The sequence below is a fragment of the Ptiloglossa arizonensis genome, chromosome 1 (assembly GCF_051014685.1).
Source record: "Ptiloglossa arizonensis isolate GNS036 chromosome 1, iyPtiAriz1_principal, whole genome shotgun sequence".
In the NCBI taxonomy this organism is placed as follows: Eukaryota; Metazoa; Arthropoda; class Insecta; order Hymenoptera; family Colletidae; genus Ptiloglossa; species Ptiloglossa arizonensis.
This window is the reverse complement of record NC_135048.1, coordinates 34,440,801-34,578,693: the sequence shown is the minus strand read 5'-3', so window position 1 is coordinate 34,578,693 and position 137,893 is coordinate 34,440,801. Positions and strand designations below refer to the sequence as shown.

At 41.1% G+C, this 137,893-nt stretch overlaps 16 protein-coding genes across 32 annotated transcripts; 7 read left to right on the top strand and 9 right to left on the bottom strand.

Moving 5' to 3' along the window:
• Positions 1–39,033: 39,033 nt before the first annotated feature.
• On the bottom strand, positions 39,034–42,515 carry LOC143143075 (ribokinase). 4 transcript variants are annotated; one of them, XR_012991020.1, is made up of 9 exons: positions 42,380–42,515; positions 42,034–42,092; positions 41,515–41,647; positions 41,238–41,364; positions 40,880–41,041; positions 40,708–40,799; positions 40,294–40,482; positions 39,475–39,701; positions 39,261–39,400 (listed from the first exon to the last, which is right to left on the bottom strand). XR_012991020.1 is itself a non-coding variant. In XM_076303951.1 (8 exons), the coding sequence occupies exons 2-8, from the start codon at positions 42,081–42,083 to the stop codon at positions 39,224–39,226; spliced, it is 930 nt and encodes a 309-aa protein (XP_076160066.1). In that variant the 5' UTR covers positions 42,084–42,092; positions 42,380–42,515; the 3' UTR covers positions 39,034–39,223. The 4 variants fall into 4 exon arrangements, 2 of the variants coding, with proteins under 2 accessions (XP_076160066.1, XP_076160076.1); XR_012991022.1 differs by having other exon boundaries at positions 39,489–39,701; XM_076303951.1 differs by lacking the exon at positions 39,475–39,701 and having other exon boundaries at positions 39,034–39,400.
• Positions 42,516–43,975: 1,460 nt separating this feature from the next.
• On the top strand, positions 43,976–53,049 carry LOC143150397 (uncharacterized). 2 transcript variants are annotated; one of them, XR_012993045.1, is made up of 8 exons: positions 43,976–44,276; positions 44,816–48,908; positions 49,058–49,227; positions 49,324–49,499; positions 49,582–49,792; positions 49,920–50,063; positions 51,213–51,500; positions 51,725–53,049. XR_012993045.1 is itself a non-coding variant. In XM_076318643.1 (8 exons), the coding sequence occupies exons 2-7, from the start codon at positions 44,864–44,866 to the stop codon at positions 51,363–51,365; spliced, it is 4,899 nt and encodes a 1,632-aa protein (XP_076174758.1). In that variant the 5' UTR covers positions 43,976–44,276; positions 44,816–44,863; the 3' UTR covers positions 51,366–51,376; positions 51,725–53,049. The 2 variants fall into 2 exon arrangements, 1 of the variants encoding a protein (XP_076174758.1); XM_076318643.1 differs by having other exon boundaries at positions 51,213–51,376.
• Positions 49,807–51,113, bottom strand: LOC143150430 (uncharacterized). Its single transcript, XM_076318703.1, has 4 exons — positions 50,899–51,113; positions 50,623–50,811; positions 50,357–50,563; positions 49,807–50,266 (listed from the first exon to the last, which is right to left on the bottom strand). Exons 1-4 carry the CDS (start codon positions 51,010–51,012, stop codon positions 50,078–50,080), a joined length of 699 nt encoding a protein of 232 aa, XP_076174818.1. The 5' UTR covers positions 51,013–51,113; the 3' UTR covers positions 49,807–50,077.
• Positions 52,878–64,406, bottom strand: Svil (Supervillin). The gene is made up of 28 exons (XM_076318629.1): positions 64,139–64,406; positions 63,491–63,676; positions 63,170–63,328; positions 62,997–63,085; positions 62,796–62,925; positions 62,464–62,710; positions 60,952–62,304; positions 59,320–60,044; positions 59,010–59,251; positions 58,838–58,922; positions 58,581–58,743; positions 58,069–58,348; positions 57,707–57,983; positions 57,497–57,595; positions 57,210–57,378; positions 56,970–57,127; positions 56,659–56,900; positions 56,386–56,587; positions 56,157–56,308; positions 55,613–56,074; positions 55,370–55,520; positions 55,151–55,302; positions 54,809–55,081; positions 54,396–54,519; positions 54,127–54,321; positions 53,790–54,064; positions 53,563–53,718; positions 52,878–53,455 (listed from the first exon to the last, which is right to left on the bottom strand). Exons 2-28 carry the CDS (start codon positions 63,672–63,674, stop codon positions 53,369–53,371), a joined length of 6,831 nt encoding a protein of 2,276 aa, XP_076174744.1. The 5' UTR covers positions 63,675–63,676; positions 64,139–64,406; the 3' UTR covers positions 52,878–53,368.
• On the top strand, positions 58,187–69,761 carry Vir (VIR_N domain-containing protein). Of its 4 annotated transcripts, XM_076318655.1 has the most exons (9): positions 58,187–58,341; positions 58,660–58,780; positions 63,152–63,243; positions 64,169–64,395; positions 64,739–64,838; positions 64,918–65,030; positions 65,116–65,479; positions 65,568–69,210; positions 69,352–69,761. In XM_076318655.1, the coding sequence occupies exons 5-9, from the start codon at positions 64,785–64,787 to the stop codon at positions 69,642–69,644; spliced, it is 4,467 nt and encodes a 1,488-aa protein (XP_076174770.1). In that variant the 5' UTR covers positions 58,187–58,341; positions 58,660–58,780; positions 63,152–63,243; positions 64,169–64,395; positions 64,739–64,784; the 3' UTR covers positions 69,645–69,761. The 4 variants fall into 4 exon arrangements, with proteins under 4 accessions (XP_076174770.1, XP_076174779.1, XP_076174789.1 ...); XM_076318664.1 differs by lacking the exon at positions 63,152–63,243; XM_076318674.1 differs by lacking the exons at positions 58,187–58,341; positions 58,660–58,780; positions 63,152–63,243 and adding an exon at positions 63,934–64,036.
• On the bottom strand, positions 69,213–73,129 carry LOC143150419 (pentatricopeptide repeat-containing protein 1, mitochondrial). The gene is made up of 5 exons (XM_076318694.1): positions 72,262–73,129; positions 70,518–72,172; positions 70,119–70,424; positions 69,924–70,039; positions 69,213–69,606 (listed from the first exon to the last, which is right to left on the bottom strand). Coding segments are annotated over exons 2-5 (1,878 nt in total). The 5' UTR covers positions 71,973–72,172; positions 72,262–73,129; the 3' UTR covers positions 69,213–69,605.
• Mgtor (nuclear basket protein megator) lies at positions 72,574–82,751 on the top strand. The gene is made up of 16 exons (XM_076318616.1): positions 72,574–72,879; positions 73,202–73,364; positions 73,427–73,648; positions 73,715–74,274; positions 74,336–74,727; positions 74,816–75,081; positions 75,158–75,684; positions 75,768–76,292; positions 76,379–76,851; positions 76,934–77,380; positions 77,467–79,470; positions 80,236–80,646; positions 80,729–81,094; positions 81,192–81,381; positions 81,530–81,859; positions 81,960–82,751. Exons 1-16 carry the CDS (start codon positions 72,708–72,710, stop codon positions 82,070–82,072), a joined length of 7,161 nt encoding a protein of 2,386 aa, XP_076174731.1. The 5' UTR covers positions 72,574–72,707; the 3' UTR covers positions 82,073–82,751.
• A 183-nt stretch (positions 82,752–82,934) lies between these two features.
• LOC143150439 (uncharacterized) lies at positions 82,935–85,252 on the bottom strand. Its single transcript, XM_076318709.1, has one exon. The coding sequence runs from the start codon at positions 84,295–84,297 to the stop codon at positions 83,794–83,796; it is 504 nt and encodes a 167-aa protein (XP_076174824.1). The 5' UTR covers positions 84,298–85,252; the 3' UTR covers positions 82,935–83,793.
• Positions 85,253–87,001: 1,749 nt separating this feature from the next.
• Positions 87,002–89,912, top strand: LOC143145903 (uncharacterized). The gene is made up of 2 exons (XM_076309715.1): positions 87,002–89,131; positions 89,229–89,912. The coding sequence occupies exons 1-2, from the start codon at positions 89,046–89,048 to the stop codon at positions 89,563–89,565; spliced, it is 423 nt and encodes a 140-aa protein (XP_076165830.1). The 5' UTR covers positions 87,002–89,045; the 3' UTR covers positions 89,566–89,912.
• A 64-nt stretch (positions 89,913–89,976) lies between these two features.
• Positions 89,977–92,649, bottom strand: LOC143149174 (dynein axonemal assembly factor 4). Its single transcript, XM_076316342.1, has 8 exons — positions 92,527–92,649; positions 92,197–92,434; positions 91,913–92,111; positions 91,709–91,823; positions 91,271–91,666; positions 91,083–91,183; positions 90,695–90,848; positions 89,977–90,229 (listed from the first exon to the last, which is right to left on the bottom strand). Exons 1-8 carry the CDS (start codon positions 92,647–92,649, stop codon positions 90,023–90,025), a joined length of 1,533 nt encoding a protein of 510 aa, XP_076172457.1. The 3' UTR covers positions 89,977–90,022.
• Positions 92,650–92,926: 277 nt separating this feature from the next.
• On the bottom strand, positions 92,927–107,429 carry Spn (protein phosphatase 1 regulatory subunit spinophilin). 7 transcript variants are annotated; one of them, XM_076311129.1, is made up of 19 exons: positions 107,057–107,429; positions 105,128–105,229; positions 104,636–104,909; positions 102,974–104,553; positions 100,582–101,875; positions 100,248–100,268; positions 99,933–100,157; positions 99,574–99,760; positions 99,232–99,495; positions 98,795–99,147; positions 98,317–98,566; positions 97,704–97,757; positions 97,099–97,404; positions 96,620–97,006; positions 96,291–96,552; positions 96,010–96,222; positions 95,794–95,934; positions 95,564–95,670; positions 92,927–95,442 (listed from the first exon to the last, which is right to left on the bottom strand). In XM_076311129.1, the coding sequence occupies exons 3-19, from the start codon at positions 104,896–104,898 to the stop codon at positions 95,191–95,193; spliced, it is 6,159 nt and encodes a 2,052-aa protein (XP_076167244.1). In that variant the 5' UTR covers positions 104,899–104,909; positions 105,128–105,229; positions 107,057–107,429; the 3' UTR covers positions 92,927–95,190. The 7 variants fall into 7 exon arrangements, with proteins under 7 accessions (XP_076167244.1, XP_076167260.1, XP_076167279.1 ...); XM_076311145.1 differs by having other exon boundaries at positions 95,564–95,622; XM_076311164.1 differs by having other exon boundaries at positions 103,076–104,553.
• A 1,379-nt stretch (positions 107,430–108,808) lies between these two features.
• Ythdc1 (YTH domain containing 1) lies at positions 108,809–111,339 on the top strand. Its single transcript, XM_076303942.1, has 5 exons — positions 108,809–109,518; positions 109,705–109,921; positions 110,001–110,205; positions 110,286–110,562; positions 110,635–111,339. The coding sequence occupies exons 1-5, from the start codon at positions 109,175–109,177 to the stop codon at positions 110,960–110,962; spliced, it is 1,371 nt and encodes a 456-aa protein (XP_076160057.1). The 5' UTR covers positions 108,809–109,174; the 3' UTR covers positions 110,963–111,339.
• Positions 111,340–111,594: 255 nt separating this feature from the next.
• LOC143153980 (carbohydrate sulfotransferase 11) lies at positions 111,595–113,626 on the top strand. Its single transcript, XM_076325721.1, has 5 exons — positions 111,595–112,331; positions 112,399–112,595; positions 112,655–112,774; positions 112,854–112,997; positions 113,072–113,626. Exons 1-5 carry the CDS (start codon positions 112,086–112,088, stop codon positions 113,451–113,453), a joined length of 1,089 nt encoding a protein of 362 aa, XP_076181836.1. The 5' UTR covers positions 111,595–112,085; the 3' UTR covers positions 113,454–113,626.
• Uba2 (Ubiquitin-like activating enzyme 2) lies at positions 113,489–116,812 on the bottom strand. Its single transcript, XM_076325595.1, has 8 exons — positions 116,536–116,812; positions 116,147–116,301; positions 115,793–116,080; positions 115,652–115,719; positions 115,356–115,574; positions 115,020–115,277; positions 114,352–114,938; positions 113,489–114,226 (listed from the first exon to the last, which is right to left on the bottom strand). Exons 1-8 carry the CDS (start codon positions 116,677–116,679, stop codon positions 113,936–113,938), a joined length of 2,010 nt encoding a protein of 669 aa, XP_076181710.1. The 5' UTR covers positions 116,680–116,812; the 3' UTR covers positions 113,489–113,935.
• A 671-nt stretch (positions 116,813–117,483) lies between these two features.
• On the top strand, positions 117,484–120,251 carry LOC143149540 (uncharacterized). 2 transcript variants are annotated; one of them, XM_076317046.1, is made up of 3 exons: positions 117,484–117,965; positions 118,571–119,054; positions 119,121–120,251. In XM_076317046.1, the coding sequence occupies exons 2-3, from the start codon at positions 118,618–118,620 to the stop codon at positions 119,635–119,637; spliced, it is 954 nt and encodes a 317-aa protein (XP_076173161.1). In that variant the 5' UTR covers positions 117,484–117,965; positions 118,571–118,617; the 3' UTR covers positions 119,638–120,251. The 2 variants fall into 2 exon arrangements, with proteins under 2 accessions (XP_076173161.1, XP_076173152.1); XM_076317037.1 differs by lacking the exon at positions 117,484–117,965 and adding an exon at positions 117,984–118,473 and having other exon boundaries at positions 119,121–120,247.
• On the bottom strand, positions 119,899–123,918 carry LOC143149549 (phosducin-like protein 1). Of its 3 annotated transcripts, none has more exons than XM_076317067.1 (4): positions 123,540–123,918; positions 120,804–121,081; positions 120,314–120,725; positions 119,899–120,223 (listed from the first exon to the last, which is right to left on the bottom strand). In XM_076317067.1, the coding sequence occupies exons 2-4, from the start codon at positions 121,005–121,007 to the stop codon at positions 119,991–119,993; spliced, it is 849 nt and encodes a 282-aa protein (XP_076173182.1). In that variant the 5' UTR covers positions 121,008–121,081; positions 123,540–123,918; the 3' UTR covers positions 119,899–119,990. The 3 variants fall into 3 exon arrangements, with proteins under 3 accessions (XP_076173182.1, XP_076173188.1, XP_076173174.1); XM_076317073.1 differs by having other exon boundaries at positions 123,694–123,918; XM_076317059.1 differs by lacking the exon at positions 123,540–123,918 and adding an exon at positions 121,193–121,459.
• Between the last annotated feature and the right edge of the window lie 13,975 nt (positions 123,919–137,893).

Below are 137,893 nucleotides of genomic sequence, written 5' to 3'. Positions count from 1 at the left end.
CTCGAAGCACGGAAACGCTTTCTCGCTCCCGTTAAAAGGAATAGAAATTGATAATGGGTCTTCGAATAGGCGTTTAAATCGTTACACGGCAACGATGCAGAATCTTCAACATTGTACGTTCGATCGCGTATTCCGCGAGTTGCATCTGCGAGGTAGATACGAGAAATTAGCAACGCGAGTGGGTACTCGACCGGAACCATCGCCGATGGTTACTCCTCTCGCCGAATTAATTTCCTTTCGCGCGTGCTCGCGCGTTCCCATCGTTACCGATCGTTCATCGTCGAACTAACTTCGCAAAGAGACGCGAATCGTCCGCGCGATCGTTCCTCGAACGAAACGCGCGCCGATCTGTTCCCCGCTGGCAACGTTTACCCGTTCTTGCGCTCTGGTCCGCGGGCTTCCATTACACCGCGAGATTGTCCCTTTAAAATGAACAAACGGCTGCGAATTAAACGGAGACACAAGGGACCGACGATCCTCTCTTTCCCGGTTTCTTGCGCAACGCTCGGTTCGTAATCGCGCGGGAAACTTATTTATCGCGGTTACAATTGCGCATCTCTCTCTCTCTCTCTCTCTCACTGTTTCTCTCTCTCTTGTTCCGATTCCATTAAGATTCCAACGAATCGCGAACCGCTCCGGTCTTAACACCGCGTGGAAACGCTTATCGTTACCTTCGCGAAACAGGGGGCGGCCACGGTGGCGGGCTCGTAACCGGATAAAAAAGACGCAAAGTAAATCAAGGTGCAAGGTCGCCGGTATTTGCACAGATATCCCCGCGTAAAAGAGAACGGGACGCGTTACGCGTCGAATCGTTGCCGTTGACTCACGCTCGAAATCTAAAAATATCTACCAGCCGGTGCCAAGCACAGCGAGCCAGGGAATAAAAAAAAAAGAAATAAAAGAATAAGAAAAAATTGTTCCCCGTCGTAGACCCCTCCCCGGTAATCGTAATCGGCTCGCGATCGCGTAAGCGGCGTGTCGATTGCATCAGCGTCGCGACGCCGATCGTTTCCGCGGAAACGGAGACTCGCGAGGAACGTAGCACGGCGAGATCTCGCGAGATCGATGAAACTTTTCCGCGCGTTCTCGGGACGAATCTTGGTACAGTTCCGCGAGAGTATCGATACGAAATTCTTTTCCACGGATTCGCTGTGTCGCGTTCCTTCGAAAGCTCGATCGGCTGCGAGAACAAAGCTCGAACGCTCTCCGTACCTCGTCGAAATCACGAGACGAGGTAAAAAAATTCTCCGATCGAAACAATCGCGGTTCGATTTTCGAGACGTCGCACGTTTTCGAGAACTGGACTTTCGCACCCGAGACACGAAGCGAACGCGTTCGAACGACGCGAGCGCGTCTCGAATACACGGGTACAGTGTACACGACGATCCACGCGTGAACGCGCGCCGAGATACGCCTCGCGATTCGTTCGAGCATCGAGAGGTTCATTCGACGCGGGAAAATTCTACCGAATTACCGTGCACGGGCCCCGTTACGAAACAATTCGAAACCTCTCCACCTTTTGCTCGCTCGTTTTCCAGCAATCTCGAAAACCCGCGCGCGGGTTACTCGTCCGATCGACGAAATTTTCGCGCGTTACTAACCACCGCTTACCGCGATAGAAGATTCGCAAACACGTCGTCAAAGGGAAGTGACCGCGGGCTGCGCGCGGGAGAGAGACTCGAGCGAGTCCGTGGCGAGCTCGACGTAAAAACGGAAACGCGATTAATAATGCAGACGGAACGTCGAACAATTGTATCCTTTGTGCCGGAGCCGGTGTTTGCGCTCGATTCACCGCTCGATGAAATTACCACTTTACCGCGAAGGGGGAGCTCTTGGACGTTTACGCGAAAGATTATCGCGGGGAACGTATTTCTCGCCGCGCGTGGTTCCGTTCGGTTGGAACGAGTACTATGTCGTCGTCGATGCTACCGCTCGAAGATCGATCGACGTTGCAACGATAACGGTAGTATCGTCTTCGACTCTTTCGACGTATCCGTTCTGGAAACTTTTCTCGCCCCGGTCGTTCTAATACGGTTAGATCGGCGTAAAAAGCTCGTAACGCGGCACAGACGGTCGGCGAGAGCCGGAGGGAGCAAGGGGGAGGGGCATCCCATTGCTATTCCACGGCGACGCTCGCGTCGTTCGTTACGTTTACCCACTTCCGAACTTCCTTCGTTCGTTCGTTCGTTCGTTCGTAGATAAGCAAAAGTCCGGAAAGTCGCGGCGAGCGCGGAAGCGTCCCAGGGCGCGACGTGACGCGCGCGGAAAACGGTGAGAAAGGGGGGAGGAGGGGGAAATCGGGCCAGAAATTATCCTGGACGACTTAAGGGGATCGGTTATCGGTAATTGCGATCGTCACCTCGACAGACGTCAAGAGACGTTTCCTTCCTCTTTTCCGCCACGCCAACTTCCCTCCCGTCGGTCGGGGAATCGGCGCTATCGATGCGACTACTCGAACACGAGGATTTCCAGAAGTCCCCTCGGATGCGACTCGCTTGTCGCCTCGAGCTTCGCCGCTCGATCGTAATCTCTCTCTCTCTCTCTCTTGCACACTTTCTCTCTCTCTATCTCTCTCTCTCTCTTTCTCTCTCGCTTTCTCTCGCTCCGACCGGCGAAATATCGACGAGAACGCCATCGACGTTCCCGCTACCTTTTGGCGTTCGAATTCTTCCCGGAACTCGTACAAGGCGCGCGTTCCACCGCTTACTCGAGGAGAAACGCGCGTATTAATAAATACGAGGAGATGTTGATACCACGAGGACGAGCTCGAGAGCTCGAGAGAGAGCTGGGGAATACGAGAGAGAGAGAGAGAGAGAGAGAGAGAGCTCGGAGATATGAGCTTGAACTCGAGAGAGAGAGAGCTGGGGGATACGAGCTCCGAAATTCCTGGAAAAAACTACCCGAGCTCGTTAAAACCGATCTCACGACAGTCGAAACTGTCCTTGAGACGAGTTCACTCGTCGTGGATGCTCGTCACCGGAACTTTGCACGAACTGGATGCGTCGTTTGTTCTCGAACGCCGGCAGCGATGCCTTTCGATGTTTCCACGTTCGCGTTCGTTCGAGGAAGGCCCTACGATCGCTGTTTATTCCGTACGGTAACGTCGAAAGCATCGAAAGGTATTTTCCGAGCTATCGCGTACTCGACTCGCCGTTCAAGATCAACGTTCGCGGGGAATACCGATATCGACGTCCAGCTTGCTCGACCCTTTCGTTGCCACTGACGAGACACCTTGCTACCCACGAGTTGCGTTTCGTTCGTGGAGTCGTATCTGTTAAAACGAATGCAACAATGATCCTAAGAGTGTGAAATGTCGATGTCAGTTTTAAGAACTGTCTCCATATTGGCGCGAAAGGATCGTCCTCTGCGCGGTCAACGATTTGGTTGTTTTCCTTTTGGTGTTTCTTTCTAGTCAGTTCCAAGTCGAGAGCCACGAAGACCACACGACACTGTCGTCGTTTGCGTCAAGGCGTATCACTGTACACTTGTGTCTTCGGACTTTGTATTCTCATGTGTACAAAAACTATACTACTGGATACGCAAGATCCCTGATAAACTATATATTATAATCTGAACTTTACAACAGTATCGTTTCTGACAATCGAGTCAAGAGGACAATCGCTCCTCTTTTGCGAGATATCTCGCCCGTAACGACGAGAAGGTAATAATCGTGCAAGTCGCGCAAAGACTCGCGATTCGAAACCGACGAACGACGGTACGGTTTTACGATGGTTCGACGAGAAGGCGAAAAAAAAAAAAGAACGTTTAGCTTCGGCGTCCGTGACACGTCCCCGTTCCTCTATTCTTATCACCGGAAGTCACTGCGACTCGACGACTCCGCGAAAGCGTTGCGCACCGAGAACGACGCGTACGTTCGCGCGCACGGATGCTCGCGAACGAGTTTGGAAAATTTTTGTCGAACGATCGACGACGTCCGCGAAACGGGATGAAAACCAGCGTTAACCGACAGACGCGACGTTGGATTACCTAGGACTCGCCAGACAGCTAATTGCGAGCTGTTGTAGCTTTGCATAATTATGGGTTTCGGTGGCTCGAGCGTCGATCGCGTATCGCCTCGATTATGTTCGCTCGAGCAGTCCGACACGCAGTCACGACATCGGGGCTTTTCAGTTAATCTCGCGGCGCTGCATCGGACTCGGACATCGGCAATTCCGACGTCCGGCCGAGTTCTTCGAATCTTTCGTCCGATATCCGTGATTTTATTTATGCAAAAGTATCCCCGATACGCGACCGAACCGGATAAAAGAACGTATTTATAACGGACGACTCGTTTCGTTCCACCTTCGCGCAGCACTAGCCACGGTTACGGAACACCGAAGCTAAACCGACGACAACGACCACGATTATCCTTTATCGACAAATAACTCTTTCGTGCACGCACGACGATCGTTTTGGAACAATAACGGTTGCTCAAGATCGCGAAACATCTAGAAGACACCGCGAGCAATCGAACGAATCTCAAATCGTTAACGTTGTCAACGTCGATGAAAACGCAACGGTCGAAGGGTTGCACGTCGATGAAACTGTAAGAAGATTCTTTCGAAGCTTCGATTAGGTTTACCGTTCTATGTATAATTTAACAGCTATGGAAAGTGTTGGAACGCTCTCGTATTTTTTCCCGTACCCCAATTTCGTAAAATGGTCGCGAACGTTGCTAGCGAGTCTCGTACGGTGTTCAACGCTTCCGATTTCGTCTTCATCGTAGGACGAGCCACGGAACCGGGTGGATCGTTCCTCGAAATCCCTGTGCGCGAATCGCGCGGGAGAGACCAGTTCGATTAGTATCTTAATTGTAACTTTAATTGTGTTCCTCGTTTAGCGACGAAGTTATCCAATCACTTTCTTGGCCGTCGATGGAAGTGGCTAAATAGTTTCGCGAAAGTGCCGCGAAGCTGGAAGTTATATCGACTTAAACGAACTTTCGTTCACCGCTCCGGTAATCGTTCGCTACACGTTCCTACGATTAGCGTCTACGAGTACGCACGGTTTTCCAAGGTACACCGACGTCGGTGTACGGTTTTCACGGGGGGTAAACACCGTGTACACCTATTGCCCGAACCGCGCGAACCGTCGCACGATCGTTCGTACGTTCGTCGAGCAAACGACTTCTCGTTAACGGTCGATCGATCAAATATTTCTCCTCGTTTGCCGCGTTCTCCGTCTTTCCGCTCGTGGTTCGCCGCGCACGCTTCACGCGGGGGTGGCTTTTAATCGGTTTCGAGAAATGCCTGGCAGCGCAACTTTAACGCTACCCGTGTCGTCTTCGACTTCGCAGAGCCACCGAACGAGAGAAACGTCGACGTACGCAACGGGTGTCGAGTAAAAGTCGCGATCGAAGCACAAACGCGAGATCGATTCGTAAACGATTCGTACGCGGACGCGAGTCGGTGAATCCTCAACGCGTCGGTGCAACCGGCGAAACGAGCACGGGCAAATTCTACGTTGAAATCTTCGTACGGACCGGGAACCATTTTCTAACGCGAACGCGCTCGTACCGGTCGCAAAATCGAACAAATCCTCCCGAGAGCCAAACTACGGAGATTTTCGGAGCGACGGTGGAGCACCGTTTAAAATTCCTTTTCCCGAAAGTTCGCGGAGTTACCAACGGCAGCTCGTCTGGTCGAAAAAGAATATTCCACTTCGGGCTGGTCAACGCCTCGGCCATCCACTTTAATGTTTCCATCGACTCCAGTTTCCCGCACCTGTGTAATTACTTCGAACGCATACGCGGAACTTGGCCGGCGGACAACTAAAAGTCGTGCCAGGATGTGTAATTTTCGTATCGGTCGGTGTCACAACCGCGTTTCTCGATTTCACCCGACGTAACCGGGGGTCCGGTCGATCCTTAAATTCGCACGCGATCGATGACATAACGCGGGCGTTTTGATTTACCGGCTCGGTAACGGCTACTCCCCCTCCCCGCTATCCCCCCGCACCTCGCGCACGTACCGAAATCGTAATCACGGTAATCGACGCGCGTCGTAACGGCTCGTCGTTGATCTCGTTCCCGATTACGGTTCGTTTGGTCGGTCGTTTCGCGGATTTTTTTCCAGCTCGAACCGCGTACCGAAACGATTTCCGTTACGCGTTCCGTCGGAAACTACGTCGCGCTCGTTGCGAGACAAAGGACCCTCGGCGAACGAGATCGCGACTCTCGCGCGGCTACGCGAACCAAATTCGCTTGTTTCGCGTCGGTCGATCGGGTACTCGATGATTCGACGAAGAGCGAACGCTACGGACGAAACGACCTCTCTCTCGAGATTTTTCGTCGGGTTTCGCGTCGCGGGAAATCGGTGTTCTCGTCGGTCGCGAGACGAATCGCGGTACGCGCGTTCGATTTCTCGAGAATTCGCGAGAATCGAGGGGAGCGTTAATATTTTCGTTGCACGGTGGACCGTCGGGCGAAAGAGGCGGTCGAGCGAAACTCGAGCGCGCGACACCGTGCCGGAACGACCCGAAAATTCTCGGGTCGCTTTTAGATATTAAGAGCGGCCGGAGATATCTGGGCGCCGGTGGAACGCAATCAGAATAGTAATTAAGGATTCGGTTAACGCTCGAAGCGCGAGCGTAGAACGCAACCCAATTTAAACATACAAAAGTGCACGGTAGGTTAGCGAGAGAGCGGTCGGTCGGCGCTCGAGGGGAGGAAAAGGAGGACGAGCGAGGACGAGAGGCGGCCGTGGCAGGGTGAGAAAGGGAGAAGGGAAGAAAGGCGACGCGATGGAACCGACGGAACGACTCGTTCCATCGTGCGCGGCTGTGTCCGCCCGTGTGCGATTCCGCGCGACCGTGTATGTGCGCGCTGGCTCGCTCGCTCGCTCGCTCGCGTGTGCGCGCGCGAGCGCGGCCGTGCACACGCCGCGAGTTTCCTCCGACGTGTGCGCCGTACAGGGTGTGGTGCGCGCGCGCACATACCTCGGCCTCTTCCCGCGCGAAGTCGACTCGCTCGCGGACGCACGTGTTGGAGAAATATAGGCCGAAGATCTGCTTTCCGCGGAATATTTCGGTATCGCGAGCTTCCTTTTTCCCCCGGCCGTCGTTTCAACGTTTTTTCGATCGTTCTCGCCGTACCAATTACCCGAGCGTAGTCTCCGCTCGGCTCGCGCGTCTATTTCGAACGAGGTTCGAGGAAACCGCGAACGACTCGTACGAATCGTCGATTTCGTTGATCAATCCCGGTGAACGTTCCGACGAGATCGTCGGGCGCGAAAAAATCCCACGTAATTTCGTTCGAAGCATCGTTCACCGAGCGAGCCGCGTGCACACGATCGGTGGCGTGTGCGAGCGCGCTCGCACGGACGAGCCGCGAGGATTAGCGCGGTGTACAGGGTGTGGTGTGCGTGTGAACCGATACGACGGCAATACCCGCCGAACTCGGCCGACCACTCGGCCATATGCTCGCCTATGTAGACGCGCGCGCAACGCCATGGACGCGTGTCAGGGAGACGATGCAAGATGTCCCGCGAACCGTGTGCGTAGGGTGTGCATCAACACCCACCGATACCCACGTAGAAGCTACACGAGCCAACAACACGCACGTGTGCACGCGTGCACACTACCGGACCGCGGTACGCGTGTGCGCGCGTGTCGGAGACGATGCGCCGCGCCGCGCCACGCCGCGCCACGCCGCGCCGCGAACCCGGGTGGAAAGTAGGGGAGAGGGAATTCCTGCGTCCCCCTGCTCCGCCCTCAGAGTTGCCTCTCCCTCCGCGCCTCTACCCGACCACCGTCCCTCCTCTTCCTCCTCCTCCACCTCCTCCTCCTCCTCCTCCTCCTCCTCCTCCTCCTCCTCCTCCTCCTCCTCCTCCTCCTCCTCCTCCTCCTCCTCCTCCTCCTCCTCCTCCTCGCACTGCTACGTCGACGCGTCGTTCGTTCGCTCGCTCGCTCGCTCGTTCGTTCGTTGGGTCGTTCGTTGGTTCGTTCGTTGGTTCGTTCGTATGTTCGTACATTCGTTCTTTCGTTCGCTCGTTCGTTGGTAGGTTCGTTCTTTCGTTCGGTCGTTCGTTGGTTCGTTCGTCGATTCGTTGGTTCGTTGGTTGGTCGTTTCGTCGGTTCGCTCGCTCGCTCGCTCGCTAGCTGGGTGCGCGCGAGACGCGCTTACACCACCGGCCGTGGGGCCGTTTCGAGTGCGGTAGCAGGTGGACAAGGGGGTGGCGGAGGGGTAGCAGGAGGAAGCGGAGAGAACCGAGGGAGAAAGAAGGAGAGAGGGACAAAAATCCGGCGGTGGCCAATAGGAGGAAGGCCCTGAACCCCGAGCGGGAAGATCCGACAACGTCGCCGTGGAGTTTTTGTTTACCGCGCGCGCTCAGAGGAGAGCGCGTAGCTGCTCCTGCAGCAGCACCAGCGGCAGGCACCGCTACCACCGTTGCTTGCGCCAGCAACGATAGTAGCGACGGCCAGCTAGCCAGCGAGCAGAACCACCGTAGCGCCGGTTCCACCGTCGAGCCTCTTCTCCCCGTTCGTTCCCCTCTTTTTCCATCTTTCTTCGGCCCTCTTTCTCGGTCCATTTTTCCGCTCCGTCCCTCGCGCTCCCGTCTCCCGGTGTTCTCGATCTCGCGGCGCGTCGACTCCTCTCGTCGGACACCGGTGCCCGCCGAGATGGACCGGCGAACCGAAGAGGGACGAGCACGGTGCGCGGTAGCGTCGCCCGCTGCGCGCTTTCGATGTTTGTCGATAAAATTATCCGACGCCTCTCTCGTTCGTTTCTTCCGGTGCGAGACGACTCGACGCGACTCGAGGCGACTCGAGGCGACTCGAGGCGACGGGAACTCTCTCGATGTATCGCGAATCCTCCTCGATGCTCCCCGCTCGACCTTTTCGCGCGTCTATTCGCGCGGACGGACTTTGAATTATCGTTTCGCGCGTCCCGCGGAACCGCCCCGTCCCCCGCGTACGCCCGAGCGTTTTAATTAAAATAATTAGATCGCGCGAGAAGGGGCGCGCGGCGTGATTCGAGTGACGCGGTAGGAAAAGTAATTAAAAGGAACGCGCGACACGGCGGCTGGAGACCGCGAGGGCTTTTCCACGGGTTACGCGCTTTTTTTCCCGATTTCAGGCCACGATGTATCGCCCCCCACACCCCCGGTCTCTCGGTACCGGTTCTCCCTAGGCGGGCGCGACCACCGCTCGACCGATTCGTAAAAACCTGATTGATAATACCGCCGCGACTGCGCGATATTAGGACGATGATGTCCCAAACGCGCGTCGAACACCGTTTTCGCTGGTTAACGACCGAAACTCGACGACTTTCCTCGGATCGATCGCGTTTCGCGACGAGATCCCACGAAACTGCGGTCGTTGGTCGTTTACGCTCGCGAGGCGAAAACGACTCGCGGAACTTTGCAAGAAATTCGCCGAGAATCGCTCGCGAGTTTCCACGGTGAACTCCCGTACAGGTTGCTCGCGTTCTCTCGCGACTTCGAGCTCCGGATACTCGCGTCCGCGATATTTAAATCCGGAATCCGCGACGTCCGCGTGAAACGAGGACCTACCCCGACCGCTCGATCGCGAAAACTCTCCCCGAGTTCGATAAAGCGGCAACTTTCCTGCGAACTCGACGATATCCGTAAACGGCGAAACGTCGAATTCGCGATTCCGCGTACCGAGTGCGCGCCGGTACCAGCCGTTTTTCGAGCAACGACGGAGCGAGGGCGAGAGCACCGTGAACACCGAAAACGTAATAAATGCAACCGAGAGACGGGGACTGCGGACATAATGCTCGATAATGGCTCGGCCGGGAATCATCGGCGGTCGACTAATTCCATCGAACGACGGCCCCCCGTTCCGCGCGGAAATTTACGATATCGCTGAAAATTGGAAGCAGCGACGCGGCCTCCTAGCTCCGTTATCGCGGCGGCGCCTTTTGCCGAAGGGGGATCCGCGAGCATCGGTTAACGATTTTCGACCGCGAGATCGGGAGATTGCGCGGGGTACCGTCTCGTTAATTTACGGCACGAGAAACCGGGCAACGTTTCTCGCCCGCCCTCGCCGTTACGGCCGCTCCGTAACTCGCAGATCGCCGCCAGATTCTCCGCACACCGAACGGAATTCTGCCAATACGAGCGTCAACCGATCCAGATCGATGGGATCGAGGACCGATCCTCGAGCCAATTCGGACCCTTCTTTCTTCCAGCGAGTTCTCTCGCTACCCTGTGTTCGCGATCGGACCATTTCTTCGAACACTGCGAACGCGACGAGTACGCGGTACCCGGTACAGAAGCTGTTCTCCTCGAAAAGAAACGAAGGGTATCCACGCTCGTATCGTCGGTTACGTTCCGTACGTTCGTAGCTCGGGGTCCCTCGATTTCCCTCGGAGCTTCCGTATCTCCTACTTTCGTATTCTCGTTCCCTCGTATCTCCGTTTCCGAGTCTCGGTGCGCGTCACTCCGTCTTTCGAGAACTCGTTCCCTGCTGGGGTCCTCGTAGCGGCTCGGAGCGTTTCACCGCTCGGGTTTATTTTTCGAAACGTTTCGCTCTCGCGGTGGACCCGCGCTATTTTTATTCCTCTGTCTTCGAACGCTTCGTTCCGCCCTCCTTGAGGTACACCGCGAGCTTTTGTCTCTTCGCGTTTCCGTTTACGCGTCGGTTCCGGCGTTTCTCGCGCTCGAAAAACTTCTCGGACAACGGGGAAAGGATTCGCGAGGAAAAGTTCCCAGTAATTTTTCCAAAGTTCGCGGCACGTCCCGTCCGAATCGGACGCTGCGTTTTTCCCGAATCTGAAATGCAAAACGACGTTCCTCTCGGGTAAACGAGTCGACGGTCGCGCGCGAGACCGCGAACGCGACTACGGGAACGAGTCGCTCGAAATCAACCTCCGAGATACTTCTCTATTTCGAACGAGACGACGCGACTCGACGCACTTTCGACTCTTCGAATGTCGTTTCGAGTTTACGCGTTGTTCCCTTCGACGACACAATTTCACCGTTCAGTTCCCGATCGAGACGCACGCTCGCCACCTTCCGAACGCTCGTTTACGTTTCCACGAATGTTTCTTTTATTTCCAGCGGCGCACCGAGCGTCGAAGATTCGACTCGAGTTTTTCTCGAGTACACTCGGTCATGGAAGAAACCGCGCGATCTTTGCGCGCATACGATGCAATAGAAACGGTACGGTGAACGTCGCATTGTTTACGAAAGATTCGAACGGTGCTCCTCCGTAGCGGAGCGCATCGTTCTTTGAAAAATCCATGAGCGGAGTAAATTTGCCCGTTGTAATATTTCACGACGACGGATGGTCCAAAGTCGAAGATAAGCGGAAGTAAAACAGCGCCCGGGCGAGCTGCTCGTTTCACGATCTTCCGGTGTGTTCTTCCTTGGGCTGGCTCGCTCTCTTCTCTTTCGGGCCGGGGTTTTTTTGAATCTGGAACGCCACACTTCTTAAATAAAGCCATTTAACGTTGCAATGAATTCACCGGCGACATTTGCAGCCGGCCTGAATTGCTATTCATGAATTATTTCCACGACTTTTGGAAGAACGAAGTAAGCGAGGGGCTGAACTTGGCGAAAAATTTCCAACGAGTACCCCGGTCTTCTCGACCTCGTCGAAACGCCCGTCGTTTTATACGGCCGGCTCGTAATGGCGCACTTTCCTTAACAACGCGTGTCTAAAGCGCAAACTAACCGGCCGAAAATGAATAGAATCGTTGGTAAGCGGAGGACCGTACGAACCGAACGGTCCCTTGCGTCGGAAGACGCGACAAAATTGCGGAAGCAATCGCGAGACGAAGAATCATCCGGGTCGAAAACTCGAAACATCGAGCTTCGTATCGGTATCCGGAAGATCTTCGAGTCTGGCGACGCTACGAACGAAAGTCGTGGTTCCCTCGATCCTCGGAATCCCACGTTTCGAGGTCTCGATGTTCCCTCGTTCGACGAGACGAGAAATCGTCCTCTCTGAGAGGAGAAAAAAGAGGAGAAACTCGAGCGCGAGAAGACCCGAATGAAATTCGTTCCCCGCGTACGATCGGCGATCGAAGCGGGCGCGTAACCTCGCGTCCCGTCGCGACGCTCAAACTCGCAAGAATAATTCGCAGCTGCGGACGGTGCAACGCCGCTATAAATTACCGATGCACCTCGAATAGACTTCTCGTGTCCGGAAAGTTTCGGAGCGGGTCTCGCGCGGCGATCTCCTCGTCTCTGCCCTTCGTCGGTCGTTCTCGGGTCGTCGTTGGGCCCGTTCGCGGGCCCTGTCTCGCCGAGGCCGTGTCAGGGCCGATCGACCGGGCGCCACGACCGAGAGGAGAGCAACTCGTCCGAAATACCGATAACAGGGAAAATCGTAGTTCCGTGAACCGACAATGTTGCTCGATCTATCGCTCCTGGTCTCTCCCCGATGTTTCTTTTCTTCGTTTTTCTTCGTTTTCCTCGGTTTCACCTCTCTATTTTCACGACCGATCGTCCACGGGTAGCGCCGCGGCGCGTCGTAGGAAATGCGATTCGCCGTTGGACGAGTCCCGCGCAAACTCGAGATAATCGTTCTCGATGACACGCATCGCCGGCCACCGATGATCGGGAACCGCTTTCGCGTTTCCTGCGCGTCTCTATTCACCGCTCGGTCGCGCTCGTTTCGCCCAGGTGCGGTGCGTTTATGACGCATTGTTGCTTTCCTAGGCGCGCGCGGTGAATGTCGTCGCACGACGAGAAAAACAAAGAGAGAGAGAGAGAGACAGAAAGAGAATAGACGCGCGTTCTGCTCGGCCGGTGAAACCGGGATATTCGATGCTCGATGTGAAGTCGAATTCGTAACGCGAACGTAACATCTTGGTAACAGAATTCCAAAAGGATCGTCACTCCGATGCAATTATTATCCCTGTTGTTGCACACTCGCGTTCGTTTCTTCTCGTTAAGTTCTGCCTCGGAACGATCGACCGTGGACGATTCACCGGATCGTATCGTCGAACGGCTGTCAGCGGACGAAAAAAAACAAACAACCGTGCCAAATCTCGACGAAACGTTGGTTGGTTGTCTCATCGGATCCGAAGGAAATTTTAACGAGCGTTTCTCCGACCGATGACTAATACCGTTTCGCGGAGGACAAGGTCGGGACGAGAGACGAGAGACGAGGTCTCTCGGTCGGTTTTCGTGGCTCTCGGGAGGAAGGAGCGAGCGAGCGCGCGCGCGTAATTCGGTGCGCGTCGTCGACTCGAGAGGCTTCCTCTCGTTGATTTCGATTCGATGCAGAAGCGGCGAGAAACTCCAACGCGACGTTTTCATCGGTTTCGTCGAAAAATAGAACTCTCGCTCGCTTGCAAGAAAGAGAGAGAGGCTCGTAGAGAATGGTCGCGGTGTTCGAAGGGAGCGGGCGTGCGCGCGCGTGCTCGCGCGGGTCGGTCGCGCGGGCGCCTCCCTGCGCAATTCGACACGGTCGAACTCTGCCGCGGGTCGACGTTTCATCTCTCAAGTCAAATAATCGCGCGGGGCGAACTTTCCGTCAACAATTAACACCGGCCGACGCGGGGGATACCAGAAAACCCCGGCCCGTGACGAGTTAAATTTAACAGATACCTCCCTCCCTTCCCGTCCCTCGCCACCACCGATCCTCCGTCTCTCCGTCCCGACACCCCCTCCTTCCCTTCCTACACCACCACCGCTTCGTTCTCCTCCACCTCCTCCTCCACCTCCTCCAGCTACTCCACCTCCTTCCTACCGCGCGCGGTATCTCGTCGAAAATAAAGCACGACCGTCCCGCGGAAATTCGGCCTAATTGTGGAAACACGGCGCAATTAGCCGGAAAAGGGAGCGACGGCGGGCAAAGTTCTTCCGGCGGGGCACGGGCGTGTAATAATCTCCTCTTGGCTCTCGAAGTTTGCCGAGTGCACGGAACGAAATTTAAAGGAGGCTGCTGCCGCCGCGGCGCGCGCCGCGCGACGAGCCGGCCGCTCGACCGACGCGCACGTAACGCGCCGTGCCGAGCCGAGCCGAGCCGAGCCGAGCCGAGCCGCATCGTAGCAGGGAGGACGGGGCAGAAAACGGGTAGGTGAGCGAACCAAGGAGGAGAGGAAAGATGTCATCAACCTCCCGAACGGTTGGCGTGGACGGTGACTAACTGTGCAAAGTTTAACCCTTCTCCGTGGAACCCACCCGGCTTCGGACGGAGATACGTCGCGTATGCAAATCGTTCTCGAGAGGTGAATGGTCAGCCGGGACGGACACGGGCCGTGGACCGTGGTTTGCTTTCTTTTTTTTCTTCTTATTCCTTCTATTTTCTTTTTTTCTTTCTTTTTTTTCTTTCTTCGCTTCGAAGAGGAAAACTGGAACGCGCGTGCACGGGAATACGTTTCCCGTCCCGCGGAATCGTCGCGCGCTTTCCAAGGGGTGGCCTCGCGACGTATCTTTCGCGCTTTCGAAGCGCGACTCGGCTACCGAGTGGACCGAGTTTCGCGCACTGAAATCTCACGATGTTAGGTGCGGAATAATGGAATTGTTCAACGCTAGAGAAAAGTAAATGGAACGTTTGTTCAAACGGTTGAAGATAATATAGTTGTGCGGCGGGGTATGGCGATGAACGACCGACTGGAGGGTAACGGTCACGTCGAGACATCGACCGAAAAATATTGAAGTTGGTAACGACCCCCTCCACCGTGTCTTGACTTCTCGAGGGCTGCATCGGTTAAAGTCGTTGTATTCCAACATTAGGAAAAGGAAGGGAGAGCGTTTTTCATACTGGGCCTGGTAGCAGACTCGTCGAGTAAGGCATCCTCTTAGCAGGCCCTGCTTTACACGCCGGGATATTGGGAGATCGGTAAGGAATCGTGTACTAGATTGTTCGATAAGTTTTATCAAACACTAAACAATACTATTGTGTTGTTCGGAAAGTCATTTCGTTTTCCTAAATGGAGATATAATTTAAGAAAATGTTTATACACTTTGAAAGAATCGTGATTCATTTTCACGTTTTCCAAAATGGAGGTATGATTTAAGAAAATGTTTACACACTCTGAAAGAATCGTGTTTCATTTTCACCAGAAAAACGAAATGATTTTCCGAACAACCCCAATACTTTGAACAGTACTGTTCAATAAGTTGTATCGAACGACCAAACTTATCGAAAAATCTATTATATATCGATCGGAGTTGGTAGAGAAACTTGCGGGAAACGATCGGCGGTCGGTTTCCCTCTGGTGACGAGTATTGGAAGTGAGAGAAGCAACAACGAAATCGAAAACCGGAAATCAAATCGATCGATGCCGCGTTCCGTTTTCGAGAAACTCGGTATCGATCGTAGGTCGAATACCCTCGCGATCGAACGAGTCGAGCCGTCTACCTATTGCTCGTTGTTTCCACTTGGCTCGTAATTCGTAAACATTACGATACGGTATCGTTGACCGGTCCCGAGTAGTCGGAGACGGCGAGACCGACGAAGAACGAGAAGCGTCGACGCGACGTTCGCGCGCACCGACCCAAGTAGAAATCACGAGTTATGGACGGACGCGTTCGTCGAATCGCGATCGGTAGCTCGGCGTGCACGACGAACTTGTTTCCCTCGGCGTCTTCGTCGGTAACGTTCGCGTCTTCGACGGATCGCGTCCGACCGGTACACCTTTCGTTCGGTTGCGCGCGCAACTCCCGTTGCAACGCGACTCTTGACGTATCGCGTTATCGCGTACGCGGTGTCGATTGCGAACTCGCGACGTCGGCCGAGGACGCGTACGACGATGCGTCGCGAGCGTTCGTCGCGAATCGGGCTCCGGAAATAACGATCGGGATACGGAGTCGATTCCACGATCGCCGCGCGGAAACGTGCCGCTCGAGGTGTTGATTTCGTAGCACCGGAGACGATCCGCGCGTTGTTCTCGCGACCTCGACGCGGACCGGGACACCGCGCGGAAATCGAACCGTCGAGCGATCGATCGATCGTCGCTCGGGACTTGGCGGATACGTCGCGACTAGTCGAACTCGAGCGCGGCCGATTTTCGAGAAACGTTCGATACGCACCGAAGGGCCCGTATCGCGGTCTCTCGGATCGTCGCGCGTTCGATCGTTTTTTACGATTAATTTACCGTTACGTCGCTCCCGATGATCGTTGGATGGTTACTCGGGTTCGAGTCTGTGCATAGTCTACGTCCGACCTGGATTAAACTAGATTAAATCAAGTACGGATTGGGTTACCGACTCGTATCGCAGCCAGTCGCACGCGCGCGGTGCATCCGAAAGTTTCCATTCGCCGTAGAAATGTTTCCAGTGGAATCGTACACGTTGTCGAGCGGTCCAACTTGTTTCCTCGTTGTTACCAAAACGTGTAACACGCTCGGAACCAAATGTATTTTTAAAACAATGTGGCTCGGAAGAAAGGGCCGAAAATGCGAACAACGGGCTGCAAAATTGATATTTGTTCGTTCGGTTCAATTCCGTTTCGATTGTACCGACAAAATGGCTTGCTTTGCGAGGGACGCGGTCTCTTAATTACTCGATTTCGACGTAGCGCGAATCTACCCGCTTCGACGAAACCTCGACGTTCTCCTCGATGTCGGGACGCGACCCAGAGTCGATCGATAGAAAAATACCCGAGTTTTCGACAAGTTTACGCAATCGGTTCGATCATACGGAGAAACGCGTCGCTTACGTATATCGAACCTCTATCTTTCGAATCTTCGTGCAACTTTTCGTCGATTTCGTCCGACGTTGACGCGCAAAGGTGACGTCCGGCTTTGTTTCTTTCTTCATAGTGGATCGTTGTCGAGGGATCGGTTCCACGAGGAGAAACGTGCCGCGCGTCCCGTGTGTAGAATTTGCGGTGTCGTTAACGAGGCGAGCTTCGAAGGATCGAATTGTAATTAGAAAGCCGGAGCCGCGACCGTGGCCAGACCGTCCTCGAAAGTTTGCGGTTCCGGTTCCACGGAAGGAGAGCACTCTTAAGAGATGCGCAAACGCTCCGATGCTTGTAAAATTCGCAAAGTTCCCCGATGGACGGCGAAAAGTTATCGCGTCAAGTAGCCCGGTAAAACGGATACTTTCTCGTTGCGAATTGTTATCGCGTTCCGGAACTTTCCGTGAAACTGCTCGGGACGTAACCCGATTGTGCGTCGTTATCGAAAATTAAAACGTCCCGGGGAGAAGTCCGAAGTTCTCGATCGGGAAGGATCTCGCGATACCGAGCGTATCGACGAAGATTCGAAAACCATTCGTAACGTTCCGCGACGCAACGTTTTTCCATAGGAACGCGTACAAGTGCATTGGGTGTTCGTCGGTTGGAAAAACAGTCGATTCGGATTGGTTTCGCGGAAATGTAAATATCGGACGGTCCGAGACGAAACGGAGGAGGCGAGGACCTCGAGGACGCGTTTCCTCGTGTTTCCGTCCGTTTCTTCGCGGTACTTCGCGAAGCCTGGTGTCATGAATAAAAGCGGACGATCAACGACGAGCGGCTCCGGAACGAAAGGCATTACCCCTTTCTCCGTAAACAATGCCGGTCGTTTTTCCATTTAACGCGGCGGTAGAAGTTATTCATAAGCCCTTCAAAAGAATCGTCGACGAAGCCGAGCGGAAGGGTTGAAAAGGGTTAAGAGGGTCAGAGAAAGATTCCGGACAGCTACGCGGAGGGAGGAGGTGGGGGAGGGAAGACGGGAGAACTCGGGCGAAGTTGGTCAGCAGGATGAACGAAGGTGAACAGACGACGACGACGACGACGACGACGACGACGACGGCGACGACGACTACGACGACGACGACTACGACGACGACGACGACGACGACGACGACGACGACGATCACGACCACGACGACCACGACGACTCCGCGAAACGGGTACGGAGGGGGTAGGAGTCTCTCTCTTTTCCTCGAGCTCCCCCCAAGGATCTACTTTTTCCTTTTTCCCGTCCCGCTCGCTCTCCCTTCGCCGGCCGAACAATGCGCGGAAAAGTGTGCGATAGGAGAGAGAAAAAAATGGACCGCTGCCATTATGGAGTTCAGGGCCACTCGAGTTGTTTTGCTTCCACCTCCGCAAAGGAGCCTCGTACAGAGGCAACTGTGCTGAATGAATCAGAGAGCGAGAGGGGGGTCCGGGGACGGGGAGGAAGTTGAAGGAGGAGGAGGAGGAGGAGGAGGAGGTGGAGGAGGAGGAACAGGAGAAGGGAGAGGATGCTGGAGGATGAGAAATAGAGGAGAAAGAGCGACGGGGGAGAAAGAGAGAGAGAGAGAGGGTGCTTTCACCACTAGTGGCCTAGACTTCTTCCCTCTCTTGCGGTCCCGTTGCTCGCCGTTGCGTTTCTTCGCGTCTACCGCCGAGTTCTCCCTATGCATTTGCAAAGTGCCACGATTGTTCCTTCCCCTCGCCACCACAGCCCTCTCCCGCTCCTGCCACGGCCACCCTTTCTCTCTCTCTCTCCCTTCGTAGCGAGCACCCTCCCCGTAACCGACCCACCGGGTTCTATCCTGCTCCAGTGGCCGTTTCGCTTCCTTCTCGCCACCCTTGCCCACTTGTGTATCCATCGTTCGCACCCACGCTTCACGGTTTGCTTTTCTTCCGGCACGCCGTGCCGGCCCGTAACTTCGAAACTGGCTTCAAGACCCCCCTACCCCACGGGGATGAGATGATTTACGCGGGACGATACTTCTTGATTAGAGGTCGCGGGCGCAGTTACACTTTCCCGCTCGCGCGGATTCGAGTTGCCCTCTGTTAGCCGGCGAGTACCCGCCGTGTCGGCAATTATAGTCGAAACGAGTTCTCGGTTTCTCGCTCGTTGCACGACCCGAGCTTCTTACACTCTCGATCCGTAATTTCCCGCGCGAGGAACCCACGAACGGGACGAAAGGACTCGTTGAACCCTAACCCAGACCTAACCCGGGTGCTGAAATTTACCTTCGAAGGAGAACCGAACGAGACCAACGCCTGTAACGATGCAACCGCTCGCGCGACGGAGCACGCTGTCGCGCGTAACTTTGGAGCTTCGAGCGAGCTACGCGAACGCTAGGTGTCGGACCGGTTGCGAACGAGTCGCGTCAAGATTCCCTCGAACGGACCGATACGCGATCGTGTAATTGTAAAACGTCCGCGCGACCTCGCGTTCCGTGCGGTCGTTGAACGACTTACCTCGAATCTATTAGATTCGTGGCGCGTTCGCCGCGTCCCGGCTCTTAACGGCGATCCCGTAACCGTTGGAAGGGGTGTGCGCGGGGTGGAAAAAGAAGAAAAAAAAGAAAAGAGCCTAACGCGATTTTCGAGCCGTTCCAGCAAAGGAGAGGGTGGCTGGATGAAACGAAAGCGTGTCGGTGGTACGGGGAAGGAAACGCGTGGCGAGCGAGAGGGATGCGTGCATCGAGTCGCAGCCGCGGCCCAGGAATTACCATAATCCTCGGCGTTACGGTACGCCTGCGTTCTATTAAAAGGCAAAAAGAGGAACGGGAGTAGGAAAGACAGGAAAAAAGGCGGCGTCCATCGCCTCGTTATTGGGGAATGTAGGGTTCCGGTTAGGTTCAGGAGAGAGCCGGTTACATCGGCTGCCGGACAAAAGGGCTTTGTCGAGAGTAGACAGTGACAGTGATCAGACCGTGATGAGTGACAATGACGTCGGTCGGCTGTGCGGCAGCCCATTATTCCACCTGGCAGAAAGCTTTCCAGTTTGGCACACATCGAGTATCCAAGCGATCACTTATTATAATCATGCCGACCGTGTTGTTGTTGTTGGCCATGGCTGACATCGGTGCTAAAAGAGTGGGTAGGAGGGAGCGGGGGCGGTGGACAGGGACGATCGGTGGTTGGGGGCCGAGCACCATTGGCTGGCCGGCCGGCTCTATCCCGATGAGCCGCTCTGATTAGTGATTAGCGCGAAATCGCCCGCTCGTTCGTACATCGCCCGGATGGTTGCCAGTCGCGGCTCACTGGCTTCATTCTTCTCTGCTAAGCTATTTAATTAATGCTGAATTCTAAAAATACCGACGCCGCGACCAACTCCCATCCCTCCCTCCCGCCTGACGTCCACGGAGGACGCGGAACGTCGTTCAGCGTCGTCGCGACGTAGAAAAAAATGTTATTCGATGCCTGGAGATAACCCTTTCGGCCGGCAGGGACACCGACCGTTCCCCCACCGTTCCTTCATTTTATCTACGCGTTTCCCGATCCTCGTTACGCCCGTTCCTCGATCGAGGGAGGTAACGCGATATCTCGAGGCAATTTATACCCTCGCCGAACACGATTCCGAGGCCGACGTCCTTCGGTTCACCGCGAGGGTTGAAACGCGTACGAGCTACGATACCGGGGAATCACGCGCGAAACATGTCCTTCGTCCGTTCGTTCGTTCTCCTTTCGTCCTCGACGCACCGCGATGACGAACTCTCCTATCTATAGCTTTCGTCGTAATGGAAAACACGTCGTGACGTTCGAACGCTCGACCGAGCGATCGACCGCGCGAGTTACGGCTACGAGGTTCGCTCTCCCGTGTGTCCGTAAACACTCGACCCGCGGAGAAAGAACCTTTCGTAAAATTTCGCGTTCCGTCCGGATCGTTTTTACGGACTCGTTCCAGATCTCGAAACAAACCCGACTGTCCGGAAAACGGTTACTCGGAAACTCGAAAACCCGCTTTAATCGTTCGTGCTCGAAACTCGGACCGCTTTGGTTCGAAGACGAACGTCCTTAAAGCGTCTCGAACTCGTTCGATGGTTTCATCCGCTGAAAATCGACGAATACGTTTCGATCCCTTCTCGGACAATGTTCGCGAAAGGCTCGTTTTTTTTTTTTTTTTCGAGACGTTCGAAAGGACGATCCAAGTCCAATTACGAAACACCGGTTCGCTCGATCGTTCCGATCCCGAATTACGTTCAAGGATTCCCTCCCCGCGAGTGGTCGTCGAGGGAACCGATCCGAAAAACACGTTGGCGCGTCTGGTCCCCCACCGCGAACGATCCCCTATTCCCGCGAGTAATCGAATCCTCAAAATTCCTCCGTCGGGCCAGGGGTCGTCGACTCCGTCCCGTTGAATAGCGACGCACCCCGAAGGACGCGTCCCTCGAAGGAGGCCCGTGGGAGCACGGATTTATTGCATAACAACCCCCCCGTGTCGGCTCGTAACCTTTGGAAGTTGCGTAGGTCCGACGGTAGAGGGTGCTGCATAGGCTCGATGATCTACTTGTTGAATGGCGAGGAGAGAGAGAGGAGGCAGGATATTTCTGAATGAACGAACGACTGAATGGGCCGCCGCACATGGCATAGGGTGCCTACTTGACACCGATCCGTAACCTCAACAATCGGGGTTGCCTGTCTTCGACTACACCGGCCGGTGACCTCGTCTCCCCGAGATCCTCCGCTTCGCGTTCGTTTCTGCTTTTTCGCTTCCTGCGTCCGATCCGTTCCCTCGGTGCATTCGTAACGTCCTCCTTCTTCCCTCGAACTTTAACGACGGTGCGTAACTTTCGAGAAAGTTCGCAATCTTCGATCGAAACCGCTTTCGCGCGAGTAACGCGGAGACAATTAAGCTTCCTCGCTCCGGGTTCGACGAGCGTCGAAAATTACAATGCACGGAAACTCTTTGCGCGTCGATCGAGAGCGAAGACGCGTTTCGCAGAAAGCTACCTCTCTCTCTTTCCCTTCGGATCCTTTGACCGACGTTACGCGTATTTCTCGGCCCTTCAACGTCGAGGTTCGGATACGTGTACATTGCGTCCTTTGATCCGGATTGCGTTCGATTTTGGGGAAAAGAAAACGTTCGATCGAACGTTCTTTCACGAGGCGAATCCGAATCGCGAGTCGCGTCGCTGAAAAGATTCCCAAGGGTGGAAATTCGTCGTTGGTTTTTCACGTTTTCATCGTGGACACCGAGAGTCGATCGGAGGAGCCTCGTCTCGCGTTATCGTCCCTGGACGACGTAATAGTTGGCAAGCAGTTTAAGTCGTTTATCGGTTCTCCGCAGCATACCAATTATCGCTGGCCGGATGTGGAGGATTTTCGAGGCTCGTTGCCGTGAAAACTTTTCGATCGCGCTCTCCCCCGACGGCGTGGAGAAGCTCGGGATAATTGTCTCTTGGTATTCTTTGCGACGTCGTTGATCGTCGATCGGCGTTCGACGAAAGTTACCGCGGAAGAGAAGACGGAATTCGAGCTTTCGGTAGCGGGGACTGAAAGTTGGAGGAAAGTTGACGGAATGCCCGGAATTCAGCCCCGTTCGTCGATCGAATCGCGACAGCTCGCCGAATCGTTCCAGTGCCCCAGCACCGGCCGCGCGCCAAGTAAAAATAACCGAGCGGAAGGCCTCGAACTTGAAACGAAACTGTCTCCCGCACCGTTAAGATAACGTGGAACCGTCGGACAACGGGATCTTCCGCGCGAACGAGCTCCGAGACTCGACGCGCGTGAACGCGAGATCGATCTCGAAGCGAAGAAAAAAAAAAAACGAAAGGAAAAGAAAGAAGAGCGTAAAAAGAAAAAAAAAGTGAAAAAGCTCCAAGTCGAGCCGAGACGTCTCGAAAAACCGGCTGCGACGCCCGACACGCGCGTTTACAACCGCCCTATCCGCGGGGAAATCCACTTATCCTTTTAACGGGTCCCGACAACTCGGCAACGATCGTCGTTAAAATCCGTTCGACCCCTCGCGCGAACGAATTAACCATCGGCCTCGTTAACTCGAGATTAAACCGTTCCGCGCGACGAAATTAAAAGCCCGTAAAGAAAAAAGAAAAGGAGGCGCGGAAAGGAGCCCGAGCCACCGAGGAAAGCGACTACGACGATCGGATAGGCCAAGGAATCGCGCGCGTACTCGACGGACAAAGAACGAAGGAGAAGGAGGAACGAGAATCCGAGTAACGGCGCTCGTCGATGCCACTTAAGGGGGGCTAAATCGTTTCCGAACGACCCCCATGATTCCGTCGAAGAGGTGGGAGAGGTGGGTGTACGGGGGTGGCAGGTCGAAAGTGGGTGGTGGCATCGCGACGCGAGCCGGAAGGCAAGCGCGGCGGTGAAAGATCGTCATGCACCATCATCCGAAACTCTTTTGAATATTTTCGCAGAATAAAAAGAGGAAAAACGCGCGGAGGGCGAACACGAGGAGAAGGAGGAGGTGGAGGAAGAGGAGGATAGAGGAGGAAGAGGACGAGAAGGCAGGGTACGCGGCCAGGGGGGTCGGGGAGGAGGAGGAGGAGGGGGGGGGGTGGTTGGTGGGTGATGGCGATGGTGTGGGATAGATGTGGGTGGCGAAGGGGGTGTTAGCCGGGGCGGAGACGGTGCATTACGACCGGGACAGGGCATGGCATGGCTAGCTCAGGAAAGTACAGGATGTGAGAGGAGGGGTAGTTGATGCAGGAGGGTGCATGAGGAGGAGGGCGGTTGCCCCAGTAAAAATCGATCCTCCCCACTCTTTTCCTACTTTTTCCCCTAGAGAGGTTCGCAACCATGAGAGGATGGGGCTACGGGGGTGGCAGTCGGGGGGAGGACCACCACCGGTGGGAGGGGGACCAGGCTTGCAGGGTTACCTACGTACCCTCTCTGTCTTTGTGTAGCCGCGTTTCTGAATCTTCGTGAGCGTTCGTCGACGTGTTGGTGCGCTCGTACGCGACTTCTCTCGCGCGTCCGTGGTTCCGCGTCGTCGTCGTCGTCGTCGTCGTCGTCGTCGTAGTTGTAGTCGCGGTCGTAGTCGTGGTCGTGGTCGTAGTCGTCGTAGTCGTCGCGGTCGTGGTCGTGGTCGTCGTAGTCGTCCTCGGTAGGTGTGCGTGCGTACGTGCGTGTGGGCGCCCGCGCGCGCGCGCGCTCGCTCGCGTACGATTGAACGGATTTTTTCGAGAGTGGTCGTGTGGCCCAGCGAAGGCACGCGCGCGCGTATACGTGCACGTACACGCGCGCAACTGCACGCTACACACCCCCTTGCGACCGTGTACACCTTGGACAATTTTTTTTTTTCCGCTCCCGCTGTGTGCGGCCGCGCGCGCGAGTATTGGTCCACGTGGTTAGGGTGGCGCAACGTGTGTGTGCGTAGGTGCGTTCGCGCGTGTACGCGAGCGTTCGTGTGCGTACAGTACACCCCATTGACGACGGTAAACGCCCCGAACTTTCGCGGCGTCTTCACTTTCGCGATGTTTATGAAGGCGAAACGGTGTCAGCGCGTCGAAACTCGCGGAGAAAGCGAAGCCCCGCTCGCGGAGACGCGACTTTGATGGATGCGTGATTCAATTCCGCTCGAAATTTCGACGGTCGCCGGGCCGAGATCGCTACGCGTTGTCGTTGCCGCGTTAACTTTCCAGCTCGAGACGTTCGACGAAGCGCGATACAATTCTCGCAGGTGACGAGAATTTTGCGTTTCGATCGACGACTCGATCGCGCGTCGAAAAGATCGGTGGACGGTTTCGAATAGTTTCGACTCGCGCCTTCTTTCGAAACGGATACTTTCTTCTTCGTTCCGTAGACGAGACGCAGCAACGTTCGCGAAATCGGCAACGAGCGCCGGTCGACCCGCGAAACAATTTTGAACGCGTTCGGACCTATCGGAGACCTCGAGCCGCGCGCACGGGGGGTACGCGTTGCGAAGCTGTGCGTTCCTACGAGGCGAAAAATACATTTGTCTCTTTGTACCCTAAGGATATCGCTTTCCATACCACTTGAGCGTGCCTCGAGTACCTCGCTATATTCCTTCCAGCAGGTACAGTCGGGTCGTGAGGCGCGAAGAAGGGTGTACGTAACCGGATAAAATGGAAGAAAAATAAAAGGAGCTATCGAGCAAACACGGGTGTTCTATCTTTTTTTCCTTCGTGTCATCCGGTATGGGCTTCTGTGTTCGGCAGTTCGAACAAGGATATCGACTTTCGTGCCGTTTAAATGCGCAATCCCCTTCCGCGACCGAGTAGATTTCGGAAAACTTGGGAGCGTCGCTACCGACGGAATTCGCTCTCGACGCGAACGATTTAAAAATATTTAGAGCAAGCGAATTCGAAAGTATCTCGAGTTGCCGGCTGTTCTCGAGTTTCCCCGGTACGAAGGCCCGCTACAAAGGGGAGGAAAGGAAGAGCGGAGAACAATCCGAAAGTTAAACGGAAAGTTCGTTTCCGATTAAACTAATATCAATAATAGGGTTACGCGGCGCAGGAATAATCGTCCAAGTTTAAAAATATTCGTTCCCTCGCCGCAAAAGAAAGGGGGATTAATATTCCTTGGCGAATCGAAAGTTGCGAGCGACGCGACCCGACGCGACGCGCGGCTCGCGTACGCACAGGGGGAGATAAACGATAATTACGCTCAACTGCACGTGAGCCAACAGACGTCATTTACTTTATCAACGATTTTCACCGGCGAACGTAAAACAACAAAGGACGCACCGGCTACCGGTGTTCGGAGCGGTTTTAAAAACGGCCATTTGTTGCTCTCGTCGATAAAACCTCTCCAAAGATCTCGAAAGCGAGCGCAAAACTTCGCCGCGGGAAAGGAAGAAGGATCGGGATCGGTGCCGAGCGATCGAAGAACAGGATCGTACCGATGTACGTACAGGCTGCTACGTACACGGCTCGCGAGCAAAAGGCGAACGTTTCGAACTCTTGAAAAAACGGTACGCGACGTCGTAACAAAGGTCGATAAAGTGACCTTTCCGTAATCGCGTGCTTCGTTTCGTCCGAAACGCCGCGCAAAAAGAATCGCGTCGGATTTATCGAGCCTTTCGACGAGGTCCCTCTCGCGGTTATCTCTTTATTACGAAACCGAAAGAAGAAAAAAAGGAAAGAGAGCAACGAAGGTCCATAAACGAGAGCATCGTAATCCTTGTCGCGTCCCGTTCGAGCGTACCGAAACAATCTTCCACCTCCTGGAAACGTTGCGATCCGATGCAGAAGAGGTTCTCGAGACCGGGTATCCCCCGGCACGACGGAACCCCCGCGAACCGGCACCGTATATTTCTTGGCGAGCCAAAAATTTCCTGATCCCCCGACGATATCCAACAACCGTGTGCACTGTACCCCGCAAGTGTGGGTGTATCGGTGCACGACGGCCTCGTGTGGTCTGGCTCGGCGAGTTTGTGCGCGGGTATTGCACATGCGAGCCGGTGCTTCTACTTGCGAGGAGGGTGCGAGGAGAGAGAACGCGAGCGCGAACGCGAGCGCGCCACCCCTGTAGGTGCACGCGGTGCAAGGTGCACGTGTGCGTGCTTTCGCGGGGCTGTATGGGAAAGCGCCGCCTCCTCCGCCTCCGCCGTCGCGGCGCTTCTGTCGTCCGCTGCAACGATGAAAAATTACCCAGAAGCAGGGTGAAAGAGGGAAAAGAGGGTCGCGGGACGAAGACAGGGTGAGCGAGAGCGAGACCGCGAGAACGCGGCACGGGAGCGTGGAACGAAGAGCCAGTGGAACGAAGAGCCGAACGGTGCCGCCGCGGGGGAGGAGGGGACCGCGATGGGCCGGGGAGGGGGTCCGGGGGACCAGGGGGGGGCAGAGCGAAAGAGAGGAGGACAGACGACGAGCGGTTTTTTCTCTAGACCCCGAGCCCGAGTCGTCTAGCGCTGAGTTCGCGAGCCTGACAGACAGCTGCAGCGGAGCCCTGATATATCGACCGGGCCACCTAACCAACTACCCGCACTCACTATTATACACCTGGCCACACGCACGCACCCACACACCGGGGCCCGGGCCACGCGGGTAGACATGCTGGCGTGTACGAAAAAAAGCCGGCACCACACCGACGCCAACCTCTCTTCCAGAGGTGGGAGCCACTCTTTGCGCTCTTACACACTCAAACACGTACACACCGAATTTTCTCTCTCTCCTCCCACTTTTTTTTTTTTTTTTTTTCTCTCTCCACCCTACCCACCCGCGTTCACCTCGTTCGCTCTCTTCGCTCTGTCTCTCTCCGGTTCCCTCTGTCTCCGAGCAACCCATCCTCCTCCTTCCTCTTCCTCTTCCTCTTCCTCTTCCTCTTCCTCCGTTCGCCCACCCCGTACCCCACACCCCTCCAACGTGGTCCGCGCCACCCTCCCTCCTCCTCCTCCTCCTCCTCCTCCTCCCTCCACCCTCCTCCTCCCTCCACCCTCCTCCCTTCGGCCCCCTACCCCGTCTTCGTCCCACCCCCTGCGTGGCCACCAGCCGGCGCGCTCTCTCACTCTTCTTCTATCCTGAAAAAGGGTGGTTGCTAGAGCGAAAAAGGGTGGCCTCCGGTGGAGGTGGTTGGGGTGGGTAGAACAGGCCGGAGGATCAGCGGGCGGGAGGGGAAGGGTAGGTAGCAGGCCGGTACCAAACCGGGGGTGGACAAGACGAGCGGTGGGTGCAGCGAACGGAGCCCAGTCAGCTCCAGGATAATTAGATCCTTTACAGGTTACCAATGATTGATAGTCTTCGAAATACGTACCTACCGCCCATCCCGGCGGTACCCGCACTGGCTTTCTTCCACGAGTACGTCGCCCGACGCGAAGCGTGCACGTACATACCGGCGGTGCGCGCGAGCGAGACCGTGTACACGGGCACCGGGACTATGTACGGTTTCGTAGCTCGTACGTCGAACTGTGCGAGAGAAGAGGAGGGGGCGTCGGGGGGCTTGTAGGATGTGTACGATAAATGCGAAATCCCCTTCAGGGACGATTACGTCCTACTGAGCTTCGGCTGGGTCACGACCGACGCTCGCCCCGAATACCCCTTCTCGCCCTTTACTTTTACCTATATCGCGGTGTCCGAGGGAAAAAAAAGAAAAAAAAAAAACGAGGGCCTCCGGTATCGTTCGAGTTGGTCGCTCGGCTGCACCGAACCGGCCGCCCTTCCCGACGACCGTGATCGCCGCTCGCGAACCACGCCGAACAACCGATCGATTCCGAGCCCGGGACCGATCCACGGGAACGGCTACGATCGAGCCGACGCCGATGGTTCCCGAAACCAACAACGAAACGATCGAACCGGAGGAACCCGATCACCGAAGAAACGATCGCGGTAAGGCGCCGTGACTTCGTCCGCGACCGCGTGGAGAACACGGGGACGATCAGCCCGCGACGCTTTCGGCAAACCGCGACAACGTCGAGCGTTTTCGCTCGCGACGGGACAGAACGAATTAGTCCCGCAGAGGTATCCGGTTAAGCAGCGTGAATCTTGAAACCTCGTTTCAGGTCTGCTTCCCTTTAAATCCCCGTTCCCCTCGGCTCCTCTTCGCTCCCGGTAAATTGTACGCCGGTGTAGCCACGTGTATCGCAATATCTCGCGTCGTAACGCGGCCCGCGTTTCCACGCAAGAAAATTCCCGGATGCTGTCTCGAGATACGTCAAACGCAGCTCGTTCCACGGCGTCAAAATTTCCGATACTCCGTACGACAAATTTTATCCGCCGTCCTACGGTCGTATACCTTCGCTCCCGAGACGCGAAACTTCCGACTAATTAGACGCCGCTCGAGCCCTCCGTTGCTCCGAGCGCCGAAAAAGAGATCTTTCGAATCGTTTCGTTCTCGGTTACGGTGTTCGAAAGTTCGCGCGTTCGTCGAACTCGAACAGCGACGTTCGTTGCCGAGGATGCAGCGTTCGAATACGGTAGCGCTCGGTGAAATGCCAACTACTCGTGAAAAGTATCCGTCCGGTTTGGTGTATTTGCCGGGTACTCGATCCGAAAAATTCGATTCGTACTCCGATCCTGTTTTTATTTACCGGACGAAAGCATCCCCCACGGTTCGACTTTCTCGACCCTCTGTCTTCGGAGAAGGTTGGACGGAACGGGAGGAATCGTCGATAAAATCGAAAGAAGGCAAAAGAAACTTGGGCGTTCCCATCCCGTCCGAGCCCGTATCGCTACCTGGGTCACTTTCGTTTAATATTCCGGTCGGTCGACGGTGTCCCGTGCACCGCCCACGCGCCACTCACGACCCACCTACATTCGCATTTTCAAAATACGAAGCGTTGATCGTCGCTCGAAAGAAAAAAGAAAAAGCTCGCGGATCCTTTGACGTCATTCGATACGTTTTGTTCGCTAATCAGATACCGAGACGCGTCGACAGCGTGTTTTCACTTTGACGTCAGCGGTGAACGTTTCGCGATCGATTTAGAAAAAAGTGTGCCCGGCTCGCTTTTTCTTCGACGTTTCGCGTTCACCGCGTCACGAATCGCTTTCGAGTCCTCGGCTCTCTAGCGATCGACGGGATCGACTCGCCGCGAAAGATCGACACAAAGCGACGAAACAAGAGAAACGCGTGGAACGCGTCGCGGCGCTCGGCGCTCGGCGCTCGGCGCGGAGGTTCCATACACCCAACTATAACTACCTGATAAAAACATAAAGAATTAAGCGCACTCCGGGTCCACCGCTGTGTTGTCTCTAGCCATTGAGAACCGGGTGACACGCGCATTGTAAGCTGCGCCAGCGATAAATTTAATATCGAAACCGCGATTCGATGTTTATGAAGCTCCCGCGCATTCATTCGCCGCGGAGATTGAAATACGACGAGCAGGGGGCTCGCGGTCTGCGCAAAAAAATCTACAAGAACAAAGGAGCACCGCGTCCTCGCGGGATATCACGTTCCCCGTAATAAAAAGTAAACGAGCCTCGTTCATAAATATGTATACGCAAGACTTCCAGTAACCGACAATTTTCGTCGCGTGGCCGGAGACGCTCGAAACCTCTCGGGCTACGGCGCGAAAGAAACCCGCGAACAACGAAAAAGAAATTACGAACGTACGCCGTCCGTAGAGGGCAAAAATCCCGATCGATTCGACTACGCGTCGTTAACCGGTACACCGTACCGTTTTCAACTCCACCGAAGCTCGAGTCGAGGAGAACGCGGCTCCTCGGTTCGTCGTTGAAACGGTGATTAGAAAATTCCAAACGACGCTTTCGCTGGAAAGTCGGTGTTGCTGTTATCGCGAGAACCGAGAGAAAGGAAATACGCGGTAACCTCTGACGTCGCGAACCACCGGGTAATCTTATCTCGAGGAGTCCTTATTGTCGGTCCGTCGGTTCCGCGCGATCCTCGAGCGCGTATACGGCGACGAAACCGAGCTAATTAATAAATCGTACGTCGGTGTTCGCGGAACGCGTGTCGTTCGAGGTGAACCGCCGCGACGTACAACTTTTCTCCGGTTCTGGATGTTAAAGCCGCGCGCAGACGCGTTTTACGGCGATCCTTCCTTCTCGTTTGGTCAATTGTCCGGATTATCCTCGGGAAGGTGCGCGTTACTACCGCCATAAACATTTGTCACCGCGATAACACGGAATCTTCGAAAACTTTCGGACCGAGTTTCGTTCGTTGCTTTCTCTCGTCGTTTCAATTACGTTCTCCCTTGGTCAAAGCTGGTCCGCGAAAGATTCGATTCGATGGCATCCGATTGGAGAAAAAAGAGAGGAGTTCCCTTCAAATCGCATTTGCGCACCTAGATCTCCACTCCGGAGAAACGAGACAGAAGTTTACCGTCTTGAGTTCGCCGCCCGCCGTTCCCGACGAGAGATATTTTCTCGCTTTTATCGCGCACCGAGTAAGCAACGATATAAATAGCAAATTAAGATCGAGTAAAGATTGAAAATGGTCGCGCGGAGCTTTTCTCCTCTTCCGTATTCGTGGCCGTTCCGAAAAGGAATTTCCCTCCGATACAGATATTTCGTTCCAATTTAGAAATACGAAGCTTTTCCGCTTTTTTTCCCCCCCTATTAAGGGGATGCATCGTAACGTTTCTATGAACGTCAAAACACACCGACGGCCCATTAAAAGAGAAGCCGGATAATTAAAGAGAAATTCCATTTTTGCGTTTGTAAACTTTACGGGCCAGTCGATGGGTTCTCTTTGTTAAACAAAATTATAATAAACGGTATTTCAGGAGTTTTAATTGAAGCGTGTACCTCGCCGGGTATGTCCGGAGCGGGCCTAGCGGGGATGAAAATTTCGCGTTCTTATTTGCACCGGTGAAAAATATAAAATTTCAGTGTACCATCTCGCAAAAAAACGCAGATTACTACCGTTCGCGTTTTCGCTCGTTATGAACGCTTTACCGGTCATTATTCTTGCGAAATCCGATACCAGAAAAACTCTCTCCCCCTATCGATACCTTCGACCCTGTATACCGTTAATTGAAAATATTCTTCGCTATGCAACGACGATGTGAAATAAAATCGATGGAAATTTCTCCCCGGAACGCCCCTATTTGCGCAATCCACGGGAATTTTACGGTTTATTCAGCTGACTTGTTATTAAACGGAACAAGCCTTTTAATTTACTAGAGTAATAAGACGAGATCGGTTACGATCGAGTTTAAACGTGGGAAAATACCGAGTAGCGGACCGTGCCCGATAAATAATATTAATAATAATAATAATAATAATAACAATAATAATAACAATAACAGCGATAATAAAATATTACTGACATCGAGTCGAATAAGACTGCCAAGCCGGATGAAAACAATGTTTAAAGTCGTAACAACGATTAACCAAATACCCGAAAATAGAATTTTTAAACGCAACGTTCGGCCGCGTAATCGATAAGAGCAACTTTATTTTCGTTAGGCATCTTTTCGATGCAAACGACCGTGCCAGTATCCGAGAGAAGTCGCACAGAACGTCTCGATAAATTGAAACGTTCACCGTCGGCACGAGAAAACGATCGGTTAACTCGGTTGAACGGGTCAATAAGGGTTAACGTTCTCGAATACGAACCTCTCCGCGAGTTTCATTACCGCCCTTACGAACGACTTTTACGCGACGCTATGAAAAATTCCTCTCGCGGTTTACTTGTAACCGGGCGTCCCGCGAAACACAATCTTCGCACGCTGCGAACATGCGAATTTCCACGAAACGACACTCCGTGGAACAAGGTGACGTAAACGAGAGCAAACTCGGTCGCCAGAAACGGAGACGAGTTCGTCCGTCTTCTAACCAAAAAAAAAAAAAAAAAATCATTTCCACCGTGTTGAGAAGTGGATCTTCCGCGTTGGAAGCTCCGAAAAAATTGCGTCTCGAAAGACACGTCGGTCCGAATTCCCAAAATCAAAGAATTCGCGAGGAAAATCGACGACGATCGGATACCTCGATCCCGTGACGGAACCAAGCCCTAATTTTTTTCGAGGAAATCGCACGAAAAGGAGAAAATAATCGATGACGGAACTTCAAAGTGTCCCCGTATTTTTAATTATCGATGTTTTCCTTTCGTTACGAGCCAAGCTCGTTAGGAATCTCCCCGTGGTTCTTTTATTTCGATAAATCGGAACGTTCGGAATCGTGAAAGCCGCGCGAAGATGTTTCCGTAAGCGAGGCGCGCTTGAACGGATCGTGGCGGCGTCGACTTCGTTCGATCGTTTCTCGTTCGAAAAGTTCACGCGTATCGTCGAGACGCGAAAGAATGCGCGTAAGAAGTGACGACGAACGCAAACTTTGCAAACTCTCCGGCGAAGAAAAGAAAAAACCGTTCGAATAAACACGATACACGGTGGGGAAGACCTCGGAGACACGGTTAACCGAAATTCTTCGAGATCTCGCTCGACGTGACTCAATCCGATTCCATAGTTTCGCGAAACGCCACGTCGTTGAATCGTTTCCTCGTTCGAAAGTAGTCTCGATTCACATGGGTGGGGGATCGGTGATCGTCGAACGGTCCGAAACGTTCCCCGGCAGTGACACACGGGGGAATTCGCGAATGCTTAATTTCTCGGAGAATCTGCCTCCCTTTCTCGACCGTGTCCCGAGTGGCGAACGCTTTCGGTCGGCTCGACATCGTCACGGAGTTACGACACGCGCACCTGCTGTCGCTAACGACCGATACACCGCGATCGAGCGGCTCGCGTGCTCTATCAGGGAATCCCGTGTGTAACACGCGTGTACGCGGAATCGCGGGTGAATCAGCGTGCAACGACACCGGGACCGTGTACGTGACGCGCGCGCCGAACGCGCCGCGAGAACTCGTTCGAGATCAGAAGGAAAAGAGAGACTTCCTACGCGCGATCCGGCCGATTTTTCTCAGGGTTTCGCCGCAGAACCTTCTTCCTCCTGGAAAACGTAACGGACATCGGTATTGTTGGATTCTCCGCGGCGGCCGTTACGTTAATCATCGCAACGTTGCGACATCAACGAAACGATCCACGCGTCCCTGACGGACACTCGATAGACTTATCGATAGAATATCGCTTTTGTTGCTAGGCGGGTGTCGTTGACGGTGATCTTGTGCAACCTCTTCGACGCGATAAGATTACGATATTTTTTCGACCAGCGCGCCTCGAAAATGAAAAAGTTTACGACACGAGCGTTTCGCACGGAGCGTTCGTTGCGCGGGAAAATATTTTTTAATTTTCTTACTCGATTTGATACGGACGACGCGCGTTCACCAAGGTGTTACGGGTCCAAAAGGTAAAGTACACCAGTCTCGGTTGCTCCGTTTCTTTAATTTGTTGATTGGGAACGAACCGTGCGTCGTGGATTATTTTTTCGTACGAAAATGGAATAGCGACACCCCTCGGTCTAATAATAGAGCCCGAGTTACTTTGTCGGGTTCGAATCATCGATGAGTGCCGCTCGCGTAATCTCTTTGACGAAGGAATTTACTCGGTTTGCCGTAAGTGGATTTTGAAACGGGACCGGAGGGTGTTTTACAGATTAAAAATGAACCGTTGACCCCTAATTTGAGGATAGAGACTCGAGCGTCGTGCTTGAATAATTATTCGCGGGTTTGTGAAATCTCTTTGCCCGAGGAATCTTGAATTCCCATTGCATGGTTTCCTTATTCTCTTTTGTATAAATGGGTTACGATTCAGTTCTCAGGTTTTTCCTATGTTGAAAGTGAACCGCTAACGCGCCGATTTGATGACAGATTCTTGTTACTCGCTTATGGTAATACTCGAACGCTCGACACCGGGTTTCCGAAGTTTCCTCGGGCGGAGGAGTCTCGCTTTCGTTACTCTTTTCGACGCGATTGGGCTACGATCGGTTTACTGCTGTTCTTCTATGCTTCGAAAGTAGAACGGTACTTAAGTAAAGTGAATCGTACAAGATAGTCGTGCTTGAACTTTCGAACGAGGAGATCATTAAGAAAAGCGGTAACAATTTGTAAGCGTATCGAAGTTCTTAGGTACGCGTAGACGGCGAAGAAAATAGCAAAAGCGAGTGCGAACAATTTTTCTCGAACGCGTCACGATACTCGCGTGTATCGAACCGGGACGCTTCGAACATCGAGGCGGATAATTTTTTACACCGGAATTGATCGCTGCAGACGAAAAGATTTTAATCGCAGGATTTATTACGATTTACTCAAAAATGGAATTTCGAGCTTCGTAAAAACGTTAAGTACTTGAAGTTTATCGGCAGTATAGAAAGATATACGAAACATTGGAATAATTTAACGAACGATGCTCAGAAATGTGGAAAATTAAAAAGCACAGGACAGTCTGTGAAACACTGAGGGATATAGAAAGCAAACGAGACATTTTATTTTCGATTTAAAATTCACTGGAAGGATAAAATCTCGAAATGCCCCTGTGAAGTCCACGGAAGCTAATTTATATATCGTTAACGTTTTAAAGCTGCTATAAAGAATGAACCATTAAATCAGTTATGTGCTTCGAGGCTTCGGTTAGCTTAGCATATACGTACGTATGTACGATCCCGAGCATCGTTCGGTGACTTATACATCGTAAAGGGTGGGATACGTTAAAAATAGTGGCTTCGTCTTGTAAAAATTTTATTTCCGTATCGATTATCATAAAACCTTATTACGTATAAATTGCACGATACAATAATGGTTTCTTTTGGTACAATTAGAAAATATTTCGTACAAAAAAAGAGATACGCGTATTTACATTTGTACAAAAGTCTATCTAAAATCGCTCGCACCGTGTACATCGGAATTATCAAATCTTCGTTAAACGTTTATTTTATCGCATCCACGTTCGCGCGTGGCGATTCTCTCGTGTTGTACGGACGAACGAATAAATAAGTAAATAAATAAATAAATAATAAATAAATAAATAAATAAATAAATAAATAAATAAATAAATAAATAAATAAGCAAATAAATATTACAAATAAACGAGAATAAATGTTGTCTATCACATTGTTTGGCAACAGAACACAGATGTTCTGTAAACACTTGGAAATAATAGCTTATTATATAATATCGAGCATTGAGCAAATTGAAATTTCCCGTGTCTGGTCGTCACCGAGAGCACGACAAACGAGTTTCTTCGGTTTATTTATGGATTTAACTTTATAATTGATGCTCGACCGCGTTACAACATCCAACTGTCGTAAATGACGAGCATCGGCGACGCGAGCGGTCTTTATCCGTGCGTAAGTTACATTCTTGGGCAAACTCGTCGCGATTACGCGTTCGCTGAATAATGCAAGTCGCTGCTCGAAAGGGATGGAAAGAATCACGAGGGACGTGATTTCGAGTAAAATTCGAGACGACTTCGATCGACGAAAGGATTCACGGTTGGTCCCTTGCGAACCGTCCGAGCCGAAATTAACCCCTTCGATTGCGATCTTGGTTCCTTTGGATTTACGCTTCTCGAACGAAAAGATCACCAAAGAACGAGAACGGTGATCGATACCCATCGAGAACGAAGTTCCCTCGGCGCCGAGTACAGCGCAATCTCCTCGTAAAATTAAATATAATATAACGAGATGCGTTCGGATCGCGAATAAAGTTATACTCTGCGTCGTAAAAAGAAGAAGTTGGAGCGGTTCTATCGCGAGTCGCGCGGCCTACCGTTAACGCAAACTATAAAACAAGAGGACAGATGCGTGTAACCGATCTGTATCTCTAAAACGACCGTTCCGCGTGGAACAAATTTAGGACGTCCGTTCGATGCGCGGCGCCTCTTAAAAGCGACCCTTAACGCAACATTCGTACGAGATTACCGTATAGGTGGTTAACCACGGTGTACCGAGCCCGTAACTCGGGATACGTCCTACCGTGCTTGGCGATCTCTCGTCGCTCCTAAACAGTTGCGTCTATTTGGAGCGTTCGGTAACGAAAGTGTCAATGTTCGCGCGATCGGAGGCTTTTCAATCGTTCAATTCCCCCGAAAGGTCGCCCAGTTTCGATTCCGTTTCGAGAGCGCAGACGCAGCCGGTGTAGATCTTGATCATGTTGTTGGTCGTGCAATCGTCATCGTCGCATTTGATCGCGATCTCTCTGTAGGTTTGCTTGCAACGATGTGGCCACTCTTTGTGGCACTTGCTACCAACGTGATTGCATTTGACGTGCCTCAAGTGTTTCATGATCCAGTTACCGTTCTCGTCCTTGATCGGCTCCACGGTGTAATTGCAAATCGAAGCGTTCTGCGCCTGACTCTCCTCCAGCTCGTGGGACATCTCGAAGTTCAACGGTTTTTCGTCCGCGTAGATTATCGCCCTCCCGGTCTTCTTCCCGATCTTGTGCTTGGAAATATCTTTGTGGTGTCGTTTCTTCCTCGTCTCGAAAGCTCCGGCGTTCCCGCGAACGTTGAATTCGTGTCGCCACGGTCTCGTAAGCTCTCCCCGATCGTCGACGTCGTTTACGCGCGTCTCCTCGTTCGCGTTCAACGGATCCAACGATTTCCATTGACGATTCAATCCAACCGATTCCACCAGCTCGTGGTCCCCCCAGCGACGATGATACGGCTGTTGGTGTCTCTTCGGCGGTCTCCTGGCATTCGTCGGTACCACGGTACCGACAAACTCGGTCAACACCCCGGAGAAAAGGATCACCGCGACGATATACAACGACATTGTAATTTCACGAAACACCCGAAGCCTCGACCGGCTCCGTCTCACCTCCTTTTCCCTCGCTACGGTTCCTCTCTTCCCTCCTGTTCGTCCTCTTGTTTAACAAAGTTGCCCCGATACAAAGGGACAATAATTGCTCGGAGCTCCGTTCGACACTGGCCGTTCTCCTCTTTCCACTCGCTCGTGAATAGAGTCACCCGGTCGGTCCTTCTTCTAGCGATCTTAAAATACCTTAAGACCCTGAATGGCTCGGTGGGCTCTCGGCTGCTACGTATACAATTGAAATCGAAACACCGAGACACCCCCGGACGACGCCAAACGGACTCGGCAATTACGGGTAAAGAGAATAGTCACGGCTGGTTGCTTTGACGAGAATGCCTCGTCGAGAGATCTTTCCCGGCGACTCGTTACGGGCCGGGTCTGGTCGAACGTGTCCGGTGACTTTGTCGCGGTGAAACCGATACGTTCTTACGGAATTTTTCGAACGTCGGTCCCCGAAACGAACCGATACGGGACGATCTCGGGACGTGGGTAAACCGTCGAATCGTACCGAGACGCTCGACTAGTCGGCTCGTCACGGTTGAATGGTTTGCTCAAAACTGAATGTTCAGTGGTGCCCGAAGGATTTTTTATCCTTTTGCGCGGCTGAAACGTGGGTGGTGTGCCCCACTTCGATGTGTGTCCGCGCGTGGCCGTTTTCCCCCCTCGTGAATCGGGGGGGGGCCTGGATTCCCATCGAGTGGATGCAGCATCTTCCTTCGCGGTCGCGACGACAACCGTCCTCTCCCGATGTTTTGACGTCACCGGGCCCCGTTTCCTCCGCGCGGCGAACGCCCGCCGCCGCGCGCGTTCCCTTAAATGTTGTAATTTTACAACCGATTAGCCGCGGACGTCACCGAGGCGCCCGCGCCACCGCTCGCGTCTGCGGAGGAAGAGAAATGGCGGAACACCGTAGTTCGCGGAACACGAGAAAAGGGGAGAGACACGGGGACGGCCGGGATGATGGATACCAGCGTTACACGCGGCAAACTCCTTTCCCCGCTGGCATTTACGCACGACACGTATGTTCGCCCGGGCAGCTCCTCTTACGCAGTCACCCAGAGATTCCATCCGCGTCGCGTGTCCCTCGGATAACGACCGGAGACGCGCGTCATTCGCGCGAGCCCGTTTCCCGGAGGGAGCCGGGACCATCTTTCTCGCCCCCGTTCTCTTGCGCAAACTGTACTCGAACGCGGGGCTTCTCGAGCGACCGCTACTCAAGCCCGCTCATCGATCTTTACGCGGTGTCCGTCTTCTCGTTTTGCTCGTTGCGTCTAGCACCCGACGATGAGTCAAGAACGCACGGTACTCCCGACACCCGAAGCCCGAGAGAAATTTTCTAACCGACGATTATACGTCGAACGAACCAACGAACGATCGTCGACCGACGGCTCGACGATACGCCACGCCGCGATACGTGTCACTCGAAAACGAATACTCGATCGTGCCGTACTTCGCGATAGAAACATCGCACCGAACGCGATTGCCTAAACACGCTCGATCCGAGCGCGATGATATTTAAATCACCCGATGGTATTCGAATCGCCGTGATCGGCGGTCTCCTCATTTGCATGCCGATGTTTCTTTATCCGTCGTCGGCGGAGATTCTTGTACTCGCGCGATGTGGATAAAACGATGCTGTTTTAAAAACGAATAGCCCGAGCTGGAGATGAATTAAACTCCGCGACGTTCGTTCTTTTCCATCCTCGTTCGAGACAGAGATACTCGTGACGTTGATACTGCTCAGCTTCGCGATCACCGATGACGCTTTGATCGACGTAATTAATTATGACTAGAAAGTGCCGATTAAATCTGTTACTTTGCATCGGAATATCTCTTACACCGTTCCCGGTACAAATTCTTCGATTTCCCGCGAAATGCGTACGCAACGGGACGATGCTTTGTAAAAATTCGTAGAAAGCGGCGATTAATTCCAACGAAGCAGGTTTCCTCTTTTTCGTTGGAAATCCACGATTCGGGCGAGTACCGCGTGGTTCAGATCGAAATCCCCGAACAAGGATCTCTGACCAATCGCCAAATATCGGAACTGATTCCAATTTACGAATATCCCTGGAAACGCTTTCGAAACCTTCTTTTCCCGTTTACGTGAGTCACGTGCGGGTACCGTTTCCACTTTGACGAGGATGACGACTTTCCCCCGTTTCTCGTCGGGGGAAGAACACACGCGAGTCGTTCCTAAACAAAAACCTCATTGACCTTTCACGGATCGCAACCTTGCACTTCGGCACCGCCTAAGGACTAGTTTTATTTTGGTAATGCGAGTTGTGACGCAACGCGGGGAATTGTGCTTCGTCTTTCGACCGTGAACGAAAAACAACGATCGATGAAAATATCGAGCCAACTTCTTATCGTAAACCACTTGTTCCGCGAACGCAACGTAAACGGTGTACGAGGAAATAAACCAAGTTTCGAGTTCCAATGTTCACCGAAGTGTGTTTATTCAAATTTTTGGGACACGAAGGAGGTGTGGATTTAAGAAGAAAATATCGGAAAGTACAGTGCAACGAGTAAACGTGCGCGTGTAACCGTTACAATTAAATAATAAATGCGTTATCGAAGGACGCGAAAATACGTCAACGGTGGAACAAGAACGTTTGATTAACTCATGTAAACAATTCGGGCGGCAGGCTGCTCTTGGTCGGAAAACTCGCGTGCGTGCCGAACTTCAAGACGGATTCCGTGGCAATCGCGCAGGCCCTTCGAATGCACTCGTTCATCGAAAGCCCAGGGTGATACGCTTTAAAGTACGCAAGACCGCCCAGGAATGCGTCTCCGGCTCCCTGTGCATAGATACATAAGTCTATTAGCGATCGGTAATTTATTGTTCTCTCGAATCGTAAATTTATTGACAAACATTCGAGTACGAACGAAGAACGATTCGCAATGTTTATCTGGCAGTTAAATTTCTATTCGTTGGTTGAGAAATCTTACTCCACGATTCGAATACTAATTTTTATTCGACGAGTAACGGACAAAGAGTTGTTTGTCTTTTGATTATCGCTCGAAACTTTTGTCCGTTCAAAAATTGGACCGTTCGACCACCTCTCGCCTTGCGAGCAACTCGAGTACGATACTCGTAAACTGAAAATTAAAAATGATAAATAATTAATTGTCACCAGAGAGGATTTTGTTTAGCGCACATGTGAGATTATTCGATGAAGTCGAGTCCAACAATGGGAGATCGCAATCTGGACAAACGCGTTTAATGGAACCGCGCTTAAAGTGCAGGGGGACAATGAGTAGCAACGGATCAAACCGCATGCGCAAGAAGCACGTGCTTCGGGTCTGTGTAACGCAAGGGCCTCGTAATCGGGTAATCGGGTTATCGGGTTACGCTCGGGGCCTCCTCGAATTTTAATACGTCATTGCCAATAAGCGTAATCACGTACAAGAGCGTATTAGCCGGTAATGGTCCAACAGCTTGGGCCTGATTCACTCGGCGTAGAAATATTGTTCCATCGCTACAGAGGTGTGGAAACGTGGACGCGAAGAAGGGGGTCCTAGATCGGCTCGTTATGCGCGCGATGCCTTTCTTACCGTCTGTAGTAGCGTCATGGATATTTCTGCGCCGGAGATCGGAACCGCGTTTCTCCAGATCGTGATCTTTCCGTAAAAAGTGTGTTTATAAAAAATCGTCTCAAGTTTCTTTCCTCGTTGACCAGTGTAAACGTACTGTCGAATCCACGGACTGAACATGCTTGGCGGGAACCATTGTAACGGTTCTATTTTCCCGAGACGCGTACGCCGCTCCCAATTCTCCCAGAGTGAGGATCACCGTATTGCAACCCCTGTCCAGGAGCTTCTCGACAGCCTTCTGAATATTCGACGATCCCAAAGGGTGCACTCCGGTCATAATTTCAGCCTGCAAACGTGCGCGTTCGAGTTCTCGTTAAATCCGTCCATTTAATCATTTCAGTGCTAAAATTCGAACGCTTAGTACGGGAGATTGCGTAATCGTATCCGACGAGTAACTTCGTACGTGTTTACCGATCGACCGAGCGTCGATAGTTTCGTTAATAATTTTTGATATTTTCAAAGAACTCCTCGACAATGAAATACAATGGTTACCGTTCGAGGATCAGCATACCTCGCGCTCGTTGACGCAGAATATATCGCATAGTGACAAGAGCTCCGAGTCAACGTTCTCCACGGCAGGCGCTCCATTCACAATCGACAGACCTATCGCATTACATTTCATATAAACTGGTTCTATCATCGTTCAATGAAAATATAGCGAGATATTAACAGACGCAACTGACCATGCCCTTTATGAAGTTTTAAAGCGTACCGAGTGGTTTCTAGAGGTGTCTCGAATTGGCACAATAAAACGGTAGCATCTTTGACAATCTCTGCTGATGTCTCCACGTGTTTCGAACTCAACGACGCGTTCGATCCTAACACAACTACTATGCTATTCTCACCTAAAAAGGGACATCGTACTGAGGACTCTATACGCTACTTTATGCATAACTTAACAAACCTAATACACGGTAAGTAGCGAAGATTCTACGATCTAGATACTACTTTTTGAAATTGAATAATAGTCGATATTTGTTCAATATCTATTCAATGTATATATTAAATTTTATTAGTTTGCAATTGAAAGTCGTTACCTACCATTAGCAGCAACCGTAATATGTGCTATTCCACTGTGTTGATCTTCTTGTACACGAATGCAAGATATGTCTACATTTTCCTCCTTAAATATTTTTAGATACTCTTGTGCATATATATCGGAACCTAACTGTATTAAAAATTGATTAAAATAGAGAATTTGCTCGATATCGTCGATAGAAGATATCTTTGTACACGAGTCTAACGGATAATTGTTTCAAGTAAAATTTATTACACGTGTAACTTTTATAACAGAGTAAATAAGATTAAATAATCGTACTGAGGCAATCATTGCTGTGGAGGCACCGAGCTTGGCAGCAACCATACATTGGTTTGCACCTTTGCCACCATATTTTATTTCATAGTTACTACCAATTATGGTCTCGCCAGGTTTTGGTAAACGAGGAGAAAAGCTAAAACATAAATATATCCTTATCGAAATGAAATAATTGGTTTTCGTTTAAGAACCTATGTTTTAAAGGATATAAAGTATGAATATAATTAACCGCATTTGCTTTACCAAGACCAACTGTTTCAAATAATGTTATTTATACAGAAAATGCTGTCAAATAAATTTATGTTGTTCGAACAACTTTGACTTAATTATTAAAAAACTATTGTTCCCATTAATTAGTAATATTGTTCCTTGGCTTTATACAAACTATCTCAGGTAAGTACCGTATCCAGCGACTAAAGATAAAATTTGTTTTAACAAATATTGTTAAATAGAAATGAATTGATTATATAAATTGTAAAATAAACTTTTCTTCTATTCATAGTAATTATTATTTTCACTCACCAAGTAAAATCAATCATACACGAACCAACAATCACGATTTTTGGAGACATTTTCTAACACTGAAAATTTGAAAGTGGAAAATATTTGTATGGTTATGTAACAACTTTTACAAAGAAACTGTTTTTCTTTGCCAGAGAAGCATGAAGAACATTGTCGGACTGAAACGATTAAAACGTACTATCTGCTTTTATCGCAATTATCACAAGGACTAATGAATCAAAGAAAAGATAAATAATTTCTTTACTGTGAGCTTAACCTAACTGTAATATGTATTTGATGAGTCAGAAAACATTTCAATGGTAAAAGTAATAAAATAACTTAAATAAGTAATGTTAAAATAGCATACATTAAAACAGTAGTGTAGAGGGTTAATGTTGAAAAAAAAACTTTTATCTTTAGTCATTTTATGTCAAAAGTACGCATCATATTTCACCACACAAACAAACGTACTTCAAGTTATACATGTATTATAACAAATTTAAACTCGCAATCATATATTCAACTATGGAAAATAATAAAAAAGGGAAAAGTAAAAGATACAGTGCGTAAAAAATCCTTTTGATGTGCATATGTATATAGCATTTAAACTTAACGAACGTAAATATGTAAAGAACCAGATATAGTGGAAAGTTATTTTAGTGTCATCTATTGGAGTACGAATAAATCTTTTAATTAAACAATATTTATATTAACGAATTCTTTCATTTAATTAAAAAGAACATATATAATCTTTTGTATCTATATTCTGAATGTTGGATAATAATATAGTAATAAATGCAAATTATAACCAGTGATATCGAAATGAAATACTGCAGCTAGCGAATTTTAAATGACAATATACTGATTATATTATGTATTATATTATATCAGTATTAATTAAACAAATTTTGATTGACTTTCAAAGTAATAGATAGTTATTAAAATATTTCCTAAATAAGTCAAGTTTTAAAACAGAAAATAATTATTATTTATTAAACACATTAATGCCACATTTGTTCAATTTGTATTAGTTACAAGATATGCGTACAAGTTACATTTTTCATATAAAATATTATTTTGTCCGTAAGAACATCATTTCTCTTCGAAAGCAAATAAATATCAAGAACGATTAAAATTAACGCCATCTATGACAAAATACCCAAGTTTGTAGAGGAATAGTCTGTTTCTTGTTGGCAATCGATGGCGCCACTGGTTTGTGTAAAAACATACTATGGAAAGATTCAGAATCGTTTCTCCGGTTCAATCTTAACATTAAAATGTTCACAGTGTTCATATAGATACATTGTTGAATACAATAATATAAAAAGTATTTTAAGTAGTCTATTTATGATCATTGCAAATATATAAAATGATACGATAGAAGAAAGAATTAATTTATTCTCTCTAAAAAGGAAAATCATCAACAGCTTCTTACCAACCAAAATACTTGCCGAGAAGAAAAACGGATCGAGTAATAATTGATTAAATATTGATTGTAACAATTTGGAAAGAAACTATAAACAAATAAGTGTGAACCATGTAAACAGTTTTATGTTTATATTTAAATAAACATTGTCCCTAAAGTCACTAGATATCTAGTTACAGGTACGCCATCTAGAGTATTAGCTGTGCGATAATAACTAAAAACTTGTGAAACAGAATGAATGTATTAGGCAAAGTATATTCCCCTCAAACAAAATGAATTATTATCAACAATGTATCGGAATATAATTTTATTGTTGATACAATATAATTATTTATCGAAACAGTAATCTAAAAGAGAAAAATATTTTCCAAACGTTTCTTCTTCAATTTAGGTAATTATTTGTCATATTTCAGCACTAACATATCTGTATAAGAAGAACCAATGATAATCCTGCTTAATTAATTACTAGTACCTACCGATTGTAGTTATCAAAAGTTTGTATTTTCATTTCGTGGCATAGAATGCATGACGTGTTTTAAATTTATGTCGAAGTTTCATATTTTGCATGGTATATCCATGTATTTATTTACTGAAACCCTAATGAAAAATACTTGTTAGATTGATGACAGTAGTGTATACATCTGATTTCGTTCTTGTAAACATTGTGTTTAGATTTAAGAAAGTAATTGTTTTTCCTTGTAAAATACATTAATTTATATCATTTATCAAAAGTATTTAACTAATGGAGTTTTTCCATAATAAAAGAATTCTTCTAAAGCTTGAATAATATGTGATTCTCTCTGGAATCTACACAGTATGGACACAGCAGTCCTAGTTGGTGAGTTTTATACTCTGCCATTAAAATCATTTTATGTATTTAACAAAATTATTGTTATGTAGTCTAAGAATATAAATAAAGCAACTCGAATTAACAAATTTCAAATAAAAGTATATTTGGATAACGAAAGTAAAGTATACGCTTTTTAAATTATTATACGACGTATCATTTATCGTGGCTTTATAAGTCGTCGATACATTAAGTCATTAAAGCGTACTATTGTAATTTTTAACTAAAACTTTGTTTTTATAATGCTCTTAAACTTGCTTTTATACGTGAGTTCTGCAATTAAATTTTACTCGATAAAAAAATGAGTAAAGTGGAAATCTCATTTTATATAATTTATAAATCTGTATTAGGTTATGGTACATTTAAATAATTGTTTATTTTATCTTTATCTTTAATTGTGTAGTGATGTAATTTTCATTGAATTATTTATAAATAGCAAGTACACTTTAATAATTATTTATTATCGGGTCACTACTTTGTTTATAACCTTTTAAGCATTGATGACACTAATCATTGTTTCTAATTAACAGGACAATCTATGGTTTCTTAAATAATTGTAATGAACTTGATGTTTTACCATGGAACAAGTAGATGAAGTACAGATTGTTACTGTTCAAATACAACCAGTTCTAACAGTAGATTTATCTTCTTCGTTAGAATCAGAGTCAAACAGCGATCATGTGACAAATGTAGAAAACATTCCTGAATATCAGGAAAGTGATACAAAAATTTGTACAGACAATGCAATTGAAGCTGTTTTATCGATAAATGAATGTGATATAAATAATTCGATTAAAAAAGTTGAAAGCGAGATTGAAATAGTGGAAGAAAAGGTCAACGTTGATATCATCAATGAGTTGGTACAGGAGACAGTTGATAATTGTATACAAGGAACGAGTAATAGTGACATAGAAGAGACAGTTAATAACAATACGCAAGAGGCAATTAATAATGATACAAAAGAAACAATTAATAATGATGCAAAAGAAACATTTAATAATGTTTCACAAGTAATGGTTAATAATGATATACAAATTGATGCTGATCAGGGTATAAATAATGATATGATAAAGAAACAAAACGATATTGCAGAATCAGTTAAAGTTAAAGATGATGTAATATGCATAGAAGAAGCACCCGTAAATAAAGAAAGTACAAAACTTTCTAATGATGTTGCAACACTCAGCACGGGTACAAATAAAGATGAGCAAACTCTTGAAAAAGATGTTTGTTTGGTAAGAGACACAGATACGGTCAATGATACTAATGCTCAATGTCAAGCATTGATTAAATCACTTAGTCAGACTTTTGACAGTAAGGACCAGTCTTTGCACGTTGAAGATGCAGATACTGATGCGGATTTGAATAAATTGGTCGATGGTGATTCAGAAGTTATGGTAGTAACAGTAGAAACTGTACCTGTTAATGATTCAAATGAAACCACAGAAGAAAATATTATTGTGACTGTACACGAAAATGATATTGTTGTGAATTCCGATGAAAATGATCTTTCAGTAAAAGGGAAGGAAACTGCAAAATCTGAAATTGTAAACGAAGAGTTTGACTTAATAGATTATAGTCAAGAAAGTGATGGAACTATTATAGAAGTAATTTCGACAGAAGTTGTAGATTCAGAAAGTTCTGAAACATGTACTCAGCAAAACAATAATGAAATCTTCAAACATACCACCTCCGAAATAGATTCTGTAACTTCAACCACTAAAGAAATTGTAGATAACATTGGTGGCAATGAAGATAAAATGCAAAGCAAGCATATTGCTAATGAGGAAAGCGATATGAAATTGATGAAGACAAGCGACAAAGGCAAAACTGAAAGTTCTGATAGTTCAGATAAAAGTAATATGAAGAAAGAACTTGTTCATAGCAAATTTACTGACTCTCCTATGCATGTAAATATTCCAAAAGAAGGAAATGTATCTATAAATGAAGTGAATAAAATGGGTGTAACAATTAAGAAAAGAAGTGTACTTCAAGATATTTTTGATGACTGGGGTGACGAGAATGCAGAGGATGAGAATCAATCAGTATCTAAAGTGCAAGATACAGTGGAAATTGAATTAAAAAGCTTATTAGATGATACAAAGACAACTCAAATGATAGAAGAAGATGCGGTAGTGCTGGTTAAAGAAGAAATTACATGTGTGAAAAAAGAGACTGTAGCAATCACTGAAAAATTAGAAGTTGCCAACAGAAATAAAGAGGTGCCAATTACAAAAGAACAGACAAGTAATAATCAAAGTATAAAAAAGCATCAAAATACTATAAAAATGTTAAATAAAGACCAAGTCAACTTTTCAGTATCACAGAATTTTGGAAAATTTGTAAAAAATACAACACATGATTCAGCGGCATTGAGTCAAACATCATCACAAACAAAAATAACAACCATTGTTAATCGTGGTCGTAATTTAACTAGCCAAATAGCTTCGCCAGCTGAAGTAACAGAAGCATTAAAGGAACGACTTCGTGAAAAACAGAAAATTGTAGAAGCACCACCTGGACCTGATATATTTTTTGTTAAAAAACTAACTCAGAGATTATCGAGTAAATTAGCAGGTGGCCCAGTAAGTTCTTTACCAGCACTTATACCATTGCCTCAACCTACTACTCAATCTTCTATTCAATCTGATAAAAAATCAGCTGATAATGTAAATACAGAAAGTAATAAAGAAAGCAGCTCTGACAATAAAGAATTATTGGCGATATTAGAAGGTGACGTTGATCCTGATTGGTCAAATTTAAAACCACCAACCTTAACAGAAGAAGGAAAAGGTCCAGTGAACATTGAACAACCTGGACACAATACACCACCAAAACTTGATCCTTTAGTTGAACGAGAATTAGCATTGAAACAGCTTTTGGAATTACCTGTTACATCAGTTAAAAAAAGTACTTCAAGGAAAAAGAAAACATTTAAACCTGCACCCGGTAGAGTTTCTAAGGAAGCAGAAGTAACATCTATATCTGAAGTAGAAAAGGAAATTGTTAATATTGATTTAATAGATGATTCTACAGAACCAATTGTAAAAGATACAAGGCCTTTTGATTTGGAACCATCCCCTGTGATCACTGAGCAGCGTACTCCAGAAAAGAATACAGAATTAAGTACAAAAGATGTACGATTAGATGAATCAAGATCAGGTAGAAAAAGGAAACTTACAGAAAAAGCTAGAGAACACGAAGAACAACAAAGTATTGTAAAACGTCAGAAAGTATATAAAAGTAAAATTTCATTGAATAAAAAACAACTTCAAGAAGATGAAGTGCAAACTGTGATTGATACTAGCCAAACCACTGAGAATCATGTATCTAAGGAGAATACTTCACCTATTAGTACTACAAATAGTGAGGCTGACGTTACAATAACGAAAGAAATAACAAACAAACAGTTTACAGATAAAACAGACACAACATTAAATAAACCTGAGAGTACATCTTTAAAACGTCCAAAACAAAGTCTTAGTAAAAGGGGATCACAATCTATTTCTAAGAAAAATATGGTAGTGAAAAAAATATTGAAACAAAATTTGTCTTCCAATAAGAAAGCTGTTGCTTTGAAAGCAAAATTGAATACATCGTCAAAAAAATCTGGATCGAAAATAACTTCAAAATCAAAGCGATCTACAGAAAGTAGTTCTGGAGATTCTAAACCAAAGAAAAAGATTATAAATGAAATAGATAGATTACTTCAAGACGAAGGTGTTGTAAATTTATTATATGATGTTGAACAGCCAGATAAGAAACGATTAATTCCAATCACTAAGTCCCAAGCAAAAGTTATGGATATACAAAAAGTTCAGCGTGAACTTAATTTTAGAAAGAAATTAGTACGTAACGCGGTACTAAGATTGCGTACTGCAACAGTGGGTGTGTCAAAAGTTTCTCCAAGGTCTAAAAGAACTTCTATACATTTAAGTGATATTCAGATGGATAAAAAAAGTGGAGAACAAATTACATCGACAAAATCAAACGTAATAACTCAACCAGAGTTTATCTTACCTGCAAAAATAAGGAATGCAGCAGACGCATCTATTATTATCAGAAGACATTCGTCTAGCTCATTTTCCAGTGCATCTGGAAGTCCCAGAGTTTCTGTTGACAGTCCAGAAAAAGCTGAAGGAACTAAAACTGATGAAGGAGGTTCTCATTCATTGAGATCTATGAAAAGGAGGCTTTCACAAGATGAAGGGACACATGTAAAAAAAAATAAGAAGAAAGTTATACAAAAAATTAATACAGAAACTATAGTTGCTAATGTTGTAGAAGATAAAGTGATTCGTCTCAATAAGAAATCAGATTCAAAAAAATCTGATAAAAATTCCAAGCAATCAGATACTATTTTAATAGATGAAACTACTAGTAGTTCAAGTAAAGTTATTACACGGTCGAACGGTACAACTACGGGTAAGGTAACATCAAAAACCAAAAAATCTGCAAAGAGCAAAGTTACATTTGCTAAAACAAGTGAACCTGATAATAGTGAAGAATCTTCTAAAGGAGAAGATGAACTTTCAGCCTGTCTTGCAGAAGCTGCAAATGCCCTTTCAGTAGTCAGTGCTGGAAATCGATCTGGAAATACAACAGCAAATCGTAAAAATAAAGGTGAAAACAATTGCTTAAAAGTATTAAGAATATTTTGAATATTTGTAAATAGCTTGTCTTGCGTTTAAAATATACTTGCAACAAACTACAATATTAATTGCGCATTTACATAAAAAATATAGAATACTGAATAAATAAATATTTTCCAGTAAATATGAATATCACTAAAATCTTAGACTTGGATAATAATAAAACAAAAACGGAAACGCGAAGTCAATTCAGTAATAAAGAAATCAATGTAAGACGACATGGTAATCTTGTGCAATTAATACTCACTCCATCATCTTCTACAAAAATAAGAAATGCTCTCACACTTCAGGTAACAAAATTTTGGATAAAATTATTTAATAGTTAGTATTTGATTATAAATATATAAGTCTTTATTCATACAGTAGTATTCACTTTATATTTTTAGATGATGCAGGAGTTTCGTGAAACATTATCAATTCTAAAAAAAGATGATGATTGTCGAGTTGTTCTATTAACATCCACTGGTAGTAGTTTTTGTGAAGGTCTTGAACTCTCCATGTTATTACACACAAATAAAGAAGAACGACGAGTTCGAGCTCAAGAAATGGCAAACGCAGTTAAGTATGTAACTACTATTATCATGTGTATATAATTAATACATATATTTAATTCATTAAAAAGCTAATCTCTTTTGTCAATTTAGAGACTTTATTAAAAGTTTGGCATCGTTTAATAAACCCATTGTGGCTGGAGTTCAGGGTGCTGCAGTTGGACTTGGAGTAACAATGCTACCTTTGTTTGATCTTGTGATAGCTAGTGATAAAGCAACATTTAGTACTCCTTATGGAAAACTGGGACAGATTGCTGAAGGTGCTGCTGTTTTTACTTTATCACATATATTAGGAACTGCAATTGTAAGTGTAACGAATACGTGCAAGGTTTTTAGTTTTATTATTTATTTTGATATAGACTGATCATATTAAAAATAATATATTATCGTTATTACTTAATGATATAAGCACCAAGTGTTTTATGTTCCAGACAAGTGAATTACTTTTGGGTGGTAGAACTTTAACAGCCAGTGAGGCATTAAGGGCTGGTCTTGTTACCCGAGTTCTGTGGCCTGATAGATTTCAAGTTGAATTATTACCAACTTTAAAAGCTATGAGTGAACAATCTTCACAGGTATATGTTCTATATTACAATTTTTTAAATGGAAGACAGTAAGCTTTATAAGCAGGGCCAGAATAAAGCAATTCTTGAACATTCTCTATGCTTCTATCTTTAAAAATGCACAAATGATCTTCTGGACAAGTGCATTTGTAATACGTTGAATACAAATCAGACCTTATATTTCCACAAAACTCATGGGTATTACACATTCTTTTCTATATCAAAGAAGTAAAATAATTAAATTTAGTAAAACATACACGAGATTAAATTCAAAATATTGATTTTTATGAATCCTGAAGATATACCTTGACACACTTGAACGTTTGTGTAATAAGATCGTTTTCATCATATACGTATTTTTGAAGTCTCCAATAATGTGATTGTGAACAGAAGCAGTTTAACGTTACGTTATATGGTATCAAATGAGAATTATTTGTATCGCTTTTACCATGTACTTTGATGCCTTCATTTTGATATGTACATGCTTTCATCTCCGTTATAGAACCACAAAACTAGGAAAAGCAAATTTTCATTTTACAATTCTTAATGTACACTTTGTATCTTGGCGTACCTCCATGTACGATCTATTATTTAGTGAAAGAGACCAATTTCCAAGCTGTTTCATCCATTGCCACGGGCACTCTTTTCCACTAGGACAACGACACAATCTTTCCGTTAAGCTAGATACCCAAAATCGATTGTGAATCACATTACACGCCTCATTAATTCCACATTCGTGCAGATCACTTTCTCCATTAATCTGTATTAATATCACATATTATACATCATGTTTCACATTTATTTCTTCTTTATGTTTTTCCTATGAATGATATGTAAATATACTTACACTGTCCATGTATTTGAAGGTAACATTACTTAACTTGCTACTGATAATGGTGTAAGAACTGAAACACCTAGTTATTAAGAATAATAGAAAATAAATTAAGATAAACATTTTCATAATGTCGCTGTACTTTACAGTAGTTAATAGAATCAAAATTGTGTCACAAGTAACAATAGAATATCCCACTCTTGCACCCACGTCAGTCACGTTACGTACATGCGAAACTAGTTAATATTTATATATATATATCCGGAATTTTCCCATTTGTACATGCGTTTTAAACTACTACTGATTCTTTATTATTCATTTATTTTCAGTCTATGGAAGCTACAAAGGCTTTGCTGCGTCACAGTTTGCGAAAAAAGTTGGATGCGGCATTAGAATCGGAGACGTATTTGTTGATCCAACATTGGTGTTCCGCAGAATGTCAAACTGCCATAAAGGCTTACATTGACGGGAAAGTCCAGTGAACATTCAAATGGTAATAATATGTTTTTTCTGTACATTTAGCTACCATCACTTGTACTTTCTCTATAGAAAAAAAGTACTATGGATAATAAGAATGAATTGGATAATTATTTTGATGGAGTACTACATATATAGTGGTAAAAATTTTATAACGTGTATAGCAATATAGCAAAATGTAAATACATATTTGTCATTTGTTATATATAATTTGTATATGAAGTTGTACAATATATTATTTCTTACTAAAATGGTTGTTTTGCAGTTAGTTTTCACATTTGTAATGGCACAAAATAAACGTAGCTCATTATTATTCTTCATATGCGTGTTTTCTCCTGTTTAATCTTTATTACTTATTTTACAGCACTAAAAATGTAAAACAAAATTGTTGATTAAAAAGCCAACATGTAAAAATAACAATTTGGTAAAATTAAAATACAATTATGTGCTACAGATACTCAACGATTTAAATGAAAGCACTAGCAACATATGCCAAGACTACAACTAGTATTGTAAAATCGGGTACGGAGAATAATAACAAATAAGTAATTTGGGAGACATTAAAGTGAGAAAAGAATTCGTGACTCTGGTGTGTTATTTTGCATCAACGCACGATTATTTTTAAGATAAAACGTAAAATTATTAAATCATTCAATCAGATCGACTATTTTAATATTACACTATATATATATATATATATGTGCGTGCGCGTGTTTGTGTAATATTTATATATATACATATACATATACACACACATATATATGTATATAAACATTACACACACAGTAGGTATACATAAATACTTTCCGTAACATGTTATTATTGTTAGATTAAAATAAAAAAACGACCATCATAAGCATTGTAGTGAATTTATGTTCTTTATGAAGAATATAATATATATATATATATATATACAATACATCAATTGACAAATTTTGAACAGAATACGATCTCAACTTGTACATTTAAAGTTGGTGTCTGATTCTTTTATACTCAATGTACTGTTGTGCCTTGGCCAATTTATAAAAGAGTAGAAGAAACTAGGTGTAGAGAAAGATATTTGTAATTTACACGCAAAAGCAAAAGTACAAGCATATTTGACTAATCGTTACAAATGTTTAAAATATGCCAAATTGCTTTTAAGTAGTATTTAATTTGATTTATTAACAATTATGCATTATTGTAATTCCGTTAAAAACGTTCATTTATACCGATTATTTGTAGTATTGCAAATAATCGATATATACATAATTGTGTGTACAGAATTCTATTTTTATTGATGCATTTATATTGGATATATTTTTTGTTGAAAGTAATTAAATTATTCTACAATACAAACGATGTATTTCACTGTGATATCACGTGAAATATAAATGCAAAGAGAATCTAAAAGAAAATTATTTTAAAAAGATGCATACGTATGTTAGGACAGTGTAAAAAGTATCGTTTCAAATAAAACAAATATGAAATCTATGCAATGTTTAAGGATTATGAAGGACTATAAAATAAGACTCAAGGCAACATTGAGAAATTTCATTGAATACTGTTCAAAAACACAGAGTACGTTGTAAAGAATACAGTCGCTCTTGTACAAATGTTACACATGTAAGAATAAGCCATTCTAAAACATATTGTATTATCAATGAATATAAAGCCCATACAAATATAAAGGAAATATTCACAAGCCAATTTATGTTTAATATGTATTAAAAATATATAATTACCTATCTGGTGTGTGTGGGTGTGTGTATGTGTGTGTGACACGCGCGTGCGCGCATTTGTGTAGTATATATTATATTTCAGATAGTAATAAACATCTTCAACTGCATTATAATATTAGTTCATCTTCGGTTGATAGGCAACTTTAGGCGTATTTTAAACGCAAATTCATATACCAAGAAGTTAAAAAGTTTGAAGTTATGAACATCATAAAACAATTAACAAAAACTTTATTAAACGCTTTACAGGGGCAGCTATAGCTTGCAGGATCGGCAGCAAGGGCGTTTCATCAAAAAAGCCCTATTTCTTTTTTTAGGTTCACTTGTTTCCAAACTGGGAGCTCTTGAAATTCTTCTTTACTCATTCCTAATAGATCCTGTCAGACCAAACGTATTAAATACATATCTTTTGTAAGTTGTAATCAATTTGTTTAATACATTTTTTCTGTTCCATACAATTTAAAGTACAACGAACAAAACTAACTTGAAAATGTTGCTGTGATAAATACAATTCCAAATGTGTAGGATCAACTCCTTCTGGTAAAGGTCGTTGTAATAATTGGGCTGGAGGGTACGTACTTTTCGTTAATCGAGCTAACTCATTCTCTACGGTCAATACTTCTCCAGGATTTCGACCATCCTAGTCATAAATGATTTGTTTTGTGTAATTCAAATAAATTTAATAAGTTTGGTAATTGCAAAAAAAAGTACCTCTATATTTAATTCTGCAATATCATCCCGATATCTCCACGTAGGAAATAAATTTATGAATCGTAACGGTTCAAGACCAGCCCAGACTAGATAAATTGGAAATTTTGTAGATTCTGAACAAATGTTTTGCCAATACTGCATAGCCATTGTCATGGCTGCTCTTCTTTCAGCTTGCCATCTGACTGCTTTACTGCCAGATTGATCCTCTGCTCCAGTATCAGGCCACCAGCCTTGCCATATCCACAATTCGTGTTTGTTATCCAGCAAAAATAAAGCTACAATAATAAGTATATCAGTTCATGTAAATTAACATTAGTACTACAAAAATATAAATTACCTGGTTGATTAACTTGATATAAATCTTCCTGTAGAAAAGGAAACGGAGTTGGCAAAGAAGCACGATGGGGGCACAATATTTCTATAGGTTTAAATTCTTTAGAAATGCTTGATAAATGAAATAGTCTCGGAGTATGTTCCTGTAATTGGTCTTTTTCCAACGATACATACAACTTTTTATTCATTCCTCCTAATGCTATATCAGAAAACATATCATTAAATACTTTAATATTGCATACACTAATATTAAACGTTCACATTTTCACTTACCATTGAAGAATTCCTCTGGTTCAGTTCCTTCATTGAACTCAAAAATTTCTATATTGCCTTCAGACGATAAACCTGTTTCTTGGGGCCGATTTTCTTGTAACTTTTTCGCTGCACTACATACATTCTAAAAACATTTTCCCATTAAACGTACATATACGTAGGTACATACATATATACATACATACATACATACACGCGCGCGCGCGAACACACATATAATTTTAAATTGTGCATGAATGTATACACACACAAAACTGTAACAACAATCTATAACAACTTTAAATTTCAAAATCATTTTAGGGATATGAACAAAAAACACGATAAAGTCATGGAACAAATTGGATGCGAATACAATTATTTAAAATTCCTTGTTATTGTTTTAATCGTTGTAATACAAAATTAACCAAAAATACCTTTTTAATATGAGGTAATGCATTAGATCCATGCCACACATATATTTTGTCATTTTTAGTGTCTAGCAATATAAGAGAACCTCTGCTCCTTAATTGACGAGTACTACAAGGAATCTCTATTAAAGACACCTCTGACTCTAAAGTACCTCGGCATATGTACAATCGCCACCGTTTGTCATGTATTGTATTCGTTTTTTTGCCACAGTGCACAATCATTCCTCCAGAAAATAAATTCAGAAATGCAGCTGGTTCATGTCCTTGAACTACGCGAAGCTATAAAAAATGTACATGAATTTATAATATTTATCTATCAATTTCCAATTAGGCTGAATCAAAAAGTACCTGAGGTGCTTGGTCATTATCTAATTCGATAGTTAGTAACGCCGCAGCACCTTGCTCGTTTAAAGACGCGTTCTGGCCTTGCCAAATAAAATAAACCGAACGATCACGACCCTTCGCAGAATGTTTCGACGGCATACCACTAAGCTCACGACCTGTATAAAAAACAAAGCAATCTAGTATTATAAAAAATAGGGAGAACTTAAGATAAAACCTACTTACCAGTAATTGTAACAGAATACATCCAATATATAATATAACTATCCCCAGAATAAAATTGTCCGACAGATGAATCACCCAGAAGAGTATGTGAGAATTCGTCAATATGCCATGCTTTCACGTTTGTTGTTGTAACAACATATTGTTTCCTTAACTGTAAAATGAATTTATTTCAAGATAATGTCTATTTAAACTATTTAAGTAATTGAACTACATATAAATAAAAGTATTTAGCAATATAATTACCTCAGGGTCATACCAACCAGTACCTCTACCCAAATGACTTCCTTCAAGGACTAAATCAACGGGGGTGATACTTTCTTGTAGTAAAGTATTAATATTGCACATTTCTATAGTTATAGTTCCATCGACTTGTTCTTTACTTTTGCTACCTCGAACTCGTATAATCCTAGAAACATTTGGCCAGTCCAAGAACTTTTCTCTAAAAAGTATCGTTTCCACATGTTGCGTCAATTTAGCAAGTAAGCACCATTTGGGTCTGACTTTAGCAGATTTTAAGACCGTCTGAGATATTGTGCGTCTACCAATCATGCATTCTGAACTAATTGGACATATTGCACATTCGGAATAATCATATCCTTCTTTCCACATTTCTGTAGCAAGGTGTGTTGCAAGTTTCTTTTTATCAGAAGAAGCTCCCTTTCCACTCCATATGTACATTTCGCTACCAAAATCAAACACCAATACCTTAAAAAAAGTACAATTGATTACAATTACGTGGAGAAGAATACATGTAATAAGAAAGTACTATTTTATTATAAAAAAAAACCTTGTTTGGATTAAGCATTTCAATTTTTGGTATAGCACCCCAATATTTTTCAAGAGGCACCAGTTCTTCGCCTTTAATTTCATACACCATATTTGTATCTATCATAGCTGTTTCATAAAGTTCATCCTCATCAGGGTGTCCACCATCGATAACTATAGTTAATGAAAGAAAATTAATTTTTACATTATATTATTAATATATTATTAATAATATACATGTATTATTATACCATCCACTTTTTCATTTTCAACACCTAGATAATTCCAAAATTTTTGCAATTGACTTTTCGAACAAGTCACTTTATTTTCATTAATAGTGATAACTTGAAATGCTTGAGAACCAAGATCTTTATTTTGTTGAATACTCATTGCAATTTCTGCACCTCGAACTTTTTCAATAACATTACAATATTTTCCAACATAATTGTAAACCTGAAATAAAAACCATTAATTGATCATAATATTTTAACATGAATTTTATAAAATAGCATTTTTTTAATTACCTCTGACTTTGTTACTAAAACAAAATTATCACCACTATTTATACTTTGTGCAATTGGTTCGATTAATCTCACTTGTACATGACGTCTACCTTTAATTAAAATTAACATTAAGTCTTTGTATGGCTGCAACTTATTTATTGAAACATTCGTTTCTGCTACATTCCTTAGTGTTACATTACTAAAGTCTTCGGTGGAAGCCAAGCCAGCTAAGGCTTCCATGGCCAAAGATGAATTTTTAGCCACTGTAATATAATATTTCTATTAATTTAATATAATAAAGCGATAGCTAATAATGCAATATGACACCTTACATTTTTCAACATTCAATTGTTTCATTACTTTTTCCGCAATACCAGTTCGTACTTCAGTATATTCTGATTTCAAATCAGTGCGAGCTGCAAGTACTTTAAGAGGATTTCTAGAGATGACACGTCGTCGTTGTATCCGTATATTACGCTTTTGAACTAATCTGTAAAAATATGAATCTATCATTAAAATCATTATTTAAGATATAATTAGTGATATCGTCCATTAAAAAAGAGAAAATTTACAATTCAGATTGCGATGTAATAATATCAAAATCGCTTTCATTTAAATCAACAGATTCGGCCTCACATTTCTCTAATGAAATTCCAGTAAAGAAGGAGGTGAATGTTTCATCATCTATCTTGGGAATTGACACAGTAGGTGATAGATTTTTTCCTGTTTTATATTCTTCCCCTGTAAAGTGTATAAACTTGATACAGATACAATTTAAATAATATTCTTAAATAAATATCAATAAGATTAAGTTAGTTATCACATAAGATGAAGAAAATTTTAAAAATTATCTACTAACCACTATCATCGCTTGTAGGTTCGGAAAAGCTTCCCCGCGATTTAATGTATGAATCCATACTTGGACTAGTTGGCATAGATACAACATCTTTCATATATCCTAAAAATGTATCTGCGTTTAAAGCATGTTATTTCTTCTTTACACTAATTATATTCTTTAATCTACTAATTTAATTCTCAAATATTTTAACATTATTTTAAGTAATTTTACCCCTTTTCGCTCTAAATCGTTCCGGACGAGGAGTTTTCTTTTTTCGATCCGCAATGTTTCCTGTAACTTCGATAAGTGGCGAAGATGGTCCCGATTCTAAATTCTCCAATTGTTCTACTTTCATTTTTCCTGCTACGGTAAACTTCGTTGCGTCCGATGCAGCTATTCTCTTTTTCCATCCTTCTGTGGCAGACCCTAACTTTCCAAGGCAATCGGCAAGTACACCATGTTTGATACTCAATTCTTCCTTATTAGATGAACCAGCACACAATCCATCCTAATCAATCATTTTCAATTATGGTAGTTAATGAGACTTATTAAAGGTTATTAATAGGATTATTAATAGGACTAACAACGCATACAAAAATATTCACCGACATATTAGACGATTCGGACGCTATGCGTCGTTTCCAATTTGTACTACCGCTGCGCTGAAGTGCGGCTAATCGGTCTGCAATACTCATACTTGGACCATCATTAGTATCTATAGTCGGTATCGCTTGTGTTGCGCTACGATATAATCCTGGCAGTGCTACAGCATGTTGTTTCTGTATTGTTGCACCACATAATTCACTTTCGTGTGTTTTGTTGCTAATTGCGTGATGGCTGGCGCTTTTCAACAATGAAGTGTATCTGTAAGTACTTAATTATAATAGAGGTACATGTTTTTATCTCCACTCCTTGATAATAGCATAATCTTATCAGTACTTGTAATAATAAGTGAAGATCATTGTTAGTTCACACTTGATAATCTATTTCAATAATACAAAAATAGAGTAGGTATTTTAGTAATTTAAAGGTTTTCAATGCTCAAGTTTAGCAGAAGACATTATTTTAATATAATTTATAAATATATTAATATAAAATCCTTTACCTGGTTTGTTTTGAAAAAATAGAATGGCGATGAGAAAGTACATCTTCATTTTTTATGTTACATACTTCACGATTTCCAGATGCCACCTCATCATCTGATGTTTCAAGTGATTCTTCATCATTTTTAGATGGAGTGATTTCAGTTCGACTATTGTTTATGCCATCTAATGCAGATATGATTTTTATTTTATTTAATTAACTGTGAGTAATATTTTTGTAAACAGACTGTATGTGTTCTTTTAGCTTCATATTGCCTACCTTCTATACAATTATCCTTTTCCATACTATAAGCACAATCCAAGTTGCACTGTGTAGAATAATTGTTTTCCATTGAGCTTCCTACCTGTAAACGAATTTTACATTAACATGAACATCCTTGTTTCCATTAAAATTACTGTTTATCTTTTGTGTTCCAAACATTGTGACCAACCTTTTTCTCTTCCAATTTTAAATTAGATTTTAAGATAGAACGTGGTGAATCGGAATTTTCAAACATTTGTTCTGATTCTTCCGACTCCTTTTTAAGTACAGATTTTATCATTTTCAAACCTTCAAGTTCAGGACTTTTTGTTCGAGGCGCACTATGTATATGGGATGCTACAGATTTTAAAATGCTTTTTGGTACATCATTTTGAGGAGATGTAACTTGTCCATGAAGCTCTTGAAAAACAGCTAAAATATTAAAAGCATATTACTATCTTAACTAATTTAACAAGTTTTAACAAGTGTATAGTACTTACAATTATCTAATGAATATTGAACTGCATTCAATGGAGGTATTCGAGATGCTACTTCAACTTCTTCAGATGTAACTGGTTGTGTTTTATAACGAGTAGCTGGTCGCCTCCGTGAATGCTTTTCTGGTGGCATGTTGTTTGACACTGAACTCTTTTCAGTATCAATCTTTTGATTAAACAAACGCACTCGCTCTGCTAAACTTAATTTAGAAGGATCAAACTCATCATCAGTTGCAGTTGAATTGCCTTCCGTTAAACTTGATCTTCTAATCGATGTAGCTTTACGTTGATTTTGTAAAACTGCCTCTTGTACTTCTTGGAACGTTACTGGTTGAGTGTTAAATCTATCATTTCCTTGAAGTTTTCGTTCTCTGTAACGTTGTATGCTACGCGAGCCCTTGTTTGGTGTCCTTTGAGATAAATTATCTTTATCTTTAGAATTTGCTTTCTCTTGCAAAGTTTTGAAATGCAGTGCCATTTTAGAAACACTGCTGCTATGATGTACACTATTATTTTCTTGAGTGTCTGTAATGTCTTGGTTTATATGTGTACACAATACTTCATCACTCGCACATTCTTTGTTATCTGTCATTCCGTCAGAAAGTGTAATATTTTTATCGATTCTATTAGTTACAGAGAATTCATGTAAATTTACTTTATCTTCTACTTCACCTTCAAATACTGTCACAGTCTGTTTTTCCTTTTCTGCAGGTTTTTCTTTTATTATGCTATAATTAAACACAAAATTGATTTGTTAAAATGTTTTCTTGAATTTAAATATAATTATTATAATTTATATGAACTACTGTATTTAATAGCAACGTATTATTATTGTTATTCTTTCAATGCAAAAAGTTGTAATTTCTAATCTAAATATATGCATACCAGAATGTTTAATCAACACTCGTTTCAGGGACTTACGAATTTTTTACAGTAGCAGCTTTCGTTTTACAAATATTATAAAAGTTAACATAACAAGTTAGCTCACATACATATATCTAAAATTTTTCAAATTAATGATATGCACATTGAGGAGAATAAGTATAGACAAAAAAAATATGTTTAGTTTAATAGTACACAAGATTGCCTTTTATATAGATAAAAAATTCTGTCAAAAAATACTAAAGTACTACTAGTTCAAGTCTGAATTAACTTTTAGACAGATGTACAGGTTGTGTGCATGTTCTGATTCTCTGTTTTCTGGTAGCTTTCAGAATTGCTAGGTGATCTATAATTAAACTTGGCACAGATTCAAAATCTTACCAAACTTGTATATTACTATACCAACTAAATGTGTAAACAAATATCTACTGTAGAATATTACAAATTGATGGCATTGGTAGATGAAAACAAACTGTTTAAATATTAGTGTATCCTTAATGAAAAAATTTATATTGAATAGTAATGATTAAGTCTATTTTGCACAATACAATTTTTAATTGTTACTTTACTTTTGTTCAATTGAATGACATTTTTTTAAATTACAATTTTATTTAAAATACTGATAGTCAAATCCTTAATTTTAAAAAAATGTTGCTTGAAAGATATCACATTTATTGAATTATCAAATACTTACAACATACACTACTATTGTAAATTATTTTCTAAAAATATATATAAACTTATAAAACTTACATCACATACCTATTTAACGTGTCAGAAAAAATAGCAGAAGTATTGGCACTCTCACCATCCAAAGAAAGGTCTGTCTTTAAATAGTTACTATTGGTCATTAATCTTGTTTCTAACTTTTCTTGTAACACATCACTCATTGATGTGAATTCAAGAGATCTTCGTTTATTAAGTACACCAGTGAATTCATTAGGAATATTGGAAGGCTGCACATGCCCTACAGATTGTGCTCTTTTTCGTAAAAATAAATCTGCCGATTCGGTACATACTTCATCGTTAACTATTGCTTCATCGTGTAAGTTCAAACGAACTCGCGATTCGGTGTCTCTACCGCTGGGCTGTTTCAATATAGGTCGCACAGAATCATTTTCCAACGCTCCACTTACTCTACCTTGTAAAGAACGATTTCTAAGCATCGACAACTTCTTCGGTGACGTTAATTCTGTCTCGTAATTACATTCATCCTGTGAATTTTTACGAGTACATTTTAAAATTGTTTTTTTGGGTTTATCGTCGTGTTCATCTGATTCTGTGCTTGATTTTTTTTTCAATATTGGTCGTGGTTCCAAAGACGGTAGATCGCTACCAAACAATTCCTCTCGACTGTGCTTTTTCTTCAGTATTGGCCTCACCTCAGAACTATCAAGTATTTCAGGACCACTCACACTTGTTGCATCCATTGTAATGATCACGTGATGATTAACACTACTTGTTCGTAGGCTATTTGTGGATTTTCTTTTGAGTATACCCTGTGGTTCCGAAGAACCAACTTGTTGATCTTCTCTATCATCCTCTCTAGACGATTTTCGTTTTAATATGGAAGTAGGTTGAGGATCCGGACTTTGATCCCTCTTAATAATTTCATCCAGAGATGATCGCCTTTGATTTTTTAATATGGGCCTGAATTCAGAATAAGCATTATCAGCAAAAGAGATGTCTGGTGAGCAGCTACGGCGTCTGAGTATCTCACTTTCATCTAAGCTACTACGCTTCTTTAAAATACCATGTCTTTTATGTGTTGGTTCTACTACAGATGGTGAAAATGTCACTGGCAAAACTGTATGAGTGGAATTAGACAAATTTTGACCTGTTTCACCATCAGACATTTTATGTTTAAGAATTGAAACTGGTTTTCTTGGTGATAATTGTAACACTTGTGCATTACTTGTGTTGCTTTCTGTGTTATTAATGGAATTTCCTTGAGATGTGTTAGACAAGTGGTTTTCCAATTGTGGTCCATAACTTGAAGACAAATTTGCCTGTGATGTAAGTCTTTCCACACGTTCTATTGCAGATTTTGTTAATGCTGTTAATGCATCAACTCTTCGTGAAACTTCTGAATCACTATGACCACCACTGCCATAAAATAAAATTTTGTATTAGTTTTGGACATCAATGCCAAAATAATAAGAGATTAAAGAGCAAATCATAAGATAATAGAAGTACATATTTACAACATAAATCACAAGCATATATACACATAAATATTCTGCAAAAATGAATAAATAACATTACCTAGTTCGTTGTATATTTGAATATTTAGTGCTTGCAAGAGGATTAACAGAAGGCAATGTAGAGATTTTTGGATTATTTGTAACATATTGAGTACTAACTTTCTGATAAACTGTTTTTGAGTCAAGTGACTTTTTACTTAAATTAGTTGTTACTTGACGCTGGTTACTAGAATTGGAAGTAGATATTGTGTCAGATATGTAGCTTTGCTTATTTGATTGTCTTCTGGTTCGTCTGTCATTACATTCAGCTGAAGATATGTATCAAATTTTTAGTACATTACTATTGACATCTTACAAATTAAAACTAAATAATTATTATGTTAAATTACTTACACTGATTTATACGATCTCCTGTTGTTGTTTCCATATTAAGTGATCGATTCAAGTATGATTTCCGCTTATAGCTTTTATCTCTTTCTCTTACAGGATTTATAGTACTACTGTTACCTGATACTGAATTTTCCTGTATACATTGCTCCACATTATTGTTTTATATACAAACTCTATAATCACACATTAAAAGTAAATACTTACAACCTTAACTAATAAACTAGTGCTGGGTTGGAGACCTAAGGAAGCAGATGCATCTGACATACCTAATCTCCTTGATATTAATGTTCCTCCTATATAAATAAACTAAATATTATGAAGTGTAAAGTACAATACTGAAATATAATATTAAATTACAGGTAAAAATTACAGTTTACCATTAGGCGATGTTATTGAAGCAGCCCTTAATCTGGAAGCTTTAGTTTCACGGATTGTTGTTGTCTTATACAATGTAAGATTCTTACTACTCTCTTTACTTTCTGACCTCGAAATTAAACGACTGTTTTTTTCCAGCATGGAGTTGCGACTCTTATTCTCTGTTACAAGAGCATTGAGAAACATTTGTATCAAATTGAAGTACATTGCATATATTCTACAAATCTATATATTGTTTAGCAATTGTTTCTGTATGAATAAATTGTAATAATTCAAATGTAGTTTATAAATTTGAAAGATTCAAAATGTTAAGATTCACTTACTATTCACAGTACAAGATGTTATATTCTTTTTTGCTGGACATTCTACAATCTGTTGACTATTGTGTATTTCATTATAATGAGAACAAACATTCTGATTCTCATATCGTGTGGAATTATTTTCTGTTCTGTTTAAAGAACCTTTTTCGCTGGCTGCCATTAAAACTGTGGCTCCAGCAGCTACCATTCCTGAAAGCAGACATGTATCACAGTTGATTTTTTTAAACATCCCTTTTTGTTATTGCTCAATTGTATATAAATAGGCGTATTTAATTTCTTGAGGTCCAAAAGTAAAGATTAAACGGAAATGTAAAATTCCAAATTTTAACGATTTTTGATCATTTAAATTTAAAATGACAGTTTAGTAAAGAAACAAGTAATAACGTTAAATATTTCAAGAGTAATCCATTTATTCCTCAAGAGTTCAGAACATATGCGTGCACGATACAGAATCTAAAAATAGTTTTGACAAAAGTTTTCACCTGTTTCAAAAATGAAATTCAACCGTACATATTGTTACAAAAACATCATAAGATCCTATCGCGACAGGTAACATTCGTGTTATCAATTTTTAATAACAATGTTTAAGATGTTTACAGTGATTTAATGTTGTACAATGTGAATTATGACAAAAGCTCTCCTCACACTTACTGATCTAATAGAACTTTTGCTTCATTGTAGCCATATCACGATTCAAAACAAATCTACAAATAATCAAGAACGCAGCCAGTGACGCAGATGAGTTATGTCGTTATCACAGCTATTCAATAAGTACTACTTATAAAATACATATAAAAAGCACCCATACAAATCGGGTGAATGTATAAAATACACGAAATCTAAATTCTATTGCGAGCAAAATAATTTACAACAGAAGGAAAAATTTTCTCTCAGGAAAAATTGCACAGGTATTAGTCATTCCAATTTCTCTTATAACGATGTAGAACGAATAGAATCGAAAGTACGTGACACACGAAACCAGATGGCGTTACTTAAATTGGATAAACTTACACCAATATAAAAGAGCAATGAAGAGTGGTGTGCTACTTCAATCTATAGCGGCGAATTGTTTAAAAAATTTTTAATTTTCAAGTTCATTTTACCATTGAACGTTTCAATTCTTGTAGATTTGCATGAAAAATAAGTGTTTATCAATATAAATTTGATATCAAAGCTTAAATTACATTTCGTAAACAGTAATATTTTATATATGAAAATAAATAATGTAAATATAATTTTTATCGCTTTAAGGAAAATGATACTCCAAAATATTTCTCTATATTGAAATAAGCAAGACATGGATAACACAGAATTATTATTCTTTGACACATTTTCACACGACATTTCAGAAGTAAGGTTACTTTGTTTACTTTCCGTATAACACAACGAAACATGTGAGAATTTTGACAAATATTATTTATACTTTGTAGGAACTTAATTTAGATTTAGTCCAGTTTCCAAAACCTGTTTATATTAGCGAAGTTAGGATTATTCCATTAGGTGCTAGGGTACAAGCAGATTTTCCTGGAGGTGTTCGTTTAGGGTAATTAATAGTATTTTTGAAATTGTTTTATGTCAAAATAATACAACGTTATGTTATTTATATTATTGTTTCCTTCTAATTTCAGAGCAACAAATCCATCTCAATTTGACATTGAATTTTTTGTAAATGATTTAAGTAAACCTGGCGCATCTACATTTGAATCTCTTGGGGAACTAGATTATAAACAAAATATTCATATTCAATTAGAATGTGAGAGAAAACAAATTCCCACAGATGGGTTGGTATTGAGAGGATGGTATACTACCATCACTTTGGCCGTCTATGGAACATTGACAAAATCTTTGAATAATCCACAAGAAGTTATTAGTTCAGCTGCTGGGTCTGCAGCTTGTGCAAGTGGATTAGAAGAAGTTACAGAAAATACTACTCAAATTTCTGAACAACAATCTGAGTGGTATTATGAAAATCAAGCACAGACAAATTCAAGTGTAAGTGTAAATAATATAAACATAATTGTAAATTTATGTAATTTATTTCAGAGGTAATAATCTTACAATATTATCATGAAATTCATAGGAAACATGTGTAGCAGCAACACCACCACCTCCTATACAACCGATTCAAACAGTAGAATCGTCCAGAAATTCATCAGATACTGGAAAAACAGATGTAGGACATTGGGAAGAAGATGGTACAAATGGTACTTTAAAATCTGTGAAACGTCCTTCCTCACCACCTTCTGAATCTTTGGTATCTTTAAGTCCTGAATCAATATCGGCTGAAGAAGAAGAAGGTGAACAAGATGGTGGTGACCAAGAAACAGGAGAGCCATTTGAACCTATATTATCCGATGAAGATATAATGGCAGATGATATACCATCTACTACAGAATATGAATGTGAAAATGTGCAATTAGATGACATTTATTCGTTAACTCCACCTGATTTATTGGAACTAGAAAAATCAGTGAATATCATTGAAGAATATGCTAATAACAATGAAATGTTGGATAAGATACATGAAATATTTCAATCTTTATCAAAATCAGTTTTGCATTTTAATAATGCATCAGGTCAAGAGAAAGAGACATTTGTTCATAATTGTGAATCTTTATGCGCAATACTTAGCCCTTTTTATTTAAATAGCACAGATTTTAATGACTTGACTAATATTGTGAATGCAGGTTTAGATATGGATCTTGCTCGTGCTCAACCTCAGCCAGCTTATAAAGTTCGTCATGTCAAAGTTGGTGTACGATTAGCAGAAGCTTTATGTAAACTTTCACAAGGTCCAGATATATTGTTAAAAGTAGATGCTCCTTATAAATTATTAACATTGTGCATGCGGGAAAACGTGGCACTTCCTGTGAAACTTTCTGCTCTTCGTACATTAGATGCTGCATTGATAAGTCCCATAATCGTTCAAGAGTTTCTGAAGTCAAAATGTAATTTATATAAAAATGCTTTAATGATGTTAGACACAGCTAAGTTAGCAAGATTAAAATATGCTTTAAGCTCGTTGTTACGAAAAGTACATACTTATGAATTTCTTGACGAAATGAAGGAACTCAATGAATTCGCTGTAACTGAATTGACAAATACGTACATATGTGCACCGACACTAATGGCTCAACCAAAACGTCAGCTTCCAGCTGGAGCACAAATGGAATTTGAACGAGAGCAAAATCGAAATCCTCGATGTCATCTAATAGCATACTTTGACTATCATAAACTTTTATATCACATTCTTGTGGCACTTACTTCCCCAAAGTCAGATTTGAATTTAATTAAAGCTACTCGACGTTTTCTTCTACGTATTTCTGATACAAAAGAAGGATTACTACATTTACTGAAAGAGCCAGAAGTTACCAAATTAATTTTAAAAGCTTTAAAATACGAATTACCTGGTGCAGGATCAGTTTTGGCTTGGCGACTTCAAGTTGTACAGTGTTTATTACGTTTAAAATATCAACCTTCTGATTGGTTAGCCTTAAAGAAACTACATTCTTTTTTAATATTTCCTGAAGGTTTACAAGCTATAATAACAGTGCTTCCAACAGGGGAATTTATTGACATTTTAATCCCCCATCTTTCAGATCCAAATCTTTGCGAATTCTCTGCAGAGATTATATCAGCAACCATTCGTTATTCTGATCGAATAGAAATATTTCAAAATCGTGCTGCAATTATTTTAGAAAAGTCGCGAGCTCAAGCTGTCCTAAAAGATGTTACATCATATATGACAACAGCAGCACAATCTACTCATTGGAATTATGGAGATGTTTCTCAGCTTGTTGCATGTATTAGGAAGAGTGCAGATAAAGCAGCCTCTCTTCCAGGACAATTAATTACAGCTTGTAGAATTTTATATTACCTTGTTTTTCCTTCAAATAATGATATGGATCCAATGGAGCCTTATATTGAATTAAAGTATAGAAATGCATTGACTCAGTTATTTGCTGCTGATGGTTTAACAGCTCTTGTTGCAGTTATGGCAAGTATTTCAGAATTTTATGAACAGCCATTTTTGCATCGTGCAGCTTTAACAGGTCGGAGGGGCTTAGCATTAGTTGCATTACTTCTTCCATGTGTAAGATTAACAAGGGCATTGCTGGAACGCCTTGTGAAATGTATGGCAACAGATTTTAAAGATTTGACAGCTGTGGTACCACTTCTTGGTGTTTATTCATTGGTTGAAGCCATTCCTCCTGTTCGAATTGTTCAAACATTATCTGAAGAAATAGTAGGCACACTTTTAGTATTCACACAAGCTGTGGATTCGGATGGATCAGGAAATGTAGCAAAATCATTGTGGACACAAATGTTAGGTGAAGTTCTCAAAATGGTTTCCCTAAGTCCGTGTAACTTTAGACCTGGTTTAAAACTTCTAACAAGATTATTACCACCTGTTTTGACTTTGAAAGAAACGATAACTGAAGATGCTGCTCGTGTTCTAGGCTTTAGAAAATTATGGTCTGCTCATTTACAGGCTCAAGCTAATAATTTAATTGAAACATTACGTTTACTTTGTGCCAGTTGGAATACAGATTTACTTCTTCTTCTTTCAAAAGTATGTAAACAATTAAGTGATTTGGCAGCACCTACAGCATTACTCGTGGGTAGATGTTTATTAGATGGAATAATAGCTTCGACTCCTCTCGAGAATAATGTTTTAATTCTTGCACTACTTAGTGAGCTTGCAAGACATGCACCTATGAAAGCTACTTTGTTAACTTTAACTAGCCCCGCATCTAGAGCACAAGTGAAATCTGATCAAAAGTATCCACCTGTTATTGAGATGATGTGTGTAGTACTTAAAAATACAAATAATATTCGGATACAGTATGAACTTCTTGATATTTTTGAAACATTATGTGATTGTACACTGAGTCTTATGCAAGAAGATGCAAATGAACCATTTGAGAAAAGGCTCACACATTCGGTACCAAGTAAGGAACCACTCCTATCTATTTTGGCTGCACTCATTGACATATTAGCAACTAGTACAAAATTTGAACCTGAGATACTACAAAGTACACTTCGTATACTTCTGTCTCTTAGCAGTCATAATTATGGTTTATATCATGTAAAAAGTTGTTTGGAAAATAATCCTGACGCATTACGATCGTTATTAGAACAAATTTCTGTATTAGAAGATCTTGAGGCTCAAGCTATTGTAGATTTAACTATAATGTTTTTAGAAAATTTAATTGCATCTGAATCACAGGGAAGATCTTTGTATCTACGTATACAGCAACTTGCATCTCTAATATCATGGGATAAAAATGATCATCCCCTGGAAAAGATAAAAAGTGCACAAGAACTAGTAGAAATTTTGAAAACTGCTGAAGATAAAGAAGAAAAAGAGCCTATTCCAGAAATGTTAGAACCGTTATTACCAACTCCAGAAGCTCTATTGAATCAATTTTCTCAGCGATGTTTGGGAACTCCAGATCTTGTTCTTAAACGACCAAAGAAATTTGCATTTAAGTCACCCAGTCAAGCACCAAATGAAAATACAGTGGATTTGTTAGCTCTTGCAGCTGAATTGCTTCCTGCTGATTTTAATCTATTAACAGAAGCTCAAAGTTTGTGTTCAAAGGCACCTCCTGATGATGCTACTCAACCACTACAATCAAAAACACAAGCTGATGATCATGAAACTAGAGACATTCAAAAACAGTCAACATCTCCTGTTTCTAAAGTAAAACAACCATTTGGTGAGTTATATATACATACATATATTACATTATATTACATAATAAAACAGGCATTAAAAATTGAATTAAAAAAACAATTTACATTTAAAGACACCTTTGAATCATGTTTTATTTAACATTTTTACTTCTGTTATTTTGTAGTTACACCTATGCGAGGTAGGACGCAATTTACCAATTCTTTAAGGGGTGGTCCAGTAGTGGGAGGTGTAGGTAGAGGCGCAGATCCGTTCAGATCTAGACCACCAAACACCTCACGACCTCCATCTCTACACGTCGACGACTTCGTAGCGTTAGAAACATGTGGAGCACAACCAACAGGACCTACAGGTTATAATAAACTCAGTATCCGTGGAACCTGTCCTTCCCGAGCGATCAATGCAGGAACGAGAAGCAGACCTTGGACACAAGAAACACGAACTCCTTATCTCCGTTAATTTTAAATTTAGTTAGGAAGAAATGATGCTCATTAACGATATTTCTGATTTTATAATTTGTCACTTCCAATGAAATTAAAGATTTCGTAATAATAAATGTAATATATAATACAGTAATTTTTGTATAAAATGCTTCTTTTTTAATAATAAAACCATTTAAATAAAATATAAAACAAGAAACACTGAAAGTCTTAATTCTACATATTTTAAATATTAATTCAAATTTGAAATTAAAGAACATAATTTAAAACTAATTTCTTGTTTACTTATAATACTTACTATTTGTAAGAATGTTGATTACTTAATGTTTCCATTATTTTACATTTTTTGCATAGCATTTTAAAGTTATTAAATTCATAAGAAACTTTCCTTATTTCATTCTCTTTATACACAGTCTAAAATATTAATAAATACCACAATATAGTTTTATAACATACATATGGTTTAAAATGTCTTTAAAAATAATTTGTATACCTTGCTTCTTAGAAACGTTAATATTAGTTTCTCAAAATTCGTTAAGGTTTTCAATATATATTCAGATGGTTTAATGTTGTTTCTCGACATATACTCAATTAAAAATGACGCATACTTAAAATCTTTGTGGAAACATGCTTTTTGTAGAAGTGTTCCCAAAATTATTTTATTAGGTTCAAAATTAATATTATTCATTTGTTCTAAAAGTTCTCTCCCATGATGAAATTGATCACATCCAAGCGCTAATACACCAAATGTTAAAATATTTGGTGAAAGATTATTTCTTTGTATTTCATTAAGAACTGCCTGTATTAAAATACAAATTAAATGTTATAACATTTAAAAAGTACTTAAACTGCATTATGAATTGTTCATTAATAATAATAAATGAAAACTTACTCTTGCTTCTTTAAATCTGCCTCTCATATTTCGTTTCTTAATAATCATGTTAAAAAAATCAGTATCTAATTTAAACTTCTTCTTGTAAACATAGTTAAGAAAATATTCTTCTATTTTTATGGAAGATGGAATTAATAACACGATCAATGATAGTGTCTTAATATTAGGTATTACATTATCACTTTCCATCCGTTTTAATAATTGGGAGAGTCCTCCAAATAAAAATAATCTATTTTCTGCTAATACATTATTTAAATATTGGACTGATAGTTCAGTTTTATCTATTACAATTATCTCTGAATTAATATTATGTTTCTTAATTGTTGAAAACTCATTTTGAAATAAATCATTTCTATTTATTTTAGGAAATACAGTACTTAAGAGTGGTGGGGAATTTAACAAATCTGATTCTCCTACTTCGTTAAATTGAATTTCTGCACCTATTAACTCTGATTTCAAGAGATTGTCTGTATTTGATTCTCCAAGTTTTGTATCCTTAATTGCTCCCAAAAGTAGATTATAATGAGTTACATTTGGTTTTATTTTATTTTTTTTCATTTGATGCCACAAAACTAAAGCATATCTTAACCCACATTTTTTATCACTGAGTGATGCATGAAATAAAGCAGCATATAGGCCAGGTGTACAAATACCTTTATCCCTTGCTTCATCTGCTATTTCAAAAGCAATTGAAATTTCTTTATGCCAATTATAAGCTTTTATAAAAGTTATATAATGTACCTCATTTAAAATATAATTAGTTCGATAAAAATTTATTCTCAAATAATGCAAGTACCGCAATGCAAGGGTTTTGTCTTTTGATTCAGCACAAGCATTGATTAATGAATTATACACTGCATCATTAACAGTGAAACCATATTTCTTCAATTTATTGTACAGTTTGAAACATACTTTTATATTTCCTTGTACAGCAAATGCACGAATTAAAATTTGAAACATATACAAATTAGGTTTGTGACGATCTTTTTTCACTAAGTCTAATACACTTAATGCTTGATTTAAATCTTTGTTATGTAAATAAGATTTTATAAGATTAACATATTCTCCAGAACTCCTTTCCTGCCATTTTGGAGGTTTTGCGTATTTTTCCATATATATTTCTTCTTCTAATTCCTTATCATCCATTTTAATTCTGTCATATTTTTCATATGAAATATCTCCAAAAACATTAGCAGGTTTTGTTACAATGTTTGTACACAATTTTCTATGTAAATTAGGCCAATTAAACAGATCTTTAATCTGCATGCTTAGAGGACCATTTTTATTAAATTTAATTTTGTTATTATACGGCAATGAGCACAAATAACTTGTTTTAATACTTGTATCATTGCTATAACTGTATAGCTTTGATATGCATTGTTTTTCTTGTTTGATACAATAAATATATTTATTGATATAACCTTTACAGGTCTTTGACTTTAAAGAAAAATTCATTTCTCTAACAACCTATTAAATATAGTAATTAATTTTTGTTAAATTAATGAGAAATACATCATTTTTCACTTATAAATATTTAGGATATGATTTGTGTACAATGTTCCTTCTTTCACTTGTTAAAAGCAGTCGTAAATATGTGCTATATTTATCACCTTCAATTCGTTAATAGTTACTACATATCAAAACGTGTATATTACCTAAAATGCAATGATATTATTGAAAACAAATTGTATAAAAGCAGAGATACATGATTATAGTACATATGAAATAAATGTACATTTCTTACCATTGTAATCATTTTTGTAAAATAAAAGTGGAAATTTATTCAATCTATCTTGTTCTCAGGAAAGAGGGAAAACAAAAAGATTTAGTTAAAGAAAATGTATAGAAAAATATTCTTGAATTAACTAAAATTCAATTAATAGAAGTAATTATTTACGTATGTGATAATCTAAAATAATAACAGATAAACTAGTAATTTTATTATTGGTACATCTTATTTGTAAAATGGCACACTAGCGCTGAATACGGCTGATCAGAACGCTATAGTTTCCAGTGAGTCGCGTCAGTTCGATAAAGTCCACAGTGATTTTTGAAGAGGAAAGCGATAGGTATTGAATCATTGAATGTGTTATCAAATGTGTCTTCGATCGCACACAACTATTTACGAAGCACAAGTTTAATATTGAAGAAAAATTTGCTCGATTTTATAAATTACGTTCAACAAAAAAGATGGAAAAAACAGAAGAGAATGAACACAATGCGTTGCGAAAAGTTTTAAATGACGAAGAATTAAAGCAAATTCCGGAAGGATTCGTTAAAAAATTAAACACGTATTTCAATGAAAAATTTGAACAGTACATTACAGCCAAAGCAGTTTTTGAAACTAATAGGAAAAACTTCGGTAAATTTTATTTGAATTTTGCACTTTTTGTTATAATAACGATTCCCCGGTTTATTTACTTGAAGGGTTAACCTCTCTTCGTAAGGAAATGCCGCGTCCGTCGAATAGTTTACACAGAGTGATTATTAAAAATGTAGGCAATTTTTTTTGCGAATAAAAGATCATTTCATTTCATTAAATGATTACTGAATACAAAAGTATGTCATTTCAGTAAACATTATTAAAATTAAAGAATTTAAAAGAAAATCGATTTTATTTTCCAAAGGTTTATTATCTAAGTGTATTTATGCATTACAATGTATTTATACATTATACGTTTTAGATCAAACTTTGGATAAATTACAAAAAGACTTAGCTGAAGAAAAATCATATTTTGAAGGCTGCAAGGAAAAATTAGAATTGACAGAGAAATACAATGGTGAATTAGAGACTAATTTAGAAGAAGCTAAGAGTGAAATACAAAAATTACAAGACAATGTTAAAAGGTATTTTAAAAAAATATATGTGTCATAACGTGTAATATCTAATTTAATATTTAATATTACAGATTAGAGAAAGAAAATGTAGATTTACGCAGGCATAGAGACACAATTGTGGATGAAAGAGATGCATTGCAATTACAGGTTGAAAGACGAGATACAGAAATTGAAAGAATGCACACTGAATTATCTTCCTTAAGTAATCAGCTACAAAATGCTGTTGCTGCAAAATGTCAAGCTCTAGCAGAAACAGAGGAAATTCGAAGTCGCGATATGACTCTTGAATTTAAGTACGCATCTTAAATAAATGTGAAAGATAAATTTCTTCAACAAATATATTACAATGAATTTTTCAGGGAAAAGCGTTTAGAACAAGAAAGAGTTTTGCTTTCACAACAAATGGCAGGTCTTGAAGAGGAATTAGCAAAAAGAACATCAGAATTACAAGCAACAAGAGCAGAAGCTTCTGCTCGAGCACTTTTAACGGACACTCGTTTGTCACAACGTGATGAAGAATTACGTATTGCTAATGAGTCAACATCACAACTGCGGGAATCTTATGCATCAATTCAAAGACGCTGCGATGAACTCACTCAGAAATTAGAAGAACAACGTTCCCATGAAATTTCTATGCATGCTTCTTATAGAGAAGAAATTAGTGCTCAAACTAGATTAGCAGATCTTTATAAAGGAATAGCTGATGAAGCAAATGCAAAAGCTGAAGAATTTAGTAATGCAGTCAAAGAACTTCAGGAATTACTAGAGCATGCTACTGAGCAATATGGGACATTAGAAACTACACATAATCAACTTCAATTGCAGCACAAAGAAAATCTAGAAGAAAAAGAACAAAAGATAGATGAACTTACAAAAGAACTGGATCACGCAAATGAATTACTTAAAAACATTAAACAAGGTAAGCAATTCTTTTGACAACATTTATTCTGTTTGTTTATTAATTATACAATTTTTTATAGAAAGATTAGATCAAGCTGTTGAACAACTTGCACCAACAGCAGCCATAGCTAGCCGAGTGCTTAGAAAAGGCTTAAGTCTTACCCAGATCTATACACAGTTAGTTGATGTAACAAATGAATTAACTTCGGAACGTGAAGAAAACGAACGTTTGAAATCTCAAATGGATGTTATTTTACGCGAATTAGAAGATAAAGCTCCTGTTTTACAACAACAACGTGAAGATTACGAAACAGCTATGACTAATATTGCAACTCTTACATCAAGATTAGATGAACTGTTAGTAGAAAATCATAAGTTGCAAGAAACGGCAGATGAAGCAAATTGTATTGCTAAACATCATACTAAAGAAAATCAAAGATTGAAAACAGAATTATCAGATTTAGCAAGACAAGTAAGGAATTTACTTGTGATTATATTTTATGGTTGTACATAATTATATATGACTTGGTAAAGAACAATGTATAAATGTTTTGTTTCAGGTGTGTTTCCTTTTGAAAGAAGTTCAAGAAAATAGAAGTGGTACAACTGTCCATTCAAGTGAATTTTCAAACTCAATGGATATGGATAACCTTGCTTCATCTGAAATTATTAGTAAAAAGCTTGTGACTTTTAAAGACATTGAAGAACTGCAAGAAAATAATCAAAAATTATTATCAATAGTCCGTACATTGTCATCAAGACAGGAAGAAATTGAAAGAGCAACTGATGAAATAAATTCTGGTGAAATGAAAGAGAAATTAGACAGGTTTATAATTTTATTAAAAGTAATTTACATTTTTATAAATTGTTTTATGTATTTTATTTTCCTAAAATTATAACAGGTATTTAGAACAGTTGGAAGATATGCAAGCTGCACAAGACAGGCAAACAAAAATGGTAGAGGGTCTTTTAAGACAACGTGATATGTACAAAAATATGTATCAACAATGTTTAAAACAGACAAATACATCAGAAAAGAAAGAACTTCCTTCTACTCAGAAAGAAGGTACAAAAGAAGTGGATGGAGAAAAAGCTATTAAAGATGAATCAACTAAAATTATTCAGGATGATGTTAATAAAGAAAAGGAATTGAAAAAGCAGTTAATAGAATGTGAATTTAAATTAAAACAAGTTACAGATGAATATGATACTTATAGAAAGGAAAGAGCAGCACACGAACGAATGTTAGGAGAAGAAGTTGAAAGACTAAGGAAAGAAGCAGAAGCAAGTTCAGCTCGCTGTTGCAGATTAAAGGCACAATTAGATTCGGCTAATGATAGGTTCAATCTTTTACAAGCAAATGTTACTTCTTATAAATCACAAATAAAAGTTCTCGAGGAGAAATGTTTTAACTATAACGTGACAATCGGTACTGGATATTTGTTATTGTTAAAAATATCATATAAAAAGATATATAAAATAATATAATTATTGCAATTATTTATTTTACAGGCAAGCACGAACAAAGTTTAATGATTCTAAAAGATGAAGCTTTAGCTGCTCAGACGCGTTTGTCTCGAGCTGAAGTACAATTGGAAAATTTACGACAGGAAAGACAGCTTTTACGTGATTCTGAAGGACGTCTTTTGAAAGAACGCGAAGTATATCAAAGAGAACGTCAAACGCAAGCTTTGTTACGAGCCGATGTTGAATCCATTAAAGCTAGTTTGGAACGCGTTCAAGCTGAGGGTCAATTGCGTGCCGAACAACGTTTAGATGATGCCACAAGGGAATGCGCGGCTTTGAGACGACGACTGCAAGAAGAACAAGATCGATTTAGAGAATTATCAGCCCATTTGGAAAGGCAACTTGCAACAGCACAGGAGCGACTGACTGAAGAACGTAATATAACTGAACAAATTCGTACAGAGTTGGAACAAGCTCGTCAATCCGATTCCCAAAATATACAGCGCATAGAGGAACTAAACACTAAACTTAGACAAGCGGTTACTCATTCAATATCAAAACCTTTTAATGGTATGTATATAATACGGAGTTAAGTTTTTATATACTTAGATAGTTGATGATTATAAATAAGATTGTGTGCAAATTTAAATGTGTAGGTGATGAAAATCTTGTAAAGAGATTAAAAGAGCTCGAAATGCAACTTGCAACAGCACAAGCAGAATCGAAATCTTTATCGGAACAACTCAAAGCCGCGCGACAACAAAGTCAACAGTATTGTGATATAGCTGAAAGTGCAGAGGCACAATTAAGAGAATTAACAGTGCAGCATAATAAGTGTAAAGAAGAATTAGAAACTGCTTTAAAAGAAGCACGCGTAGAAGTAATGTCTCTACAAAAAAGAGTACAGGACTTAGTAGAAGAATTAGCGAAAGTTTCTAATGGTAGACAAGAAACTGATTCTGAATTAAGAGAAAAATTGGCTGATGCAGAAAGGAAACTTGAAGAATTAGATGAAGTTAAGGGAGAACTAGAAATCATAAAAGGGGATTTACATATTGCTTCAGTAACTGCAAAAGAAGCAGAAGAAAAATACGCTAGAGAAATGGTACTGCATTCGGCAGATCTTCAGGTAAATATAATTGATTTTTGTTATTTACTCAAGTGCAAAATGTTCGAAGTTAATTTAATTCATGTAATTGTGTTACTTTTAGACATTAGCAAAGTTAAAAGAAGATGCACAAGCGGTAGACCAAAAGATAACAACTTTAACTCAAGAAAGAAATTCCGCTGTAGAAGCTTTAGAACTTGAAAGAGCCGCTTGTCAAGAAAGGGGGAAAAAATTGGTCGAAGAAATGCAAGAAATGCAACAAAGAGTAAATGATTTGGATGCGCAAAATGCTATTTTACATACTCAAATTCAGGAATTAAGTGATAAAACTGCAATCATGCATAGTCAACAAACCAAAATGAGTAGTCAGGAAAGTCCTGATACTAGTTTAGAAGCAATGAATCGTAGTTTTAGTGGACTTGAAGATGATTCTAAATCTGCAGAACAGTTACTAAGAGTTATGAAGTATTTGAGACGCGAAAAAGATTTAGCTGTAACAAAATTTGATGTTTTAAGGGCAGAGAATCTTAGATTAAAATCTCAAGTAGAGGTTAGTATTACGTTTATTTATCAAAATTTATATACATGAAAATTTTCCTTTGTCATATTATTGACAATGATTCTTCATTAATGTAGGTCTTAGAGAAGAGACTAAAGGAAAGTGAAGCTGTTCTTAATTTAGAAAGAGAAAAATCAGAAATTGATGTAGTGACCATGTCTAAACATGCAGAATTGCTACGAAAAGTTGAAACATTGAACGCGATCACAGATTCTAATAGAATTCTGAGAGAAGAAAGAGACAGTCTGAGTGCAAAGGTTTCAGAACTTACTGCGAAAGTTGCTGCACTTTCGGAAGAAGTAGTACCGCTTCGAGACATGACGCGAGACATGCAAGTAAAAATAGAAGCTTTATTGCAGGAAAATACAAGCCTTAAAGCAGAAGCAACTAGATGGAGGCAAAGAGCTAACGCCTTAGTAGAAAGAGCTAACAAGACAAGTCCGGAAGATTGGCGTAGATTGCAAACTGAACGTGAAAATCTTAGCAAATTACTCACTTCCGAACGCGAGATGCATGCTAAACGCGCAGAAGAATTGAATCAGTTGAAAATGGAGAAAATTAAGTTAGAAGAGCAATTAGTACAACTTCAGAAACAAGTACAGGCACAAGGAGACCAAGTTCAGAAAGTGTCCGAAGAAGCACGTAAGTTAGGCGTGGATTTGAGCGAAGCTCTTGCTGATTCTTCTTCTAAATCTAAAGATCTAGCTACATTAAGGAAAGAACTTAGCGATAAAGAAGCAATCTTGAATGACATTAAAAACAAAGAGATTCAAATAAGAAAAATAGCGAAGAAATATAAGACTCAGTTTGAAGAACTTGCGAAAACAGTAGAGGAAGAGAAAAATCGGACCGAAGAGTCTCGAACGGCGGCTGGTACTTCAGGAAGTGAGGATAATACTTATGTATCTCAAGAACGTGAGGATCAATTGCGAGAAGAAGGTCGAACAGAATTGCGTCAAGCGAACATAGAGTTGACATCAAAAGTCGACGAATTGTCCCGCCAAATGATAGTTGTACAAAATGAAGCTGATTTGTTAAAGAAAGAAATTGATACAATGAATAAGACAAGCGTAGAAAAGGAAGAGCGTGCGAAGCAAGTATTAAAAGGTGCAAGAACAAAGATCATGCAATTGACAGAATCGAAAAAGATTTGCGAAAAAGAATTGCTTGATTTGAAATCAAAAGTTGAAGCTGGCGCTACTGAATCGGATACTGCCGAGCACGATGCTAGACTGGTAGCTCTTAAATCTCAAATGGAAGGCAGAATCTCCCGTCTTGAACATGAAAAAGCAGAAATTCAGGCGGAGAAAGAAAGTCTTTCACAAAGAGTTACTCAGCTACAGCGACAGTTGGCTGGTGTTAGTGGCGTTAGCGCTACCACAGAACCACCAACAGCCAATATTAAGCCAATGTCTGCTCGTGCTGAAACTCCGTTAGCAAGTATTCGTCCTATGAGTGTAGTAGTGCAATCTAGAACAGCTGCTGTTTTACCTACAACTGCTAGTGCACCGGTTATGGTTGCACCTCATCAGCAACAACAACCGCAACAACAAGTAGTACACACTACTGAAACAAGCTCTCCAACTAGTAGTCTTCCAGATTTTCAACCGGCTAGTACTAGCAGCTCGTCGCAGACAGCACCTAGTACTTTACGTCAACTTGTTGTACAGCCACAATTAAGCGAATCAGCCGAGTCAACGCAAAGAGAAGATCCAGAAAGTGCGGAAACACTCAACGTACAGCAACAGCAATGCCAACAACAACAGCAGCAGCAGCAACAACAACAACAAACTGTTGCATTAGTCAGTCCAAGAGTGGAGCAGCAACAGCAACAACAACAAGCTGCAGCCAGTGATCAACAGCAAACTGTGGCCAGTAGTTCAACTCAATCAGTGAGCACGTCGCAAGCTTCGACAGGACATAAACGTCCCAGGACGCTCGATTCCACGGCATCGGGATCTGGAATTGTAGAGGGCGTAGATCATAGCAGACAGGAACAAGTTCTTAGCCCTAAAACTAAACGAACTAGGCAAGAAATGGCATCCACTGCCAGTGCAAGTGCTTCAGAAGTCGAATACCAGGTAAATTTGAATTACAGAGAAACGAAATATATTAGATAGTAATTACCAGACCTAGACATTACTCGAATAAAAATTTAAAAAATTTAAAAATAATTGAATCTTCTCTCGTCAGAGAGAACAAGGCCACTGCCTAAACACCATAGCGATAATCCCGTGTTTGTATATAATAATGAAGTATTCGATGTCCTCGTTGCGTTATCGGCTGCTCGACGACAATGATTACTATAGCGAAACTGCTGTATTTGTAACGTCTGTGAATTAAAAATGAGATTCACACGGCATTGTCGCTGAGGTGTCTCATTGGTGGGAGAATTATTCTGTATTATTTTATTTGAACAGTCAAGTGATTTTTCTTTAAATTATTTTCTTATTTGAATTTTAAATGAAATAACTTTTCATTTTATTTTTTACTTAATCAAATGTTTTTTCAAATACATACCCTCTAACTCTATCATGATATTATTATCAATTGCGTTAGGAATCTAGATTTCCGTATAATGTTTCACGTATGCAAGTTTAGGACGCAAGTAAGATATATAATAAGTTGCTCAATATCAACTAAGACATTTCAGACGTCGAACGTTACAAAGACAAATTGGTAATGTATTCGATCGACATATAAATGAATTTAAAGAAATTTTACAACACATAGATTTAATATGGATTACTGCTTTTAAATGATTATTTATTATCTTATTTCAAATAAAATCTATCCAACTCTGATAAATACATATTTAAAATACGATATATGAACCTAATGTTCAGGTACCGACGTCGAGTCAACGAGATCAAGACGAAGAAGTAGAAGAAGGGTGCGTAGTTGTAGTAGATTGCGATGAAGGTGAAGGAGGAGGTAATCATCAAACGCAGGAAGAAGAAGAATTTGATAATGATCCGTACGAAGAGATGGAAGAAGAAGAGGAAATGCCTTATGAAGTTGAGGTAGAAGTAGAAAGAGATAATAACGAAGTTGAGATTATAATGGGTGAAGATTCTACGAGTGTAGAAGTACCAAGGCAAGCACAAGCTACGGTACCCACAAATCAACAACAGCAACAGTCTGAAGCGATTAGTAGCGCTGGTCCAACGGGAGAACCGCCTACGTCGTTTGCAACTCGATCATCACGGGGAATTGCACCCATGCCTAGACAACAACAGCAACAACATCTTCTTTTGGTTCGTTTCGCGCATGATAGCAAGAAAAAATACATTTTTATTAATAAAGCAATTTTAAATGTCAAAAATCTGTAATTTTTAGCCACAGCAAGGATACGAGGATGGGGGTGACGATAGTATAGTGCCAAGCACTCCGACTTTGTTCGTTCCCCGTCGAGGAGATGGATTCGGAGAAGCTGTGAGTTCACCTCAGGTTCCTCAAGGGCGTTTCACGTTTGGAGATTCATCCGCACCAACGACAGCATCATCAACTCCTTCTTTGTCAACTCCTTCTGGATCAGCAGCTCGAACAATATTTGGTTCATCCAGTTCCGGTGCGGCCCAAGTGGTTCAAGAAAGTATGGATGATACAAGAATGGATCTTGCTCAATCAGAAGATGGTGGTACTGGTCGTAGTGTGCCTACTACGCCTTTGCAAGTTTCACCAGCTGCTGATTTACCACCTTCGGTAAAACAATGACTAAATAGTACTATATATGTTATAAAAAATATTACTATATACAATAGTACTGTATGCGTTATTTAATCGAGTAATTTATTCCTAGACAAGCAGTGGACCATCCGAAGAACAGGAAACACCAGTTTCAGTGACACCAGTGTCTGTGACAGGTACCACTGTTGGTGAAACTAGCGAAGAACCTGCGATACCTAGTATTTGTGTAGTCGGTGTCGATGATCAGCAACATAGTCAAACTGAAATAATCACAGAATCTATCAGTACGACACCGACCGAAGGTAGTGATCATAAAATCTATATTAATTTGCGTTCGTTTATAGGTAATCACAATTTGTGATACTCGGTACATGCATTAATTTTCCTCAAATTATCGGTCGGAAATGACTCATACCAAGTAGATAATCATTTATTTACATATGTGCGCAGGAACTAGTTCAGAGAGTGAAAAGCGTCCGGAAGAGGCGGGTCCTTTAATTTCTGGGGATGACGATGCAGTTGACACCGGTGAAGGTACCGAAGAACCGGGAAGTGACATAGTAGAGGATGAAGTAGAAGAAGAGAATCGTGAAGCAGAAGCATCTCCGTCCAGTAACACGCGTCAAAGGCGAATGATGGCTGTAGCTGCTGCGGCTGCGGCTGCAACAGCGGCAAACGGCACTAGAAGTGCTACGGCACGACGATCATCACGATCGCCATTTAGGGCAACGCGTGGTACTCGGCCTACACCTATTGTTTGGGAAAGTCAATCTGGCAGGGGTAAGTAAAGAACAAATCGCAATAATGCTGTATTTACAGCGTTTTCGGTACAAAGTAGAAACATGTTTATTATTGAAAAAAAAATAAATTTTTTTTAAAGGTCAAGCTGTAGTACGTGGAGGACATGCAGGGAGAGGGGCAAACAATGAAACCGGAAGAGGACGAGGAACTAGACGCCGAATGCGCTCTAAATTTCCATACGCGCGGTTCTAAGACTGGAAGATGATTTTGTATACGAAGTCACGTGAGAAATGTGCATTGCTATCTCTTTGTGCACGTACGGTGTAACGAACGTTGGCTGTTAATATATCAACTTTTAAAGTGAAAATATTTTTATTTAGCGTTAAACGGTAATTATGTTGTACAGATAGATTTGTCAATACGACATTTGTTATTTCTACATGCTTAGATGAGATTATGATATCGCTCTTGTAATGGCAGCGTACGTACATCTATCTTTCTAAATTTGAAACTTTGTCGGAATTTAATAATCGAAATACCACTTTCGTTTACACCTTTTTCATATCAAAAGTGACATTCCTTTCGTCGAATTTGTTCGTTTTCGAAGTTAGTAAATTCTATCGAAAGTATAGCATTTAAGTTGTCCTATTTATTTACTTGTAGAAGTAATTTTTATATAATTTGATTTTCATGAATCATTGGATACATTTATGTAGAACAATGTCATACTTTAAACGGGGCACATCACATACGTTTTTGTTGAAAATGTTTGTCATGATGTACAAGAAGTATTTTACTTTTCAAATTGCGATTTTATTTCGTAGTGTTTTGTAGATTTAGTAAATATGTTGAACTGTATTAACTTTTTCATCAGTCATACTATTACATACTATGAACATAATATACTTACTATGACTTCCACGTATCAGTGATAAATATTAATAAATACTATAAAATAAATACCTATGATTTACAAATATTTACTCGAGAACAATTTGATATCTATCAGGAAATTTATTATTAGAATAAATACGAGATACTAAAATACGTATCGGAAAACGCACATAGAAATATAATATATTTCATATATACTTCAGTCTTTTATCTGATTTAAGATTGCCAGCTATAGTCATCTTAAAGTATTGTTACCGATTAATACTTTTTGAATACTTAAATATCTCATATTATTTCGAGAGAACACTCTGAATTATCGACAAATATACATGAATACTGAAACTATCATAATGAATTCAAATAAGTACTTCAGACATTTTTCATTACGACAAAAATGAAATCTCTTAATATCAGTTTTGATGTTATCATATCGTTAAAATAATATCACAATGGCGAATATCAAACTCTTTGCTAAAAAGAGTTTCACAGTGATTTCTAAAATAGTAATACGTTTTGGTCCCCTTCATTCTATTTAACACTATTATAAGTGATTAAAAGATAAAGTGATAAATATGACTAGTCAAATGAGCCATTTTACATTGTAATTGTCATTATATTTCAACGTTTCCTAAATACTATTACGATACTCCTAAATTCACTCTTTGAATATAAATGTTTTATCGGATGTTTTGATCCTTCTACGAATTAATTTGCTCTGTGGCTTTAACGTTTCATCGGAGACGGTGACATTTGTGTTACTTCCGAGTAAAACAGGTGTCCGCTAACGATTCTCCGACATTTTGACTTTGGAAAGTTAGCCGTCACGTTGTTGGGCTACGAGCCAATTTTCTTTGCGCGTTACGCTCGCCTTCAACTGAGCCGGTACACTGAATTGTCGCACATGTAATCATTAAAATCAGAAAAGACGGGCACGAACTATCTTCAATTAGTCTGTTCTATTGGTAGTCTTCTCCTCTACCCCTGTATTAATCATCGATAATGTTGTTCATTTATCGTTCATATTCGTTAAAACTTCGTAAAATGTTTGAAACATTTGAACGTGTTCCGATTAGCTACCATCAAATAAGTATCGCGTTAGGCTGTTGATGTTCCTGTTGATGTCGATCATTGATCGTGGTCATTTCGCACGAACACCTTCCATGTTGCTCTATCCTGATCCACTGCCTCCTCGTGCGGTTGGTCTCGAGGCTCCATATCTCGATCTCCATCTCCTCGTAATAAATCAAGGACTCCACCGGCGAACAGCTCATGTCCGGGCTCGTGCAGCACCCCGAATGCCCGTCGCAACGTTTCAGGACGATGTAGACTGGCTGGATAGCGCTCTCCCCGGGATTTTGATGAACATCCTGCATTAAATCTCTCAGGTTGTACGCTCGAGATTGTGGTTCCCTGCAGGCGAACTTTCTTGATATGTCCACGTTACGGGGTAAATGAATCCTCCTGGTTACACGATGATGATGAACATCGTCGTTCTCTGCCGCCGATAGGACCATGTTGTCCAGGGTCAACGGGACGATTATCATCAACCTTAATAGGGAGGTCCTTAATGATCTATTTCTCATGCCTTGTTTCTGTTAGGTTGATTCTGGCCGATCGAACTGCGTTGCCGTCACTTGTGCTATCTCCACGGATCTACGGGTCGAAAATCGAATTCGTTCAAAGTCATGTGCACGATGTTCTTCCAACTTTGTCGCGCGATATTTGATAAACACCCTCTGGCCGCGTCTTCTCTAGACAAATTACACGCACCACCGACGCGAAGTCTTGTCGAGAGGCGACCGACTGAGACTTTCCTGCTGCCAGAAGAGTATTTATACGTGGAGGAGCTTACACACATGCTCCACGCGTGAGGTGCACACGCATCGATTCATGCACATTGAGAATCCGATGTTCTACAGTTCCGTGGTGATATTTGCTTATGCAATCGTACCCGAACTGTAGAGGATATCCTGGTACATGGGTATTGTCACGATCTCCTTGGTGTACGTCGAAGATCGCATACTCCTAGACCACCGTCACTCCAAGTACGATCGATTACATCGGTCTCCGAAGTTCTGGATACTTTGAAACGATAACAGGTTCCTCGGTTCGATTTAACAAATAACAACGGAATCACCGCGACACGAACGGTATTCGATTCGAAATGTACCCTAAAGATTTGCATACTTTATTCACACAGTCCATCAGTCTTCCCGACACGTTTTGTCGACGCGATCGGCTAAGCTTCTGATAAGAGGAGAGGGAACGCGTTTATATCAAAGTCGAACTTCGACTTCTCTTCTATTGATATGTCACGCTAACAGTTACCATGCTCGTACGCCAAAGTTGAAATACAAATTTATGGCCCCTTATCGGGCAACTGGGCAGTATACGCATAGTATTGTTTATACTCGATGAGGTATCGATAACGTTCCGCGAGTGAGATCATACTAATCGCGGAAACGGAGATTTCGTTTCATTGACGTTTGTTTAATTTTCCGTTATCATAATTTTTGAACGCTTGCATCCAGATCCACCACCTATCACTTCTTTCTGGGTTCTTGGTAATTAAAATTGACTCATATTATCGTGATTCATCGAGAGACAAGTTCAATGAGTTTTTATCCTGAAATACTAAACAGATATTTGTGAGCTTTACACAAGTATTATTGAATGACGTTCCGAGCGAAATTATTTGACATGCGGTTCCGTGCAAAAATCTTGGACCATTTACCAAAAAATACATGGCCCGTCCTATAAAAGGATTTATAATCGCTAATTAATATTTTTGTATTGATAATTACCAATGATAATAATAACTAATAATTATCTCGGAAAACAATCGATTAATCTATCAAATTTAATATTTTGTGCAATCTCCTTTTGTTCTCTTAATGACAGCAATTGTTCTGGGAAAGAGTCCAAATAATTTTTGTTTATAAACGATTGTTATTCTCCACAAAAAAAAAAAAATAATAGAAATATGTAAATTTATAGTTTTGTTTGATACACGACGTGCAATGCATTCGACGCAGGAGCAGTCACTGCAATAGGTTCGATGCAAAATTTTCAAAAAAGTTGAACTTGATAGTAATATGAATGGCCAACGCTAAACATAGAGTGAAAAATGTACTTTCATACAATGTTCGTGTTGCATCACGCATTAAGAAGCAAGACTGGTTTAAAAATGATAGTGAAAATATTTTCGAAGACAGTTGGATCTAAATTTAGATCTGGAAGAAGAAGTGAGTAACCGTAGAAGAGGTTACTTGCAATGAAAGTGTACTTCCGATTTTTGCGTCACTGGTCTGTGTCATACCAGTCTGTACTTCCTGTGTAAATTTCTTGCATTTGTTCACAGAATTTTCAACGTGCCGACTAAAATCTATGAACACTGATATCAACAGTTTCCTAGTGCTTTTCCAGATGACATTCATTCGCAGTTTTCGTGACATTAAACTGAAAACTCTTCAATTTTTGTACCATTTTCTAGCTATCGTTTGTTTATCGTGCAAGGATGTTCATCGTGTATTAGGTTTGTTGGTCGAATAGAGCTGATTAGGTGCACTGTTCCACTTACACACGTGGGGTGTCGTACATTGACCTTATAATTATTAATAAACCCGCATCTGGACTATCTTCGATTACAGAATAACGTTTCCGATACTGAGAAAGAGCAACGGAACAGCGGCAGAATCGAAAGAAAGTGTGCGGCGTTACGAAATCGTAGATGTAGTGAAGTTTCTGTTGAGAACATGTCAACGATGAATGTTAGGAATCTTTTATATTCTAAAAATATGCATCGAGCAAGGAACAGTCACGTTTGATTGCCGATTCACGTGAATCATCGGCCGACCAGTTCTGCTTCAAGATCGTTAGCGGTTCCTCGTGCGTGAGCAGAAGTTCGTAAGTCACTTTGGCAATCCGCCACCCACTCAATTTTGTCTTACGATCTTATTAAGATCGTGTTTCGTATTCTCGCGTGTACACTCAAGCATTTTCATTTATTTGACTCTGTATGTTATGCGCAAAGTAGATTTATCGTAATAATAGAGGAACACAATTGTTAAATATATTAAGTAATAAGAATACTATCGTAAGTTTTGTCATTGGTAACCGAGGACTAGAGTCTCAGAGTTTGATTAGAGTTTAATGTTATACGAAACATTTTAGTTTAAATAAAGTCACGGGGCGCCAGTTAACGAGAAATTGATCAAGTAGCGAGTTACTTGTTATACTTTGTTACGATTGTTACGATTGGACGCTCCTCCATCTCGACTTCCTCTATAAAAGGAAAGTAGAATTGGACACTCCTTTAGGGATTTCCAGTGCACCGTTGCAACATCTCGATTACTATTATAAGTCGCGTGATTAATAGTAGAATAGTGCAACAGGATTACTTTACACAACGAGCGATTCAATTGACGTATCGGGGATATCCCTCCGGAGAAATAATTGACCATTACTATTCGTGATTCTGATTGTGGTCAGAGTTGATGCTATTATTCCCGTGCGTATTCCTGTAAGCCACTGATTCATTGTTCCGCTATAAATAGAACTTCGTTACATACTCTTCAATTTCTTTAACCGTCTACGGATACTAAATGTAAGAATGGGATAATTTACGATAACTCGATGTTCTAAGAGTATTGGTTAAATAAGAATTAGGTGTTCAAATGTTCGTAGATGTCGAGAGTCATGCGACCCAAAGAATTCAACGACTCGATCCTCTAAGCTATTTTGCACCGTTCTGTCGAGCGTTATAATATATTTGATCGACCAGTCGTCTGTCCAGGCGATTGAATATTAGGCAGTCTTTGAATATTATCCAAACAATAAATTCAATTAGCTTACGTTTCGTTTCGTAACAGATTAATCTTGCATTAACATATTGCATTAACATATTGCATTATGCGCCACAAACAGATTCCACTTTATCGGTTGCGTAACGGTTGTTTCACCCCAACAGCCAGGGGTTAACGGATGAATTATCGGTTACGTAGCAGAAATAGAAACAAAACGAAAGGAATTGTCGAATCGTTGGTTATTATTAGTAGCTACGGCAATTTCAAGGTCACCGATCGGTGTCGAGTACACCTACGCACGAAATTTCGCCCACGGTTCATAGATTATTCGTAACACCGCATACTGTTGAGTCACTTCCACGAATCGTACTGTTAACGGATATTCGTGTAACCCGGGCCCCAATTTGAGCAATCGATGACCACTCTCGCGTTTCGTTTACGGAGTATATTCGTTACGCGGACGTGCCCCGTCTCGTGACGCACGAGATTGTCGCGTACGACGTTATGGTATTTTGCGAAAACCACGAACAAAAGAAAAGAGGAACGTTATGAATGAACCTTGCCGCAACCAGACACTCGGCAGACGGCTGCATCGCGATGACTCACTGCAACCTGTCGCATCGTATAACGCCGCAGATCGAAGGATATACGGAGCACTTTACGTCATACAGTTAGCTCGAGTAGTTCTTCGTATTACACCTCCGAATTTTTACAGTTCTTCTCGTTTTTCTCGATGAATATTGAACGTGAAACCGCTCGACGGAAAAATAAATATTTGCGAAACGGTGCACCGCTCGAAGCAATCAAGGGATTAGGTTCTCGGGACCACCGAACACATTAGGGATTCGATCGAGCGATCCTTCAATTATTTAGGGTAACAACGTGCACGTTTTACCGTTGAATGGGAGAGAGATCGGCGAGAAAATTGCGAGAAAATTGGCTGGAAAGGAGGAAAATTAGGCGCGATGCATCGCCGCACGAAAAAGAAAATCGAACCGAGGACGATCGGTTTGACTGACGACTAGCCGGAAATTTGGCGCGGTCAAAGTACAAAAAAAGAAAGGAGAAAACGAGAGAAAGAAGGGGGACAATCGATGAGGAAAGGATGGCTAGTCACGCGACGTAACACGGTCTCGGCTCGAACGGGAGGCAGGACCCACTAGTTGTAATTATAGTTATCTTCACGATGTTCTCGGAACGCTTTGCTTCGACCCCTCCTTCGAGTTTACCGAGAAACAAGAGGGAGACAGTGCGAACCGCCGCGGTACAGGACAAAACGATACGGTGAGTGGTAGATCGGAAGAGGAGAGACGAAGTGAAATCAGAGATGGAGGGGACGCAGAGGGCACCGGGCCGAGGATGAAAGTTACATATATATAGAGGGAGAAAGAATTCAGATCGCAGAAGAGAGTCGCAGTCTTCGACCCCGGAGCGATCCCGGCTGATCTATCGGAGTGAATAGAACCACCAACAGAAGTAGGTTTCTTGATTCAACGTTCCGTTCGCGAGACAACACACACCGACCGATGAGAAACAATCTAAAAATGAGAAGCTTCGTTTTACTGTTGTTTTCCATTCATCTTGCTTCTGCCACGATCGGGCGACACCACAGGTAACGTTGTGTTACGCGTAATATAACGTTTAATTGTATAATATTAATCACACGTGACTTTGACGTACACGTTAAACGATCGTTCACTGTTGTACAGGGATAGCGGGTTTCTCAATCACGTGCAACTGGTGCACGAATTTCGCTGTTCCTCGCCTCAACCGAGAGCCGTACCGGTGACAGAGCTTTTAACGGTTGGTCCTAGCCCCGACGAGGTCTTCTATCCCGCTGCAACAGTTTTGACGCGTTGCGACGGTGCTGGATGCTGTCCAGATCCCAAACAGATTTGCGCGCCTATCGAGACAAGAAACGTCAGCCTTGTCTTTATGGTGAAGCACACGATCGACCGACAACGGGACAGACATCACGAAGTGATACACGCTTTGGAGCATACGAAGTGCGGATGCGTCGATAAGAAATTAATCAAATTCGATTGATTCCACCTAACGGAGAAATTTCTTATCGCGACGCAAAACGGATCTAAAGGCGATATTTTCCCCCCCGAGAAAGATTTACATCCGTTTTTACGAGAATATTGTAAAATAGTTTCTTAGTATTTCGTTAAGATTAAAGGGTACCAAAATGATGTTTACAAGTGCGTGACGAAATAACGGTATAGTTAGCGGTAAAATGAATGCGAATTGTAAGCTTAGTTGTAACACGAGTTCCTCGATTTAATCACCCTTCAGGATTTCCGTCTGTGATATTTTTTCTAATTTAGTGTAAGGTATTGTATTTTGTTTCTTTCTTTTTTGTACGATATTAATAAACGATCGATGTTTTTAGGTAAGGTTACGTTTTTTATATTCAATCTTCCTTAAAATTATCTCGCATAAACAATACTTTGATCTGTTTTTTTTATTCATCCAACGATCTGGTTTACTTACTTATATTTTAATCTTTTATATCGAAGTATTGTTTCGCGGCTAGCACATCGCGTTTGATGGTTTCGTTGTTCGGCATCAATTTTAGGGCGGCTTCTAGTTCAGGAATGCCATGCTGAGGAGAGGACAATTTACAGAGTGCTGCGCCCCGTCGAGCGTGACACCTGGCCCTCGATTCTCGATTGCCTTCGCATTTCGGCACCATTAGTTCCAGCGCCTACAAGGGAAAAATTCAACTGTACACGATTCGTTCGAGAACAACTATTACACATTCCGAAACGAATAAGAGTACCGTTAATTTATCTTTTTCTATTTCATAGCGTATTCTATAATCCATCGTTGAAATTTTAGGTAAGTATATTACATTACTCGAAATAAATGAAGAATCACGAACTGAAATTACTTTATCGTTCAAGGAAATATTCACTATCTTAAAAGATTTCATATGTTATAGATACACCGATATATCTTGAAACAAATAAAACTTATGAATGCCGAAGAATGTTAAACTGTTTGCTCAAATTACCCTAATTTCTCACACAAGACTAGTTGAACCTGTCAAATACGACATCTTATAAATGTTAGTACTTGTACAAGTTAAGTTGTTCGGAAACATGAACCATTTCGAGCAGTTTATGACTAGTATAATTTTATAAATTAAATTATCGTTCGAATAATTTACTTTGGAGCAGTCTTCCATGCATCTGCAATAATTCCCCAAAGCATACTGAGCTGCCGATCGATTCACGTAAAGCGATGCCATTTGATTGCTAATCTTAATTCCATATGTGTAAGCGCTGATAGCAGCCAAGTAGTTTCCGACTTTGAAAAATTCACTGAAACGTAAAGATAAATGATTCGTCGATTTCAAATTCGTTAAGAGAATTTCCATCTTTGTTAACGCTTCAAGTTTGTCAGAGAAATTATTGCCACGAGATTGCGTCGCCCGAGTGATCGTAGCGATACATTATCATTGCGATATAATAATATTAATAATTTTATAATCTGATATTATTATAATAATATTAAAGTAACATTGAAAAGACGCTCTCGCAAAGCGTTAAACCTACTCTCCTTTGTCTTTCAACCATTGCGGATCACGTTCTTCCGGACGCAAATCTTCCGTGTCGAAACCAACTTTGCGCCTCGCTTCTGCCTGCTTCTTCAGCCACTGCAATTAAACGAACGTCAACGGTATTGTTCTGTGTTTATATCGACTCAAATTGTCGATGTAAGAATTGAAAAAAGAAAAAAATACTTCTTGTTCTTCGAGGTGAGAGCTTTCTCTAGCCGGAGTAGGGAACTTTCGCTCCGAAAACGTAACGTTAATGGTACAATTCTTTCTCGGTAAAGGAACTGACTTTGAAGGCTCTTCGAATATGTTGTTTCTTCTCACAGGTTTGCCATTTATAGCAGCTTTTACGGATGCTAATCCGGGTCTTGTGTTCTTCGTTTTCTCACGAAACTTACGCAACTCTTTCCCGTTCGTTTCATTGACGAAATTATGTAGTTTATATTCAACCTCCGATTCAGAATCATCGGAACTAGAGTCCGTGCTATCGAAGAAACTACTTTCTTTCTCGGTCACCTTAGTTTTTTCGTTAACTTCTGGATTCTTATCCTCTTGAATCTGTTTATCATCTACCGTATTCTCCTTTTTATCCGTACTCTTTGATGCTTCTGTCGCTTCCGGTACGGGAAATTCAATACACTGAAGTTTTCTGTCGGGCATATTGTCGAATATTTCATCGTTGGTCATTGGTCGAGATTTTAGCACATCATCGTTGTCTTTGAACCATTTTAACGGTGGTCTTGTAAGAAAAGGGACGCGTAGACGATTATCGTTAGTCGATTAAAAAGATACTGAAAATTGAAATTATAATGTTCACAGCTCGGTTACTTGTAAGCTTTTCTATTTTCCTGTATCTCTCCGTCAGCGTCCGAAAGAAACGGTATTTCAGCTTTCGATCTCCAATCCTCGAATTCCCTCATAGCTTCCTTCCGGTGAGAATCCCGTATTGCGTCTATCTTATTCAGCATTCTAGTATTAATGTTGATTTGTTCTTTCACCGCTTCTTTTTGTAAATATTGACGCTTTTCTAAAAATGATTGTGATTTACGGGTCAATTAATCGAGTTCAAGTTAATTTGAATATACAGCGCTATAACGTAAAGCTGTAACAACCCTGTCTAAGTGTTGCGCGTTCTTTAGCGTTCGCATGAGAACGTTCCAAAGCTCGATTTCGATATTCTTGTTGAATATTTTTATCTATATTTTGTTTGTCGAGAGTAGGCCATTCTTGGCCAATATCTATTTTTTGCAAAGAAAGTATTGCCTCTGCATTGGTAATAATGCATTTACTTTCTTTTTCTGCAATATTAGCCCAGAGGAACAATTCCAATATGAACGGTGGAAAACTGACCTATTATTGTATCGAACGATATTCTTTGTCACTTATCATTTGTAGTTAAGTAGTGTAATTTGTCACAAATAAGAATTAAGTAGTACCGATACCTTCACGTAATTATCGATTACGAACACGTCTACCTTTGTTGGATGGCCTTTCAGAGGTATGTTTAACAACACGAATTGCGACGTTTGTCGCCAAGTATAATCTTTGATAACTATAGCCGGCATTTTTCACTTCGGTCGTGAAACAAATTTCAGAAAAGTCGACAAATATAATAATCTAAATGATCGTCGACACGATTCCTTCTTTACTTTACGCGACTGTGGTTATTGTATAACGGACAATATCGATTAAACAATTTATATTATATATCAGTAACGTGTGACAACGAAATGCATATGTACATAATATACATGTATTTGATGAATTAAATCCGAGTGACGTTTTGTTATAGTTTGATGAAAAAAAAAAAAATACAACGATACATAAGGTTCTATTATTGTATTTACGATTTATGGTTTGGATACATATACAATGTACATTACAATTAAAATTTCTCACAGTGTTTAATTTATTAGGTAAAAAACAAACTACGAATGTACTGTATGAATTACTTTTAATTAAAACGTTTAAGAGTATTTGTTGACAATACTTTTCAGACATTATTAAAAAGCTGCTGTTTACGCAACTGTGATATTCCGTCTTTATCTATGGAACCATAATTTCCTTTTTTATGAGCAATAATTTAAAATTATTGAAAAACGTATGAAAAACATTCAGATATTATGCAGTTCCATAAAGGTGTATAAGTTTTGGTTCTTGGGCTAGATTATTACTTTTGGACAAATGTTGTTTCGTTAAGTCGCATACCTAAGCCATTCGTTAAAAATCAACTACAAAAACTTATTGTAAATCAGTCAGTTTTTATCAAACGTCTGCTCCTACAAAATTGCAATATTATTTAAAAACGAATTGCAGGACGTTCTGATCCTTAAGAATTTTTTATTCATTGAACATATATATGTATTTTGAAACATATTGATGAGGATTACCCTGAGACATAAGAATTTTTTTTATAATTTGTTGTTTCTTTCGAGTTCAGTTCCCACATTTCGTTGTACATAACAACAAAAATAACAAGTATTAATTGCTTTTAAGGTATCGTAATACATAGTACTGTTAAAAAATGGAGGACTTTTGATAAACGCTTAAATTAGGAAATGAAAAACTATTTTCTATAAAGATATTATGACACTATAGTTATGCCTTTTACACGTCTTACATCATACTCATTTTCTGTAGATTACAATATTAGTGATGATCGTTCATTATGTAATATGTACAATATGTATCAATGCCAAATACTTTGTTTGTTTAATTTTTCTACGTGAAAGAAACATACTCTTCTTGAAAGGAAAAAAAAAACGATACAAAGTTGAAACAAAGTACTTAACATTGTACAAAACCTTTAACATTATTATAAATACGTTTACGTACAATAAGGTACGTTTGTCTACATTATACCCAAGGGGGTCCCATAATTATTTGAATAAACATTCAGTACGCGTTCTCGTTTGGTTACTAATCTTATATTCACATACATTATTTAATACACAATGTATTCGTAGAATATCCACGCATGTATAGGGACATCGTTCGAAGCACAAAAGCTTCTGTAGTACTTGTTCTAATTGTGTGTTAATAAAGATAAAACTATAAAATCGCATGGAATGTCTAAAGTATACAAAACGCTGAAGAAATTCATCACATAACTTAAAAATTATTGTTGCAATAAAATCGACGTTGTGCGGATTTCTATTATTTGATACGCATAATACAAATTTCGTAAGATTAAAAGTAAAATTTTAATATATTAAAAACGGTGGCATAATATGATCTCATTAATATTTCATTTATACATATAAAAGAAATGCTAATGATAACTTGTTGGTGTCGTGAAATATAGTCTGAGCAAATTTAGATGGAATAAATACAGATGAATATAATTATTTTATAGTTCGATCAATCTACAATGAAATTTATAACACACACCGTATTGATAATTACAAATTCGTTGATAGTTCAATGATGTACATACTAAAGAACAGTCACTTTCTTGCAGTAATAGTTACATTAGAATCCTATTTCACTAGCATTTGTATTATCCGTTGTGACAAATTGTTATTACACGATCAAAACGATAGTAAAAATAAATACAGAAATAATGTGTTCTAGTAACATGAAACTGTCACTACAATGTATATACTTACAATTATAAAAAAAAAAAAACTCTATATAATCAAAGTTTTATTACAATTTATCTAAATGGCTTGAATATTATACAATACATATCACGTATATACGTCTGGCATAGTAGGCATGTTTTCACAATTATACATGCTTTTTTCTCGAGCTGCATTCATTGTCACTTCATAAATATTAATAATTAATACAAATACTACAAGAACAATGAAGCAACATGAATACAAAGATTATAAATAAATGCAAAAATGTAAAGATCAAAATTTTATAACTGAGTATAAATAATTAAAGTTTAAGAATTCGGATAATAAGAAATCCGAAAGAGAACATTTACTTATCTGTGGATGCTTATACGCACTAGCGAATTAAATACAGATGGAAGAATTGAAAAAATACATTACGAACATCGTTGGAATATCGTACATAAGATTTCCATACGTCACCAACTTTTTGTGCAATACTATTGCATTTTATAAAGGACACAAATACATAATTGTATGCACAGACTATTTTTTCCTTGCAGCCTTCTCCGCTTTTCGCCGCATTCGCTCAATTTCTTTCCTTTCCTTACGTTCTCGGTCTGCCTGTGCCCTAAGTTCTTTTAATTTTCGTTTCAAATGAGACTTCTCTTCTCCATAAATACCAAAAGCTTTGAGGTCTCGTGACTCAAGTCGTAGAAGGTTTCCACCGTTAATTCCAGTTTCCAAAAAGCGTGGTGCATAACGTTCCAAACCGATTCCTGATAACCACTGACACACCTAATACAATTTTTTAAATTACGAGTAGTATTCTTATAAGAATGAAAGAGTAGATAATGTTTTTAATAGATGTCTTTTCGTTCATAATTCTATAAGATATTTTTAAGTAAGAATGACTTACTTGTTCCTTGGACCAATCTGTGACTGGTGCATTCTGCCAAAAGTGAGATTTCTTGTCACCTAAACCAAAGTCGCTTGGATGAGGAGGCAACCAAACTTCACTCGTATCTAAATTCGTAATGTTTATATATATGGAAGGGGTAGAATTATGATAAACAAAATGTGTAAAAAAATAAAAATAGGGATCAAGAATCATTTATTGTTTGGACCGTATTTTGACACCTGTAATACCTGTTTTAGATGGACTAGGATCAACAGCAGGTGGGCTCACTGACCCACCAGAAGATAGACTGGAAGGTGAACTACCTGGATGGTGCCAGGGTGTGGCGCTGCTACCAATTATATTTGACGAAGGAATAGTAACTTTTTTTACTGTGAAGATATACAATACATTACAAAGAGCCTTATTAGCATGGACTTATTAAATTAAATTGTCAAATACATTACCTCTCTGATTGGCTTCGTTTACAGCTTGTCGTATTTCTTCCACTAAATGATGGGTAACCAAAGCTGGATCATTATTATGTGGATTATTCAAATCACTAAAGTCACCAGAACTCTCTCTCGATGAAGACATATCATTTCCACCAAGTCGTCTTTCTCTTTCTGCTAAAACTTGCTTTAATTGTTCGGCTAACGATGCTGGTGGTCCGGTTAAATCTATGGAGAATTAATAAACATTTTATACTTAAAGTTTTACATAGATTAGTTACAGAAGTGGAAAGTACTTTTTTGAGACTGTGGCCAACTTTGTTCTGTCATAGCTCTGACTTGAGAGCTAATAGTACTATGCTGTCGGATTGCCGTTGGATGCGTAGGTTCCATATGTTTACTTTTCAGTGAACTAATCGAAGAACTACTGGAATAGGAACTCAAATTTGATTGTTTCGATGTCAAATCATTTGGAGACCTGCTACTAGTGTCTTGAGAAAGAAGCTTCGAAGATGAATCCTCGTCAGTATTATCACCTGATTCGTCCAAACCATAATCCTAAAGAATAATTTTGTTCAGAAAATATTCACCTTTTCTGCATTTATTATAAACAATGCATGCGTACAGAACTGCTATTGCTAAGGCCACCGGATCGTTTAGGAAGTTGTCGATTTGCAAGTCCTCCTCTGCTAGCAAGTTCAGCTTTACTTTTCCCAGCAGAATTGTCGAGTAGTCGATGAGCAGGTACTGCTCGGTCTAATTCCTCTTTTACTGGCAATGGAAGTGGTAATTTTCTCTCCACTGTTGCAGTTTTATCACCATCATCAGGACTACTGAGATCCGATGTTTCTGTGTCTGAAAGCTGGCAGCTAGTTGACGAAGGAAGAGGAGGTAACTGACGACGCGATAATTGTGGTGTGACTATCCTAGCTGTTGTAACATCGTACGGCAATCTCACTGGTAATCCAAACCTTCTTTGCGTTTCCGTTAGTTCCACTTCCAACGTGATTACCTGAAATTATTCATAATTCATCATTTACCAGATATATTCATATTCATGAAGCTCTTTGAGTCCTATCTTTTTAATGAAAACCGATAACATACCCTATCTTTTAAACTTTTAACAAGAGCATTGTATTCTGTGTCCTTCTCTTGCAACAACTGTTGATAGAATTCATCTCGAGCCGCAATATCCGCGCGCAATTCGCGTGCTGCTCTCCTTGCTCGTGCATATTTTTGTTGTAAAGCAGCATTCTGTGCTGTTGCTTGAGAAAGCATTTCTCGTGTCATTGCCAAATCCTGTCTAGCAGTGCCTAAGTTTCTTTCAGATTCATGGAGTCGTAAACCTGATTCACGCAATTTTGCCGCATATTCTTCACTACCCGCACCACTGTTTTCCAAATCTACAAGCTACAAATAAAAATTTTGCAATAAAATACAACTGTACCATAAAATGACACAATTGAATTTGATAAAGTATATATACACAAATGCTTGACAAATACTTGGACATACAGTATGTGCAATAATAAAAAGACAATAAAATAATAAAAGTATTCATTAAGCTGTGCAAAATTTCATAAAAGGAAGCATGTGATATACACAAAAATGTTACAAACAAGAATTAATTGTTTTATACATTGGAAAATAATTTCTTGCCGTGGAAATAATAATATAAAATTGCTTCGTGAAAAATCTCATGTGATTACCTTAGCTTTGAGCTTTTCCACCTCTCCATCTGCTAATGCTAGTTTATATTGACTCTGCAAGCAGCGAACAACGAACACAGTGCATAAGCAAAACCAAAAATATATTCACGCCTATAAACCTATGAAAGTGTGCTCATGTGTACATAAAATAGCAACATAATTTAAGTAACATATGTATATATACATATATACAATACCTTATAGTGCATAGCTCCATACAGATTTACATTTTACATAGTAATATTTCATAAAAACTAGTAAAAATGAATATGGTACTAGATACTTCGTGCAATAATAAAGTAACAAATGTGCTCTGATATAAAATCATAATATCTTTTACTTAAGATAAAGTCACTGATTTTCTTTTTTAAAATTTTTTGTCTCATTAAATTGCACAAACATTAAAGACACAAAACAACTAAGACTACTTAATGATAAGTAACGAGACCACAGTGAATGTTTCTCATTAACAATTCTTATAACAGTGAAAAAAAAACTTAGAAATAAGAAAATATTTAAATAAAATTCTTCAATTACTATGCACAAAACAAGCTATTTATACACACGTTTCTTATATTACATATCTTCTTTCTTATTGACAAAAATACGATACCTCTTGTAAAAGCAGTCTTAAACTGTCAACATCACTTTGTGTAGTGGCAGATGGTGCTATTGATGAACTAATGATAGGAGATCTACTCCGACCGGAAGCAGACAAGTAATTTTCTATAGGACTTTGGGGAGGTTCCCCTTCGGAGCATGATGACATAGCTGGAGAACCTGGTATTGCACTCATGCTTCCAACAGATACATCCTCACCACCTCGTTGACTATCGGGCGAAGCGTCCGAAAAATTAAGTTTTCTATACAAATAACAAACAATACATTCACATTAGAATATTTTAAACGATTTTAATAATACTATATAATTATAAAAAAATTCGTTTCCCTCAGTACCCCAAGAGGCCTCATGCCGTCATTGAAGTGGCCATAAGTTGTCGTCATAGGCATTGGCGAGCAAGGATAAACCATCATTGGGAATTGATTTAACAAAATTTCATATTAATTTTTTGATTCATCATCAATTATACCTTGCAGAGTTAGCTTGCTCTCTTTCCTTATCGGCTTGAAGACTTTGTCGAATTAGCATGGCTACTTCAGAGTTTGGGTCGCGTTCTCTGCCAATCACAAAACGCACAAGACCTGAAGTATTACGAAGAACACTTGCTGCATAAGCTTGTGTAACGCCAACTAAAGATTTTCCATCCACTTCAACGATTTGATCGTTTACTTGTATTCTGCCTTCTCGTGCAGCTGCGCCTTTTTCTGTGATGGTTTTGACGAATATACCCAATTTTTCAAGTCCTGCATCCGCACCAACACCCATTCCAATTATACTTAAACCAAGACCTTCTGGACCTTTCATAAGTTCCACTGGGAAGACCTAATAAATTGTTTTTATTAATTGCATGTATATGTATAATGAAATATTGTATTCAGTTGATCAATAGTGATGTTAAACAATTACCTCCATCTTTTCCACTCGTTTTTCGAGTTCATATTCGGCACTTGCAGCAACAGGATCCACATCTTCGTTTCGACGATCATACTCGTTCACCGAATGTGTTGAATAAACTTTCATTGGTCCCGTGTCGAATGAAACTTTAGTCATTTTTTTAACAGGTAAATTTGTCGGATAATCCTCTTTCTCCTCATCCGATTCTGGTATTCCAGCAACTTCCATCCAAAAATGACCGTCTTCAAAATAATGTACACCATTTTCCACAAGCACCTGAATAAACATTACCGTGTCTACCATATCTTTGAAGTAAATTTAATTCCAACAGGTTTTATCTGTGTGCGATCTTACAACTTTGCCGGGCGTTGGTGGAATATACTCATCTTGATGTTCAGTTTCTGTATCGTCATTAGTTTCATGAGTATCGTTTAAACTACTAACGGATCCAAGCAGACCACTTTCACTGCCTGTTACAGAACCCACTTGACTCTCCGTTAACGAGTCTATTGTTAAATCGCTACGTGATCTATGGGACAAACTAAAAAACGCAAAAATTTAATTTTTTTTTAAATACTAAATCATTATTACACTTTTGTGCTAAATCACATCACGCATGTGCAATTAATGAAATTAATCAAAATAAATACATAGCACAAGCTGCAAAATATTTTTATAGAACATAAGAAACGTAAAAGACCAAACTGATTCACCTATAATCATTAGTGGTGCTATTAATAAGACTGGTATCAGGTGCAGACAGGACATCAGACAGCCAATCTGGTGTGTTATCTTGATCTTCCCTCTCCCTCTCTTTGTCCATTTCTTTATTTTTATCAATAGCATTCTCTTCACTTACAGCTTCAGCATTTGTAGTAGGAGATAATAGCCTTGCTATTTCTTGTGCTTCCTCATCCGACAACAAAGCTGATCCTTGTCTAATTGATTATTCATATAATTCATATTGTTCTTTCACAATTTAATATCACAATCAATGAAGTAGACATTTAACCATTCAATGAACTCACCTTATTTTTTTCTCAAGGATACTGCATTTCATCCCAATGGATTATAAGTTTGTTCAAGGTCACATTTAAATAAACACAAATAGAAGAAAATATTAGAATTTAAACTAAGGAAATAAAAGTTATTAAGCTGCTTGCAAGTTGCCATGAAATTATTTGCTACACAACTAGAATTATCATAATTATAAAATATAGACATGTATAAAAAAAATCTATTTAAAAATTTTAGTGCATTATATTTATGTAGGCTTTTGTTTATATTAACACAAACTGTATTAATTATTATAACAATTTATATTTGGCAACATATTATAAATTCTTTAGTTTATAAACTTACCGAGAACTCAATAAGTTTTCTGCCTCATCGGCTGTCATAGTATCTGGTGTTATAGGAACTGTTTGATTAACATTAGTTTTAGGAGTTTCCATCGCAGTCTTGCAGACATTTTGTTCACTAACATTTTGCACATCCATTACTGGTGCATATTCCAAATTTGTAATAGTTTTAGTGTCACTGGAATCACTGTCATCATGAAGACTACTTTCAGATGTAATATGTTCATTCACTTGCTTCATTTCTGTATGTTGTTGAGGTATAACAGCAGGTGACACATTTTGAGGTATATTAGTTTTTTGAACAGCATTTGTGGAGGTACTTTCTTGTAATCGTAATTTCGCCAATTGATCAGCTTTCTGTTTTTCCTGCTCCCAAGTTGTTTGAGGTTGATCAGATTCTTCTATACTCCTATTTAAAATATTGTTTATTGTTTGAGAAGTGGGTTTAGACGATGGTATTGTATTTCCTGCTAGTGTTATATATTCCTTCTGACTACCAGTTTTTGATACAAATTTAGATGTATTTGCTGGGTATACTGCTTCATCTAATTCGGCTTCATTATTAATAGGTTTCTCTAATAAATTCTCACTACCGTGAGTATTTGAAATTGCTGGACATTGACTTGTATTTAAAATGGCTTTGTCTGTTTGATCTACTCTATTATCAACTTCAGCAAAACTTGAACGTTTCCCAGATACTTCTTCCTTATTTTTTGCTAGCTTTTCTCGCACAGAAATCTTAATTTGATCATTTTTGGCGTTAGATACAGTTTTCTGACATACAGTTTCAGAAAATGTATGCCTTTCATTGGTAATATTTGATTTTGACTTATTATTATCTAAGACTACATTTTGATTTACTTCTGTGATCACTGAATTCGCTCTTGCATGATCGTGATTACTATCTTGAGATATTTTATTATGGCAACTTTTAGTTGAGTCAGTTTTTATCAACACATTTTCTTCTATGTTAGCTTTCATTTGAGGTTTACCTTCATTGTTTTGTGTAGAAACTTCTTGATTTTGTTGTATTTTCCTTGCATATGGTGAAGGTATTGGTATATCTTTATGTTCTAACGGTGGATATTCTTGATCTGAACTGATAACAGATGGTGGCCGGTGTCCCAGACCGGCAGCTTGAAGGTCAACACGTACATGAGAACGTCGAATAACTGTGGTAGTGTCTGGTTCATTAAATCTTGAATTTTTTTCTGAAATATCCTTCTCAGGAATAGATTCTGTATATGTTGCAGGTTTTTCTTGCTCTTCAGATTCCAAATCATAACTGTTACGACCTTGAAGTAAAATATTAAAATATAAAATTATATAATATTGTAAAATTCACATGTAGTATGATATATAAATAAAGTATAAATAAAGTTTCAAAAAAGGACAACAGAAAATACCTCGACAATCAATGCAAAGTAGTCGTAGACACATGATACTTGAATATTTTGTATATAGAATAATAAATAGTTTAGAGAATTGAAAATGCACAATAAGAGATAAAATACTGTCTTTTTCATAAAAACACTACAAGCGTAAATATTTTGAAATACTTTACAACATTTGTAATATATATAACCTTTGATAAAAATGTACTTAATACAACACATGAAGTGATATACATATTTTACACAAAAGATTTTTAGGCTATATCATTAAAAAATTTGCATATTTGGTAAATTATTTCAACAAACAAAATTTTTAATTAAAATTTGAATTATTGAGAAGCACTAATATTGTAAAATATTTTAAAAAAATTTAAGATTCAAAAAGTATATTAGAGAACATTGAATTACACTTAAGTTTCGTTTATTTCATAAAAAATTATTTTTAGTAAATCAGATTGATTTATATATCATTAGTGTCTATTTTCTATAAATTCACTTTCTATAAAATAAATATTTTGGTGATAATAATTAATTTTTAATGAAAGTTCTTTTTTTTCTAAACACTGACAAAAAGATAATTGAAATGTGTAAAATACTTTTCTGAAGAAATGCTGTAAAGTACAACCAGACAGAGGTAGAACAGAATACACAGAGATTTCTATAAATAATACTGTTGAAACCGGTAGGAGGAACTAAGATCAAGAAGAGGAGGAAAAGGGGAAGGAGGAGAGAGTTTCTTCCTGTGCTTTTACTTTTTAGTATTTTGGCACACTGCCACAGTAAAATAACAATATTTAAATATATTATTGCAGAATTATTTTTCAATAATCAAAACAAAAAGCAAACTTCACTAACGAATTTAAATTAGATTTGTGTGTTTTGTATATATGTTTCCTGTTTCATGGTAAGTTAAGTATTTAAACGTGTATAAGATGTAAATGTTACATACGTTTTATAGATGTCAATTTATTATCTGAGAATAATTTACAAATACTATACCCGCTTGAAATTTTTCAGACATTTCCTTATCTGCTTTCTCTTCTTTACTATCCTTAGAAGGGGAGCTAGGGGAGCTCATACTAGAAGAAGCACTATCCGTACCTCCAGAAGATGGTCTTAATTCTGGATCCGGAGATTTTGATGGTTCTATTTTCCTTTCGTCCATCAAATTATCTTTCTTCCTTACAGTATTTACACTTGGTCTGGCCCAGTCTGGTCTTGGATCAGGTTTAACGATTTCGTTTTTAACTTCTACATCTAAAACTTCTTTAGAATTTTTCAAATCTGCTGCTTTCTTCAGAATTTCGTCATTTTTAGCCAACCATTCATTTCTCCATTCAGAAGTTTTGGGCGGTGAACGTATAGCATTTGAAGGATAATTTAAATACTCAACAGTATCAAGTAGGTCACTATCTTTTTTTACTTTACTTTCATATGCAATACTAGGAATATTCTCAATCGACATACTCCGCGTCGGACTAGATATATCAGAATTTCTTTCATAAGAGGAAATATGTGATTTCGTTTGTGAATAAATATCAATACTTGAGCTTGTAAGGGCATTTTTTGAAGCTAAACCACTTTCTGCATTGTTGAAACCTTTTGAATGTTGAACAGATGTGTTTTTTGATATGTCCGCATTTCGTGAATGCACTTTGCCTGCACTGTTTTTTTGTACAACTGCATATTCTGGTACAGACACTTCTTGTGCCTTTTCTGGTGTAGGAGTAACTGCATTTTTTAAAACTTCCCGTTGTTCTTGGTTTCTTTGGAAGTGTTTATTTTGTACATTTGTATTTTTTTGTACAACTGCATACTCCGGTATACTTGGTGAAGTATCAAAATATTTATTTATAGTAGCATACTCTGGACTACTAGGAAGATCTAAAGGAGATACAGCTGCAATGCTAGCTGGTCTTTCCTTCTTTGCATTTGAAGTAGAAGAATTTCTTGTTGGTGGAAGAGGTGGAGGTGGAGATATTGCAGATGATCTAATAGAACAAAAGCTTGCAGATCTTGTTGCTGGATTACTAGAAATATCTGTGGGTCTTTTTGCTTCATTATCAATACTTGTTACATTTTGTGCGTTACCTACACAAGTAGTTTCAATGTTCACTTTATTTGCACTCTGATTTAAAGAACTCTGAACCACAGATCTATTTGGATCTGAATTATATCTGCTTGGTCTAGTTTTAGAAAAATGGCTAGTCCAATTTTTTTGTTTTTCAATTAATTCCTTTGAATTCAATCTCCTTTCTGGTTTTTCTGGTTTCTCTGGGCGATCATCTAAACGATTTTCTTTGCCATAATTTTTATCAAATTTTCCAAACGCTGCACGTGATTTATGTTTATCTGCCATATTATCCAAACCATGATTGTGACCATTTTCAAAATGTCTTTCAGCATTTAAGGCTGGTACACTTGCACTCCAATTACTCAAATGGTCTCTGGTTCCTGGAGGTGATGGAGACCGAGGACGAGGTGATCTAGCTGGAGATGTGCAACCTGATCCAGAATTTGCTGAGCTAGAACGCGATCTCAAACCATGCAAATTGCTAGGTTTTGCAATTCGATCGGCCCTAAACAAAATTTTTAAACAATTTTACAACACATTGTATGCTTTACTTGTATTTGTTTTTCAAATCTGCTGTATGTACTTACGGTTTATTTGGTTTATTCTCTTCTCCGAGTTTCTCAAAAAGTGCTCGTGCATTATTAAAACGGGCTACGTGACTTTCAGTTCTAACAACTGTGACTTGTGTAGGAGACTCTTTTAAAGGCACAGCTGGTTCCTTGAAACCATCTGACAGAATATTATTAGTTCTATGGCTTAAATTGTCTAATTGTGGTTTTGATTGAAAGATGTTTGCAATGGCTGAAACTTTTGAGCCGCCAACTCGTTTCTTTTCTTCCACTGTTGCCATGACTTATTTCCCTTTATAGAAAAATAATACATAATATTACATTTATTATACCTTATATAATAAATATAAAAGTCAATTATTTGACACATTGAAAAGTGATTGCAAAGTACTCAGATCAACTTATTTTGTTACTTCTGCAATTTAACAATAATTTTTAGAAAAGAACATAAGAAAGATATATATATACACACACACGTACACATGCATATATATAGTACAATATTAATACCTGGATCCCTCGTGTATAAAAGTTATAAGAGTTTTAAAGTCTGGTATATTTCAGCCCATTGTCATTCATGTATTTCTTTTATTAATCATTTTTTATAATGATCTGAAAACAAAACATGATAATAATATATAATAATAATGGATTCTACATAAATTAATCCAACAGTATAATTTGCCACTGGTTGTAATTATTAATATGTTTTTGCATTTAAGGTTCATAAACTTAATGTTTACAGCTATTAAACATTTATGTAGGTTATTACTCTGTCAACACACAAAATACATCTTTACAATACTAATTATATCCTTTTCTAACATTAGTGAAGCATTTTATTATGGGATTACATTAGGTATATCTGTCTGTGATTGTCTGAAATGATTTAAGTTAGACTTAAATGGAAGGCATAGTATATAGAGGTGGGGTCTTGTCTGGGCTTCACCCTCCTCCCATTGCCATAGCACACCATGCTCCTGCAATCAATACTTGAATCCTTTCTCTGTAGTTGAAGTATGAAAAGTGGAAGCATGCACATGTTATAATCTTATATTATATGCTCTGTATATAATGTGTAAGCCTTTGTAATAGTAGGTTAAAGTTAAATGTAGCTTAAAATAAATAATGAAGCTAATGTAGCAAACTTTCACTCATTTACACAATTTTTTACAGCAGTTTAAATGTAAAATTCAAATATGATGGTTTCATTTTGTTGTACTTAAATGTTAGTAGCCTTTGTATAAAATTATATGACAAGTTCATGGCAATTAAATTAATATATAGTTGCACTAACAAATCAAATTAACTTAAAATTATATGTTGATATTCACACTTTTTATTGTTAAATAAATACTAAAACATTCGTTCATTAATTCAAATAAATTAATAAGCTTTATAAAAATTTACTATACACCCTGTATACTTGATAATTTATATTCATTAAATTTTCAATAAGGATTCACATTTTAATTAAAATATTTGTCCATTAATTTAAATGTATTATCTCTTGTTAATAGTTTGAAATATTTGTAATCAATTATAAATGTAGCATGATATGCTTTTATGACTGCAATGAAGCCCATTTAGAATAAATAAATCATTATATTGATTATGAGATGATATATATTTATTATAGAATACCTAAGAGAACCTTTTACAAACATGTTTTAAAATTCTAATAATATATCAACACATTGTTCATATCTTTCAATGTGACATGATGTATCAATCTTATGACACATTCATAAGATAATTTTGTTCATTAGATGAACAGTAATATTTCTAATTATATTAGATTTAAGAGTTTTTAATATTCCAGTGTATTAACTAGATTTAATAAATATGCATAAACTGTAATTTTGTTTTAAATTCTTGTTGATTCGCGGAATAATTTCTATATTTGATTGCAAGCTTACATATAATATTAAGTTTCACTTCCTTTTTCATGTCATTAGATAAAACTATCTAACATCTTTTCGATTAAAAAAGAACATATCTCATTTCTATAAATTCTTTTTATAATATTTATCACGATAACGCGTTTATTTTATATCTGGAGATGAACAGCAATAGAAAAACGAAGTTACAAACGTTATTCGATGGATAAATACACATCTAAGTCGTTGGTAAACATTGCGCAGATATAAAAATAAAAATGTAACTGCAGACACTATAAAATGCTTATAATGTATTACCAGTAATTAATAATATTTATAAAAATTCAAGTAAACGTACGTTGTATTTCGCCATTGAAAGGTGCAGGCCAGTGAATTTGAGCTTTGCGAAAATTTCGCAATAATACTAATCAGAGATTCCTTTGTTCAACGCGCAATTTCATGATCGATTTTCAATTCACGGTGGAAACAATACTCGCGTTCGAACGTAATTATTTTGAAACAAAATATGTCAAATTGTTTATAAAAAGCATAAACTAACCAGAGGTGTCACCATGTGCACGAAACCATTTTTCTTTATAAGATGTATTTCCAATGTTTTTGTATCTTCTTCACTTTAATAAGTCGGCTCTTTTTCATACGGAAGAACACACCCGAAAAAATAATTTCTTTAAAAATTTTCGGGTAAATACGATAAGACTATACATTCGTCACTGTCAAGATCGCTTATATTCGTGACAGACGCTCGTTACCGCGAATTTTTTTACACTTTCATGTATAATAATTCTTGCATGATAATCTTAAACGCGTGAACCGGTATCGTTTATAATTCTGGTTTCTAAACAACCACTACTTATTTCCGACTTAATTACGATACGATTTTACATCGCGAAACACTTTCACAACCGGCTGTGATCTGCCCGTGTCAACAACCCGTGAAAAATGGTCCAAGATGGTCGTCATCCTTTTTAAAGATGGCGACCCTTGTACGGTACTAGGGACTTTAACTTCAAGAAATTCTGAATAGAAAATATCTTTTAGTCCATTTTGCTTGCTTTACACGCTTATTACTTTACATTTGGATGCATCGTGATTTTATCAGCGGAGTAATCACACTGCATAAAAGATAATTCAAGAACACAATAGAGATATAGTTTTGTGACATTTCAAAAATTTATTTCAATATTAATACAAAAAATTTGCTATTTTAATTTAAACTTATGTTCTTTTACGCATTTGAAAAACTATGCTTTTTTAGCACTCGTTTACGAGGAAATTCATATGCATAGAATAAAAAAAAATAATAACAACGAATTTGGTTAGGGTTGGTCAAAGCTTTATGCCTGGGGTTTTCAGTTATGATCGTTTTTATCGATCGTAGGACACGTCACATAATGGACGCTGTGGTTTACTCTTCTGTGAGGAGATAATCGTTTACTGTGTTTTCATGAAAAAAAAGCAGGATTTCCTGTGCGAGTCTCCTGTGTATTTCGTGTGGAGAAATAGTAGAAATAGTTGTTGAACCCATATGATAATCATTGAGCATTCTTGCGTGAGGTGCGAAGTGTGTTAGTGAAGAACGAGTGTGCACGTAAGTGTGTACGAGCTGTCTAAAAGGGCTTCTAACATCAAGGACTTATGTTGCAAACCATGAACTTTTTTGATAAAATCAATGACGGAAACGATGGTTTCGAGTATGTTTTGTGGTGCTGATGTTGCTATTAAAATTACTATTTACAACGGACTTTCCTAGGCATAGCCATCGCGTTTCAAAAGACTGCATAGAGACGTCAAACGAGTTCGATGTGTTGTATTGTCTGACACAGAAAAACATCAAAGACTCCTCGCCTTCATACATTAACAGGCTAAAAATAAGCACACTTTAGCAAGATCGAACCGTCTGCTTGTAATAAACTTTACCATAAACTTTTATATACGAAGTTTGAAAGAGATACTTGCGTTGCATAGAGCAACAAGAATTGTGTACTACACTGTTAAATTATAAAAAAGGAAACCTCCATGGTTTAAAGCGTATTATTTATTTTTAACTTATACAAGGACATATATACTCGTGAATTGCTAAAAGAGAAAAAAAGAAGTTGTTTTCGTTTGCTAAACATTGTTTCTACCGAAACAAAAATTTTAGCACTATTAGGCATAATTTGTATCTACCTGAAGCAAGAAGTACTCTAAGTCTTGTGAATATAGTAGATGTATATTGGAAACTTCTATGAGACTCATAAATGTTTTAATTAAACTGCATAAGGACAATTTTAACGTCAAAGTTTTTGACGAATGGACTTTTTAATCTTTTACCACAGTGACTTTAAATCGGATTTCATGTGCAACCTTCTGAACTTTTCTTCTTATATACTAAAAACGTTAATGCATTATTTTCTACCGTGTAATTGTCGTAAGACGTACGAGATCCGTTCAAATATGATATTGTTCTCGGACAAGTATCACTGCATACTGGATATCCATCTAGTAAGTCCTTTTTTATATTTGCGTTTCAGAAAAGGTTTAAAGGCGCCAGAACTGCATTGGCTTTGCGCAAGAAAGCCCGAAAAATCCAGAGATACAAAGCCTGGATGACGGGACAAATGACGAGAAACTTTTGAGCCTTAGTGAAAGTGAACATCAAATAAAAAGTGAAATTATGGACAATAATACAGATGGAGACAACTTAAATTTGAGCTGTGGAGAAAATGACATAGTAGATGAATTAAAAATTGCTGCTGATGAAACATACGATACACGTAGTGAAGTTTCATCCAGTAGTTCAAATTCTGATTCTAGTCAACCCAGTATAAGCTCTGTTTCAACAAAATCCTCACGTGGAGATAATAAGCGTAATCGGAAGAATAGGGGAAAGCGTGCCAGATCAAGAGATTCTAAATCATCTAGTCCTGATACAAAACGTGCAAGATCCAAGGAGAGCAAAGGAATTGCTAAGAGCTATGATTATGCTACAAAATTAAATTACTTATTTAGGGATGCAAGGTTGGCTGCTTTTTGAAATACAAGTATTTTGGTTGTTCATGTGTATATTTTTTACCTTTCATGTATAATTGTTACAAATTATGTTTTTTTAGTTGTGAATTAGCATTTTTAATAAGTATTTGTAAATGTTTATATAAGTATATTAATGTAAATGCCAAGAACATGTCTTAAAGTTCTTTTTATCAGATTTTTCATCATCAAATCGAATAATGCCGAGAATGTCACGCTATCAAAGGCCAAAGGTGTATGGAGTACATTGCCCCAAAATGAAGCCAACTTAAATCAAGCTTATAGGGAATCAAGAAATGTTCTTCTTGTGTTTTCTGTAAAAGAATCGGGAAAATTTGCTGGATTTGCACGACTTAGCACAGAGTCTAGAAGAGATGGAGCACCTATTTCCTGGGTTTGTATACATACTTAATAAAAGTAATTTTAGAAAATCTCTAATTTATTATTACAAAGAGAATGTATGTGAATTCTAGGTGTTACCTCCTGGGTTGTCAGCTAAAGCTTTAGGTGGTGTATTTAAAGTGGATTGGATATGTAGGAAAGAATTACCATTTACAGCAACGTTGCACTTATATAATCCATGGAATGACGGTAAGCAAGTAAAAATTGGACGAGATGGACAAGAAATTGAGCCTAGAGTTGCAGAAGAATTATGTAGGTTGTTTCCAGAGGATGAAGGTAAATTAGAATTCTCATATACAACTTCTATCTAAACAAGACGAAATACTGTATTCTATAATTTGTAATAAATATTTCAGGTATTGAAATGACTCCAATTTTGAGAAAATCTAAGGAAGCAGCAAAGCATGTCACGAAGTCATCTCGTTCATATCGGGACAATAGAGCTGTTAATAACAGTTCCAGGTTTTTACGATCAAGGGGTGGTAGGGGTCGTAGACTCTTCTTAACTTCACGATCTCGTTTAGCTTCTTTAGCTAGGGGATCTTACTTGGCTGGTAATGATCATAGAGGATCGAGGGATCATCATCATCGATATGCTACTTGGTTTAATCGAGGCGATTCTCCTTATTCAAAGTACAGTGCATGTTTAAAATTATTGTTACCGTAAACTTAACACTATATTCGTAGTAATTATGAATTTTATAGGGGATATGGTAGCCCTGGATTAGGTGTAGCTGCAGCAGCTGAAGCATACGTCGCGGATTACATGCGTACTATGCAACATCAATTACCTCCATTACCTCCGTATGCTGTACCTCATCCTTATGATTCTCTACCTCCACTACCACCACCACCCAGGTATTACGATGGACTACCATTACCACCTGATTATAGTGCAGCTGCTTCTGCACTTGAAAAACGCAGCTACGAAAGAAGTGTAGATGAATTTTTATGGAGAACGGCAAGTCGGCATAGTCGACATAGTGATCATCGATCCTCTCGGGATCATCATAGATATAGAGATCGTAGATAAGAAATTTTTTAATATTGTCTTCATCCATTTATCTTTTCATTTTTCAATTCATGCACATATTGTAAGGGCTTTGAAGGTATCGCAACACTTACAATCATGCAACACGAGATGTTTAATCACTTAATTATTTTATGTTAATGATAAAAACAAAAATAGTTTGAAGTTTTATCATATACATATACATTTGAAGAATATGTAATTTTTAACGTAATTGAAACACTATTGTGTTTTAATAAAAATGATATATTAAGAAGCATTTAAGTGCTTCGTATGTGTAATAATTATAAACGAAGATTGGATACTTAGTTCTATCAACTTTTTCTTTTGTGTAACAATACAAGAAAGTAAATAATGAATATATGGAAGATAAAAAAATTATAAAATTGAACAATGATTCACAATTGATTAAATTTTATGTTATTTGCATTAAACAACAAAGAAGAATAAATTGTATCATCAGTTCAGTATAGTTTTTGTAATCCTTATATATATATATATATATATCAATATATATATATCAATATATATATATATTGATATCTGACACATTTGTTTATATATAAAACATTCAATTGTGAATCAGTATCATTATTAATAAAATCGTGTTTTTGTATTAATATTTAAATTTCCGTAATCAAATTTGATAAGATAATGTACCGTTTCAATATAGATCATTGTCATAACTAAAAAAATTACTTTTACAGCACTCCAAGATAACGTAGTATAAATAAATCGCTTAACATTAATAATTCTTCCAGTTATTACGATAAAAATTTTATAACAAAAGTTTGTAATAATTTTCCATTTTAAAAGAGAATATTTTTGTCACGATCACTATTGCTTAGTTACAGAACAGCCTAACGTCGTGTATATGTACTGAAATTATTGATTTATATAGTATGATTTTGGCGCCATTTCGTAGTAAAGTGCAAAATAAATATATTTGTTTTGTTTTTTTCTCTTTTCACCTTTCTAGATAGTATTTTCTCGTTTTTATGGAAAAATGGAAAATAATAGAATCAGAAGATAAATATTATCTATCATTCCACCTCCACAGACAATTCACGGACGGATGTTTTAATCTCACCGCTCGACTGTCAGAATACAGACTTTAGTTTTAATTATGTCACACAGACCGCAATTTATAAAATGGACTTTGTGTGTAATTTTATATATCATAGTTTGTTCTCTCTTGTTAAAGATAAGAAAAGGTTTTTATTTAACGCAACAGCGAAATTCGATTTTTTTAATAAAAAATAATCAGACAAAGCAAAATTTTTCAATATTTCAAACCGATACAACACCAATCAATTTAGAAATAAATATTTTAAAACGTGATGAAATGAATGAACAATCAATAAACTTTCAGGTAAGCAATTAAACACCTAAATTGTTCAAATGTATGTATATGTAGCATTGATAACATTTTTAAATAGAATGGTGCAATACTGCTTCAACAAATTTCAAATACATGTGCAAAATATAATTTAAAAACTCCTTTAATAAGAAGACACTTTTTATATAATTCTAAACACAAATCAATGTACTGTTGGATTCGAAAAGTGGCTTCCACAAGTTTTACTAAATTATTTTCAGACATGAAAAATCGTCGAACCGCACGAAATTATTACAGGTAATTATAACTTTATGATTTATACACGATTTATATTTTTATTTGTAAATTATTTGTAGAGAAGTTGACGTTTTAGCGCCAAAAACTTTAAACGAACTACGCCGCAATGCAAATGATACGAAAACTTTTAAACTTTTAGTCGTACGACATCCTTTTCAAAGGCTTGTATCGTCGTACAGGTATATTTTTAATTTTATATACATTTTATGTATATAATATAAAAATAAAGTATTAATGAAAGTATTTTTCGCATTTTAGAGATCGTATAGAAGATAATTCGAAATACACCACACAAGCTTGGATTTATACTAAAAAGATATTTCGTCTTACGAGACCCGAACTTTTTCATTCCAATACTACAACTGGTAATTTTCAACAAAAAGTATTTACTGCTGATAAAAGGTACAATAGATATAGTGTAATGAAAATACTTTGATTAAACTTAGAATTTCAATATAGATATTTCTTTTTTTAAGATTAAAGATTATACCGACTTTTAAAGAATTTTTGATATGGCTTTTGCAAAATTCTGACGAAGATGATGTTCATTGGGATCGATATTATACACATTGTGCCGTATGCGATGTGCGATATAACTATGTTTTAAAGTTAGATAATTATATGTACGGAGAAATTAGTTATATTTTATCAAAATTTGGATTGGATAAGAATACAGCATATTTACAAAAATTAGAGCGAACACATGGTGGATATACCGATTTCGATACGACGTGTAAATATTTTGCGAATTTGACGCAAGACATCATTTTCAGACTATACCAAAGATATAAAATCGACTTTGAAATGTACAATTATAATTTGGATCGATATATATTTTGTGCAGATAAGAGAACTTAAACGTTGTATATTAATTTAAACAGAGGAAATAATAGTTTGCAGTACGAAAAAAGGATTTATTTCTTTTTATACAAAAATGTATAGGTACATTCTATGAAATGACATACTACAAACGCAATACTATGTACTTTCATAAATATTTGTAAAAGTTAAAATACATTAGAAAATAATTTCGACAATGAGATTAGATCACTACTATACATACCCATTCATCCTTATAGCATGTCATCACACGTACCTTTAACTTATTTATTAACAATCACGTTTCTCCTTTATTAATGTTAATAATGAATTGTAATATTAATAAAATTGTATGAAAGTTTATAAGCAAAAACGAATTCACAACTCAACTACTGGAATTGGTATGTATGTATACATTTTGTACAAACATACGTTTTTAGACAAAATTAGTATACTGATTTTTTTCCCCTCAATACTTTGCTTCCAAGTTTGAGTAAGGTATCTCAGTTTATTTATTTCGTTCACTGTGAAACTGTGGACGATTGCATATTATCATCATGCACAATTAAGCAGTCATCGTCTTCTGAAAGTTTACGTTTGGATTTTAATTTTTTGTTATCAGGGATAGTATCTTTATTTATGTCATTTTCAATAATAGAAATATCATTATCATCTGTATCGTTAACATCCAATTTTCTTCTTTTCGGAGATGCAATAGCATCAGAAATTTCAATTTTATGTTTCTTCGCCATGCCTGATGAAACAGCATCAGTATCAACAATCATTACATTGTCATCAGTTTGATATTCCACCTGAATCAAATTTTTAATTTGTATAAATTATTCAATTTTAAATGATTATAAAATATTTAAAAGCATTTGTTATAAGAAAAAAATTCTGTATTTATACAATGTATTTAAAAAAATGCTCTACTCACCTGGCCATTTGAAGTGGATGGTTTTATTAAATCATTATCCTCCTTAGGTTTAAGATCTTTCTCATCAGCTAGGATAAGGAAGTCAGGACTATCACTTTTTAAGTTTGGTCGCTCTCTATAGACCACAGTCACAGTTAGCGAATAATTTTGCAGGAAATCATCAACCTTAAGAATAGTACCATCTTTGATTCCCAATTCTTCTAACAGTTTATCATTATTGTCTTCCGTTTCTCCTTCCTCACTACTAATAACAACAGTTCCTGTACCATCTATCATGACATCTGGTGCAATCATATTTAACCTATTTTTCAGCACTATGTCGTCTAATTCTTTAATTGTCATTTTAGATGTATCAACTGCTAGTACAGCTTGAGGCATGGGTGCACATACATAGCATTTTGGATTTGGTGGGTTAACATTCTTTTCTGGTACAAGTAATTGATTTCGATGGTTCATTTTTGAACGCAAATACACTGATTCACATGCTTTTAAATTATTTACAAGTATACGAAATGCATGAAGAACAACTATACCAGCAATTATTGCGTTTGTAGTTGCAATTGCTGGAATTATATTGCCTGCCATTGCTATAAGAAATAATATATAAAAACTTAGTGCTAACAATTTTTTAATTTTTTAAACATTATAAATAGTTACCTGTCACTTACATTTAATGTCAAACCTTGTTTTTTGAGGTATACCAAAAATGTGAGCTCTTATATTGGCACATGCTGCAACAAAGTCCATTGAATTTTGATCGTCCTTATCCCAAACAAGATGGTTATTTGGCGATTTTTCTTGAGAAGCAGTTAAGGTTTTGCTTAAACTTTTTACTGATTCAGCAAATATTACACCACATTTAGAAATACTCCAACGTTGTTGATCTTTTAAACCAGGTTCATTGATTTCCTTACTACATCCTGGTACTACATTATATGACATTATAATTAAGATATTCGGATTGCTAATTAAATATAAATTTAAAATTCAACTATTTTACAAACCTCCATCTGGTAGTCCATTCCAACTTAAAGGAGTAGGTGGCCTTCTTTTCTTCCATAAATTATCCATACTAAGTAAGTATTTTATATCATCATGAAACAATTTTGTAAATAACTTTTCTGGATCATAGCTACATGCCTGGGCCCAAGCTTTTGTCGAAACTCTGTTAACGTTTCCTTTTTCATTTGATTCTGAATTTAAAGCATCTTTACCTGCTGAGTCTATAAATTATAATTTCAATATATATATATGTATGTACGTAACAACATTTTAATGTCTTTTATGTATGTACAATTACCTGCTGCTTCTGGATCAGCAGTATCTGGGGAGACATCTTGATCAGGATCTTCTTCGCCAAATAATTGACTATATAAAATTTAAAAGTTCTTTTTTATATTGTTTCATAAGCTATTAGAGGAATACCAATTCAAAAACCTACTTGAATAAATGTTTTGCCCATACTATACAGTGAATAGGCTCGCTAGGTGTGTTACGAATTGTACAACCAGGATAGGACTTTTGTGCAGCTTTTGGAGTACATTCGTAACATTGGCTCATTCCTTTCTTTATAAGTTCCACTTGTCCTTCGTAACCAGCAGTGCCAGATTCTATTAAAGGTACATCTGCTGCTAAACACATTCTATTCACATGATTTCTAGCTGCTCGATTATCAAGCGCGTTCATAACTAATGTGAACTTGTTAAAAAATGTTACCCCATAATCAGGACTGTAGAGATAAAGATATGTAGTTGATTAGAAAATGATACTACTTTAAAAAGATAAAAATACTTACGATGTAATACTGTCATGATAATGGACTATTTTTGCATCAGGATTGAATGTCAATGCTGTTTCTCTTGCAACATCTGCCTTCGATTTTCCTATGTGTTTCTTTTGAAATAAAAATTGTCTATTTAAATTGCTAACATCAATCGTGTCTAAATCAATCTGAAAACAATTTATGTTTATTTACTATTTATACGATTAAAGTATAATTAATAAAATTAAAATAGTACTCATTTGGATCTGATGTTAATTGCTGTAAGATAATAAGATGTAATTGTAGATCACAATAAAACGAATGCAAGTTCCAAATTTCAACCACCAACAAATTCCAATAAAGGAGGGAAAATATGTAGGTTAAAACAACGTTAAAGCACATCAATTTATAATCATACGTACGATTTCGATGTCGGTAAATCCTGTCATGACAAGATTTTTTAATATTTCACATCCGATTCCACCAGCACCCACAATAAGAACTTTACTCTGAAGTATTTCATTTTGTAAATTCTTATTAAACACACCATTAATATTAGCCGCCATTTTTCAGGTTAAATACAAAAAACAGCTATCTCAATTAACGACGCTACTGCTATGAACACACTGAGGTACGTATCGTATACCTTTATGTGGCGACTGGGAAAAGCCTTCTAGATTCAATACTAGAGGGCTACGAGTAATAGGCAATTCTCTCAAGTTCTCTAGAGTATAATATTTAATTTCTCTAAATAGTATAATCCTGTCACGTTTAAACATTTTCGCATCTAAAGACAGATTTCAAGGATAAAATATAAAATTCCTTCTTCTCTCCCTCTTTTTCACTTCCAAATTTAACTTTTTCCGCTATCTTGAAAGTAACACACTACTCCTTTTGTCTAATTAGTTACGATAAATTTTTCGATAATATTATAGTTTATAATGACTTTAATTGTATCATGGTACACTTATATTTAAAATATTATCTATAACGATAATAATTGTTATAAAATATTTTATTTTATTATAATAAATCATTTTAATGCACTCTTTATGTAGGGAATTTTCACATATTCCCCTTTCTTATATAGAAGTAAGTGATCAGATCACGGATAATGGTTCTTACCGAATCGTGAAATTTTCCCCACCACTACAAATTTTAATGCAAGGCTGTGCTGTGAGCTCGGCACTTGGATAGCTTCGAGGAGTCGAGAAAGAGAGTGTGAGACTTTCTCTCTTGTTCTCGAAACATCGGAAATATGATTTGCGAGCAGCCAACTTGACCGACCATCGTTTACGTTTGTGGATAGAACATAGCCCACGATTTGTACAATATAAAAAACGTTTGTAAGTGACGAAGAAAAATGTCAAAGAAAGTTTCTTTCCATTCATTCGCATAGGTAGAATTTGAAACATTTAAGGAACTTTAATTCCTTCTGTCTCCTCGGTTTAGTAATTTTGTTTGTATTGCATGTCGAGAGAAATCGATGGAATTTTTATGCTGTCTAATATCTCCTTCCGGGTCTCCACTCGCAGCAATTTCTACGTGATGGGACCTGGTAATTAGTATTATTCGCGGCGAAGAATTGTTCGTTGCGGATAATACTGAACTAATCGACTGCGAGTTATAAAATATTTCTTACTAGATATCTATAAAGAAGTATCATATGTAACATAGATAACTTTTCTATCGCATAAGAAACACAAGAATTTGAATTTCGAGTAGTACATGTGGTCTTCGAGATATGCTGGTTTCGAGTGTTATTTAACCATTTGAATATGCGATATACATATTAGGCAGTATAGGGATCTGAGAATAAATGGAACCTGGGATTTCATTAGTATAGGTATAGGTATGTAACTGTAACTTTAAAAGTATTCTTAATACCATGATGCTTAAATGTTTCAAGTTTCATTTGGGTGAATAAGTGGAAACAAACTTTTTTTGACATTTTTTTTCGTCACTTATAATCGTTTTCCACGTTATACGAATCGTGAGCAATATTCTGTTCGCAAACGTAAACAATGGTCAGTCAGTTAAGCCGGCTGCCCGCAAATCGTATTTTCGATCTTCGAGTACGAGAGAGAAAGTCTCACACTCTTTTTCTTTCTCGACTCGCCGAAGCTGTCCGAAATGTCGAGCTCACAGACGCGCGGTCTTGCATTAGATGCTAGTGGTGGGGGAAATTTCACGATGGTGTAGGACCACAATCTGTGATCTGGTCACTTTAAGTATTCTTTCACCGTTTGAATTTGAATGCTTGTGTGAACGGTCTAATGAATATTTGTAATTTTAAAGGCACCGAATATTATTTTAAACCGACAACATGAATAGTTTGCAAGATTTAAGTCGGATATCGGGTATATAATTGTTAATTTGTGGATTTGCAAGTGGTATTAATTGAATGTGTCACAATATATAAAGTATAAATTATAATGTAACGTTTTTTGTTTTTAGATATAAATAACATCTCACGCATTTCACGTGTGAATTGTAGTCGATTAATGGGCAAAATAGATTTTCTTCAAAATACATCCGAGCAGCAATGCAGTTTTACATTGAATACAAGTAAAAATACCACAAACAGCAATCAGGGAACGAATCATTTACAAAAAATTGCAAAGAGTCTTACCCTGTGCGAGGAAAGTATAGGTGAACATGCAAAAAGCAAAATAATTCTAGCATGCATAAAGGAGGCATCGTTGAATCAAAAGGGAATATTATCTGAAAATGTTATTAGTAAATTAAAAGGATTACTTTTGATTCATGAGTTTAATAAATATATGCACTTGCCATCTACACTGAAGAATATACAAGAAAAATTAACAGTTTTGGGGATTACCGATTTACCAAAATATGTTCTTAATCGTGAAGAGATAATAGATATTAAGTGTTACGTGGAAATGCTGTTACGAGAAAAGATACATAAGTTTATATTAAGGTTTGATACATTTGGCATTTATTACATTTTTAAATTACAAATACACAACGACTTGTAACGTTTTAGATATGAATATTTGGGAGGAAATATGAAGGAAGTGACAAGGTCGACCGAATGTAATGTACGTAAATCTACATTTGACAATCATGAAGTACAAATGCTACAATGGAAAGATAAGATAGAAGAAATATGTGCACAATATGAAATTGATATTGTCAAATGTAGAACTTTGATGAATAAATGGAACAATCTTAAATATGAAGATACTAATCAAATTTATTTAGAAAGAGCAGAATACATATTATTGCAAGCTCAAGTTGCAGAAGTGCAAGCAAAAATTACAAAACTCACATGTATCAAGAGAATGTATGAGGAAACTCCAGTAACAATTGATGCTTACAGAATGTTACATGAAGCCGTAGTTGAAAAATTATTTATAACAGCGAACGAAGTCAAAGAAAAGGAAAATTTAAAAAAACAGTACGAAAGCTTACAAAATCCTGAATATAATGAAGTCTTGAAGTCTTATTTACATTTGTGCAAAGTTATTAAAACGAAGAAACAAATATTAGAAAAGTTGTAAATTTATTATAAATTAAGAAATAAACAAATTTTTTAAGTATTTATACATAAATTTATATTTTTTACCAAAATGAATATAAATATTTAATTCTCACATTTTTCGATCAAATACATAAATAGATTTCTTTTTATGAGAAATGAAAATGATGCCATTCTCAAATACTTTGTTACTTATATGCTATTCAAGGAAGTATTATAATCACTCTTGATAATGCTGAATAGAAGAAACGAGACGAATGAAAGTTAAATATGCGCGTAGATGTACACTTTTACCATTGATGTTTTTAATAAACTTATTTAGGATACACTAGGAAGAGAATATTGAATGTTATGAAAAAGACTTATCTGTTCTATTTATTCACTATCCGATAATGTATTGTCATTTTGCGAAATAATGGTAGGTACACAATTTTTGTCCGTAAGCATACCATGTTCGATTAAAAATGTTTCCACTTCGGATGCATAAAAATCTGTTCCTAAATAATGTGTTACATGCACGAAATTCCCTATTACTTGACCTGCTTTATAAACTAATAAAGCCGGCACTCCTTCTTTTTTGAAGTGTTTACTAAGACCAGCCACTGAACCTGTAATATAAGTTATTGTAATTAATAATAAACGATATTATAATAATAATTTGTGCAATATAAAGAGAATATAATGCTTGAAAATCAAACCTAAAATTTTACAAAATTTTACAAAGGGATAATCTTCCGCAACCGATATTAAACATCCGTTCATAGCTTCGCAACCAGGGATATTATTCTCATAAATATGAACAATAATTGTCACAGATTCGTCTTCGTCGTCAATTGCTTCTAGAAAGTGATCTGTCGTTTCTAAATTAAGAACTCTGCCAAAACGAAGCTTCTCCGCCCTTGAAAGCATCTCCTTCATTCTCTGCCTTTGATACTCCAGAAGAAATTCATCGGCTAGTAATTCAGCTAGATCTGGATCGGATTGTAAAATTTCCTTCTCTTCGTCTAAAGTACTACGACATGTTAAACTTAGTTTTTTTATCAATTGAAGTCTTTCTTTCTCTTGCGCGTCTCTTTTTTCCGCTTCCAATTGTTTATATCGTTGCCAGTCCTTGAAATACATACGATACATGTTGAAACAGATACAATAGTTACAAATTTGTATGAAAAATTTTAAATATAATTTTACTTTTATGACACCCTTTGGTCCAGTATTACTAGAAGTTCCACCCCACTCCGAGAACGAAGGTTCTATGGGCTCTGTAATTGGCCCTTGATACTTTTCATCGTCCGATTCCTTATCGGAGTTGGCCGAATCGTTTCCTTCGTCCTCCGAGCTGCTACAATAATAATGTAACTTTTCTCCCAAAAGTTTATCTTCCAAAGTTGACATGTCCAATTATATTGTTTACTACCAGTTTGTACAATTGCTTTCACTGCCCGTTAGTTTCAACCCGAAGTAAATTTCTGAGAAACAAAATTTTCCAAAAGTTATTAACAATTAAAATATATAATATACATATATAGTTACTAAAAGTTTTATAGATAAATTATTATACGACAGAGTATGCGTTATACCTGTAATATAAAATCGTTTGTTATTAAATACAAATTTCCGAGAGTAATTTTACAATTTCACTGACACAAACATTATTTCAAATCTTTCCAGCGTTATGTATCGATCTTGCACATAGCATTCGTATAAGCACAAAATCACATTGGAGGCGACTGTACTATTTATGTTCCACAAAGGTACCTAACACGCGACAGCTACTTCGAAATGTCAATACGCGTAATTAACTTACGAAGACGCTGGAGAAAGATTTATCGAAGCATTACCTAATGCACCGACATGGTTCTACATTTTTCTGTTTTCACGTATGCTGGACAGATGGCAATATATACTTGTTCTCTTCACCGGTTTTAACTACTTACGATATTCAATCTTTTAAGATTATTGTAAACAATTATTTGAAAATGAATTTTTTTCTATGAAAAAATTTAACAAAAATGTTACTCCATATTTACTTTATTTGTCTTTTAAATAAAAAAATCATTATCAAGGATAACTCGAATCGATTATCGATCAAAACTATCTTTTATTTTAAAATTTAATAAAAGAACTATTTATATACGTTAATTAACAATTTATAATGCACAAATAATGCTCGTATCGTAACATTAACATTTAAAAAATGTGTACACAGTAATAACGATCACGGTTCGGAATAAAAATTTATCGAAATCTTCAGTCTTTACAAATTTTTCTTTTTTTTCATTTTTATTCATTATCATTATTAACAATTTACATTGGACGATATTTCGGATCATTGTTCACAATATTTAATATTTCACAATAGTATCGAATAAATATATGATTGTAAATATTATGTCAGTTGAATTGAACTCTTTTTCGTTGACTTTACACCTCGTTAAAAGTATAAATAGAGCTTCGATCGATTGAAAATTTTCACTTTCCCTGGAGCCGTGGAGTTGAACGGATTGCTCGGAGCTGCTTAAACTTCTCCAGCGTCTTCTTTTCAATTTTGTAATTTACTCGTTCACCTTTGTTCATTGTACAAAACGTTTACTGCTTAGGACCTTCTCTGATATCGAGACGTCTCAAGTCGGGTCTACTCTCGTTAAAACGTGGCGCCTGTTTAGGCGATGTTGATTATTTTTCTTTTTAATCGAGTTCCCTAACCGAGAGGAAACGGGACCGAGGGACTAGGACCAACTCTACGGTTTCTTCGCAATTGCGTCTCGTTTGTCCGACAATGTAATCGCTCGGTTGTAAAGCAATCAAAGAGAGTTGGATTCTTTCTATATTCTCGGTTTGGTGATCTCGATTGTTAATGCACGTAGAGAGAAAGATCTATGGTACTTTGATTCCATCTATTTCTCTTCGGGCCTCCAACTCGCAGTAATTCCTTCCTGGCGAGACCTGGTAGGTAATCGGCATTACTCGCGACGAAGGATCGCGTTCGTCACGGGTAATACCGAGCTAATCGGCTGCGAACTTGGAACAGCTTCTCGGGTTATAAGAATAAATATAATATCGTTTCAAGATGGAAAACGTAACTCGGATCTATTACGATAAATTCATTCTTGGTAAAGCAAACAGCTGTCTTTCTTCTCTCTTTTGTTTTCCCATAAATTACCAGACAAACAAAGAGATATTAAATTTTCAAGGGTTCCTCCCTTCGAATATAAGATATCGTAGAGTAAGATCCGAGAATAGACAGGGCTTGGAAAATTTAAGATCGGTGCCAGGGTAATTGTAACATTGGAAGTATTCTTAGTTCCGTGTACACTCGATCGCACGGATTCTTGCCGTACGAGGGGAAAGTTATCGAGCCTCGTTACTCCTTTTCCTTCTCATGGATTCTTCGCGAAAAACGTTTATTTTTAACATTTGTATAGGATCTACGATGTCATCGAAAAGAATCGAGTTTTCCACAAAGAAGGGTAAAATACCGTTCGGAACGGGTCGAGTCCAGTCCCCGGTATTTTGTTAACGATGGTTCAATCGCGCGCGATAATGTTAATTAATAATACCCAGTAATTGATCTAGTTAATATCGAGTACGATTAATTTCGGTGGCAGGCCCGTCCGTTCGTATCGAAGTTGATTTCCTGAAACGATTGGCGGCGCAGCGTTTAATTCGTATTTCGCGGAAATTGTGACGCAACGAACGGATCGGAAAGCTCGTACAAAGAACACGTGTCGATAGATCGATCGACAACGCGGTAGACGCGATACGAACGATCGAGCTCTCGACGAGAAGAGGAATATTATATTATTTTCGTGTGCGCGACGAGCGGTTCTCGCCGGTGTAAAAAAATTCTTAACCGTGCGTTGCGACCCCCTCGCGGCGGAGAGTCTCTTCTCACAGATGTTTGAATCGAGATTACGACATTCTTACTTTTTCTCGTCCCCCTGGGCGAAGATTACAATCTGGACCGGGCGAGAGCAGCTGGACCACCGCCATTTTTTTCCCCTGTGTAACCTTACACCGCGTGTCATTTCCATTCTACGGCCACGCGGCGATGCCCGAAACCCGCGAAAGAAACACTTACGGAAGGGGGGTATCGGGTGTGCGCGAAACTCCGGGGCCCCTTGGCAACTGAGCGATCACCTTGGAGGTTCCACGACGAGCGGATTTCGTGGACAGCGCCGAGTAACGGCCGCTCTTCGAACACCGTCTACAACATTTTTACGAGATTCACGCCGCGTGCAGACGCGCGCGTATCACTGGACATTGGTTCAACGTTTTTAGCTATGCGCGGTAATCGATGCATCGTTCGTCGAATATATCTCACGTATCGACCGAAGAAAGCCGAACGACTCGCCTCGGTGACACGTCCCGCGTGCCATCTAGCGACACGCGAACGTTACGAGTGTACCTTTCGAAAACGTTTCGCGTTAGCCCCGAGGCTGTTTATTCGCGCGTCATCGATATAGAATCGAAGCAAGGGGCGCGGTCGTTCTCCGACCGATAATCAACGAAACCGCGGCAACGAGTTTTCGAGCGTCATCAAAATCCGAATTACAACGGAACAATCGGTCGGTCGCGCGGGGCGTAGTTCATTTCGGCCGTGTACCGTGGACGTATTAGAATTAATCGCGAATTAATTTCGGTAACGGTGCTCCGTCCTTGAATGCCGATAACTCGGGAATTATCAGGACCGCTTTTATCGAGCCGTCCCATTGTCGTTTAAATATACAGATGGGGTTTATTTTGAAACCGCCCCGACGACACCGTAACGCGTATTTCGCTCATTACGGACGGGTTCGGCTGTCTTTCATGGAGTCCCAATGATAATTCAATTACGCTCGGCTACACACGGGACTGAATAGCTCGCGCCCATGAATATCGTCGGGTCTCGTGTACATACGCGTCGGGATGACCACACGTGCTATACTTACCCTAATGGATAACGAATGCGTGTCTCGTAAAAGTTTCGCCTCGAGGAGCGTTTGAGGCGACCAGATTTATATAACGGGTGTTCGAACACGCGAGGTTAGCGCGCGCGTCGCGTCTACCTCGGATAGGATCGCGATAATTCCGGTTCTTCGAGGCGGTGGGGAGTCGGGACGGATCCGGGGTTGGCTTTCTTTTTTTTTCACGGTTGGATCGCGGGCGATCACGAGGCTTCGTTTTTGGAAAATCAAGCTCGTTCGATTTTATTTTCCTTCGTCGCTGCCCTCTACTTGCGTCGCGTTCGACCTACGGTGGACATTGCGCGAACTAAATCGTAACTGATCGACGGACACTCGTTCGCGGACGATCCTGGCGCCCCGTTTTTGGAAAACCGAGCTCGGATACTTTTATTTTCCCTGGCTTTTCCCGGTATCGTTACTCGTACAGCGTTCGACTCGCAAGATAATTCCGGTTCTTCGGGGAGTGTGCAGCGGGGAGTGGGGAGCGTAGAAGTGGGGGAGCGTAGAAGCGGGGAGTCGGGAGTCGAGGATAGACCGAGGTTAGGTTTCTTTTTTCGTAGTTGTATCGCGGGTGATCTCGGGGCTTTGTTTTTCAACCGAACTCGCCCCGACATTGTTATTTTCCGTTCGTTTTTCACCGCTTAGGTCGCGTTCGTCTCGCGAGCCGACTTTCGAAGAAGTCCGATCGATGTTCGACACGGTCGCTCGTAGCAACCGGCAAGGTTCCGCGGAGGTTACGTACGGGAGATCGCGCAACAGATTTGCATCGTTGCAAGGAAATATGTCAGATTTGGTATTATTGCCGGGCGTAGGACCGCGACATTGCAGGTTGTCGGCCGGCGGCGCTCGAGGGCAAATTAGAAAGTGGCGGGGCACAATCCCAGCGCAAGTGGGGCGTTGGCAGGCGGTCCCAAACATACAAAGTTAAACGGTCTCCCGGCACGCTGTTAGCCGGTTCTCTTTTATTCGTACGAGCCTCTCCGAACGTAATTACTCTTGGCAAGTGGAGAGATATCGACGAACGTGGTAGGGACAATCATTTTTTTCCCCTGGCGTTAATTAGCGCTCACCGCGGCGCCCCTGTATTTATACGCGCTCGTTCGTTCGCTCGCTCGCGCACACTGTTGCGAATCGTGCGGCCCTCGCTCGCCGCGGCGAGAGAACGAACCACCTCGGCCCATCTCGATTCCTTTGAGGCGGAGAGCGTTTCGCGCGCAACCGAGATCCGTTCACCGACGAAGAAGTTCAACGCGATCCACGCGATTCTTCGCGGCTCTAAGCGCGGCCCCCGCGATACAATAGAAACATTTGTATGCCGGCGATTCCTTTGATACGCTCCAACGTCCCAGCACGGACCGAGGATTCACCGAGCCGGGGAGAACCGAGCTCCTCTCGTGTTTGCCGTTTTCATCGCGTCTTGTTACTCGGACGGTGAAACTTCTTCTTTTTTCTTTTTTTTTTTATCCTTTTTTACCGTCGGTTTCGAATACACCGAGTTCCGGGGGCTCGACTTCTCTCCGCGCTTTTAATCGCGTTTAGCGCCCAACTCGGACCCAACGGACCTACAAACTTTTTATCGTTCTATCGTTCGGTGGACAGTTTCCGCGCGTTTCTTCGCGCACGGGCCCGATCCGGTACCTCTCTTTATCGTCGATTTTTAATTTCGAAACCGTTCGAGTATTGATTTCGTACGCAACGACGCGTAGGTTAACGTTAACGCGTGCACCCGTCTCGTTGGGAAACGTATACACCGCGATAAAACGAAAAATTGTGCGTCGCGAATATTCTTCGAAAAACGAAAAGAGTGTAGAAACTGTTCTTTCACGGGGAGAGACGAAGTAATCGATTCGATCGTTTTATCGAAAACGTTCGTCCATTTGGACGATCGCTTATTCGTGTCGTTTCGAATTCGATGACGAGAACACGATTAAAATTTTCGTCTTAAACCGTACTCGAGGTTTCGTCCTCGAATTACGTTCGAATCGATGCGCGCGATATTTTTGCTCGTCCGTTTACGCGAAACGAGTTTATTTATTTAAAAGATCCAAGGGTACTTGAAAGTTTCGAGCGCGGCGATGTACATCCGTTAAAATCACACGCAAGCTCGCAGTCTCGTCCACGTGAACGATATTCGTACTTACATCTACGCCGGTTCGAATACGCGAACTCGAATTCCGTATCTACTTCTATATCCAGGGTTGTACACCCACTCTCTGTATCAAACTCGCCATCTACATACCTACACCCGTGCCCGCGCTCGCATTCGTAATTCTACAGCCGCATCCGCGCCCGTGCCACCGTGCTCCTCGATCTCGTATCGTCCGTATACCTACGCTCCGACCCACACATCCACGTCCGCGTACGTGCCGAGTCTACATCTGCGTCTACTTCTATATCAACGCCTTGCGCCCGTATCTAAATCTACGCGTACGATCGCCTTCCCGTTTCGTCCGGCACATTGTTCTCGCTCAGCTACTACATCGTAGTCGAATTACACACTCGCGTCTGCGTTTCTCGATCTCGTATCGCCCCTGTGCTTAATACACCCTAACGATCATACCCGCGTCAACGTACGCACTCGATTCTACGTCTACTTGTGTACGTCGACGCGTAAACCCACACTCGCCGGGTGCTTCTGTAACCGACGCGTACGTACACCAACGTACGGGGTCTAGGTCTACACTCGCGCGTACGACCACTTTCCCGTTTCCCCCACCGCTCCGTTCCCGTGTACCTACATCGGCGTCGATATCCACACTCGCAGCGTCGCCCGTGTAAATGTACACACCGGTAACCGTTACCCCCTCTCTTCCACCCTACCCCCCACCCAATGGACTCGGCGCGTCTACACCCACCGGTAGGATCCACGCTCCCCCCTCCTCCCGCTGTCTCCGGACAGTTTGATCGATCCTCGAATCACCGCAATCAGAATTATCGATCACCCTTCGCGAACGGTCCTCTCCCCCGCGTGGCGAAAAACGCTCCCGTCGATCTTTCCGGCGCGCGGGGGCGACAATATTGCGACGCTCGGCACGGTTTCGACGCCGGTCGTTTTGTCATCCTCTCGATTTCGAGTTATCGAGGCCCCCGCCGCTCGATGCACCGGAGTTCCCCTCGCGGCCGATTTCGCGGTCGGGGGATAGCGCGGATTTATCGAATCGTGGCTCCGCTCGGTCGTGGATCGCGCGGTTAACTGAGGGGCGGGGGAGGGGGTGGAGGTGGGACGAAAAATGAAAGGAAAGAAAAAAGTAGAGAAAGAAAGAAAGCTCCGTTTGACGAATGAAGAGAATTAATAACCCGGTCGGTAACCGGCGCGATACGGGCCCGCGATTCGCATCGTTAACGCTATTTATTATTCGTTACCCCGACGTCTTAACACCCACCAGGGGTAGAAGCCGGAGGGACGAGGTTAGTCGAGCAGAGAGAGGCGCGCGCCATAGAATGCGCGTCGCGCGAAATTTTTCCGCCGGCTCGGGATCCGACGCGATGATCGATCGTGCCGCGCGATCGCGCGAAACTCGTTTGACTTGTCAATCGCGAAAACGCTCCCCTTAACCCGTGACCGAGCGTATTTATCGTCGGATTAGCGTCCGACAAGGACGGAGGGAACGGTGGGAGGGAGAAACTGGACGATCACGCGAGAATTCTCTTTTTTCCGACCGACCATTTTTTACCACTCGAGCGCGTTTTTCGTCGAACGAATGCAGCAACGTTGTCCGCGGCAACGAAGAAACGTGTTCCGTCCCGTGTTGGCTTCCACCGCGTAATTTTAACGTCAAAGGCGAACCGGGGATCGTGTACGGGGGATTTCGCTCGTCCATCGAGAACGAGACGCTTAAAGGATTAAGCTGGGGTGATTACCGTCTAATAACCGCGAGTGTAATTATTCCTGGATCAACTTTTCCGACGACGTTGGTCGAATCGAAGCGGATCGAGGTGTCGCGCCGCGAGATAAATTTCAACGCGGCCTCGTTGGAATCCTACCAAAACGGCTGGGAAAACGTTTAACGGGTTTATCGCGGAAATTATTAATAATTTATCAACGGTCCATTATGCGAGGTTTCTTTTCGCGAGCGAGCGACCCTCTCTCGGTAATTCATCGTCGAAAGAGAACTCGTTGCGTCGATTGTCTATGGTACTCGCTCGCGCACGCACGCGCCCGCGCGTGTATTTACGGTAAGCTAGCTTTATAAACGAGTTCTTCGTTGGCCGAGTTCTGCCGTTCGTCGCGAGTTCCGTACGAGTTCTCCCGTTCGATGCGAGTTCCGTACGAACTCGTCGTCGAAAAAACATAGGATTCTGCGTAGAACGGGTAACCGTCGATAACTGAAATCAGTTCGATTCACGATCGTTTCGGGTAGTTTTCAGGGGGGATTCGTGACGAGCAGTCACGAGGAGGGTAAAACTGCGGGGGACTGTTCGCTACGGACAATTAAAGACCGTCGCGCTGCAGGAGTCGATCGCTCGGTCGCGGCGTGTACTTACGGGTGCACGCGTCATCCTCGAGCTTTCTTCCGTCGGTCGGTGTCGCGTGGGGGTTAATTGGCAGTCGGAGAAAAGGCTTTCATTAGAGGCCTCGTGATGCATCGTCGCGCGACAGAAGCGAACGAACGCAACGATCCGCCGTAGCCCTTACCCCCCTCCCCCCTCCCCATCCCTCTATGAGCATCGACCAAGAAGAAGAACGCGAGACCGCCGGGGAAAGGTGAGGAGAGGTGAGGAGAGGTGAGGAGAGACGCGTACGGAGACCGAGGACCACGCTGGATGGAAAAGGAGAGCACCGACGCCGGTACGAGAGGGCGACAGAGCGGAGTGGAGCGAGGGGACGAGATTAAACGAGCGACAGAGACGGGAAATTGAGGCACAAGGCTCGAGAGTAGCGACGGCCTCGAGACGATCCGAGTCTCGGTCCGTGTCGGCGCGTCGACTTTGCTTATTCTCGACAATCGAGAAAATCGAGCTCGTTACCTTATCGATCGAACCGGATCGAAATTGCACCGTTTTCCGCGTTTTCGGAAACCCGATCGTTTTCTTAAATTCGATCCCTCGGCGCGAGCGCGCGCGCGCGCGTCGGTACGGGGCGAAACGGCCTCGTGGGCGTTTACTATCGCGAACCTCGAAGATAGTAATTCGAGAGTAGCGACGGCCTCGAGACGATTCGAGTCCTCGATAGGGAGATCCTCGGAAACTTTGACGATCGAACTACGAAGAAATTACGTTCTCCGGATTTTTCGAATCCTCCCGTCTTCTTAAATTCGAGAGGTACCGCGAGCGGAGTATCGAAGACGACTCGAAAGTTCTTCGGTACGAAACGCGGGGAGAGACACTCGCGCAAAAACCTCGGTGGTTCCCGTTCGATGGTTCTCGGTTTAATTGGCAAAAGTCGTCTCGAAAATCGGAACCGTTTAAATCGGAATACCCCCTCGAGTCGCTCGAAAGCTCGCGACGGGGAGAGAGACGACGAGAAGGAGAGAGAGAGAGAGAGAGAGGACGTATCGAACGGTCGTCACCGAGCGAGGAAGGAGGACACCGTAGGGACGGGAACAACGGCAAAACGGGGGGGTAAGGAGGAAATCGGAGGAAAGTGGAAGGAGTACTCCTGACTGGCAGCCTACCTCCGATGTCTCGTTTACCATAATACAAGGCCTTCGCTGAGGGGCAGTCGTAGCTGCGGAGGATGCCGGGGACCCTACTCGAAACGGTAGCAATGCATCAGAGGACCGTGAAAAGCGCGTCGCGGACGGCCGCGGATCTATGGGCTTAAAGGACGCGGAACAGAGAGACACGCGATATCCTGTCGTGGGTTCTGTCCTCCTGCGCTGTACCGAGACGCTGTTACGAGGCGTCCCTCCACTTTTACACGACGTGGAAAGAACGATCGCCTGCGTTGCCACGGCGAGGAGAGAACCTGCTGGAAACTGTGCCGAGATGTAGATACCTTTCCGGAGACGGGCGAAACGGAGGAAAGAACGGCTCGGATGGACGTGGGATTTCGCTATCTCCGGTGGAGGTGGGGTATCATCAAAGGCGGGAATGTTGATCGGTTCGTCGTAAATCGGTATAATTGGATCGAAAACCGCGAGAGACGCCGGTCGTACGGGGTTATCGGGTTTATTTACAGTTCCCCGTGGCGAGCGTGATCTTCGCTGCGTTTTGTTACGGCTGTTATGAACGCAAGGTAGATAGAATCGGAGGGTCGGCGGACTCCAAAGAACGATTTTGTCCCGCTTCTTTTGATTTACCGCTAGCCAAAGGGCTGATTTCTCGGCCGGTACGAACGAACCTTGGAAACGCAACACGAACCTTGGAAATACTTTTATCTCGTTTTTTGGTTCGTTCGTAGGTCGATCGAAAACCGCCGGTCATTGAAGATCGACGAGCACGGTCACGGCAATTTTTGCGAGATTTCGATGTAATTTCCAAAAGGGAATTGAACTCGACGGTGTAGGTCTCGATCGACGAAAAAAACGTAATATCGGCAAACAGGCTTTGTTCCTTTTTTTTGCGAACAATGAGCTCGCGATTAATGAAACGGAAGTCTCTGAATATTAATAAAACGCACTCAGACGGGGGACAATTTCCCGTAGCATTCGAGAGCAGATATTCGCCGGTTGGTAAACGCAGCGAGAGTGTCGTGGATGGTTGAAACGGCGCACGTATGCAGCTTTCTCGCGACAGAAAACCAAGGGAGACTCGTCGTCGTCGTCGTCGTCGTCGTCGTCGTCGACGAGCACGTCTGCAAATTAAGCGAGAGCGCGCCGCTTGCCAACTGCTTCTTCTCAGACGTCGAAAAGTGGGAAATCTTGGAACATCTCGTTCGTTATACGTGATTTCTGCAGTCAGCTCTTCGCCTTTCGTTCTCTCGCGGATGTCCCGGATGCTTTCGTACTTGGCAATTATACGAGAATGCGGCTCGTAACCGTGCCCCTCGGTATCGCTGCGAATTTTGCAAGTTTCCGCTCGAAATATTTGGCAAATTACCGTTTCGTTTCTTTCTTTCTTTCTGGCGTACCGGTACCTTCTCCTCTCGTCGGTCTCCAACTCGGTTAACTCCCCGTAAACGACGATTCCCTTTACTCGAAACACTGCCCTTTCGAGTATTTAAAAAAAAAAAAGAAACATCCCCGAACCGGAAAGAATCCACTCCAGCGCGAGTTCGGATCGCGATACGTTCGGAGCGGTTCTCTTTCGAGGTTCTCGGTCGTTCTCGACTCGATTTTCCCGGCGTTGTAAAAAAACGGAACGTCCCCGATCCCTCCGAGTGTCGATTTTCTCGTTTTCGAATCCGAATCCCGTTCGGCGCGGGACTCGTGCGATCGGTGCCGCCGCTCGTTCCCGTTGCGACGGGTCAAGTGTCCCCATTAATGCCGCGGTCGTACGGATAGCGAGGACAAAACGTAAACGAAGAAGGGACCGGGAGAGTTTTCAGCCGGGCCCCGGCTTGGTTTCGGTGCGCGGGGACCGTTTGACGGACCTCGTCCGCCCTTCCCCCTCCGAGAAGGACGACCTCTCTCTCCCGAGGATCTTGCTCCTTCCTCGGGCCGCGCGTTCGCCTCTTTCCTCCCTCTCTTATCTTCCTTCCACGTCCCTCCTACTCCTTCTACTTCTCTTTCGGACCTCTCCGCTCTGTCCCTTACCGTTTCGTGGCGGTCGTCTCCGTTTCGCCCCGGCCGCGCGATCCGCACACGCCACTTCTTCTTCAGTGGCCGCTGGTACCACTCTCGGCTAGATCGCGCGAAGCACACCTCCTCTTGTGTTCCTTCTTCTTCTTCACCACCGCCGCCGCCACCGCCGCCGCCGCCACCGCCACCGCCACCGCCACCGCCACCGCCACCACCGCCGCCGCCACCACCACCGTTGCTCGGCACGTCGTCTCGCAGCCGCCACTACGCCGGCGAACACCGCGCGTCCACTCCACCTCCTTTGCTATTCTTCCAGCTCGATGAAGTAACGCGGTACGTGAGCGTTCCTTCCGGAACTTAAGCGTGACTCGCTCGGTCGAAGAATTCCCTGGGCGGACAGGGAGCCGAGGTTCAACCGGGTCGTGTCGTCGGGTTGTGTCCTTCGAGGCTCGCGTTGCAAGTGAAACTTCGGGGCTAGAGAAAGAGAGAGAGAGAGAGAAAGAGAGAGCGAGAGAGAGAGCGAAAGAGAGAGACCGACACACACACACACACAGAAACCGAGAGAGAGAGAGAGAGCGAGAGGGCGAGGGCGAGGGTGAGGGCGACGGCGAGGGCGATAAAGAGAAAGAGAGAGAGAGAGAGAGAGAGAGAGAGAGAGAGAGAGAGAAAGAGAGAGTATGTATGAGAGAAAGAACTAGAGAGAAAGAGAGAGAACGTCGGGACCGTTTAACGACGTTATCGATCTCTACCGTTCGAAGACAAGGAACCGCCGCTGGAGGAGTGGAAATGATTTACGAGACACGCGACATCCCGACTCCTTTGCGTTTACGCCGCGCTTGAAGTTCGGCGTGTCCTGCGAGAAGAATCTCCTCTCCCCTTGGACGACCGAGATCCACGAGGAAGCGTTTTTTCGGTGTGTCTCAACGCGCGGCCGACAAGACCGTCGTGACAGTGGCGCGAAAATCGTGACGCGAACTCTATCCCGTGGAACCGTAACCTCGTGAATAGACGCGAGGGATGCACGTATCGCGAGAAACGGAGCCAAAGTTAACGGAGCGATCCGAGACGATCGTTCCTCGTTCGATTTCAACGCCGGTTGACGTCTCGTTTGCACGTGGTCACCTTGACACCGCGGCGCTCACCCGATGGCGAAAGTGTCGGGGGACCAGGAAGCACGTGGGGACTCGTGCGACTCGTTAACGTGTCTCTATCTTGGTTAATTGGCGGCTCGTTGCTCGTTCGTCGGGGTTAGGGTGGGAGGGCGATCGTTTTTTTCAAACGGTGTCGTCCTTCCGCTCGAGGGATCGTTCCGCGAATTACCCACGGGACGTCTCGAGGCAACGGAATACTCGTTCGAGTTCACGGGCGACGGACGTTCGTCGATCGAAGATGATCCACCTCGAAGAAACACGGTACCCCGTATCCATCGCGTCGGAGGCGCAACGTGGTCACCACGAACGTAACGGAAAATTTGTAAACGCAACGGCACGTGGACGCATCGTGGGAGGTGGCTTCCGGTTCGTCGTCGGAACTTTTTCATCGGCGTTCGCGACGCATTTGTCAACGTGCAATCAGCCCGCGGAGCATGTGTTAAATTAATGCAACTTCTTACGCCGGCTGGCCACTATCTTCGATTTGTCACGCGTGGTTTTCTTCGCGCTCCCCGCTACTCTGCCCGACGACGCCGTGAACCGTGATGGATTAACGGTCCGGAACGGAAAAAAACCAGGGGGAACGGTCGTCGAACGAAGGCGCGCGCGACGCTTGCACGCTTTGTTTCGGCGAACAATGGGGTACGCCGATTGACCCGGCTTCCTGGGGGAATCGCGATCGTCCACGCGGTGTTTACGAACCGACGGTGTCGCGAGTTCTCGCGTTTCACGAACCATCGGGGACCGTGTCAGTGATTTCAACGCCGGCAACGCGACGCGAACGCAACGCGAGATGTGATTGTGCCAATTTTCGGATAAGTGCCCGACCGAACCGACAGAGGATACAGTTTTGGATAACTCGTCGAAGATCGCGCTAAAGGTAAGAGCATTGAAATTCTCCAGGACGGAAATTCAGGGCGGAAGTCTTCGATGAGAAAACTGAAAATTTCGCGCGCGAGATCCCTGCGAGAACAGTGCCACGGGGAAAGTAAAAGCGTTTCCACGGCAAAAGGATCGGGAGAGCGGCGATCGCCCGGGACCGCCTTCGATTTGCATGAGACAACTGTTTAACGATTTGATCGCCGCTTTAATTCGAAAATTATACGTTCAATCGACGCGCAGGTAGCTCCCGATGTATAGCTGTGCTCCAGTGTCCCCGGGTCGGAGTAAATATTCATTAGGCGGTTACTTCTCTCCGTCTTTCGACCGATCCTCCGATTTGCATATCACAATCAACGTCATATCATTGTTGACTTTGAGCCCGGGGACTGCGCGTTGCTCGATCGCTGTTGGCCCGGTGCACGGCGTTCGTCCGTGAATTCGTCTCCCTTCGCAGCGGGAACGCTGCGCGCGTATCATCTTATCGGATAACGCGTGTAGGAGGTACGTCGCTGTTCCGCAAACATCCTTCGTCTCGAGTGTGTTATTTTGGGGCTCGTGTTTCGATCGGTGATCCTTTTCGTTCCGAGGGCCACCCTCGGCTAACTTGGTCGTCGAACCCCGAGAGAACGTTGCCCGACGAGCTGTTCAAATACGCGAGGTTCCTCGTCGACCGTGCGAACCACGCGTTTAACGAGAAAAACTGAACTCGAGGATCGGAAAGTGGAACGGTTCTCGAAGAAAATTTCAGAACGAACGGCGCGAGAAATTTCAGAACGAAGTTTTCGCGCGGACCTCGACCGGAGCGTATCGACGCGATTTGGTTCCGGCGCACGCACGATCTCCCGCGTAGAAATCATCGTCTCGAATCCAATAACTCGAAGCTCGAAATCCCCATTGCTATTCCATCGGTGGCCTCTTGGTCTCGCGTTTAGCGCGTCGATCGAACCTTCGAAATTGCCCCGGTTCCGGTTCACCCGGTTCCCTAAGCAAATTAATCCTCCCGCTCGCGCCACGGATTCGACGAGTTTAGCATTTTCGATTGTTTCCTGTTACGCGAGGCGGTTCGCGAGTGCACGCGAATCGTTCGTTCCGATACCGGGAAACGGTCGCGAGACTCTTCCACTGTAGCGAAAGTGTTCGAAGAACCGAGTATTTTGCGACCTAACGTATTTATCGATGCTGCTGAAACGTTGCACGTTCGATCCCCTTGCGACACGGTACTGCGCAAAAACATGGTGCAAAAAATTGCGACGGTTCTCCTTTGACTCGATATCCTTGTAACGGAGGTTTCGTTTACGCTCGATAGGAGATGCAGCGCGAGCGTTACGGAAGGTTCGAGCGTAGGTACGCAAGACGCGCGATTCTGTTTTGCAAAAATGCACGCGGTATGCGAGAAGCAAATTCTCGTCGCGTCTTACGGGAGAACGAGGCCCGATCCAGTTTCTATAATCATCCTGTAGGTTATTATTATTCATTGACATACTGAAACTTATCCATCGCTTAAGACACCTGTAAACACATAGAAGGTGCGCCAGCGCGAGCGAGCTAGCTCGAGATTCGCCATCCGATTCAATTAATAGACGAACGATAACGGAAATTACGCTTATGAATAATCATCGTCGGCGTTGCCCTCGGCGTTGAAAAGCCGGTATAATTACGCGAGCCCCGTCTACTCGAGCGTAATCCTCTCGTTCGTTCGACAACGCGGCGAGCTTCTACGACGATGCGGGATCGAAGTTAGAAATTCGCGACGCGACTCGACGCTCAACAATGGTTTCACCGTGAGCGCGGTCTACGCGAGACTTTTAGATCGAACCACTTTTCGTCGTCGTCGTCGTCGTCGTCGTCGTAGTCGACCTCCTTTTTTCCACCCGATTAAGCGATCAGTCAAAGCGAAGGTTCGCGATCAATTAGCCGGCGTCGAGCATTTTCTTCTCCGGGAGCGACGCACGGCGCTCGAGTGGTCGAGAAAGAGAGAACTTTCGATTAATTATTGCTCCCCCTTGGTCGATTTTCTTTCGTTCCGCGAACTTCCGTCTCGTCGATCCATCGACCGAACGACAACCACGCGAGAAACCTCGGGAAATATTCGAGAGATCGCGCTTCTCCGCTCTTCTCCGCTTTTCTCCGCTTTTCTCCGCGCGCGCCTTCTCGATTTCCAGTTCATTTGAATCCATTCCGTGCCGCTGGCTTTTTCCACCGTCTGTGCCCTCCTCTCGGCCCCTGTTCTTTTCCTCTCGTCCCCTTCGAATCGCCCGGACGAGCTTCGAACTGAATTTTCGTCGCGATCGACGGTGTAACGACGCTGCGTAGGAAATTAGGGAACACTCGCGGGGTGAAGCAGCGAGGTCGAACGTGAGGTTATTGGGTTGCAGGAAATGTAAGTTAGAAATGGAAACACCGCGTCGTCGGGGCGCGGTTCTTACTCGGTTCGTTTCTATCGGGTTTTCGAGTTTCTCCGAGCGAGAAGTTTTTGTCCGGTCGCGCGAGACTTTAATTCCCTCCGAGGTTGGAAAACTCGAGAGTCTCTCTCGTAAATAAATCGGTGGTAAGACGCTTGTTTGAAATTTCGATACAATCGCGATGGAATTAGTCGCGTACGAACGATCCTCCTCTCCACCGTTTGTCCCCTCTTGTGTCGTTTGCTCGTGATTTCGTTTACGCTCGAGTTTTCGTTCTCTCGGAAAACTTTTCGTTCGCGAATTTTCACATTTCGTATCGTAGAGGACGAGTCCCCAGTGTGTCGACGCGTTCGAAGTTTGCGTACGAACGTGGCACGGTATACGACTAATTCCATCGTCGTTATCGGGGTTTCTCGGAAACTTCGTGGCCATAATTTACAAACGCCTCGCGTCTACGTCCCGTAACGTCGATAGCGTCGTTATCGTCGATGAAAAGATCCACCCGGGGTGACGCGCGTCCACGGTTCGACCGAAATATCTTTCCGCGTCATCTCGGGACGGTGTGCGCCGTTTAAGCCTCGTTCGAGGTAAACGTCTCGAAGTAGTACGAAACTAGATACCCAGCGGCCCATTACGGGGCCCATAGAAGCGTCGGAGAAAGGAGAGTTTAAGAAAGATAAGACCTCGTGACCGTGAAACCCGTATGGTTACCGGAGAACGGTCACGACGCGCCGTACGAGGGAAACGGGCCGATGCGCTTGAAAACGGGGAGGGAACACGTACTCGCGGCCGTCTACTTAATCTTTAATAGAATCGTGTAATTCGTCGATTGCCGCAAAAACGGCACCCGATGCTCCTCGGTGGACGGCAAAAACTTGCGCAACAGCCGCGCCGACTCTCTCGATACCGTCGTTCGCGTGAGTTACCATTTTTTCCTTAACCGCCCCGTGGCGAGATTTGCGAGCATCGCTACCGATTCCTCGCGTTTTAACGATATTTACGTACCAGGCGATCGCTTCGCGAACGACCGTGCCGCAAAAATACTCGCCGTGGGTCGCGAGGACTCGATCGCTTGGGAATTTGCCGATCGACGGTGAGCGGAGAGTGTACGCGCTCGAGGGTAGCGGAAGAGGAGATCGTATGCGCGGCGCGGAACGACGCTCGACGAGAATCGAAACATTAACGGTGACCTTTTTCGTTTCTTCTCGACGATCGACGAGTACCGGAGACGTTACGAGGAAAAATGTGGAAAAAACGAAACACTCGGCCGACGAAACG

What these genes read in the sequence shown, in the direction of transcription:
- Uba2 (XM_076325595.1), bottom strand. Translation starts at nt 116,679, where the DNA reads ATGGCGGCTAATATTAATGGTGTGTTTAATAAGAATTTACAAAATGAA. An exon ending in TGCTGATCCAGAAGCAGCAG is followed by an intron (nt 115,575 to 115,651) that starts GTAATTGTACAT and finishes TATAATTTATAG; the next exon opens with ACTCAGCAGGTAAAGATGCT. An exon ending in GAATGGACTACCAGATGGAG is followed by an intron (nt 115,278 to 115,355) that starts GTTTGTAAAATA and finishes CATATAATGTAG; the next exon opens with TACCAGGATGTAGTAAGGAA.
- Spn (XM_076311129.1), bottom strand. Translation starts at nt 104,898, where the DNA reads ATGGCAACAGTGGAAGAAAAGAAACGAGTTGGCGGCTCAAAAGTTTCA. An exon ending in GTCTGAAAAATTTCAAGCGG is followed by an intron (nt 101,876 to 102,973) that starts GTATAGTATTTG and finishes TTTTACTTCAAG; the next exon opens with GTCGTAACAGTTATGATTTG. An exon ending in ATCCTTGAGAAAAAAATAAG is followed by an intron (nt 100,158 to 100,247) that starts GTGAGTTCATTG and finishes ATAATCAATTAG; the next exon opens with ACAAGGATCAGCTTTGTTGT.
- Svil (XM_076318629.1), bottom strand. Translation starts at nt 63,674, where the DNA reads ATGGTAGCTGCTGGAGCCACAGTTTTAATGGCAGCCAGCGAAAAAGGT. An exon ending in TCAATATTCATTAGATAATT is followed by an intron (nt 59,252 to 59,319) that starts GTAAGTACTATA and finishes TTAATATTTTAG; the next exon opens with CTGTTTTTCAAGAGCTTCAT. An exon ending in ACCTACAAGCGATGATAGTG is followed by an intron (nt 57,379 to 57,496) that starts GTTAGTAGATAA and finishes TACACTTTACAG; the next exon opens with GGGAAGAATATAAAACAGGA.
- LOC143150439 (XM_076318709.1), bottom strand. Translation starts at nt 84,297, where the DNA reads ATGAGAAATAGATCATTAAGGACCTCCCTATTAAGGTTGATGATAATC.
- Mgtor (XM_076318616.1), top strand. Translation starts at nt 72,708, where the DNA reads ATGGAAAAAACAGAAGAGAATGAACACAATGCGTTGCGAAAAGTTTTA. An exon ending in ATGAAAGAGAAATTAGACAG is followed by an intron (nt 75,082 to 75,157) that starts GTTTATAATTTT and finishes AAATTATAACAG; the next exon opens with GTATTTAGAACAGTTGGAAG. An exon ending in CTGCTGATTTACCACCTTCG is followed by an intron (nt 81,095 to 81,191) that starts GTAAAACAATGA and finishes ATTTATTCCTAG; the next exon opens with ACAAGCAGTGGACCATCCGA.
- LOC143150430 (XM_076318703.1), bottom strand. Translation starts at nt 51,012, where the DNA reads ATGAAAATGTTTATCTTAATTTATTTTCTATTATTCTTAATAACTAGG. An exon ending in ATAATAGATCGTACATGGAG is followed by an intron (nt 50,564 to 50,622) that starts GTACGCCAAGAT and finishes TGCTTTTCCTAG; the next exon opens with TTTTGTGGTTCTATAACGGA. An exon ending in AAACGTTCAAGTGTGTCAAG is followed by an intron (nt 50,267 to 50,356) that starts GTATATCTTCAG and finishes TCTTTGATATAG; the next exon opens with AAAAGAATGTGTAATACCCA.
- Ythdc1 (XM_076303942.1), top strand. Translation starts at nt 109,175, where the DNA reads ATGGACAATAATACAGATGGAGACAACTTAAATTTGAGCTGTGGAGAA. An exon ending in TACTTATTTAGGGATGCAAG is followed by an intron (nt 109,519 to 109,704) that starts GTTGGCTGCTTT and finishes TCTTTTTATCAG; the next exon opens with ATTTTTCATCATCAAATCGA. An exon ending in GGCGATTCTCCTTATTCAAA is followed by an intron (nt 110,563 to 110,634) that starts GTACAGTGCATG and finishes TGAATTTTATAG; the next exon opens with GGGATATGGTAGCCCTGGAT.
- LOC143145903 (XM_076309715.1), top strand. Translation starts at nt 89,046, where the DNA reads ATGAGAAACAATCTAAAAATGAGAAGCTTCGTTTTACTGTTGTTTTCC. An exon ending in ACGATCGGGCGACACCACAG is followed by an intron (nt 89,132 to 89,228) that starts GTAACGTTGTGT and finishes ACTGTTGTACAG; the next exon opens with GGATAGCGGGTTTCTCAATC.
- LOC143150397 (XM_076318643.1), top strand. Translation starts at nt 44,864, where the DNA reads ATGGAACAAGTAGATGAAGTACAGATTGTTACTGTTCAAATACAACCA. An exon ending in AGCAAATCGTAAAAATAAAG is followed by an intron (nt 48,909 to 49,057) that starts GTGAAAACAATT and finishes AATATTTTCCAG; the next exon opens with TAAATATGAATATCACTAAA. An exon ending in ATATATTAGGAACTGCAATT is followed by an intron (nt 49,793 to 49,919) that starts GTAAGTGTAACG and finishes TTTATGTTCCAG; the next exon opens with ACAAGTGAATTACTTTTGGG.
- LOC143149174 (XM_076316342.1), bottom strand. Translation starts at nt 92,649, where the DNA reads ATGCCGGCTATAGTTATCAAAGATTATACTTGGCGACAAACGTCGCAA. An exon ending in TTCAGTGTATTGAATTTCCC is followed by an intron (nt 91,667 to 91,708) that starts GTACCGGAAGCG and finishes ACGGATAAAAAG; the next exon opens with GAGAATACGGTAGATGATAA. An exon ending in TGGTTGAAAGACAAAGGAGA is followed by an intron (nt 90,849 to 91,082) that starts GTAGGTTTAACG and finishes TTTACGTTTCAG; the next exon opens with TGAATTTTTCAAAGTCGGAA.
- Vir (XM_076318664.1), top strand. Translation starts at nt 64,785, where the DNA reads ATGGATAACACAGAATTATTATTCTTTGACACATTTTCACACGACATT. An exon ending in CCTGGAGGTGTTCGTTTAGG is followed by an intron (nt 65,031 to 65,115) that starts GTAATTAATAGT and finishes TTCTAATTTCAG; the next exon opens with AGCAACAAATCCATCTCAAT. An exon ending in AAGCACAGACAAATTCAAGT is followed by an intron (nt 65,480 to 65,567) that starts GTAAGTGTAAAT and finishes TGAAATTCATAG; the next exon opens with GAAACATGTGTAGCAGCAAC.
- LOC143149549 (XM_076317067.1), bottom strand. Translation starts at nt 121,007, where the DNA reads ATGTCAACTTTGGAAGATAAACTTTTGGGAGAAAAGTTACATTATTAT. An exon ending in GACCAAAGGGTGTCATAAAA is followed by an intron (nt 120,726 to 120,803) that starts GTAAAATTATAT and finishes ATGTATTTCAAG; the next exon opens with GACTGGCAACGATATAAACA. An exon ending in AAAATTTTGTAAAATTTTAG is followed by an intron (nt 120,224 to 120,313) that starts GTTTGATTTTCA and finishes CTTATATTACAG; the next exon opens with GTTCAGTGGCTGGTCTTAGT.
- LOC143143075 (XM_076303951.1), bottom strand. Translation starts at nt 42,083, where the DNA reads ATGTCTCCAAAAATCGTGATTGTTGGTTCGTGTATGATTGATTTTACT. An exon ending in TATTACGGTTGCTGCTAATG is followed by an intron (nt 41,042 to 41,237) that starts GTAGGTAACGAC and finishes GTCCCTTTTTAG; the next exon opens with GTGAGAATAGCATAGTAGTT. An exon ending in TTCAGTCCGTGGATTCGACA is followed by an intron (nt 39,401 to 40,293) that starts GTACGTTTACAC and finishes ATCTATGCACAG; the next exon opens with GGAGCCGGAGACGCATTCCT.
- LOC143153980 (XM_076325721.1), top strand. Translation starts at nt 112,086, where the DNA reads ATGTCACACAGACCGCAATTTATAAAATGGACTTTGTGTGTAATTTTA. An exon ending in AACAATCAATAAACTTTCAG is followed by an intron (nt 112,332 to 112,398) that starts GTAAGCAATTAA and finishes ATTTTTAAATAG; the next exon opens with AATGGTGCAATACTGCTTCA. An exon ending in GTATTTACTGCTGATAAAAG is followed by an intron (nt 112,998 to 113,071) that starts GTACAATAGATA and finishes TCTTTTTTTAAG; the next exon opens with ATTAAAGATTATACCGACTT.
- LOC143149540 (XM_076317037.1), top strand. Translation starts at nt 118,440, where the DNA reads ATGAATAGTTTGCAAGATTTAAGTCGGATATCGG. An exon ending in AGATTTAAGTCGGATATCGG is followed by an intron (nt 118,474 to 118,570) that starts GTATATAATTGT and finishes TTTTGTTTTTAG; the next exon opens with ATATAAATAACATCTCACGC. An exon ending in ATACATAAGTTTATATTAAG is followed by an intron (nt 119,055 to 119,120) that starts GTTTGATACATT and finishes GTAACGTTTTAG; the next exon opens with ATATGAATATTTGGGAGGAA.
- LOC143150419 (XM_076318694.1), bottom strand. Translation starts at nt 71,972, where the DNA reads ATGAATTTTTCTTTAAAGTCAAAGACCTGTAAAGGTTATATCAATAAA. An exon ending in GCAGATTTAAAGAAGCAAGA is followed by an intron (nt 70,425 to 70,517) that starts GTAAGTTTTCAT and finishes ATTTTAATACAG; the next exon opens with GCAGTTCTTAATGAAATACA. An exon ending in TAACGTTTCTAAGAAGCAAG is followed by an intron (nt 70,040 to 70,118) that starts GTATACAAATTA and finishes TTAATATTTTAG; the next exon opens with ACTGTGTATAAAGAGAATGA.